The sequence below is a fragment of the Vidua chalybeata genome, chromosome Z, assembly GCF_026979565.1.
Source record: "Vidua chalybeata isolate OUT-0048 chromosome Z, bVidCha1 merged haplotype, whole genome shotgun sequence".
Taxonomy (NCBI): Eukaryota; Metazoa; Chordata; class Aves; order Passeriformes; family Viduidae; genus Vidua; species Vidua chalybeata.
In genome coordinates this window covers 18724848-18842373 of record NC_071570.1, presented here as the reverse complement: position 1 = coordinate 18842373, position 117526 = coordinate 18724848, and the positions used below count along the sequence as shown (strand labels likewise).

The window sequence follows — 117526 nt, the reverse complement described above, 5'->3', positions numbered from 1 at the left end:
ATGGTAGAAAATTCAGATAGGAAAATAATTAGAAATTTTCATTTCAGACCAGGACCTGGCAAAGAGCTAAGAGGTAGTTAACAACTCTGACACATAGACCTGGTGGTTTACATCTCATGACAATGCCACTAACTCTCTGCTCCATAATAGCAGGCTGAGGCATAGAAATATGGCGCAAAATAGCTTTATTCACAGGTGTTTTCTTACATGGCACCTCGTCAGAAATTATAAAATTAAAGCCTGGATAGTTTTGACTTTCTCCACTCCAATGTGGATAGCTATCATAAAATAATGTTAAAGTTGAGAGACAGCTTCATCACCAGGTTGAAAACGACACTCATGCAGAGACATCTGCATCTTGACTATGCTATAGCCCAGGTTGATCTGTTTCTGGTGCCTGCCCATAAATCCCAGCATGGAATACAGCTGTAAACCTTGGGTGCAGGCAGTGGTTTCTATGCTGCCCTTTCCTGCATCAAAAACAGAACAGAAAGTGTACAAGAGGAATCAGGAGCATTTTGATTGATTTCATGGTGGATGTACGAGACATTCTCTGCTACAAATTTGGTCCTGTTGTCTCTGTGTATTACAGTCTTGCTTTGACTACTTTAAGGTGCAGACAGAGCTCCTGTATCACTATATACTTGCCCCATATACTTCAGCCACTGGCCTCTACTTGGATGCTGTAGGACTGTCTCCTGAGGTGGCCAAGTGAAGATCTTGGGAAGTACAACCTCACTTTCTTAATTACTTAAACAATCATAGCAAGATGAAACGGCAGGAGATTCTTTAGCACATAATGACAATAAAAAGATTTTGAGGTGAGTGCCAAGGTATTAACATCCTCCCTATCTGTGAAGAAGGTCATTGCTTCAATGAAGTCATGTGTGTGCTACATGGTATTTATACTGATTGACAGTGTTCTGCTCTACAGCATATAGACAACTGCTGGTGATGCCACTGTCACATTTTGTGGCTGCTTTGAACTTCCTTACAATCTTCTTACTTCTCTGTCCTTAATACCACAACTGAACCGGATTCTCCTCTGCTGCTCATTGCCATGTCACCTGCGTATTCAGAATGGACATACAACTAAGGGACTGTTTAATTCCAAATGCACCAAAATATTTCAGATGTACTTAGTGGCCTAATGAAAAAATGGCATTCACAAACAACACAGAAGGAAATTAAGCTGAAATTAAGCTGTTTTCCCATCAACTTTCTAAGGGTCTGTCTATATGCCAAAATAACTGAAACCATTGAACAACTCCAGGTGCATTGTGTGAGTACAAGCTCACAGAAAGCTATCAGCTTTGGTCCCAGAAGCAAAACCGTCATGTCAGTTCCACGATGTATCATATACTAGTTGTTATTTCTCAGTGGGGATGGAGCATATGGTTTATGAGGAGTGGCTGACGCAGCTGGATTTGTTCAGCCTGAAGAAGAGAGGCCGTATTGCTTATTTTTAGACTTCTAACAGAAGAGTGCCTGGAGCACAAGGAAGAGACCTACGAACCCACTAAAATATCAAGATTTATTTAATAAACAACTAATCAAGGCCTGAGTTGCTTGATGTAACTTTGAAGCCAGATTTGCCATAAAACTGGATTTTTTTTGGAGGAAGAGGTGGGTACAGTTACCTGCAGAGGTCCTTTTCACCCTAAATCATGTGCTGACTCTAGCCTGAAAAGACAGATCCATCTGACTGCTAGGATCTAAATTAATTATCTGGTACATTTTTGCAAAACACAGAGTTATACCCTGCCACCTATCCAGTATTTCCTCTGAGATCCAATACCCATACTGGTATAAAAAATGTGCAACAAGCAAGGAGATCTCCTCTCCCATACTTAGAGGCAATTGGCCAAGCTGACTCTGAGATTTGGAAGCCTAGAAGGTAAGTCCCAAAGATGTGCTCAAGGCATTGAACAAGGGACACTTGGCAAGGGGAGCTCCAAGGAGCTACTCATCTGCTGGCAACTCCTGTCCCCCCAGCAGATGAGGGTGGAAGGAAGAGGGAGAAGGGGCGTCTGAAGATGCATGAATGTGGCTCTGTAGAGCTGACAGAGGGACATACCAAACCAGGGACAATGTAGAGGATGGTTTCTGTTAAAAATTTCCTCCAAGTGCCAGAACTGGTTTTCCCTCAGGGCTGCTGTGCACATGTGACAAATGATGCAATGGTGAATTACAAACATAACAAGTGTGAGTCTGATTGTGAGCAGAGCTACATTGATGCAAGTAAAAGATTAATACAAATTATTTAGATAGCTATCTACCAACACAAAACAACTGAAAGTAAAATCTGAAATAGCACTAGTAAGTCTTAGCTTTAATAACTAAAACTTGACTAAAATACCAGTAATCACAAGTGACTTTGAGCCAAGTCTCAATGACACCCAAAGCCTTCATTGGGATTTGGATGAGACTTCAAGAGTTTCTCTGTATGTGACAAAATCTCTGGTTGCCTGGGATATTTCCCTGAGCAGATGGATCAAAATTGCCCTGATCTTTTGCAAAGCTGGAAGGGGATAATGGAGAATGATTGTTGTGGGTTGGAAGTTGGATTGATTTGCTTTAATGAATATCAGAAAAAGTTTGCAAGAAGCAGAAAGAACATACAAAAATTTTTGAGGACAGTTTTAAAGAAAACAAGAGCTTTCCATGATTTCTAGGAAACAAGATGAATATTATTACAGCAATTAAAATCTTGCCCAGGGCAATGAAAGAATCATGAGTTATTACATTAGGGGTTTGTCATTTCAGAATGTGCACTTAACACATGCACCCCTTGGACTGCTTGCTATTTAATGGTTTTGTTCCATGCACTACAAACAAGAATTACAGGTCACCAAGAAGCTAAGTATGTGGCAAGGTATTTGCTGAGTTAAGGAATGGCAGATAACACTCTGTAAGTAGTTACACCTTGGACCAATGCCAACAGCAGAGATGCATTTTGCCTAAAGTAAAGTGCAATCCTGAGTTAGCTGAGATTATGACTAGTAAAATTCTCTAACTAGAAAATAAGTAACTTGAAAGATCCCCTTTTAATAACCATTTGAAGAAACAGTGTATAATTATCTGCAGAATTTGTTGGAATATCTCAGCAAAACACAGTAAAAACAACATATTTTTAAAAGGTAAAATTCCAGAAAAATACACAGAAATCAGCGGGAAATGTAAAACCTTTGTAAGCACACATGTGTTAGGGGATACACATAAGCTTTTATGCATGCAGATGACTAATAAACCTCTGCCTAGTTTAGATGAATCAGCTGTCTGAATCAACATGAAAATGTAAAATGGCTGACAGATCCCTATTGCAAAATAAGTATATAATTTTAAAACATTCATTTAAAAATAAGTTATCCCAACTGACTGACTTATATCCTTTTTAATGACTTACTAGTATCAAATGTTTTTAGCATATGTTTCAGTGCTTTTTATCACATTTCTTCTAGTGTGTCTCATTAATAAGACAACTCTAAGCAAATAAATCTTATTTAGCTCTTCCAAGCTTTTAAAGCCATGAAGTTTTATTATATCTGATTTTAAAAAAGCCAGCATAATTGAGAAATTTATATCAACTTGAATATTAGGATAAAGTAAGCTGTTTGGAATCCAAAGTTTCAAGTTAACATTTACTAAACCACTGGCAAAACCCAGTGCCTGCTTTCCTCAAAGTTATAACTGAGCTTTCATCCATCTCAAGCTCAAAAATTACTGTCTGGCTGCTCTGCTGCAACATTCAGCAACAAACTGAACTCTGCAAGCTGTTAAGCACTGTTACAACTACAAACACCACAGCATTCAGTGTGTACAACAAACTTGAATAAGATACTTACAGATAGCAGTGTTTCTGCTGGAGGCTGAACATGAGATCATACTAGAAAAAGAGGAAAAATGTATGTCACTGACCCAGTAATTTCTGTTTTAAAAGGCTGGTAAGAGAAAGAAATCCAATGAGTGAGCGACAGAGAGAGCAGAGAGGGGGAGGGGAGAGAGATAGATGAAATTCCAGTCTTTCTGGTCAGCTTGGCTGTAGTTTTCTCTGTACTGAAAATCCACAATAAACACTCCTTGCTTGCAAGACTGCTCCTGACTGGAGAGTCACAAATTACAAATACTTTCAGGCTCCGTATGATAAAAGCACTCAGAGATGCCTTGTAGTATTCACACTCAGCAATGTTTCTCTACTAGCCAGCCCCAGATCTTCTTTTCTCCTTCTGCTAGTCAAGTCTGTTGGGACCAAAAACTAAGCTGCTGTTATTAATGTTTGCTCTTTTTTTTTTTTTCTTTCCTTTTTTTTTCCTTCTTTCTTTTTGTTTTTGTTTCCTTTTTTCCCATTCAGAACAGCAAGAAAGATGAAGAGTATAGGCAAAATCTTACCAATTATTAAATATCTCATAGGATTCAAGATATCTCTCCATCTTTCTGTCATGAGATTCACATCAGATTTAACCACCTGATGAGATTGTAAGTAAAATTTCCTACAGTGGCTCATTCACCCTGAGAAGTAAACCTGGCAGCCCTAATTTTCAGAGCACAGAGACTGCATTGCAAAGTCACAATACAGGGTCAGACTACCCTACGTCCACCTCAGCACACGGACCTAAAGAGGTTTTTAAGTATACAGGACAAAAGCATTTTCAGCCCAGTGATAGGGCATTGTGACAAGGGCAAGAGGGACACCATGGGGATGAGCTACTGACTTCCAGGTTGCTTGTGAAAACAGGAGTCAAATCCAGCATAACTGTAGTGTTGTAACATGGTTTCCCCTTGTCCTTCTTTGAATAAGCAAGCTGAATTTGACTCTCATATGGAAACAAAACCACAATATAAAAATGCAAAACTGAAGTCAATAGGAAGAAAGAAAAGAAAAGAACCAGCAGATGTTCCTGTGGCGTGATTTATATACAGATGACGAAAACAGATGACTGTTAAAAATTAAAACAAACTCAAAGCTACACAATGTGTAATATGATACAATCTGGCCTATATTTCCCTAGGAAAAAAACACCATGAAAAAAAATTTCCTTGAGGTACATCGCTCATATTAGAGTAATGTACTGTCCTCAGTTTCAGACCACACATTTTATCAGGTTTCAGAATAATGGAGAATGATTGTTGTGGGTTGGAAGTTGGATTGATTTGCTTTAATGAATATCAGAAAAAGTTTGCAGAAAGAACATACAAAAATTTTTGAGGACAGTTTTAAAGAAAACAAGAGCTTTCCATGATTTCTAGGAAACAAGATGAATATTATTACAGCAATTAAAATCTTGCCCAGGGCAATGAAAGAATCATGAGTTATTACATTAGGGGTTTGTCATTTCAGAATGTGCACTTAACACATGCACCCCTTGGACTGCTTGCTATTTAATGGTTTTGTTCCATGCACTACAAACAAGAATTACAGGTCACCAAGAAGCTAAGTATGTGGCAAGGTATTTGCTGAGTTAAGGAATGGCAGATAACACTCTGTAAGTAGTTACACCTTGGACCAATGCCATAATTATTTGCCTCCTCTGAGTTATGTAGATGGCTGTGGGTTAGCCTGTGTGTTTCTGGTTTTGCTTGCTGAAATATAGCTCCTAATTCACTGTGATGAATGGCCTGTCTGTATTGTACAGTGGTCTGATGAGGAGCATCAGCGTAACTGTCCTTACAGGCTGATTAAAATAGTGGCAGCTTATTTTAAAGTCTGTGACACATTAATCAATAATATCATTGCAGAAGCTGTCTTCAAACCTGTTTTATTACTGCAGCAATGAATTTAGCATCTCATTTCTTATTGTACTCCTTAACTACAATTAATTTTTGCAATCTATCAAGGTCACGTTGTCTAAAGGATAGAACTAAATTACCCAAGCTTTTCTTGATAAATGCCAGAGCACTGAAGAGAAGACAAGCCTTTTGTACAACACTCAGTCTTTCCATTTCAAGGTTTGTCCACACAGGAAATAGAGTAGTTCTGTTTCCCACAGATTAAACTTATGCACAGTATATATTTTTTATCAATTATTAGTAAAATCATGCAGTCCAGATTGTTGGTATGGAGGTAATAAGTTAAAACGTTTCTGCAAGCTTTTGTTAACAAGATACAGTCAAAATCAGCCACTTTCTTTACAGGCTTTTATTTGAAAAATAGAAAAAAAAAGACCATACTTGAGGCACAAAGAAGGCAAGAGTATACACACACACACACACACACACACACCCCAACACCTAAACTCACATTGTCTGATATCTGCACATTCAGTCACATTCAGTCAACACTCCTGTAAGGAGGATTAGGTTCTCAAAGGAGCAAAATAATTGTTCCTGTCCTAATCTGAGGGCTGTACAAGAAGGAGATCTGCTGCATTGTGAGGGAAAAAATACAATTATTTTCCAGATATTTACTACATGACATAAATTTTATTGTGTGAGCAACAATACCTGGTAGCAACAATCCATTCTTCATACAATTTTTAAAGAAAATGTTCTAATGCATCAATGTCTTACATAGGCACACCTGTCAGAAGAGCAAATGCACTGGGTTATTGCCAGCTGCTTCACTGGCAAACACATGCAGAGAATCTATAATGGCAAAGTTCTTGACCAAAGACAAATTATTCAAATTTTTGACTGCAGAAGGGGCATTAGGCATACAGAATGGCATTATGGAAAATACAACAAGGCAGCACAAAAATATTTGCTTTGTGTTAAGCAGATCAAAAGATCTGTGTTGCCTGAATGCCTGAGACAAATATGAGTGGCATTTTCAGTAAAATGAGTAACTTCTTTGAGAAATCCATATTTAGGTCTATTATCTCTAATTTTAAAGACTTTGATGTTTTCCCAGAAGACTTTGTATCTTGGGCTAGACCCTCAGACATTGCAGAGGACAGTGAAGAGACATCTTCAAAAACTTTGGCATCTTGGCAACCCCTGTAGTCCTTTGCCTGAATGTATCTAGAGCACATCACCACTAGTAAGGTTTATTCAAATTATACATCCGTAGGGATTAGCATACATGCTGTAAATCATAAAAACACCTCTTCATGGCCACGGTGCTCTTTCCAGAGAAGAGGGACTAGGCATAGCTGGATAGAAAGCAGCAAAGTCTTCCCTACATCCCCTCCAGGCCAGCCTCACTGCAGCATGCATGGCCACTGGGGTTGTGGGACTATGTGGCCAGAGAGGCTTGTCCCTCACTGGACCAGGATAATAGTGACACATAACAATTTTGTAGGAAGAGAAACTCAGCTACCACCATTCTTCAGGACACTTTCTGCAGCATTAAAAGACATGTTTGCGTGTATAAGCTTCACCACAGAATTTCAATTCTAGAAATCCTGAGTATTTGTACTTGTGCTCCCAGCACCTATAAAGGTATTAATTCTTTGTCTTCAAAGCTGCTGCCATACCCTTCTCATCTGTAGTAAAAAGTTAAAAGTTAGGCTTTTCAAACCTTCAGGTGACATGGTATGAAATAGGTAGCAGCAGCTAAGATGACCATCAGTATTTCTAACTTTTTGAGGGTGGCTGGGGTCTGGTCTGTCACACAATGTTACACATGAGGTCACACTAAACCCTTTCCTACCTCTTCCTGGTCACAGAGATCCTAGACAGGTTAAGCACCAAGAAAATCATCAATTTGGCACCATTGGAGAGTAGCACTTAATGAAGACCTTGGAGGAATGGCAATGTCCCTGTGGTAGAGGAAATAATTATATTTCCACTTGCAAAGAGCTGGCCTGTTCTTTAAGGTACCTAACAAGTGATAGAAAAAGCAATTTTTCACACATGAAGAAGCATAGGAGAGAAAAGGTAAACACTATGTGTTCAAAATATAGGCTAAAAAAGGCTAAAAATAATCCCAAAACACAGGAAGGATTGGCTCATGCTGGCAGTCTGCCAATTTCTTGTAAAAGACAACTGTTATAATTTCTTGTAACACAACTGGGCTTCAAAATGTGTGTTCAAAATGCCCATGTTTTCTATTTCTTTAAAGTCTGTTGTTACCCGTCCAATCATTCCACCAAAACCCACAGACCTTGTGTCTTCATTAATGCAAAGGGGGAATTATTGCAATTGTAATTTACTTCAAACTGGAAGACTTATAGGAATATTACCTTATTGCCATTAAAGTAATTTGAGCTCAGGAAAGGTTCCTTAGTTGTTTTAATTGAGATCAATCAAAGTGAATTTAATGAGACTCTGGAGACTTTTATCCAGTCTTTGAAAATTGAGCCTTTTGTGGGGCAGGGCCTTTATTTTGGCTTTAGACCACATATGGATTTAGACTACAGCTGGTACAAATAGATTTTCATCTCAGTTCATGTTTCTAAAGTTTCACTGACTTTCCTTATTTAGCTCAGTCTGGCACTGACTATGAAAGATCTGCAAAAAGAATTTTCCAAACAATGTCACCGATTTTATTTTTGTATTCTCCAGAAGGGTGTAAGTTATGCAAAGGCAGAATATATCTCAGAAGCATAATATGGTAGGTCTAACACATAGCAGATACTGCTCCTGACCTTAAGCAGTAGTTCAGAAAACCCATACTTTTTAGAATATTGAAATCATCCTATGCTTATCTTTGTACATCCTATGTAGAGCATATTAGTGTTAAGACATGATCTTATGAGAGCAAAGAAATGCTTCCCCAGCCTGACACAGATCTGTATCTTTATGCATACAGATACAACTCAGCAAGAATTTTATAAGAAATTATGCAAGTAATGTTATTAAGTTTGGTCACTGAAAGCAAGGAATTATATTTTCCTTTTAAAGAACTTAGGAATACAGTATATAAAATACAAAGAGAAGGAGAAAATTCTTAAGTAAGAACCTCTAAATGTCTGAGAAAGAATCTTGAATAGGTGTTTTGAGTTATAGTAACTTCATGAGCTTCCATATCTAAAAAGGGAAATGGCAAAAGGCCTCACAAAACACCAAGACATGCTATGAAAAACAGAGACTTTCTATAATTCAGCACCTCGTCACTGAAGTTGGTAGATTCTTCTTTAATTTAAAAAAAAAAAGTCAGTTCTACCTTCTCTTCCTCTTTCACTATTTGCACTATTTTTTGCAGTCTTTCTCTTCTAAGTCTTCAAATGACCAAATGTAGCTCCATTTCAGTTTCACCTGGAAGTGCCTAGTTTTTATTCACAGTATCTGTTTCTTGCTTGAACCATCCTTCCTGCACTGGCAAGAGGATGAACCCAGTAAAAAAAAACTAAAGGAAGTAAATATGCTTTATTTAAAATCACTTTCCAGCTGAGGTCCTTTACAGAGTAACAGCGAATGATAATGTGAGATGTCTTTTCTCTTGGCAGTTTGTCCAAAGAGAATTTTAAATTAGCCAAACTAGGTTTGAGTGAAAAAGTCTCTTGAGGAGTGGAGGGTGTTGGCCAGAAAAACAGATGCTTGCAGAAAGAGCTGGGATATTGTGAAAGAGCAGAAATATAAATGAGGGACAAAGAAATTTGTCCCATTTTCTGACTTTCCCAAGCTAAAGGTACCCAAGGTTAAATCCAAACTGTAAGAGCACTAAATCACATATATTGAACCAGCTGCAATATTTCCAGGCCACCAACAAGCCTCACAGAATTATAGAATGACAGAGTGTTCTGGTTTGGAAGGGACCTTAAAGACCATCTATCCTAAGCCCCCTGCCATGGACAGAAGTGTCTTTTACAAGACCAGGTTGCTCAAAGTCTCATTAAACCTCATCTCAAAGGATGGACTGGGGCACATCTCAAGTGTTGTTAGACTGAAATACACAATAACTTTATTAGTGCAGACAGAAGAGAAAACCAAAGAGAGCCTGGGCAGAGCGATTAGAAACCTACTCAGCCTTAACAGCGTTACAGTGTACATGGCTGTAATTAGGAAAATAAGAGTTGCATGCACCAAAATTTGGATTGCAAGTCTCAGTTGCTCACAACTTTGGAAAATGGCATTTTCCAGACTGAATTAAATGTCACGTTGAATGATCTGAAAAAAATAATCTACCTTAAATTCAAAAATGCTAAGTTCTTTGAAAACATGCGTGACTGCAAGCCCAAAGGAAACTTTTCCTGTGGGACACCACCATGCTGAGCAAATGCTGCCTGGCCGGTGCGGAAGGGGCTCACTTTACACCTGCTGATGTGTAGCCATGTCAACATGGACCTTTGTCCTGGAGGATATAGCAATACTGAGCTAGGGCACTACACTAACACTCAGGAGAGCTTCAGTGGCATCTGTTTGACCCCAGCTCCAGCAGACTGCAATTATATTTGTTCAGAGCTCACTGGCCCTGAAGCAGGGTCACCAGAGGAGATGGCCTTAGAGCTCCTCAGCAACTTCAGCACAAGAACTGAGATAGCCACCAGACCATTTTCAGCCACCAGCTGAAACAGCTGAGGGTTTAGAACTGGAAACCAACATGAATTAAGCTTTTTATTCAAAGCAGGTAACTCTACTTGAATCTACAAAAATGGGGTTTTGATCTGACTCTGATTTAACCTCCACCCAAAAAAAAAAACCTAGTATTTTGAATATATACAGAGTTTTTCAGTGGGTGAATTCATTTTCCAGTGAGATGGAACTTCGGAACTGAATTTTTTATAGCTTTTGAGGAGAGCTTATCCTTTCCTCTGCAGATTTAAGAGCTGTCAGGACGTACTTCCTAGCAGTTTAGCCCATCACTACCTGCAGCAGCATTACTGGATACTTAAGGAGACTTCAAAACCTGAAAAAGACATTTTTAAAAATACAACTTGGTTTAAAAAAAAGGTTTTAATTTCACAAATGTATAGACTGTAGACTGCACTTCAAATTGTCTGGGAACAGACAATTTTAAATTGTAAACAGACATATTTAAATGTGCATCATAGGGTCACCATTAAAAAATATACCAAACATGTACTCCTCTTCACTAATGTTCAAAGTTTGAACCAGGACAAGCCAAAAGACTCATCAGTGGCACTTACTAAGATATTCAATCTTGCAGCAAATAGCTTTATTATAAAAAGCCAATGCACACATCAACGAAAACCCTTTTAAGAACATAGGCAAAAACTGTAGCTTGATCTTTTAAAGTCACATATTCAGGTCACATCTGTCATCACACAGAAGGGAATTATACAGGCAGTATCAAAGACCTCTTACCTGTGGTGATAGGTAATGTCTTGACTCATGGTCTTTATAATATAAGGAATTTCACCATGTTGAGGCTATTGTATTCTGCTAATTGCTCTTTCAATCTAAGAAAAGGTAGAAAGAATGGTATCAAAAAGACTTATTGATGTAAAATAGTTTGAAAGCATAACACAAGAGAAGTTTGCCTTATTTTTAAAATAAACAAACAAATTTTGATCTCTCTTTCCATCCATGCAACATGAGAAATTTGAGCCTGGCTGCTATGTTGAGGAGAGGGGAAGTATGTTCGTAAGTGAGGGGATTTCTCAGTTGAAGCCACTTGCAGGGCCATAAAGTTTACAGGAAAAGCCATGCAGCCATGCACTGTTCAAGGATCCTTCTCTTACTGACTGTTTAGACTACCTGTGTGCGTCTACAGTGTATATTCTCCAACACTGACTTCAGAGGGAAGTAGCACTGTTGGGTCCCACTGTTGAAAGACACTTTGTGCATTGCTTATATCCTGGGAAAGCCCAGAACATGGCTGCAAGAGCAATACTTCAAAGAAATCAGATGGAACTACTCTTCCCACATGTGGTGCATTGGCTCCAGAACAAAGTGGAAAATTCATTACCTCTGTGTTCACCAGCTTGGGCACAGAGAGAGCTGGAGGCTCTTGATAAATACGGACATGGTGCCAGTTGGGTAGAACCTGGGGGAGCTCCAGGTGGAGGACTAGGATGCTAGCAGAAATCCTAGCTACGGCAGACCTAGCTCCTGTGAATGACTGCAAACAGCATTCCTTCCTCAGGCACAGCTTGGGCTGCTCTGTCTCCCCAGTATGACAAGGAAACCATTTTCTCGTGAACTGGCAGGTCTAACTGCGATGAGAGTGGAGTATGAGGAAATAACTAACAGTGCACATTTCTTTCCTTTCACCAGGCCTATTCCCTCCATTCATGATACTGCCACAGCCCTTCTACAGAAAACTGAGGTGTCAGCAAAACCTCATCCTACAAACATTTAGCTCAGATGTACAAGCCATGAAATGATATTTTGCATGTGGCCAAAGAAGGCAATGGTTTACATATGCTGTTAACTAACTTGTGCTATGGTCTGAAAAAAACAGTGTAATTTAGCATGGTATTTAGAACCAAATACCAAAACTACTGGATGGAGAGGAGAGTCATTAGTACAACTGAGGGATGCATTGTTAAACTGGTAATTACTATACATTAGCAAATTTTGGAGAGTTTCCATATTTTTAACAAAAATTTATTCTTTATATCTTTGATCTCTCTCTACTACTGCAACTTCCTAATATAGTTGACTTCTTCCCCAAAAGAGGGACTTGCAGAAGCAGGGAATAGCTTAGTCAAGCTTTTCTAGCCTTCAGGAAAGTATAGCCAATTACATTTATAAGCAATGTTTAAGGGCAGTTCTCGAAGTTTAAGAGCAAGTTCTTGACCAGACCTCAGTGTTTAATGTAAACGATATGTTGACTTCAATATTCAAAGTAAGTTAGTGCTGGCCAGGAGATACCACTCACTTTCCTCACATGCCTTTCCCTTTTTTCCTGCCTTTTCCTTTTTTCTCCAGCACTATGCAGGATACTGACCAACAAAACAACTGACAAAATATATCATCTGTCTGAGAGAAAACATTATCTTGCCTTTAATACTGTGCCTTTATTACCAAAGCTGACCTTATAAGGACTGTTATAAACAGGGATGCAGGAAAGCTACAAAACAACATAATTCTGATCAGCTTTGAAATGGAAGACCATCTCTGTTAAAATCAGTAAGACCTGACAATTATATTAATTATTTTTTCCTTTAGGACCAGTCTTTACTCCTTAGGATCCATCAATTCTTATTGAGCATTGAGAAGATAATCATGCAAATAGAAAAAATACCTTTTAACCTTAACCAATGTTTTTAAAGTCTCTATATAAGTCAACAGTCTCAGCCAAAACACATTTTAAACCTCTATTTTTAAAGTATTTCTTTGAGTAGACCAAACATGTTGTACCAAAAACAGAAAGTCACTGTGTATCAAACCAAAAAGAGAAGGTGAAGGTCTAAGTGAAGTTATAATTTAAAAAAATTAAAAATTCTTAATCCAAATTGATGACCTGTTTCTTCTGTATTAATGTGTTCAGCCGAGGTTTTCTCCTTCCCAATCTTTATTTAAGTCATGGATGAAACCCTGTGGAACCTCATTCCTCTCAGTCCTGAACCTGTGTCCTGACAATTTTAACACCTTCCTCTTTGCAGGAGTCTGTCATAGTGAATCCCACTCAGTTGTGTCAGTACCAGATAGGGCCGGGAAATTCCCATGTATATGGCAATTGGCTGCCCTGTGTTTGGATGTCCTCCTGCAATACACTGATCTGCAGAGGTGCTGAGCACCTAGCATCCCCCACCTTGCTGGTGCCACGTTTTAAGGATTTCGGGTGACAAAAGCACACCATCAGAAGCCTCATTTCAACCATAGTCTATCAATGTGCTTCAAAACCAGGAAACTTCAGTTATCTTGATTTTAAACACTAGTCAAAAAGCTGCTTACCCTGCAGGCCAAGTATCCAACCTGTAATCCTACAATGAATCATCATTGTCTAGGTGGATCTTTATGCTCCCATGGAGCCTCACTGAAATAAATCTTGCTCTCCCTATTCAGAGTTTATCAGGGGATCCAAAATTCATCATTTATCAACAATTCAGTAGAAGTACTATTAGCAAACAAAGCAGAAATCCTGCCAGGGCAAAAAAACCCTGCCAAATGATTGCATTTAAAAATTGGACACAACCACACAGCACTGTAAAACAGAAATGTCCATTTTCATTTTCACAGTATTGAAGGATTCCCTCTATCCTACCTAGCAGTCAGACAGGTCCCAGCAATGCAACAGTGTATTCACTGCTCTCTCATTTTGCTAGGCTGAGCTGAGGCAGGCAAGAAACTGGAAAGGTCATTTCTTTCTGAGATTGTTTTACAACAGATGGTTACAATCAGCTTTTCCTGGTAAGCACAAATGAAGAATGATGTTTAAATTTTTAGCATCCTCTAGATAACATCTCATGTAAACAGAACTAAATTGCATATAAGAAATGTCTTTAAATGTATTTAAAGGGACTACTACTATTTCAGCATTCCTCTCTGAAACCAAGACCATGGCTTCTTGAATATCCACAGTCCAAGGGGCCCCAAGTGTGTTCTACTGTATTAGCCAAATGAGTTCTTGCTAAGAACACTGCCAAATACTGGAGACAACAGGATATGGAGAAAGTATATCACCTTTCATAAACAAAGTAAATACCAGAGTTACTGTTCATACTATATAATTTTATTCTGTAATGAGAACTCTCTCTCTTCACTACCCATACCAAATATTCTAAAAATCAGGAGGCCTGTGTTACATCCGTATGACTAATTAGCATGCCATTCTCAGCCCTGCTAAAACAGGATACTAGGATAATGAAAAGCGTATTTCCGAAAGATGGGAGGTGGGAGGAGCTGGACAGAAGTGTTCCCAAAAGTAACAGACTGTTAATAATGGCAAGAGTCAATATAGTTGACACCTGTTACATCATTTAGTTTAACAGCAAAAGGAACTGTTTGTTTAGGAAATTAAACATAATGCTACTCACTGCAAACACATTTCTTTGCTAATGATGCTTTATAACCTCCTGATGGCTACATTGTTGAAGCATTTGCTTACTTTGGAAGAAATTTGCTCCTTCCCCATGAGAAAAGTGTTTCCTATAATTTTTGCCAGGAGCAGAGGGAGCTCAGGGGTCAGGGGCCCATCCAGAATATTTTTGTAAGAAAAGCCAAGTAGTATTTTCCCTGCTAGCTTACAGTCTTATTTTCCCTGTCTCTTTGTTCTCATCTTTTCACTCAAATTTCCTTTAGGGGAATGTGGGGAAAAAAAACAGGAAGTTAAAAAAAATTTTTGGATATCCTTTAACTAATATTGCAAAGATGCAAGTGTACAAGAGAAAGAAGTGAGTCTATTGCAACAGAAACTCTTTTCTAGTTAGGTCAGAACATTAAATCTTGATCACTTCAAATAAAAGATATAGGGGAAACTGAAAAATTTGTTTTCTTGCTGGAGTCAAGAAATGGAAGGCAAAGATATGGTAAAAAGAGCCTGGGGAAATATTAAGGTTGGGGGTTTTCTAAGCTTTTGTTCGCAGCTTTTTATCCTGATTTTAATAGTGGTTTGGCTAACACTTTGAAACATCTTCCCATCAGTCAAAGAATACACACAGAAAACACATATGTGAGCCTTCTTTTGTGTCAGGACATCCCTCACCTGAACCAGAACTGAGCAGAGCAGCTATTTCTGATGCTTATCAGGAAAGAAAACAAGCAAAGAGACTATTCTTAAAATCAGAGATTTTAAGGTTGAGTAGAAAGGGTCAGCTTTCTAACAGCCAGGAAAGTCAAAAAAGCTGATTTAAAAGCTCTTTTATGGGTTGCATTTTGGTCCACCACAAAACAATATAATAATTGTAGTGTCAAGTCTTTTGTTTCCTGGTCAAAACAATTAAACATTTACTAGCCAGATTTCACTGCATAGACTCATTTTGGTGCATTTTGTGTTTAAACACACAAAAATTCACTTGACTGGAAGATGCTTGTTTTGCAGCAAGAATGTAGGTTGATAATGTAATATGTTGACAACATGGCGTGATAAAGTAAACTTATCTCCTTTGTGTTCCTGAACAGTGGATGAATCTCTTGTGCCATAGAATAGGATGAGTGGTTGCATTAATTCAACACAAATGTGTAGTGTACCCCCTTGAAAAGAAAAGAAAAAAAAAACAAAAACAAAAACCCACACCAAAAATACCACCAAAATACTTGCTAATAATATATCCAGTTTGTGTTGAACCTGCATGGTACATATATTTCTTTTTTCAAAACCATTAGTAGGTTGAAGAAGTCATTATGTTCAATTCATTATTTCTACAGTAGTCCTGGAAGTTTGAGCAAAATAAGCATGAAGACAAATGTAAATGTAGGTGGAAAAAACACTTGTATTTCACTTCCAGCAATGCTATTAATTGTTTCATCTTGATTAATTTTCCTGTGACTGGAAATTTCAGATCCTGCTGAAGAAAAAGACTCCTCCCATTTTTTCAAATCACGCCCAGTATGTGTGATGGATGTTGCTAGTCCTCCCCAGGACCATGGTCTGTCTCTCTGGATATTGTACTGGTTGCAATATCCACATCCAAATAAATGTCTTCCTAGAAAGTCTTAGTAAGTTTTAGAAGTCTAAACATACACCATTACTTACCTTGCCCAAAGGTGAAACTGTGAAAAGTCACCCTGTGGTACCCCTGCTACTAAAACTTGTCTGTGATTAGAGACTTGTCTGTCTCCAGCCAGAGACAGCTGGAGTTGAACAAACTGCACCGAGACCTGCTATCACAATAGGCAGGCAGTCAAGCATAATTTTCGTGTTTCCCAGACAATGCAATGAAATACAGATAACCATGAAACATCAAGTATATCTCCCTTATATCATACATTAATCTACTTTAATTTAGTCAAAACTGACAGTTTTCTCAGTGTGACTGAACACATATTATTTCCCTCCATTGTTTTTAACACACTGCTCATTCACCATTTTCCCCACAGGCAGAAGCAAAAATGTGTGTTTGGTGAGAGTCACAAAGAAACAGTGTTACACTTCTGGGGTAACCCAGCATACTGAGTCTGAAGGGAGTGAAAAAAGTTCACATCCTTTGTTTCTTCTGACAGATACTAAAACTCCCAAGATGGTCAGAAAACGTAACGAGGTTCCTTTAATCATTTTCGGGGCATTGCATTTTATTAATAAACTTTTGTCCCAGACAAGCATTTAATCGCTGAAAAAAGAATTCCACATTCTCTAAGACTTAACAATATTTGTTCAGAGCTTTGTGCATATATATAAAAAAAGCTAAAATAAGGCCCAACACAAATTAAAATAAACCACAAACTGTATTCTAATCTAGACATTAATCAGGTATAATTAGTTTGAACATTAATCCTATATAAATGAAGTACTGAAAGAAAGAAAGAAAAAGCCAACAGCGAATAAAATAATTACAAATTAACATTTGGCAGACTTACAGAAGACAATTAGGGACACATGTATGCTAATATAGAACACATATCTGTGTAAACAATTATGTATTAAAAGTAATCCACAGGTAACACAGAGGTAACCTGGCAACCTTAAAGTTGCCAGAAGCTGCCAATACAAGTACTCTTCAATACATGGTGTGGTCATATCAGTGCTTAGACATGCTCAGCAAGAGGATCCTTAATGATCCTTCATTAGCCTACATGAGCAATTGTCTCTCTTCCCAAACCTCTCCTGTGTTTAAACACAAGTATGGCACAATGGTTGGTGGATGTTCTACAAAATCATTGCTGTTTTCTTTCTGAAACATTAGAATTTTCTGTATGTTGGATTATTTTTGCGCTCTTAGGACTTTGCTTCAATGGAAGTGGCAAAGGCTACTGGAAATGGCAGGTCCAAGTCATGGAGTTTGGATCTCAGTCTAGTCTTGGAGAAATGCAAAGCTTGTGGAGAAAAAGTTCATGTGGTCTCCAGCAGTCTTTGACTTACAGGGCAGAACTTCAGACAGGAGGCTGAACAGGGAAGTAGTTGTCTGCTCTTCTGTCCTTGGGAGCTTCATATCAGTTCCAGAAGAGACAGCTACTTTCCCTGCCAACAGAGAAATCTAGTCACATGCAAAGATTTGCTATTTACCTCCACGCATGACATTTTCAGTCCATTAAAACTTTAAAAGGGAGGAAAGAAATACAACACATACTAATCCCTGGGGAATGTATTTGTAAAATATGGCTACACCAGTACCTAAGTTTTTACCACAAAGGGGCAAGCACAAGGGCTATTTTCTGCCATCAAAAGCTGCTAATCTACTTTGCTCATGTGGAATCTCAGTGTCTTCATTGGATCTCCTATTCAAGTGTTTTATGTAGTACTACATAGATTTCTTACAGTGTTTATGCTTACAGAAATTCAACTTTTCTTTAAAGAAATTAGATGGAATGTTGCCAGTTTTAGTAGTACAGTTCATTCTGAGCCAAATTGAGAAATACTATCCATTCTAATATTAAAATGCATCACTGATAAAAAAAAAAAAAAAAAAAAAAAAAAAAAAAAAAAAAAAAAAAAAAAAAAAAGTTGACACAGGCTTCTCATTAATAACAAAAAATCCTGAGTAAGCACTCTACCACATTCTATGTTAAATGATCCTGAAAGCCACTAAATAAATACTGTGAACTGATGCATTTGCTTATCTTTTGCTCAAACTTATAAGTAAAAAAACTGTTAGGAATACCAGAGTGAACACAATCTAATAGTAGTAAATTGTCTAAGGCAGTTCTCTTTTCATCCCCTTTCACGTGAATCTACATATACATGAGATATTTCAAGCATGGACTGTACAAAAGCATATCAGGTTGACATCTCTGCCCATAACTTGTCTGGTGCGGTGGTAAAGCAAATTGTTCAGTAACAGCATTTATGGCTGATAAGGGAGCCTAGGATGTGATTTATTCATAAAGCAGCTGAAGATGAAATTCCAGCTGTGTTACATTCTCGTAGTTAAAAAAGCTGTAAATTACAGCCAGATCCCTGCAAAAGGCAGAGAGATACTGAAAAGATGAAAAAGGAAAGCATCTCCAGAAGCACAGTACCTCACAGGCTCCAGGACACTTGGCAAAAGGTTTGGCTTGGTTAATGATCTTCTGTGTGACAAGGAACATATGGCTTTCACACTTAAAAAAAAGTTTTTGAAAAAGCACCTCAGAGAAGGGAATATTAAACCTCAAGCAGCTACATTTGGTGAAAGGCAAAGTGGGGCAAGTGCAGTTTCTTAGCTGGCAAGAGCTAAAACAACACCAAAAACTCTTACTGGATCTAGAAACTGAAAATTAGAGATAATGCAAATAAAATATGGGCCATGCATTCCCACCTGGAGAAAAATTCTTCCAAGAGTCATAGATTTGGCAATAAAAAAACCTCTAACCCTGTGGTGGGTTTTCACACCTTCCCAACCTAGTGAACCCAGGTATAAAATGATCATGTGTTCAGCAAAAGTATATGGCCACATTGCCCTTAGGAGCTGCTAAATATAAGACAGAACTTGCAGTTGTCAATTGTCCATGGAAAGCTTGGTCAGAACAGAGGGCAGGAAAAGGAACAAAAAGGGCTGAAATGTATAGCAGCCTCTCTTTTCTACCCTTTTTCCTCAGCACCTGCTTTTGGCACTCTCGGAAGCACAGCTGAGGATGAAGCCCTTCACAGATCCAATGCAGATTCATTATATTTTTGCAGTCTTTTGGAAAATACACATTTAAGATTAGAATGATAATAAAAATAGCTCCCAATAATGACATTAATAGCAACAATTCAGTTCCTTTTGTATTAGAGTCAGTGTTTGTTCTGTTGTAGAAAGAGGAACTTCAGCCTGTGTCTTTTCTGAATAAGTCTTCTAATTTTTATGGAGATATTGTACATCTGGAGATGTAGCTGCAAAGTCACATAAACAATGTCCAGTTGCAGTAGTTATCCAATACAGAACTTAGGAACTTTTTTACTATCTGAAACAAAATATTTAAAACAAACAAACAAACAAATGAAACAAAACAAAAACCCAACAAACAAACAAACCCAAACTAATAATCAAACAATAAAAAAAAAAAATAACCCCGAAAAAAGAACAACACCAAAAAGAAACCTCACAACTTCAGTAAATTGCAACTGAGTTATTTAAAACATTGCTCTTGGCAGTGTTTAACTCATTATGCCTATTTTCAAGATTCTTTTAGAAAAAAACAACAATTTTTTTGTCAATTTCTTGTCAATCTACTCACCTCTATTCTCCAAGCCCTATTTAGTTTCAGAAGTTATCTATTGAGGGTAATCACAAGCTGGAAATCAAACTGACAGAAAATCGCTAAATTGGAACTACAGAAAGATACACTTTTTCACACCAACATGAGTATAATTTCTTGTCTCTCACCATTATTTGACCACTATGAGGACATGTACATTTGCCAGAGCTGGCTACATTTGACTAAAATTGCTCCTAAACCTGAACAATGCAAGAAGCAAATGCAAGAAAAGATTCTTGGAATCTCAACCCCACCCCACCATTCTTGTTCTCTGTTTTGTGGACACACCCAGACTCAGTAGTAAATAAACTCCAGTACTCAATAAGGTTAATATTTTTACTGTAACAGGTTCAAATAACCCCAATGTATGTAATAAGATTCAATGTTACTGCCTTAAGTATTTCTAAGCTTTCTGCCTTAAGTATTTCTGAGCTTTTCCAGATGGGTATCATTGGCCAGGCTCTGAATAACAGGTACTATGCAAATACCTTGTAAACTCCAATCTCAAGCTTGCTAAGAGACAACTAAGAAATTGCCACTGAAAAAATGCTGTTGTCCTGAAAATTTCTGCATGAAAACTCAAGTTGTCACTTTATCTTCTGAAGTGAACAGTGAAATAAGTGAACAGTGAAATATCTGCTATAAAAAAAGCAACCATTTGTGACAGACCTTGGAATGAATATGTTTTACTTGATACCATAAATTTTGGTAGGCCCAATAACAACTTCTGTAAAAGCACCTCACTGGAGGGCTAAGCTCACTATATAGCACAGATTTCATCAACTGATGAACAAATCCAAATAAAATTATGGTGCAGTTGCAGCACTTTCTAGAGGCATGCAGTGAACAAAGCACAAACTCCCACAGAGAGGGCAGTGATTCCCACCTTACCCTGGAATTGGGAAAATGTGTGAGAGAATAACATGTCCAGGTTGTAATGGAAGAACAAAGCCAACAAGACTTCCTCCTCCTCCACTCTGCAGACCAGAAAGCACTTTATTAGCTAATCAGCAAGACCTCCAGCCAGTGGGAGCTGAGGGAGTAAAAGCTGCAAAATTACATTGCCAGTCTTCCTGGATGACTGAGCTTGACTGCTTAATAGCAAATGGAATTCTGATTAAAAGGAATGAAAGACTTATGGGTAAACAGGTTGAACTCTGGCAAACACAAGCCACAAGCCACACTTGTTGGCTATAAATTTTGTCTTCATATCACATCCTAGGAAGTGTTAAGGCATACACAATGGCAGGAGTTCAGAAAACCATGAGGTGTCAAATCTTACAAATGCATTTTACTATGGCAAACTTGGTGCATGTTTTTTCTTCACAGCAAATGTCAAATAAAATATACTGGTCAAAAATCAGAAAGATGAATAACACTGAAACATTTTATCTCGCCAAGGTACACAGGTTAAAAGCTCCAAAAAAAGTGTTCATATATTGAGTGTTAATTTGTGAAACTATGATTGTGAAGTTATTTCTTGCAGTAACTTCTCAAACTGAAAGTGCAGCTAGGCCAATCAAATTAATACCATTGTGCACCGACACTAGTTTTGCATTTTGTCCCTAAAAAGCACCAGTACAAGTCTCCCTTTTGAGTAGTGATCCCTAATATACTTCACCCCTGATACACCTCTAGTTATAAATGCAACATTGACTCTATTCCCTGGGTCTTTCCATTCAAACCTGCATATATTTTGAATAATTACTAATTTGGATAATTACTAGTTATAAAATATTTTTTTCAAACTATCTAAATAATCATAGGGAAGGTCACAAGAATTGATGCAGAGAATTCACACAAAGGTTAACAGCAAAGAATGCAACAGAGTGGAAAACTGTAGCTTTTTACCAAATGCGTGCTGAACAAAACCATTCCAGAGAAATCATAAACAGTTGCTAGAACACCTCTTCCCAGTGAAGAAATTACTGGTATTCATGGAAAAACATTTCATGATGGTCTTTCTGAATTTATATGTAATTCCTAATTCCTCTACAGATTTTCTGCAAAGTGACTTTTTCTGATCTTTGTATGAGCAAATGAAACAATGAAATCCCACAGGCAGCTAAAAATGTTGCTTACAAACCTTCTGTCTTATAAATGACCAGCCAGGTTCCTTGTGAATAGTTTCATTACTTGAATGATGCATCTTTATCACTAATGGATGAAGAGCAGTCAATTGAGCCATGGATAATAACTACAACTCACAAGAGAAATTTTGACCAGACTAGCAATAAGTTACTTGCAATTGTGCTTTCATGCTTTAAATTCCAACAATGTAGCCAGATCAGATTTCCAGCTGCGAGAGGAAACAGGATCATGAAACCCCAAGAATGCCACAGCAAAGGAAAGGAGGCATGCTTGATATTCGCAAGGCAAATTGGCAATCAGTTACTTGCTATTCTGAATTTGCAGAGACTGCACAGCTAATACATAAACTGAAGGATGAGGATTAGCTATTAAAAAGCAAATAACACTAAACACAATAAGCCAGACAAAACATATCAGAGCTTCTGAAAGTCATATAAATTAAAAATACTACTTTGAAATATATTTGAACAAACACTACAAATGGTAAAAGGCAGTCACAGGTATATGGACAAATTAATTTCCACTGTTTCTCTCATACAGTAACACACAGAGTGGAAAAGAAGACTTAAATACCTGGGATACCACTGAAACATACATGAAAAGACTGTTCGCATCAGAATCAACATTCATTCACCTGTGTGTGTGACACTGCCAATCACATGGTCACAATAAGGCAGAAAAAGTCCTCACTGTGCTGCTAGTTGCATTTTCTGTGTTCAACCCTCATGCAGCCAGGACTAAGCATTCCCTTTTGTCCACATGGACCCTGTCAGATTGCACAGGATGTCAGTAAACACCCATCAGCATTTCTCAAATATTCCCTCCTTCAGTAAACACACTGGCTTCACCAGGACAGCATGCAAAGGCGATCCTGGCCTGTGAGATCAGTGTATATTGCTTCTATTTCTTCCATCAACAGGCACAGGATGCATGGGCAGGAAGCACACTGTTGATGTCAGCTGTAAAAATCAGCCCAAAGCCTGTGCCACGATAAAGGGGGGCCCAGTCAAGCCAGCCCTTTGTGAAGCTCTGGTTGTCTTGACCAGTAGAGCAGAGCACACTCTGCACTCAGTAGAGCACACTCCTGTCAGTGTGACAGGAGACATACCTAGACCCTTGAAGCCTGATATGGCTTCTCATACAGCAGGGAACATGGGACTTCAACTCTGGTGCAGTCTGGGTGGGCTGATGGCTCCTGTAGCCACAGGACTATGCCATGAGGAGCTGGAGCTGCAGCCTTGGCAGTGTGCACCCCACCCTGTTCCCACCACTGCCCCACAGCTGGCCTGTGTGCAGCTCAGTGTAGGCACATGTGGTGATGGTTGTTGAGCTTGGGTAAACATCTAGTCAGCACAGTCCTCAGCCAAGCCCTCTGAAGGACCTTGGGTTGTGCCTGAAAGGACCAGAGAGGGAAAGAAACATTTGGCTGGATACCAATGGGCAGGTGAGTATACTTCAGCTAAATCCTCAGGAAAATGGTCTCTACCTCCCATGGTCCACACCATCTCCTTCCACCCTATAAATCATATTGTATTTCCCAAGACACTCACAGCTGGGCTTCCCACGAGACATGGTGCTCTTCAACATGAGCTCCACAATAGATGTGCCTCCTCACCATCATCTTTCTTAGCATTCAGTTTGACACATGTACCTCAATCTTCTTCCACCCTTCCCTGATATTTACCCCAAATATTTTTCCAACTCTTTGGCTTTGATGCCCATTTTCCACATGCCTCTAAGCATCCACTTTGTCTTGCTTGACAAATTGACTACATGTACTAAGTCAGAGCCAGATGGCCCTCCTTCTTTTTCTAGAGCTGGCTGCAAGAGATTGGCCTGAAAGGACACAGTCTCCCTTCTGGCTTGGTGTCCCAGAAGCTTGTAGACATGTCAAGCCTTAATATCCAGGCATCATCTCTGCTTTCCACTTTTTCGCAAGGTGGTGAATTATAAAGTTCATGCTTTCTCATTCTTCTTATAACAACAGTCAGAGGCAGACCGTAAGAACCATGATTGCAGAACCTTTCCCCATTTCTGTGCTTTCAGTCTCTCTTATTGATTAGGAGAGGAACATTTTCCTTGCAGTAGTATCCTGCACATACAATACTGTTTATTCCTTACTGAAATGCATCTTAGTTTTCCATTTTAGCCCCAGAAGAGCTAGTATGCTAGCACAGATCCCTGTGCCTCCTCGGGAAAGATATGAGCTCCTACTATTTTGCTTTGCTTTGTCAGGGGCTGGTTTTCCCCCAGGATATATAACTGTCACATCCTAAACTGAGGGCATAGGTGAAAAAACGAGGAGTTAGTTGCATGCAGAAAGTACATGGGGAAAATGAGGAGGAAACAATAGGGCCAGAATACGGAGAGAAAATCTCACCTTAAACCTGAGGAGATAACATGATTAAGAACACAAATTCGGACAGGATCAAGAGGTTATATGGGGAATATGCAGCATATAGAGAGAGCACAAACGACGAGATAGAAAACAGGGTATTGTATTGTGAATATGCTCAGCCCAGGTGATTACGTTAATAGATCTACTGAGCCTGCTGGTTAAAGATGAAGAAATACATGGTGGAGGAGAAGGAGGGAGCAAGCGAGGGCTGCAAAGGAGAGTGAAGACTTAATCCAAGGATGAGAAAAGTATTAACAGAGTTCTCCCACAGCAAGCCAATATACCTTCCTCAGTTTAAATGGATGCTGTAAGTTTGTGTCCTCCAGTTCAAAAAGTAGATGTTAGGTTTTAAAACAACTCCCATCATTGCTTCAGGATCTCACAGTTGGAAATGTAAATAAACATGCACAGAGTAATGAAATTATCTGCCACTGGATGTATGGTTTGTCATCATTACCATTCAGAAGAGCAAATTCCAGTCCAGACCACAGTTCCTTTCCAACCTGACCGTTTTCAGTTTTTCCCCCACAACACACTTCATTCTTGCTAATGAGGAAGCAATCTCTTTTCACAGACCCAGAAACATTCTCACAGAGGACTTGCTTGCAATGGAATAGAGGGCCTTTGTTCTTTGTCTAAATTCAATGTTGTTAAAAACAAGCTGAACAGCTGCAACAACAGTTTCAACCAAACAGTCATCCCAGGGACTGAACCTCCCTGGTTCTTTTCAGATCTTAAATAAAAAACTCACTATTGCATCTTGTTTCTCTCCATAGTTTTCTTCACTACCTCTTCCTAGTGAAGAAACACCAGAGAAAAAATATCCACAGAAAAAATATGCATATTACGTGCACAGTCTTATACTCTGAATGTGATCACAAATATTTCCAGGATGTTTGAAAAGAGCCAGGCCACAGCCTGTTATGCTTTCAGCTCTTTTCTGTGCCCCTGTGCATCAGATATCCACTTTTTCCCTTCCAATTGCTCCTGAGACATAAGTTCCTCCGCAAAACCCATGGATGGTTAGCAGAAATGTCACTGGTCTGTCCCAAGGCATATCCTGCTCTCTATTTCACCTGCCTACTTACTCTGTGTCACTGCTGGAATTGGATTTCACAGTTTCTGAAACACAGGAGTAATTTTTGTTACATGCCAGAGGGACCTCTCAAGTTTCTTGAAGATGATCCTTGTTTCTGTAATATGAAGAATTTCATGTGCTCCCTCACACTTAATGATACTTTAAAAATGGTAGCAACAGAGGATACTTATTATTTAAAGAAAAAGGGAGTGGTTTTTTTCTTATTTTAACTAATACTTGACCTGTCACATCAACAAACACAAACCAGGCCTGTGTTTCATGGATACATTGTTTTTCCTTTTAAATAGCAGAAAGGGGACATTTTCCCAGTTGTTTATTCACTAATCTCAAAGAGCAGTACAGACAGAGAGTAAATACTTCATTGCAGCAGCTATATGCTTTTTCACAGATCAGTTCAGAAAAGAAAATGTTTGAATTAGGAGCAATAATGGCTCCTTTTTGGCCAGTGAAAGAAGGCAAATATTATTTGGATGAGATCCAAGCAAAGCTTTCCCAGCACATGTTATTTTATCTGAGGTCAAAGGCCTGCAAAAACTATCCACCCAGCTACAGCTTGTGAAGTTTGCCACCTACTGAGGAAAGCACAACACAGCAACACCAGAAAAAACGAGGTGAAAAAAAAAAATTAATTGTGCTGAAGCTATTAGATTAGATTAGATTTGCTCTCATAGACTATTCATAAAGGCTTCTCGATATCTCTATACAGCTTCCAAAGGACCAAATAAACAATAGAAATACTTCTCCTCTTTCTCCTCCTTGATACACAAAGCTTTAAAGGCAGTGTTTTACCTTGAATCAGTCCTAGATTTTGCCTTACAAACCTAGAAATTACTGAAAAAAAACTCCCAGCTTCAGCAAGGAACATAATTTCTCAGCGATCTAATGTGTTGAGATGTCCTAAGTCACAAACTGCTAGGTAAATAAAACATCATGCTGTAGCCATTTCTAGAATTATACTGGGAATTTATATTTACATCACAGGCCCATTAGAAGTACTGTTAAGAAGTTAAGAGTCTGCCTTTACAGCAGGAGCATTGAGAAATACTACCTGTTAACAAGTTCAGAAAGATCAGTTGAGGTTTGGAAAGATCTCTCAGCATGCTTTAGAGTGAAATGCACAGAATATAACATGGCCCTGGAGAAAGGCAGGGGGTGCTCATACAGGATGAGGAGACATCACTGAGTGTGACAGGGTTGCTTTAATTTCACATTCACTTAGGTAAAATATGTATAAACACAAAAATGTTATTAATAACCTTAATGGAGCCATGGAAAAGAAAAAAATCAGAACGTAAATAGTAGAGAAGACTCAGAGTCCATCTTGGTTTTCCTTAGCATGTGGTCATGAGGGTACAAATAAAGCCTCATCAAAATATGACCTCCCTGCTAACAGATTAGTTTGCTGCCTGGCACAGCAGAGAGCAACAGCTCCACAGCAGATTTCACGTGCCTCCTGTTGGAGCAAAAATCATCAGCTGTGGCTGCTCACAGGTGGGTGTTGTGGGTGAAGTGGGAGCTTTAGACAAGTCTATTAAAGAAGCTCTGCCACTGAGTCACAAGTTGCCAAGAAAGCCCCATTGCTTTCTTAACTCCACCTCAGAGAGAGAAGTCTTGGGACAGCTGGATCTCATTGTAGCCTCAGACTGTCAACAGGTTTTTTTCATAACTATGTCCCAAAGTTTTAAAGAAGGCAAATCAGATATATTTATAAAAGATGAGTTATTTATTAAGGGAAATTAACAGCAGAAGACCTGTATCAGAATTACTTACAGTACAAAAGCTAAAAAAACTAGTCATCTATGACATAAAATGGAAAAATGCACTATAATAAAGCAACTATTTATTAAAGCTAGCAAAAGAAACTTTTAGTAGAAGTTTTGGTGTATCTCACCACAGTTCTCTTCGTGGAATTCTTCTTCCTCTTTATATCAATCCCTGGGAAGCAACCATGAAGAGGCATCCCAATCCATGGGAGAAACTCCATATTCTTCACATGGAAGAAGTGAATGAAAGTATGCTGGACTTTTATAACATAAAGGATTTGTCTATGAGACATATGCCTTCAGGTCAGTTTAGCATCTTATCTGTCAAATGTTACTTCAGAGGGTTTGAAGATAGTAAGCCAAGTAGGGCTTTTAGGACATCCAACACAAAAATTACTGGCACCTCCAGTAGCTCACCACAAATAGCTTGCATTGTGTGTATCTTCTGACCGGATTCCAGGCCAAGCAAGTAAGCTTTGTCAGGGTGAAGTACTCTGCCCCAAATGGGCACCTGTTTGATTCTAGAAATCAGAGCTACCAGGGTCATCCTGCACCAGAAGCAATCACACCTCATCTATAGCAAATTAGTATCTCTGGCTGAGCATGTGACAGTGACCCCAACACCCTCTGAATGAAGGGAATCAGCTGAGGTCACCTCCCGCAATAAACCTCTCTGTGCTATTGCCTGTGCTGCAGCTGCAGAGCAAGCATTAGCACAGGAGAAGTGTTCTCCCAGCATACAGCAATTCATAATCCTAAAGCTGACACTGCTATGTGAAATTACGCCTAAGTGGAATAATTATTAATTTATTTTAAATACATTTTAAAATAACACACATATATATATATATACACGCATTTTCATACGTATATCTATATCTGCAAGAATGTGTATTATACACAATGGCTACTAATGTCAAACAATACATTTTAATAGAGATGTACTTGAAATACATGTACAATACAGCAAAGATGCTGAACAAAGTCCCAGGCTCTGGTAAATGGGTAACGTCATTCAAAGTCTTCACCTCTGACAGAAGCGATTCTTCAGAATAATATCCACATGCATAAATATGGAGATATATTTCATCGTACGCAGATAGAAAATCTGTGTTTGGCTGGTACAACCTAAAACATAAATACTTCTTGACAAAAAATGTTACTACTGCAATGCTCTGGGAATGGCATATGCAACTCTACCAACTACTGCACACTGAGTGTGCTTTTAGACCCACACAAAGGCTTAATTCACTACACACTGAGCTGGTGTCCACTGCTGTCAACTTCTGTGTCAGCACTTTCAGAGCCCTACAGTCATCAGGGCACCCATCAGGGCTGCACAGAGCCCATGGGGCTTTGACACATGCAAGGCAAGAGTACTCTGCTTGCTAGAGCACCACCGGAAAAGGGTAATTGCCGGTCTTCCAGCATATAGGTTGCAAAAGTGACTGGTTGAGTGAATGCCTTACTTTTTTGGGAGGCAAATTGAATCCCCTGCTGAGATTTTCCTAGTCAATCAAATTGTAATGCCAGAGCAAAGCTGACATGTTCAGTTCATGCAGTAATGAAGAGAGCAGTGGCTTCTGCAAAACTTGCTCTAAGAAAATCTTATAACATTGGCCCCTAATATAAAAGTAATTAATTTTAAAATTATTGCAGTCAATGCAAGATTATTATATAGATTTGTACACACTACATTTCTTTGGGTTTCTTTCTGGTTTTCTGGTTTTCTAACTGGATAATTAAGTTAGGAGAGAATGTCTTGGTTTTTAAGTGCATTAAAATCTTTAGGTGCAATTGGAAGTAATTTGCCACAGAATGTCCCATAAAATCAGCTGCAGGGCCATCTGGCTCTGGTGATTTTTTAGCTAGTATTTTTTGCAGGTCTTCTTTATTTCTTCCAAGGCACACAGTTTGGTTCTCATAGCAAGAGCAGCAAGGAGTTGTCAGGAGATACCACCTCTCTGGTTACTGCTATGCTGCCCTCCATGCTCACAGCATGCACAGCTCTTTTCTCAGTAGCCCCTGTTTTACATTCCTTTCTAGTTTTCAACATCCATCTGCAATCCCCTAGCAGAAAAGTTGCAGATTTGAAGCTTTGCAAGGCTTGTTTAATCTTCTGTGGGTGGAGCAAGACATCTGTGCATCAGGAACTCTAAGCCCAGTGACAGCACCAGGCTCAGACTCTATGTGTCCACCACAGTTGTGCTCTTGCTGTTCTCCAAAATGGGAACAGGCCCCAAGTGTGAATTGCATGAGATCCAAATGGGCAATGCACAAAACTCAGAGCAGTCTGACAACAATTAACATCCATCTGTCTCAATCACCCCTTTCAGATACTTTACCTTTCCCACCCTAAATGTCTAAAGAAGGCGGTCCAGCCCTCCATGCTTTGGATCTGTCATGTACGTACCTATGGGCCTCCATTACAAAGTGTCCTCTCAGCTGGTATTTTGGCTGTCTGCCCTGTCATGTACTTATGCACCTGCAGACAATGCAGCCAAAAAGACGACTGGTCTACCAGTTTCTGGAACGCCAAAGCCATGACACCAGTTTTTAAAGAAGTTTTACCTTGGTGATACCAATAGCATTTTTTCAGTCTCCAAATCTTGCTTTCTGCCTATACTGCTTTCTGACTACTGTTTCCTTTCTCTATAACCTTCAGATGCCTCCAGCTGATTCTCCAGCAATTAGAAGATTGTCCTTAGTAACATTTTGTATTCCCAATTTCAATTAGCTCCTGTAAAGAGCAAACCCCTCTTTTTTTTTTTTTTTTTTTTTTTTTTTTTTTTTTTTTTGGTGTAATTTCAGAATCCTTTATTGTTTGTATTGTCAAGGGTGAGGTTAGCTTCTGGCAGCCAATGCCCTCTCTGAGGAATAAAGCCTTTCACTTCCAAGAAGTGCTGATCTGGTCATTTAAATTTTCTTGGAACAATATAGTAGAGGGGAAGAAAAATCAGGAGGTTGCAAGATCCCATGACAGGTATTATTACAGAGTCCCTGCCCAGTCACTGCAATTCTGGGGCAGCACAATAAGCCTGCAGTTTCTGCTGTACTAATATTGAGCAGCATGTTAAGCAGTCTGGAACATCTCAAGCTCAAGGTTCTGTTCTTACATATATGAATGTGCTTATTACTTTTACCATCAGTTAACATTCTGATTACAACCAGCTCCACCTGCAAATTGTGAGCAGGGATCAGCAAGGATGAACATTTTGTCCTTGAGGACTCTGAAACTGGGGCATTCCAGGCTCTGCTGCTGTGTCTCACTATTCTGGACACAGAGGTGGAGGACTGAGACTAGGTTATTCTCACCGATGGTGGCTTGTCTCACATTCAGCAGAAAACCCATGGTTCTGGCCACCCTCTATCTTGTGCTCTGCAGTTGAGCAAGCTCACAGTGTCATTTTTTGCTACTGCATTCTCATTTTAAATGCTCTGAGTGTGAGAAATGGCTTCTGTTGTGCACCTCATCTCCAGGCAGGTGCCAAAACAGCAGTTCAAGACTGGAGAGATTGCTAGTCTGGGGTGCTCTGCTTAGAGGAAAGTTTCCCCATAGAAACCACTTAGCCCAGTTCCCAGTGTGCACTTTCTGGCCAGCAAAAGTGACTGTGATCCCCCAGCTGCTAGAAGGCTCACTCCATACTAAGGTTTGCAGATCAGCCCAAGGCCTGGTGAGCATCCAGTCTCTTTCACGTGTGTTGCTGTCAAAAAGAGGTCTGTGATGGAGAACATAGAACAAACCCAGCTGTTGTTTGCTGGGTTTAGTTTTTTTGTTTGTTTGTTTGTTTGTTTGTTTTCTTTAACAAGAGCGCCTTGCAAGCTTTGGCATCTTCTTTGTCTTCTCACTTGTCCTTGCTCATGTTGACCATGTACAGCTGCCATTAACCAGGGTCACTTCCACACATAGAGGCAATGTGAGCCAATAGCAGACAAAGCCAGGTGCCCAGGATATGAGCTGCTCCCCTGGCTCTACATGGTACACCTGGTATGTCTGTCTTCAATACACAGTGCCATTTCCCTGCTCTGCGAGCGGCTGGACTGTGCCACTCTGTCTGCTCCCCCTTTCACCCGGCAAAGAGGGAGAGCTAGGCAGAAACCAGCTGATGCAGGCTTGAGTTTTCATAGAGTTGGGAGAAGAGAGAGAAGATAAACTAGGTCCTGCTAAGGGTGGGCAAAGACAGTGGAGCAGGGGAGCAGGAAATTTTCTTTGAGCAAGACCACCACCCCTCCCAGCTTCTCTTTTCCAGATCTGAATCCTGGAAGATCCATAAAAGGCACCAGTCACAAAAGGAGGGTGAAATCTACAAGTGATGAAGGGCCTGTTGTCTGCTACAGAATATGGACAAGATGCCTACAAAATAAGATTGAGTAAACAAAATTTTGTTCTATAACAATTATTTTCCTGCCAAATACTTCTATCCTCTGTGCATTCTGTTTGGATTGAATTGCATAATGCTCAAACTTGTGCCTCAAGTCTCAAAAAGAAGGGACTTTATGTGGCATGTGTTCATGGTCAGCTACCACTAAGGTAACTTCACATTGTAAATAAGAAGCAACGAACACTATTTCCACTGCTGTTTTATCTCACTTTGTTTAGAACATACATGCCTTTCTCGCATCTATGAGAGCTAATTTTAGTGGTTTTGAAGCAATCGAAATGTAAGTCTGAGACTTGAATTTGATCCTTAAAACAGTCCTAATTTGGCCCCTAAAAAGCTCAGACACGGTATCATGACTGTTAATAAACACCTATTTCCACACTGTTGAACACTGTTGAAATTAATCCAATATAAGCAAGCTTTTGCTGATGGCATATTGTTTCCTAGGGCCTGACTGCCAGCAGGGTACTAGGGAAGAGAAAAAAATCCTACACCAAGAAACTGCTAAATGGCACAGCAGGTCACTCTGGAAGTCCATATGATGCCACCACTGCAATGGAAGCTCCTGGTTTCTTCAAAAGACATTGCAAGGTACTTCCTCTTCAGTAACCAAAACCACATGTGTGTTTTGCAGTGACATAGTACAGCTGGTCACAGAAGACCAGTTAACAGGATCAGATAGTCAGGTTGCACCAAGCACACCATACGGACACACTGGGTAGATAATGGTGTATTGTTTGGCACATATAGACTAGGAGTTGCAATGCAGAGTCTTTTCTGTGAGATCCAGCAGGGCTACTACCACACAATTTGGGTGGCAGCTGCCAATATTTAGTTAGGACAGTTTAAGTGTTCCTTAAATGTTCCCTAAGAAATAGCTAGGAGATAGAGCCTACTGCTACACTGATCTATTTTCTGACAAGCAATGCTTTTGATTATAATAGTTAACAATACAATTGCTATAATTTTTCATTTATTGTCAGAGCCATGCTACAAAAACAACATTGTAACTTAAGAACTTCCAGACGGAGGAGCTATTTCTGAAATTGCGTAACACATCTGCAGGTTCTCCCTGTTGCAAAGTGAGCAGTCTGGGGGTTTTTGGTTGGTTGGTTTGGTTTTCTTTTTGGTTTTTGTTTGTGGGTTTTTTGATTTTTGTTTGTTTAGGACATCACCACCTCCAGATTACATTGCCTCCATTTAGTTAGCAAGTGAATACTCTGCACTATAATTTCTCTTTCTAGATACCTTTCTGTCAATCCTTGTGATATTTGATCTTTATCATTTCATATTATTCTATTTGGTCCCACAGTCTAAGATGATATTAATTGTTCATGTGCCACAGAAACTCCTACCCAACATATTCTCACTTATCCTTCACACATGAATTTCTCTTGCATTTTCTCCCTTTCCTAGTGGGTATCCTCTTTCCTATCTGAGTGGGGGCCAACAAAGACAAGCTGCACATTATTCCAGGGGATCATGGAGCTAGACACTTGTGAAAAATATTTTTATTTGAAGACTCCTACCAATTTCAGACAGTCTAGCAAAGAGGTGAGAATAGGAATCCAACTTTGCTGTCCTAGGAAAGCACTAAAAAATTCAAGGAAAAAAAAAATTAAAGGAAAGCTCCTTTTCAGCTGCAGAATTAGAGGATATTCAGATTGGTAAACCTAATCTCGTTTAGCTGCATAGGTAAGATTCCTGAAGTAAAGGAAACTTGCTTGTTTCAGAAACAAGCCATTGCCCTGCCAATGTCAATCAGTAAAATTTGAATTCAATTTTGCAGTGAACCCAGTACCAAAACTGGTATCTTTATTGCAATATGTTCTTTGGGCAACATATCAAATAAACAGAGAAGCTTTAATAAAAATTAACAACAAGTAAAAAAGATAGAAAACGTCTTTACTATGACGGTGGTGAGGCACTGGAACAGGTTGCTGAGAGAAGCTGTGGATGCCCATCCCTAGTAGTGCTGAAGGCCTGGCTGGACAAAGCAACCTGCTTTAAGGTGAGGTGCCCCTGCCCATGGCGGGGGGTGGGTTGGGATCACAGATTTCCTTAAAAGACTGACTTGTTCAGTAAGAAGAATTGTTATTACTCAACAGCATACAGTGTTTTGGGTTGCAGGTTTTATTTTTTCAGGCAAGGTTTATTTATTTTTTTCTGCCTAAACTATTAAAATCTTGGCTTGTAGAAAAATAGCCTGCAATTTGATATTCATTAGATGTATTCTCATAGGCCTCCAGAGTACACTGCATTTAAAGTAACATCCTGATGTAACTGTTCATCTTCTGTGGCCACCCTGAACTCCCCACAACACATTTCTTTTTCACCTTTTTTTCCCTTTTCTTTCAACTCACAAAAATCTGATTTAGCAGCTTCCACTCCGAAAATTCATTATGAAGCAACACAATGATTACAGTATTATTAATATTATTGCTCGCAATAAATGAAGTTGCTTCCACAGCATATGAACAGTCCAATAAAATTAATGTAAACTACAGGAGGAGTACTTTCCATTTGAGTTGTGAAAAGAAACTGATCTTTATTTTTATGCATATTATAGAAAAAAAAAGTCTAAACTTTCTTCAAAGTGTAAAACCAAATAATAGTAGGTGAAGGAACATCTGACATTCTTTCATTGTCAACAATAAGTTTTCAATGGTCCTATGTAAAAACTAATACAGATGGATTTGAAGCAACTTTACCAGTATGACTAGAATTTGGAGATTTGAGCCATGCATCTTTTTCAAGTAAAGCTTGAGCATGCATATTCTACCCCATATGAAAATTTTAACTACAGCTACATTCCTTTGTAGAATACTGCTTACTTAAGTTCATCAATGCATGCGATACAAAATCTCTCTTAAAAGAGAAACAATCTAATCAAGGTGGGTGTGAAGTTACAAATGAAAGTTTTATATCTGCACCTGAGTATATGTAGGCAATATGTTTTGCCTGGATGTAACTTCCATGACCTTGAGCAAAACTGTAATGAAAATAAAATCATACTTAAATTCATACTGCCCTCTTTTCTACAACCAAGTCTAATACTCTGGAACAAGTTATGCCTAACATAAGCTATATAAGTAGCATTAACCTGATTTTACATATCACTCCACCCTGACTGTAAATACTGACATGTCATTTAAGCATGTCAATAAAAGTATCCTTATATACTCTTATATCCACTGTACAGTAAGAATATTGAGTTTTGAGGTCCACATTTACATGCTCAAGCAGGTAAGACCATTAACCTCTCCAGCAGGATTTTAGTAAAACCTTAACTTTTCCCAGAGTCACATGACATGAACACTAAGTATTTACCATGCTTCAATGACGCAGATACTGAATCTCGACCACTGTAATTTTCATGGAACAGAAGACCTGACTCAGAAAACAGAAACATCTCCTACTGCTTACCTGTTTGAAGAAGTTCTCTCTTTAGATAAGTGACTAAATCTAGGAAGATGTTCCTGCCTGGGATTACTAGTTGATATGTGCTCCTCTACAGACTGGAAGTACATGCTTACACTACTACAAAAAATAAAGTATTTAATCTTGCATTCACTAAGCATTAAATTTGTTATGCTAACCATGAACTCCTGACTTATTTTCCAGAAGGTACTCTTCTACCAATTGCAAAGTTAAGAGCCACACTGTTTCTTTATGAAGCTGTTCCATAGCATTTATTACCAGATTAAGGAAAAAATAAAAACAAACCAAAACCAAAAACACAATTTAAAAAAAATCCCTAAACACAAGTAGCACCACAAATGCCCCCCCCAAAAAAAACAAAGAAACCCCACGGTTTATTTTATATTTGCTATCTACATTCAAAATATCCTTTATTCACTCAACACACCTTGACAGCTTTGTACAACCTCTCAGTCTGGACAGGTTGTATAAGAGCTCTATATTAAGGTAGCATTTATAAACTAGAGATCAGGCCTTTTTTGATGATAATGCCCTGGTAAATTTTAGCTGGAGGTTCTTGATGTACAACTAGAATACAGTGCCAAATTCAGCACTCGGTAGCACAAGTATATGTGATTTATTCCTCTGAAGTGTAAATCCAGTCCAGTCCATCATAATGAACATTTCTACATGCTCTTTAAACCAGAACATACTTCATTCCTCATTTTCTGTTTTTCTGCCCTCATCATTTACTCATCAAGTACCAGATAAGAACATGTGCAAAGCTCAGTAGATTAGAAGCAAGAGACTGCAGCAACAGGGCAAATATAAGCATTCTTTTTTGCACTAGGCAGTGTAAGAATATACAGAAACAAAAAACATGAAACATTAAGATTAGTAATAAAATAACTGCGAAGTCTAAGTTGACTTTGTTGTAAGAAATTACTTGCTTTACACATTGCTTTGCAAGATGTTTTAGAAATGTAGCAAAATCTGATTATTATACATTTCTCTGGCCATAAAGTGCTACATACAGCTGCTACCCCATGTGTATTAGAACAGATATATAACAATCTTGCATTAACTTTCTTCTAACATATATTTGCTTTCACTTTCTGTTAAAAACAGAAATTTATTCTTTATTCTGATGAATAAAGACTTACAAACCATAGTACAATGATCTTTCAACAGATTAAACATTTGATTGATATGCACAGACATGAAGTTTTTTGTAATAGTTTCTAAGTAGGCAATTCTTAATCAAAGAGAAGCTTTGTCCTATAACCAGGCTAATTTATTATTGCTTACCTTAAAAAAATACATCTATTATCAGAAAGAGCTAAATGACCTTTTGTCATAATGTAACTGTAAACTCAGCCTTTCTTGCTTAAACTAACAAGTTAAATTTGCTCTTGTATATATTATAATTACTACTATTATGAAGAGAGGCTATAGCATCATAGGTAAATTATCAGCTTTGCTTAATTAAGTATCAGCACAATATTAAAAATTCCTGTGGAGGATGAGCATGTGCGGTGAATATTATAAACAGCAGTTAAGACTAAATCAGAGCTGTATTAAAGGCCCAGTACAGAATACACCAGATTAAAAAAAAAAATTAAAAAAGCCACAGACCCTTTGTCTCAACTCTTAGACAGAAATAACTTAACTCAGGTGTAATGTCCTAAATAATACTGCATCACAGGTGCATTGTGTCAAGGATACATGCACTTTTCTGCAGCATTTGGAAAACTAAGCATCTCTTGCAGCTCTGTGGAGACCTACCTTAAGTGAAGGGTTACAAATCACTCTCACACATTTGTATGTCCACTGTTAAGAACTTGGGAAAAAAAAGCTTAAAGTAAGAATTCTGATCAGTCAATCTTTCTAGCAAAGTCTGGAACAGCAGCACAAAAAAGAAGCAAGCTCTAAATAGCACTTAGTACTGGGTCCTCAAAACACTAGAGAGGGTACTGTAAATTTGTGTGGATGAGCCTGTTCTCTGCAGGAGTATTACAAAGGCTGATCCCAAAAGAAACACAGTAAAACATACACAGGGAACTAATATTACCTTTGGAAGGCTGAACTGAAGAAAATATTTCTTTTTACTCTCTCTTCAGTCAGTAACATCACCCATGGAAAAAAGTACACTGCTTCTTGAAGCTTTCTACTAAACTTTGAAAAAATCAGTTTCTAAGGAAGATCATTGTTCATTTTTTGTGAATTTCGATTTCTATCTCAAATCACCCCTAAAATATTAGCTGTAAGACACTCCCCACAAAAACAAGAGATAGAGACTACATCATGCTCCACCCTGAGAATCTGTAGTCCCAGTTACAACTCTTCTAAAGTGAAGTACTGTTTGGAACACAAATTACAGAAGTTTTACTGGCAACTGTTCCCACCACCTTCTACAGAAAAATGAAGCAAATCCTAATCCAATAATCAGATTAAACCAAAATAATCCTAAACTGAACAAATACTGCACACAGATGCATTAAAAATATTTTCTGAAAATATATGAGTTTATGCTCACTACAGTTTACAATCAGATACATATAAATGGGTAAATCTTTAGAGAAGTCATTTGACAGCATATGCTAATCTCTGAGGTTTAGCTACAGTCAATTGACTATATTTGAAAATAAACATGCATATTTTATCAGTAATTCAGTGTCTTCGGTATTTAAGCTTCAAACTTACATGTGTATATTTTACACAATAACTTAAGTTACACATTTACAATAGGCACAAATTCAAACCAACAAAGACTTTGGATCAGGTTTCCATTTTGAAAGACCCATTATGTTTATTTAGCTAATATTTTTAAACTCTTACTTCTCTTGTTAATATACCACTCTATTACAGAATTATAAGCAATTAAATGACCCCATTTTTTATAAGTCACAGAAGAAAGCTGTGTTCTCAGTAACCTGAGAAGAACTGCAATAGCATTTATATCATATTGACTGTTTAATTAGAAACTTCAGTTACTCATTTACTGAGGACACATTTTTCACCTATTTCTTTCATCCTGATTTTGCTTTGGTGGTAGTTAAGGGCAGCAAATCACATACATGAGCATAGGTACTCTGAATTTACTGTGCAGAAGTAAACATACTGGACATGGATAAAATATGGAAATGGCAAGTTTTGCAATAGCTCGTTAAAGAAGAGTTGCTGGGTGTATACTTAAATGAAAATAAAATGTATTTTTATTTGTAAGAACAGACAGCTAGGATCTGTGTATCTAAATAAATGGGAAATTCAATTCAACAGTGCTGATTGCATATAAGCATGAAAAGAAAAATGCACTTATAAGTATCTCAATTTTACTGCGCATTTTTGGTAAAAATTAGACTAGAATATGCACATCTTCTTAATGGCAAGTTTAAAACTGGATTCACTTTTTGACGCACCATCAACTTCTGTTAATATGAATTCTAACTCATTAGCAAAATAGGTAAATCCACCGATATTTTATTTACTTTGGTTGGGATCCAAGAATAGATCCTAGGGTGTTAGTCTACAAATACAAAACGATCGCTTAAAAAAGGGAAAGAACAATCCTTTCTCCAGATCCACGACAGAGAAGACGGGAAACAATCAGTTTCAGTTGTGTTAAGAACTATTTGGGGTAGACATCAGGCAAAATTTCTCAGTCTTTTCTCACTGGGAAAGACCATCCTGTGTAACTTCCAAAATGACTGTTTTCAGTGCTTCTTTTTTCCCTTTTGTTAAACAGGTGAAATGAGTCTGTCAGGATCAACTTAAGACTGCTGATTCTACTTTAGAACAAGGATATAATGTTCTTTGTAGTTCTGTTTTTCTACAAGTGAAAAATATCCCCTGCATGTACTTCTTTTGACTGAAACAGACCTGCAAAGACATTATAACTGTAGCCCTGCTTAGCTTCATCTGAAGCCCTCCTTAGCTTCATTTGACAAAGTAAAAATATTGCACTTCAGACAGGTTAATTTTGTTCCCAAATGAAATTAAGTCAAAAATGACTAATTCTTTCCTCTGGAACACAAATTTCAGAATACGGTATGCCAAAAAATGTGGGTAAGGTTATCTGCAGACATTGCATTTTTGTTCCAGAGGGAAAAAAGTCTCAAGTGTACTGCAGAAAATAAAACTTTCAAAAAATGCAGAAATTATCACCAGTTCCACTGCATAACCTGCATCTGGTTCTTATATAAAAAAAAAAAAATAAAGTATTTTCATTAAACTTTATTGCACCATCACCTTTTTTTAAAAATATCCCCCATTCAAGTCAAATATTAAATTAGTTTTATCAACAAAATATAAGGTCTTCTTTAAAATAGCACGTAGATAAAGTATAGGTGCTATACAGAAAAGTCTAAAAGAATGACATACATCAAATCAGAAGTGACAGAAAACAATCATTATGTTCTTCTCTATGATTAAAAAAAGATTGTGTAGGCTATTTATTGTATGCATGAAAAGTATCCCTCCTCATTCATGGTGTTGAAGCAGGTGACACCTTCAAGCTGTCAAGTGCTGCATGAATTCTGAAGTGCAGCCTGGACTCCATAGAGTATTCCTTGTAGTTGTTTCTGCAAAATAGACAAGTTATTTTAACAAAAAGATGTTTGGACTGAATTGTTTATATTTCATATGTTTGTAAGTTAACAGCCTTTATTCCTTCAACACTAAGCAGAAACTGACACACGGATAAGTTATGGGACATTTAAAACTACGTCCACAAATTGAGCAAAGAAAACTTAGACCAGTGCTAAAATTAAATGTCCTGATAAACTGAACCCGTGTTTTAGCATCTCTTTCACTTATTTTGATCCTTTTAACAGCCTTCCCAATGACTGAAATTTGCTGTGAAGAGACAAACCAAGATACTACAGAAAATACTATAGGTGTTAGTAGAAAATGTATGCTTCAACTCAGAACACAATTCAGCCAGAGTAATAAACATCATACGTACAGAAATCATATTCTGTAAATCCCATCCCCCAAAACAAACGAAAAACAAAACCCCATGAGGGGACATTATTACAAGACTGGGCTACTTCTCTGTAAAGACAAGGCACATTTTATGTTATACTACAATCTACAGATTATGCAAATATGCTCCTCTACAGTAAATTAAGATCTCAACTGGTCTTCTGCAATACAATGTGAAAGGAAGACTGGTGTACTGGCTTTTCACCTTCTCTTATGAACACCTTTAGTGCAACTGATTTAATTCCCACAGCTGCCCTCTGGGACTGAATGGTACATATCCCTTCCCTGGACTCTCCAGCTTCATCCCATGCATGCAGTGGACCCTCAGCATCTCTGAAGCCCATACAAGAAGGAAACATTTTCCCTTCATACTGTGTCTTATTTGAATCTGTCTACTCCACTGTGTCTGAAGGACAGTTTCATGAAACAGCAAAATCAAGAACAGAGATTTACGATTATTTGGATTTTGCAAAGAAGCTGTCAGGAAGAAAAAATAAGTGTCCTCATTGCTACAAATATACAGTTATCCTTAATTTACAAGGTGATAAAAAATCCACTTACTTTGCAGTTTCTATGTATCTTATTGCTTTTTCTCTCTCATCCTGTTGTTTGTACAGAAGACCCAATTCATACAGTGTGAATGGCACCAAGTAACTGTCATATTTTATTTGCTTCTCACTAGAAAACCACAAAAATACAGAAATGGTTACTTACAGTCCTGTCTTGAGTGACCAGTTAACTTTAAAAGCAATCACTGCCTGTAACAGCATGTAGCCAGAAAAAACATTCTGAAGCCTTCTTTACTAGTTAATTCTGTACACATTGATAAATAGTCTTAAAGCACCAAAGCAGCTCTCAACATGTAGAAAATAAAGTTGAACAAAATGTAGGTACTCCATGCACCAGAAAACTTTTACTCTCACCCATGCAAAACATACACTTTATGAAGAACTGTTGTCTTTAGAATTTTTAAAATCTCTCAGCTATAAAAGCCTCCTTGTTGCCAACTACCTTGGAAAAAAGATGTTTCAGAAATAGTGTTCCTTTAACTTGCAATCAATCAAACCCCTCTGCCCTGTAACTTGCAATGTGCTTGACTAAACTCACATGGGATCTTAGAAATGGTAAGAGAAAACAAGATGGCAAGAGAACTAAAACACACATAATTCTCAATAACAAATTCTATTATTAATTATTAATTTTACTAAATCACTTGTTAGAAACATTGCACATGTAAATATGCTTCTTCAGCCCAAATACCTAAAGTCATGTAAGAAGTTTTCAACTACAACCACTACCTGACTCATGTTTTATATAGAAAAGCTGTTACAGCTGGTATGGAGCTGACACCTGAAAATTCGTAACACGGGAGAAAACAGTCTTCAATTGAAACATGTAACAACAACTTCTTATCTACATGGGGAAGCATTAACTACTGAAGTACTAAATACTGAGTAAAATAAAATAAACCAACCAAACAGCACACCTATCTGAATTGTCCTTACCTACAGGTAGCTCTGCAAATACAATTAAAAATGTATTTGGGTATGTTACTTGCCAGTTTGATTTATTTAGCCTCAAATACATATATAAAGCTATATTAAGTGTTAAATTGCTACAGAAAAATACAAGCAGTTTTCTGGTTTTCTTATTACTTTCAGAGGTATTTTAATTCCAGGTCCTTAACACGATGTTTAATTAGTCAAAATTCTAACATGACAGCCGCAACAGGAGTATCAAAAATGTCACCAAGAGCTATAAAATCTATTTCTTTGAATTACCTTTGAATTACTTTACTGAAACATAATTCAGCTTGCATGAGTCTTCCCAAGTGTTTCAGACAGAGGCCTTTCAGTAGCTGCAACATGCACACATCATCCACATAGTATTCATTGTGATCTAACAGTAAAAGTGAGATATGTCAAACAATTTGAAGACATCATGAAAAGGAAAATTCAATTTTCAACAGGGAATATGTATTCAAATGCAGGATATTGTTTCTCATGTTCTATATTTCAAAATGTACATAACCTTCAGGCATGACTTAAAATATTGTCTACTAAAGAAGATGTGTCCATGACATCTATAGCTTTCTCTTAAAAGACAGGCAAAGAAGAAATAAGAAGAAATTGAAACATCCAACAAATAGGCATAAACTTCATTAACTGAAGATTAAACAGTCATTAATTAAATACATTACATTAACAGTCATTAATTAAAGATTTCTTACTTGCAATAGCTAAAACTAGAGTGAGACAGAAACCATCATATTATCTTAACAGCTTCCCCTGCTACAGAGCACTGGCAGTCCTCCAGAAGCATAAGTAGCATAAAAAAACCTGCTAAACCATACCATGACTGTCTTACAGAACACTTCAGAAGCATCATTTTGCAGTACCAATTCAAGAAACCATGTTTACTAGTGTTTTTATAATCTCTAATGTTTGAGAAACCACAGTAGTAGTGTATAATATTTGAAAAATATTTGAAAATAAGTAGTAGTGTATAATATTTATAAAACTTTATTGAAAGTTTTATGTTCAAGAGGACTAAAAATATCAGATGAAAGAGGGTATTTGAATCAATTCAAAATTTACTTAACAAGTGTGATCCTTTTTAGTTCCCTTAGTTTGTAGCATTTGCTGGGTACAAGGAAGGAAAAGAAAGGAAAGAAAACACATATGGATAGACAGATGGCACCACATACATTAACAATTCAGGAAGCAAAACACTCTCACTTCATATCATGTTGTTTACAACTAATTACCAGCTCTCTAAGGTCACATTATTTTTTTCCTTAATAGTCTGCCAAAGAAATCCTACATAAACAGTTCTGAAACATGCAAGACTAACACATTTTAGGATTCAGCGAAGTGCTTTGCCACCATGTTCAGCCTTATTTCTGTCTATGTTTAAACCCAGAAAGTCTTGATAGATTGTAACTGACAGACTGTGCTTTTAGTGATAGTAGAAGTGCAGCGCATGAGTACTTTGCATTCTCTCTAGCCTGTTTTTGCTAGGCTAAGGCATTGGATTCTGTGACTATCTCCTGAAGGACTCAATCATTTAAATTACTGGAGGCATGCACTGATGTCAGTAAAGGCTTGCCAGTCTTTAACAACTTCAACTAGTACTTTTATTTCCCAAAAGAATAAAGGCTATTATGCCAAAATATTAACATGCACATTAAAATGCACAAACTACAAATGCACTGGCCAATTTATAAGACAGATAACCTTGCAATAAATGTGGGACAACCATCTTTGCACCTGCAGTGGTCAAACCAAACAAAAAATTATTTTTTCCTGAAGCTAAATATTCTTTTTTTATATATTGGAAATGAAATAAAAAAAGATTCCCAGAAATCCTGTGGGAAGAAAAATTAAAAACCCCATTTCTAATGTCTTCCATTTGTTTCTTCTACCATCTCTTTCAGTCCTTGAGAGATTCCATGCTGTGCCTATTCATATGAAGCAAATGAAGTAAAAACAGTTCAATGAAGTCTCAATCCCTAAGTGACCTTTATGTATAATCAACACCCTTTTTTCACAGGCACTTTTGCAATCCTTTGACATTACTACCACTAAAAACTGTCACTTAAAATTATATTGTATATACTCATACTCTGCTTGAAGCCTTAATCTTGTTTTTGATAGGGATTCAACAGCAGCTCTGGTAATCAGTCTGTATTTTCACCGATTCCTTAGCTTTAAAAGCAGATCAAGATCACATATGTGAAGTCCAGAATAAAATTATATTTGACTAAAGTTATTATTAAAAAAACAACACAGAAAATATATACACTTCCAGACTATATTCTATTTGCAAAGAGTGAATTTCCATAAGAAAAACACAGGGGTTTTATCTCTATTGCTTTAATTTTGGTACCTTGTACATCTTTACTCAGGGATTCGATAGGAAATTTACTTCACTGTTACAAATGATGAGCACTTCTAGTACAAATCTCTGCACAATACAGCACTGGATTTCCAACAGCTTCTGCCAGAACCCTTCATGTGGAACTCATGGGAATTACTTTATTTGCAAGTATCTTGCATATCATTACACTTTTGTTTTAATATTACAACAAGAAAAAAGGAAAACACTTGCGATTTAAAAGACATGCTACTGTTTCTGCAGAAAAGTGAAGGGCAACACAGAAAACAAAGGAACTCAATTCAAACATGGCCATGCAAGTTACTCTCATTTGGTTTATTATACCGTCCAGATTTGACCATTATATATTTCTTGCACATCCCTGTATAATTTCTTATGTGTTGCCTCAATTTATACTGTAAATCATACTTAGATATATATTATGTTTCAGAATTGCTGTTTTAACCACTGCTAAATTGTTCATAAGTGTAATTAGAATCTGGGTTCAATAGAAATTATTTTAGTGAATTATCATTTTACATGCGAAATGGAAATATTTATTCTAGAAAAACTCAAAAGAGAATTCTCCCCAAAAATTCACATGACAGGTGAAAGAACCACCCTGATAAAGTCTGATAAAAATCAAGTACTTGTGCAGTAAACCAGTCATAATAAATGAATTTAAACTCTTTTAGGAGTAAATTATGGGCTGATTCTCTAAAAATTACTCCAAAATGTAAAACCATGGTCAAAGTCTATTTGTTAAGTATGTTTCATTTTACAACTAGCAAACATGTTTTATTTTGCCAGAAAGTAAACCAAAAAACCAGACTCATTCATGCATAACACTGCATCATATCTTTTACACTTTGTCATATTCTATGCAGCATGTGTCCTATGTAATAAAGCATGATATAAATTGGTTTAGAGAAAGCATTTTTCAGACATTTAAGACATTAGCAGATTATGGTCCAAGAACATTCTCAAAGACAAGAAAATCTAAGCTAGACCAGTCATGTTCTGTAACTAATAACCTCATGTCCCTGAGTTTTCTGTATTCATCTGCAGCATCAATCACACTACATAAAGAACTTATTGAAGAACCACTCCTAACTTTCATAAGGATCCAAAATGTCCTCACTTGGACTTAATTAGAACATTGTCAAAGCCAACACTCACTTAGAAGAATATCAGAAGACAATAACACAGAAAAATATCAGCATTTCTTATAAGATTATTCATTCCATCTTAATTGATCACTTACTAGTTTCATTTTGTAGAGCAGTTTCTTCTTTTTCAATTGTTACGAGTAAGTTTTCAGTGAGGTCTGCTCTTTTGCCCACAATTGCAAATCCATTCCAGACATACATCATTTCCTGATTTAAAAAGAAAAAACAAAACCAACTAACCAACCAAAACAAAAAGGTGAGAAAAACTCATGGAATTGCATAAATATTTAACTAAAGAGTACCTCTGAAAAGGCTGTTGTGGAACATTTTTGAGTACATAAAAATACTACCAAAGTACTCTTTAACTTCCTAATGAGTCTAGAAGACAAGGACTAAAATTCTGCCAACCTAAAGAATGTAGTTGTCTGTACGCTGAACTTTTCACACAAAAAATATGCTGCAGCTTAGTTGGTAGTATGATCCAGTCCCTAATACTTTTCACCAAAATCACATCGCATTAATGCAGTACATCCTTAAAAAATTTTAAATGCAGACATATAATACCTGACAATATTATTCCTTCCCTGAACAATGAGCTATTCTGATTTCTTTTCTCCTTGAAAAGGATGAAAACAAAGCAAGAACAAATACCAAGGCAGGTAAGATCAGCTTCACTGGTTGAGGACATGCATAGCGTCGAGCTTTCCTTACTGCAAACTTCTCAGTCGGGATAGATTTTCCTGCAATTCTCTGTTTTAGACCATCCACTTGTCTACAAGAAGGGAAAATGGAAAAATAAAAGTTGTTTATTGGTATTTTTTTTCATCTCATTTCAGTTAGAAAGATTTACTGTTTTTCCTCTGAAATGTAACATCTTAAAATTGTTTTACACCATGGAGACCAGAGCTGTAGGATATATCTTTGCTGATAAAAGCAATTGTAATGCCAAAGGCAAAGAGAAAAAATGGAAAGTTTATGGTTATAAGCAAGAAGTAAGTCATGGTTATAAACAAGAAAAAGACATAGGGGAAGAAAGAGTACACATTCAGCTGCTTTATAAAGGTTTACCTGAATAAAGACACTATGTCCTCACCAGTCCTCTTCAAATCATCCTCTGGAAGCATACACAGAATTGCTGCCTTCTGGAATACATATATTGCCTATTTCAAAAAGAAACAGTAATAGATTACCACATCTAATTTTCTGTATTTAATTAATACATTAAAACTGAAATCTATTCCCCCAACTGCTGCAGCAAAGTATTCCCATAATTCTCAGGCAGATATAACTATAAAAGTTTAATATTCCCTCTGTCACATAGTTTATGCTGTAATTCTACTTTTAATGGATTTATATTAATATTTTATATTAGTCAGAAAGTTAAAGGTATCTTCTGCAAGAACAGGAGAATTCATTATGCAAACCACTGTCAAAGAGATGAGGTTAAATGACTTAACTTTCCTGAAGTCCGTTACTGTTACCATATGATCTATTACATGTAGAGACATGTTTGAAAAAAACAGAAGGAAATATCTGGGTACTGATTCAAGGAAAGTTTAATAATTGGATTTTGCAGAAAAAAAAATCCACTTGCACTTCATGTTGAATACACTATTCTCTTCCTCTTTTGCCAAGAATTAGATGTGTACCCTTTTTCATTAAGATAATAAAACAGTAATCTATAGAGGAACAGATAATAATAATAGTGCATTGCATAATAATGCAAAAAGTTATTGGCACATTGGTTCATACTCTCAAAATCGTTTTTACAAGGAAAAGGTTATCTGATAGCCCAGCTTTTCTTGTGAGATCCTGTCCCCAGCAGCCTTTCTCGTTTTGTGTCACAAAGCATCTGCTGAGTAGGTGTGTGTGTTTATAAACACCAAACACAGTTTCTTCAGCCAAATTTTACTAGTGAATGTTAGAACTTGACTTGAGAGACAAGTTTACAGTTTTCCTGTCCCTCTTCTTTCTCCCAACCCAGGTAAGTACCTCCATTTTTGGAGGGGCCAAAGCATTGCTGCTTATGCTTCTGCTGCTTCAAAACATGAAACAAAAAGTCATTCTTAACCACCCAGTTAAAATATTTTGGTCCCATTGTGTCTTTGTTTATGAGTTTCTCAGGAAGGCAAACATTACACATATTGTGCAAAATGAAAAGTAACCGTAGAGACCACTGGTATATCACAACAATGTCCACCTGCCTATTTACCTTAGACCACCTGCTCTCTTTGCTGAGCAGGTCTGCATACTGATATGCTTGAAGCCAGTCCTGCTGGAAGGTGTAGCACCACATCAGTTCCCAGTAACAGAGATGATGAATCTGTTTCCACTCTTGCTGGGCTGCTATGCAGTCTTGGAATCTCAATTGTGCCTATGAGCGAGTAGTTAAGGAAGAATGATGAAAACTGCCTCAATTACAGCTCCATGTGAGAACAGTGTCTAATTACAGGACAAGTTCTTACCTAGCACCCAGGTGGAAAATACCTGACAAGTAAAATGAGATAAACCTCCCTTCAGTCTCACTTAGAGAGAGGGCTGGAATCAACATTGACAGTGAATGTGAACAGGGATAACAGCATACTTATCAGTCCAACTGATATATAGATGAATCAATTATTTTTCCTCCTAAATTAATGTTTAGGCTAAACACTAAACAAAAATCTTAGAAAGAAAATATGATTTACCTTTTCAAAATTTCCTTTCAGTATATCTATTCTGGCAGTATAAAATAGAATAATGGAACCCTTGAAAAGACGTGAGAAAAATAACCAGTTAGGAGTTTGAGCATAGGGAAACACATTTCTGCTATAAAATTTATTAGACATACGTACATTTGGAAATTTCTGGAGGTAGGGTTCGAGGAGACTGTCTGCTTCCTGAAGGTTGCCTTCCCCTGTACCTATAAAACATAACAAACCAATATGAATGTATTTAAAATAATCCAAGTTTCATAGAATAAGATTTTGTTTTCACATTGTATTTGATAGATCAATGGATGACTGCTTTATGTGAACACAGAATTATTTGGTCATATTGTGTTTCTATAAAACTAAATTCTTGTCCCAAATATACTAAGTGATTTAAAAAGACTAGAATGTCTGTAAGTAGAAACAAATTGGAATTACAGGAATATTTTTTAGACTGTTCCATCACTGATCCTAGTTATATTTTAAAATCCCTTTCATTGCTTTAGCAAGATAGGAAAACATTCCTCAGCTGCCTCTTCTCCTAATTTTGAACTCAGTAATGAAATACAAGTGATACTGGAAGAAATGAAGTTCTCCTTAATTTCCTGATGAGCCTGAGGGACAAATACTAAAATACTCAAATATTAAATGTGAAAATATATGGTAAAGAAGCATATAGAATTAATTATGACTTCCAGCTCTAAATGGCAAAAGCAGTAATTAATTCTGGTTGTATAGCTTTTTTCTGGAGATAGTTTTCACAACATCTGATGTTAATTTATGGATAATGACTTTTCTGAACTTAATAATGTTTTGCAATATTTTGGTGTTGAGACAGCCCTGCAAATGGAGCAAGATGCTGGTATAATGCTATCTACCCTCACTGTTTCTGCAGATACAGCTTTGTCACGGATATTAATTTTAAATCATAATTAAGTATACAGTAAACTCCTATTTGGCCACAATTTTGAAATTCAGTTATAAAAATAAATCACAATATCTATCATAAGGTGTAGCACGACTGAAAAGCTACACAGTGGGTCTCACCAAGGATTAAGGAGATGTAAGTATGATAAACCAACAGGGTGAAAGTACACAGAATGGCCCTCAAACTGCTGCCAGATGCGCCTTCCCGTAGTTGGCAGAGGCCCAACTCCTAAGAAATATCACAAACACATGCAGAATTAACTATGAGTATACAGAGTTACTATCAATTTTTTCTGGCTAACCAAAATTCAGTTTTCCTTTCAGATGTAAGTATTTCATAATTCAGTACTTATCTCAAATCCAACACAACCCTCTACCAAACCATTTCTGTCACAGCTAACAGCACTCAGGAAGGAGAAGACTAATCTAACTCCTAATAAAATCATGCATTTCAGTGCTCTGGTGAAATGGGAACACCACATGAACCATGCAGACACACAGGTCTACAATCCTTCCCCATTATGTTCCGACTATAAGCCTTTCAGAATAACATCCTTCAACCTATGTTCGGTGGGAAACTCTCCCAGCTGTTCCAGTGCTACTTATTGGTGTGAGTCTTCCTTCACAGAAAACCCTGGTTATCCTCAATTCTCTTCCATCAAGTCAGCCACTACTTTGAGGCTCTGACCAATTATCTCTGCTGATACATCAATGTCTAAGGACAGATCCAGATTCATGGAGCCTTAAACAGATCTTAATACATGAGACTTATGTTTCTGTTTAGACCCATTACATAACAGCTTGACTGTTAGAGGGGTGTTGGAACTCACAGCTTCCCTGATCAAAAGCAGTGACTCCCCAGAAACATAATTTTGCCTCAAAACAAATATTAAAATATCAGCTTTATTGCATAGTAACTTGATGAATTATAGGACAATTCAAGCACCACACAAAAAAAAAAGTGATGATATTTCAAAATAGTTCTTTTTCTCTCAGCCTTTACTGCCTTTTTAGTCAGAGAAAAATGTGTATTTTGGAAGAGCTTCAGTAAGAACCAGGTTTTTCAGAGGAAGAAACGGAATGAACAGGTCTCTATTGAAGTCTAATTTTATAGCAGAAGAGCCATATTGTTGACAATCTAACAGTAATAAGACTATATGGTGACTGTAGCAGTAATAACTTGAAGTCAAATTGTGTACAGTTCTGTGGGTTACTTTATTACACTTTTTTGCTTGAGTTTTGTTTGGGTTTTTCATTTCTTATGGGCATCAAAAAAAAGTTTTAAAGAGCTGTAAAATACTTAAAAAACAAATTACAAATATTTTTCTCATCCATGAGAGAAAGATGTACCTAGATTCCAGGGTGACACATGATATTCAGATTTTTTTTTCCAAAGAAATGGATCCAAATAAGGATTAGCAAAAGGAAAGGAAATTGCACTGGCAAAATCTTGTCTTAAATAAACTGGTAATTTCCCATGGATGTTAAAGAGTAGGATCACCATATGTGCTTTTATGCCTGTATCATTTTAACAACTGTAAAATACTGATAAACAGTTGATATTATACTTCTAGTGTGGAATATATGGCATTAAATCTATCCAGTATTTTATCTGAGAAAAAATTAATTTGAAAAAGCAAGTATCAAATCAAATACCCTATTGCCAGAAAATCCAATAAATTCTAAAAGTCGGAGGATCCTTCCTGGTAAAAGTGACAGCATCTGAAATATATTTAAAAATAAAAAGATAATCAAAAACATGGACACTTCAAAAAAAAAGTTACATTGCTATAAACATGAACCAAAAAGGCCAGCTACTATGTTAGATGCACATAAGTAAACTTATTACACATAAGTAAAAAATTAAAGCATGAAAGAACTTGAAAGTAAACATGCATGCTCAGAATTCTGATGACCATCCAGCATGAAAATAGACAGAGTCCAGATGTGCTCCTTTAGATAATGACAGATGTTTCTATCTTCAGCTGGTCAGAACTGCTTGAAAACTACGGGTCTTTTGGAATGACAGTCTTATCTATTTTACTATTACTTACAATCTACAACTGCCATCTTCCTATACCATTATTCCATTTTATTGGGAGTCTCACAGAGGCTCTACTTGTTCCTCTTGTGAGAGCACTGAATCAGCAGATCAGTGAGCATAATGGTTTTAGAAATACTAGCTGTTGGTATCATCCTTTAGCCCTCTATTCATAGGCATTTTTGTTCCCTCTGTAACTGCATCCTCCACATCCTACACAACAGAAAATGTACGAACACCATAACCAACTTTTCAATGAGCATTAATAAGCAGGCCAACTTGAGGGTCAGTTTTTTATAAAGCTCCATTCACCCTAATACATTTTGCCCATCAGATACTTTTTCTGTTAAGCCTTCTACTGAGAAGACTCCATGAAGAATAGGAGGGGTAAGAGCACTTATGAACACAGCTGCTTTAATATTCAACTTTGGTGCAGATAGACCTGAGTTCTTCTGACCATACTTAAAATTGGTCATCTCCAATCTAGAATGATACAGAAATTAACATACTAGCAGAAATCAACTTTCACCATTGCCATGACAGATGTGAAAAGGTAACTGTAGCAAACTGTAAAGAAAAGGCAATTTTCTTTTGCATAAACGCAGTAAACTACTGTTCATTCTTCTAACTATAATTATCCATGTGAATCTAGAGTATGTCACTGAAGCAAAAGAATGGGATATATGGGGGAGTTAGAATTAAACAGTCACTCCAGGCATTCTGTAACCACAGCGTAAGCATCTTTAAAAATCCTGCTATACACAGGATTTTTACAGTAGATGCAGCTACTTTTTCACTTCAGAAATACATATATTAGTTATTCCCAGAGAATGAAACAATCCAGAATAAACTAGTAGAAACATCCCAGAAAGCATGCATGCCAGAAGTTGCTGCTGGTTTCATATTGCATAAAACCTCCAAACCCTATATCTCTATTTTACAAATGTGTAAATGTTAAATCAGTTACAGTACCGTATATGCAAAGAAAGACAGTCCTACAGAACAACCCAATGGCCTTTCTGTAGTGGAAGAAGTCATACCAAGTTGAATGCTCCAATTCCAAGTTTTACTCCTCCTTCAAACTGGTAGTACGTTTCATTTTTGCTTTTGTTCCCCTGAGTTGCCTGTAGCACCTGATGACATTCCCTTGTGATGGAGAAAAAGACAGAAGGGGAAGCACAACATAGAAAGAAATGACTATGACTGATGACTATGATTGATACAAAAATATTCATTTGTATTTTGGGGGCATTAATGCCACTCCAACTGTTTATATTAATGTTGAAGTCAAGTGTTTTCTAATAGCTTACTTGTATATTTGGTAACTTGTTCTAATTTTCAGGCCACCTTTGATAAAGTTGATCATATTTTCGTCCTGGAAGAAAAAGATCTAACTGTAAAGTACTGTACATTCATATCACAAAACACATACATAAAAATACTCCAGCTACATTTACATTTATTTATAAATTAATGTCATAGGAAACACTACAACTGTTTTTCAGTCACTAGATGTGTCTCTAAGACTGACGTTAACACTTGCTCTAAGTTGTCAGGGAAACATTTCTTTGGTGCACATTACAAATTTTAAAACTGAAAAGAGAGGTGAAAAAGAGAGTCAAAGTGTTACTTATAGCAAAATTTGTGTTGTATATAAATGAACCAAGAAAGCTCTCCACCAGATGGCGCTGCAGGAACTCTTTCAAATATTTGGAAATGGCAATTCTGGCATACACAAGAAAGCGTACAGAAACCGGCAGAAGATGAACTGAAGAATCCCCTGAACAGATGAAATTCTATTGCTGATCAAAAGTAACTACCTGCATTACTCAATTTATGTGCTTACTAACCTCTAGAAAAACCAAAACAAAGCCACAATGTACTTGCCATCAAAACTAAATTCCTGAAAAAAAGACATCAGTTCAGCAGGATTCATTTTATTCTCCTAGAATTCACAGAAAAGGGGAACATGTGCTGGCATTTCAGAAACACAAATTTAAATACTTAGGAACAGTATATACAACATGGAAATGAGAAAGCAACAAAAAAAGGCCTCAGAACAATCAACCAAAGGAAATTCTGGCTTCCATAAGAAGATTACCATTTCAAAAAACTTCATCTCTCTTGTCCGCAAGTTTGAACACCCAAATGCAAGTGTTTCAGTACAAGAATTCTATTTCCCTCTGAGAGTTTACATTTTTGTTATCATCATCATCGTAATTTGAATCATGACCAGTCAAAGATGAAATCAGTAGAGTGGGGTATTATAGTCAAAAGCAATACAGATGTGATGTTTCAGAGAAAATATACATGTAAGGGATTCTTTATTATTTTATACAATCCTAACTCACCTCCTTTAACAACTGTTTCAAAATTCTTTTCATGGTTAAAACAGACCCCACACACCCTATAAAAATAAAGAAGGTTGCTTCCACTTGGTTGGTTAGTAAAGGAGCAAGCCAGTTACAGGAAAGACTAGCATTCCATTAATAGTATTTCCTGACACCTCTGGCCAAGTCAAGTAGTTCATAAGCATTTGCCAAAGGAACTTAATCTGACCTTAGTATCTATGTGCCTCACTTCTTTCTCATAATTTATACTGGAAAATACTATCTAAAATATATTAAATAAACATTAAATGTTCACATACCTTAAAAACCTATGACCAACAACTCCTGTTTTCAGGAATCAAATTTCAAATTGAATTTGAAAACTCTGTAGCATGAAGTCCCTGAAGCACAACCTAAATCGCTAGCACCACAAAGTATAGAATACGAGGTCTTTCTGTGAGCTGAATTGTTACCTCAGCAATACTAAGCATGCCCATTTTATAAGCATTCTTTATTGTATTATTCCTGACACCATGTGCATAGAGAGCAAGACTGAATTGGAAATTACATGTGTGTATCAGCTGAAGTTTTGTTAGCTGGAAAACATTCTACCCATTCATGAAAAAATTACTTGCACTTTCAAACAACACACTTCCCCATACTTGAAAATATTTTTATACAGTCACTGGACACTGTCCAATGTGATAAAAATCATTTAAACATACCATCTTGTATAACACAAGAGGTATGTTTAAAAGATGGTATGTTTATACCTTAGGGTAATACCTTGGTATCTGAATATCATCTTTGGTTATTCATACAAAGAAAGAGAGAACTTTGCTGAGCAGCATAAGGTTTACCATACTTTCAATCACTGCCATGAAATAACATTCACAAGCAGAAAGTTTTGCTTTAAGTATCACATCTATTGTTGGAATGATGTTTTATAAGTACTAATTTCTTTCCATTACACTGTCACACAAATGAGAAATTGACTTTACCTGAACAAAGGTGAGAGCTGCTTTCTGTAATAAGCATTCAGCATAGCAGATTTCAGCATGCATTTCCTCTATATAAGAAAGAAAAGTTATTTACTATCAGCAAAGTCATTGTCAACACTGTCTTCTTGGGGTCAATGGAACAAACAAAATGCTGCCAAGACAAGAAAAGAAAAAGAGGAAAAAAAAAAAAGGCAAAATTCTGCTGTTGCCATTTCAATAACTGCTGAGTAATAGCTATAACACGCAAATACCAACAGAATTCTTCTATTTCCCTTCTTCTCAGACAAAACATTGTCAGAGCTGACGTCAGTCTATGGCAAAAGCTACTTGACATCCTTTCTGGTAGATGGTCTCCTGTACTCATTGATTCTAACCTTAACAGCCCACAGCAACTCAGTCTTTCAGGCTTCCTTCCATGTCTTACAAGAAATTTCTTAAATTAACAGTAACCCTCGCGGAGGTTCAGGCTTTTCCTACATCCACTGAGACATTATGAACAGGTTTTCACCAAGTCATGCTTAACAAACTGAAAGCCCCAGGCAGACTTTCTGTCTTCATGCAGCACTAAAGTACATTTGATTTAACACACATGACACAAATTGCTCTGCACCCATGCTGCAAGACCAGCCACATGCACAATGCTGCTATATGTACAGTGCATACGTGGTGAGTTTGATGTGTCCAAGTATTAAAGAGGATTCTTGTGCCAGGTTAGAAAAAAATGCATACTTGACTCTGCCTGAATCAGAAATAGGAGATCAGCATTTTCAGAGCCATGAACAATGTACTGATACCATTTCCCAAAACACCTTAAGGCAAAACAGACAAGCACAAAACTTATTAATATATTCAGATTCCAATGCAATTAATGACAAGGATGTACTCCTCCGTATCAATGGTTCTTAAACTTTTGAGAGCTCTCTTAAGTCAAAAAAAAGGAAATTTCCCTTCAGTCCTATAATGTGTTGTGAAAAGCATTCCTTTCTTAATTCATGCATGCTCAGAGACAAAAAAAAAATTAGGCTGAATTCTCCTCTGAAGCTTTGCATTCAAATTAGAAAAGATTATAAACATCATTTGTATGTTTGTTACTGTAAAACACTAGTCAAATCACAGAGTTAAGCATATTTGTATACATTAATAGGGGTAGTTTTGAGCTTTTTTCACTTTTTTATTTTAACTGTATTATTTAACTACTTACCTTCACTCAACTGATCCACTGTCTGTTTAGAAACTAGACTGGACAAAGATTCCACCACTGTGCTTCTTTTCCTGAATCTACATAGGTTGTGCATGGAAGAAAAGAAAGCCATACATTTCAACACAAACCTTAATTACTGGAATTCTTAATAGTTTCCAACCAAAATTTACAGAGATTCTTAGCAAAATTATAATTTGTCAACTGTTTCAATTCTTTCAGTAGTCTAAAGACTTGTATACCTCTAGGCTAAAGAACCTATCCAACATTAAATGCATGCTTGCAACTTCAATTCATCTACGTTAAATGTATGACAGCTGCAACCCCACTGCCACGCACCAGCTGAAGAGGTGTCTCTGATGCTGGGCAAGACACTTCAACTGGACTTTGAAGATTTATTAATTGCTTTTTTCTGTTTCTTAAACTTGCACTCAGAATTAGAATGAAAAAATGAAAAGGAGCACTGTTTTCAACAAAAATGCTTCAGTATTTTATGGTGGTTTATGCCAGATAAAATGCCAAAACAATCACACACTTTACTTCCAAGAGATCTCAACTGTACATGTTTTAATTCCAAAAATTATTTTTGACAAAAAATTACAAACAACTCAGCTTTATGAAGCAGCTAAAGAAACAATTCTACATTCAGAAAATGAATGCACTCTGTAAGCCAGGGAGTCACTGGCTTATAAATACTAAGCATTAGCTTATAATTTGTTTACACTACACATTGTCAGTTGTGGGATCCTGAGAACAAGATTATGACACTACACATTAACATAATGCAAACGAGAAAAGAGTCGATTAAGGTACATGCAGCTATGGTAATTCTTCGATTTTGAACATTTAATTGCCTTTCTCTTGCATTTTTATGAGTTTTGCAACAGACTAGACCAGAGTATTCATGAATTAAAGTTTATATCCTGCTGAGATGAAATCCTGTACTGCAGCTGTCTAGACTAGAGGGACATCTAATCTTCAGACACACTAAACAATACAGTTCAGATGAAACTGCAAATTGATCGCACACCCGAAAAAGATGCAGAAACTGCTGGCCCCTTCAGATAGCATCTGATAATGTTTTCTCATTTCTTTTCTTTTTTTGCCATTGCTAAGATGATGATAAATGTTTAAATTAATATCTGACAGTCATTTCTTGGGAGATCATTGTGATAAAATATAGTCTAACCAGTATGATGAACCACCTGCAAAGCAGAAATAATTTCTATTTTTGTCAGAGATTTGTTAAAACTTCAGCTTTTTTTTGCTGTTCAAAGAAAGAGCAGAAGCAAAATGTTCAGTCCAGATAATTTCTGATGTAAGCAACAGAAATTGCCCTTAAAATCTTTAATTTCAAGGTAAGCTAAACACATTTGTAACAACAATAAAAAAAACTTATTTGGTTTTCAGAAGACACCTTAGTAGAAGCTTAATTGTATTAGACTATTGGTTCAACCTCTAGAAACAACTTTTTAAAGAAGATTGTTTTCATGCTGAGAGGGGAAAATTCAAAATACAGGCCTTTAAACTTTTGGAAAAACAAGAAGTCACAGCTGTCAATGACTCAGAGAGTTCAATCGTGTAATGTCAGTTTATGTGTAGGTATACACAGTGAAACAACAATTTAACTAACTGTAGTGGCAATTAATATCCACTAGGGCAAGTCTGTTGTTGCCAAAATACCATGTAGAAAAATATCCTCACCAGTAATAATTGTGTAGTGGGATTTACTCCACCTTTACAAATTTAGACCACTCTCACACGGACAAGAGTCTGCTTTAAAAGTATACAGAGAACTGGGGTGTTTCTCAAAGAATGCTTTTTGGATTTAGTATCTCATAACGGTTGGGCTTGCTTGGGCTTACCTTTGACAAGTTTGCAAAGCATCCTTCATTGCAGAAATTCCCACTTGTATATCCTGCTGTTCAAAGGTCATGGCAGCTTGCATAACTAAAATAGTGCTGTATCCAAGTGCGTGGTACATACTATCTTTGGACCTATGGAAAACATGAATCTTGTGCATTTAAGCAAGACTTTACATTGCAATAGAAAATTAAATGCAGAGGCACTTGTATTAATTTGTGAAAAGACAGAATAAGCAGTAAAGTAACAGATCTGAGAATATAACCTGTAACTGTTTGTTGGATAACTGGGAATTAAATAGCCTTGAATAGACACCATTTTAGCTCACTTTCTCAACTTGTTAGAGAGAGCTCACATCTTTTGAGTTTGTAATAGATAAGGAGAATAAACTTCAGAGTGAGACATCAAAGAGAATGTCTCCTGAGTTTTATTTGCCCTGACCTTGGAGTGAGAATGAGCCTGGTATTCCAACAGTAATATCATCTTCCAATGAGCTGAACTACAACTAATTCTAAGAGAGAAGGCCTACCACCTTCCTCACTTAAGCTCTCCAGAGCACTAAAAGCAAACACTTGATAGCTGTGGCATCCTTCTGATGTTTCATTTAAAGCTGTCTGTGAACTTGTTAATACAACATCAACCAACACATTACTCTTAATCCATTCTTACTAGCACCAAACTGCAGAGCAAGAACATTACTCCACTCTATTAATATGGGCTATGTATCCCTCTCGTCAACACATCCCTCAATACCACGTGCTCCTTTCAGACATAGACAAGAGAAAAATGGTCATGGAAGGGATGGGATTCAGATCCCAGTCCCTAATATCAGCCACTCAGACTGCCTCCCCATGAAGGCACAGATAAGACAGGTTTCACCTGTGAACTTCTCCATATTCTTTAATTCCCTGTATCTGCACTGCCATAGTTTTCTTGTGGAGGAAAGGCAACAGGGGAACAAGGAAAATAGTCAGAACTATAAAGATGAGCTTAAAGATAAACACCAGACTCAAACATAATATTAAACATAACAAAAATACTATTCTGAAGCTTTGTTCCAGCTTTTCTGTATTGTCAAAAGCAGTTTCATTGTACAAATTATTTGATCAAAGATGCGTTAAATAAAGTCTTGCTCCCCAGCCTCTCCCCTCTAAGTGAGGAAAGACAGCTTGAGTGATCAACTCTAACATAACAATTCAGTGCTTCATCAACAGTTTTTGAGATTGTTTTAATGACCCAAAAAATAAATTTAAAAAACCACAAATATGGAGAAATGCTTCTGGACAAAAGAGAATAAATTAAAACTACAATCTTCAGAGGTTTTTAATTAATCTTCAGGTACTAAATACTGTCTGTTTAAAACAACTCTAGGAAATAACAGAATCTCACCATGGACGAAGTAGTTCCAGCGCTTTAGAGAATTTATTGTTTAGAAATAAATTCAGTGCCATTGAACATTCTTCCAGAGCACACTTGAGATCCATCTTGGATGCCCTAAAAAAACAGATTCTTAATTCAAATTGTAAATATAAACAAAAAAATTAAAATTGTCTTTCCTTATGTAACACAGAAGGTCTTTTGTAGTGATTTTGTATTCAAAATTTACCTTTTCAAAACCAAAGTATATGCTTAACACTTTATCTGTTACACAGGTGCACCCTCTGCTTATATAAGTGATGTTTATAGCTTTGTCCTCCTAATCTTAGCAGAGAAATTCTCAAAATTTATCATCATATCCAAGCTCTCAATCTTTCCCATCAGTACAAATGCCATTTCAGACTTTGTGTTCATATCAGAATCTTGAAAGAGGTCACAAGATAATATTTCATTCAGTAAACAGACACTCATTCAGCAAACAGGTATACTACAAATAGTCCTGTCAGAAACCTGTAGCTATGCCAATAGCTTTTGTTTGTCCTAATTCACTTCAAGTAAAAGCATTTGCACTTGCTTAAGCAGAAGCCATCTCAACAAACCCATTCTTTGGCCAGTTCTGCCAGAAATACTCAGGATCGCTCACAAATTACTCGGTGAGCCAAACTGGGGACAAACTGACAATCATGGTAGTGATGTACAGCTAGAAGCTATACAGCCATCAATGTGCACAGATGGAGCTGGAAAAGATAATCTCTCTACAGCTTTAAAACAACAGGTTTAAACTAGATAATGGGCTTTCTCCAAGTGTGATTAAGCAGTGGTAAGCAACAGATCATGTCAATGAGATAAATATTTAAGTATTGACTAGAAGTGAAGAACTCTAAAGGACAAATTTAAGAAGAGAACAACTGAGGAATACAGCTGCTCTAAATCTAACAGTAACGTACACACAGAACAAACAATGGGGTGGACATGAAAATATGACTGGACAGGGGGCTTTTTTGCCCTCCAAAGAAGAGTGTTAAAAAGGGTTATAAAGACCAAAATTTTTGCTCATAAAGACGAAATTTTTCTAAACCATTCAATTTTATTAATTCCAGGAATACCATCTGCTAGCAAAAACATTCCAAGTAAGTATTTTTTTAGCTAGATTTAAAGGCTGATTTTTTTTCCTAGTACACAAGCAAGGACCTGTGTTAGTCCCTTAATAACACATCATCCCTACCCTCTGTCAGCTCCCATGCTTTTATATCTTCTTTTCACATTTGTATCTAATGGAAGTCTTTCACTTGGTCCATGCCTAGTTAGATTACTCATTCCATTTGCTCTGCCTTTCCTGCTAGAAGAATGGTTTAGTTGCTTTCAAAATGTTTTCAAGAAGGTAAAAAAAACCAGGTGGGAATAGAGTGGGGGAGGGAATTTTTCCTTCCTTTAAATACCAAATTGGCACTAGTTGTCTTTAGTGGCAAAATAAAAAAAAACACCACCACCACCACATCAATAATTGAAGTTCATATCTACTATACACCAAGAATGAGTTTTTATTTTTTCATACTTGCACACTACAATTATTTTATGACTAGCCCTCAAGCAGTGGCCTGTTCCAGGTCTCTTCTCAAACAAATGCCAGGGTCAGTACTAAGGTGTGTGGAATCTTAAAAATTACAGAGGACAAATTGACCTTTTGGTCTTCTCCCCCTTGCAGGCATGGTTACTAACTTTGTGATGGGCCAAAAGCTCTGTCAACTACGGGAACAGAAAAATCCTGTATGAGGCAATTTTCTGCTTCACAGACTATGGAGAATATGAACAGTGAGAGCGGGAAGAGAGTGGCAAGCAAGACATGTATAACCACACAGTTCATAAAACAATCTGAGGAAAGGCAGACCACTGGTAACTCCAGGTAATTTAACAACTGATGACTGCCTGAAACACTTAGTTTTGAAGTACTGGTGTTCAGTCCCAAAAGAGTATTCTTCTTGTGTGAGAAGCAACAGCAGAGAAATAATATTACAGTAATCCACCACTGTAGCACTTCTCCAAAAGGAAGGATCAAGGTGTAAGAGCAATGTTTTATTTTCAACTCCTTTACTAACCCTCATCTTAGTGAACAGAAATACTTTTCTGTACTTCTGCACACTTCCTACTCTGCAATCAGAAACTGCTGGAACTTCCCCTGGACAGAAAAGCTTTTCTTTATTTCATTTAACACACCCATGGACATGACAGTATTTTAGCTGCAGGTGTGGATGGTTTCATCAGGCTCCCAAATCCCATCACACCACCAGCTTGAGCATTACCACAGTATATATCAGTATTTGCAAACTGATCTCATAAACTAGAGTCCTTACACAATCTGGCATCATGACAAAACTATATTTTCCCAGTTAAATGGGTAAGCAGCATGTCTCTCCAGCACCTGGCTATCATGTTTTTTTCCCCTCTATTACAGACTAGTTCCCCTGATGTTGCCTATATGTGACCAAAGTCCACAGACAATGAAAACAGTATTCCTTAAGTTAATGTATTTACTGTTTCCTGCATCAAGCATGCTTATGAAGTTACTCTGCCACTTCAGAAATAAATTTAGCTAGTTTTCTCAAATTCTTATTTCTGGTAAATGAATCCTATTCTCTACCAGAGAATTCCTCATTCCTGTTTCATTATTCTTCATGTATATTTTCTACTGTTTTCCTACATCCCACAGCAGAAGAACGTAATCAGAAGGGTTTGTTTCAACTCAGATTCATAACCTGATAGCAGAATAGTCAGAAGAAAGTCACCGACTTGGAAGCAACTTTGTTATCTTTGCTGGCATTTCTATGCAGAGGGTCAGAATAAGCACATTTCCTCTTCTACTCCCGAAACATCACAAACCAATTTCTACAGCAAGTTACCAGTCTGATGAACAGTTCAGTCAGTAATGCTGACTCACATTCTCCTTCCGACTCATGCTGTTTTCCTTCTATCTTATTTTTTTTCCTACCTCCACATAGTTTTCCTGGAATGGACAGGAACTTTATACATTTTAACACATTAGATTAGCATATTCTTTACCGTAGAGCAGATTAAGTTAACACTACTTCAGCGATATTATTATGGATTTTACACCTGGTGTTACACCTGGTTAAACCCCAGCTGACAGTCAAGCCCCATGCAGCAGCTCACTCACTCCCCCAGCAGCAGGTTCAGGAGAGAACTGGAAGGTAAAAGCTAGAAAACTCATGGGATGAGATAAAGATTGTTTAATAGTGAAAGCAAAAGCCACACACACAAGCAAAGCAAAACAAGGAACTAATTCACTGCTTTCCGGAGCTGAACACTGGAGGCAGGTGTTCAGCCATCTCCAGGATAGCAGGGGGCCCTATCACAGGTAACAGTGACTTGAGAAGACAAACACTATCACTACAAATGTCCACTCTTCCTCCTTCTTCCCCAACTTTATATACTGAGCATGATGTCATATGGTATAGACATATACCATATGACATCATGCGGCCCAGTTTGGGTCACTGGCCCCTGCTGTGTCTCTTCCCAATCCCAGTGTGACTAGAAAAAAAGAAAAGCAGAAAAGGCCTTGGCAGTGGGTAAGCCCTGATCAGCAGTAACAGAAACATCTCCATATTATCAACCCTATGTTCAGCACAAATCCAAAGCACAGCCCCATACCAGCCACTGTGAAGAAAGTTAACTCTACAGTAGCCAAAACTAACATATATCCATCCCTTATTCCATACCCTTTATGTTACACCAAGTGTCACGCTTCTCAATATCCCATCACCTTCCCTACTTATCTGTTTTGATAGATATAGACAGACATTATTCCCCTAGTCTGTGGAACACCTTCCTTAAATGTTCATAAAACTTCCACAAAAAAAATTTTGTTGAATCCATGCAGCCTATGACTTTGTCCTTCACCCTTGGTAATAGCCTTTTGTCTTAGGTTGCAAATGCAAGATGTGGCTGGCGGTGTGTATTCCATTACCATCTGTTAAAAGTGGGGCAGTTATTTTCTGTTAATTGGGCCACTTGTTAAAACCAGGTGGCAGTTTTCTTTATCTCTTCCATGACCCATCTTTCCCTCCAGGAAGATATCTTCTGTTAATAGGCCACTGAGTGTCACTGCATGACTGATAAAAATAACATCATCCCATTGTGACATGCTCTGCCCAGGGGGAGGAGCCAAGCATTCCTACTTGGATGTAATCTGAGATTAGGAACACCACAGACAACCTTTTCCCACTGTATTCCCAGAGGAAGACCAGGCCCATCTACACCACCAGTGGACCTTCAGAGGAAACCTACACCCTTCTACAGCACCACTGCTTCAACAGAAATACATCTGTCACTCCAGGAGGACTGCAGCCACCATTTAATCAGACTGCTACCAACACCCTGACTAACAGGGTGTCAGGTCATATTCTGACTCTATCAGTGTTGTTTTATATTACTGCCCTTTTATTTTTGTGTTTTTTTAGTTTTCCTCGTTAAGAACTGTTATTCCTACTCCCATATCTTTGCCTGAGAGCCCTATAATTTCAAAATTACAATAATTCAGAAGGAGGGGGTTTACATTTTCCATTTCAAGAGAGGCTCCTGCCTCCCTTAGCAGACACCTATCTTTTCAAATCAAGGCACCTTTCCAACAAGGCAGTGATGTTTTGCCACAACTTAGCAGCCCAGATGGGTTTGCCTCTAGGTTGCAAGTTATTCTGCTTCCATTACTGCCACCACCCCCACAGGGCCAACACGCATGAACCAGTACAGAGGTAAAAAAAAAAAAAAGCATTGGCCATTTCTCTCCTTCAGCAATGTCTAAGGCCAATTGGATGGCTTTCATCTCTGCATATTGACTCAATTCATGTTCTCCTCCAGCAATTTCTGTGACTTGTCATAGGGGAGTCCATACAGCTGCTTTCCCACAAGACAGAAGGATTCATCAGTAAACAAGGCATATTGCTTCACAGTTTCTGGGAATTTAATATACAGTGGGGCTTATTCAGCACAAGCCTGGCACTATTCCAAAAATCTTTGCCTTCTAGACAGTCCATGATTAATTCTAAGTTTACTGGATGACATGGGTTTCCTATCCAAACTCTTTATGTGATCAATGCAACTCCTTTACTCCATACTGCATCTACTGCATGATGTGTAGAGGAGACCGTCCCTTTGAGCATCCAACTCAATGCAGGTAACTGTGATGTCAGAAGCTGTGTGTCAGTACCAATCATCTTTGAAAGCTGCCAGTACCTCCTTTTCAGTTAGAGTATAGTGGACTTCAGATCCTCTCTAAGCTCAGCTCCAAAAACCTAGAGGTCAGCCTCAAAACTCCCTTGGTGCTTTCTGCCAGAGGCTCCAGGTAAGCCCATTCTCTCTAGCTGCAATAAAAAGCAAATTTTTTACCTCCTCCCCTGTTCAGACTGGCCTGAGGGCTACAGCATGAACTGTTTCCTACTTGATTTGTTCAATGGCTTGTTGCTCCTCAGAGGGCTATTTGGAATCATTTTTCTTCCAGGTCACTTGATAGAGAGGGCTTACAATCAGAATGCAAGTTGGAATACGCATTCTCCACAATCCCACAACACCTAAAAAGTCTTGTGTCTCTTCCTTGTTAGTTGGTGGAGACATCACTATTATCTTAAAAATCACTGGGACCTGACAATGTCCATCTTGACATTTGATTCTTAAAAGCTGGATGTCTCTGTAGGTCCCTTTACCTTATTCTGTTTTATAGCAAAACCAGCTTTTAAAAGGATTGGATTATTTGCTTCCCTTTCTCAAAAACTTCTTTTGCTGTATTCTCTCACAAAATGGTATGACTAACACACTGCAGGTGTACCAGAGCTTCACCTTGTTCCAGTCTTCATCAGTTTGTGGAAGATGGTGTTGCATGCCAGGTTTAGGTTTAGATTAGGGGTTCTGATCTATGTTAACCAGCCAAGTTCTGTGTACCCCCATGCACCCCCGTGTTTCCCCCTCCCCTCGGTGGCTCGCTTCAGGCTGCCTGCTATTGGAGCTTCCCCCTGTCACTCCTGTAACCACTCCCCGTCCCGTCCGGAGCATTCGGTGCCTGTCACCTCGATCCCGCGACCCCGTTCACCCCCTGTCCGCCCTTCCCCATCCCTATCGGGTGCCGTGGTCCCCATCATTGCCACGGCGCCTGTCCCCATTGGGCGGGGGGGGGGGGGGAGGAACTCCTGCTCCCCTCGCCCCACCTCTGATAAAACCCCGTGCCTCCCCGGTCTCGGCGCCATTTCCCCCACATGGGCACTGGAAGCACGGGTCCGCGGCCCCTCCACCGCAGCTCTCCACGGCCATTAAAACCTTCCCGCTTCCCTCGTGGGTGATTTGGACATTCCTTTGCTCTTTACCAACATCCCTCACATGGGCGACAGAACCCGGCAAGCCCTGACCGGCACACTGCGGCAGCAGCTCGTGGGAGCAAGCGGCGAACCCAAGCTCCAGAGAGAGATGGTGCCAATATGCGCCGGAGCTGCCCAGAGCCAGGAGAAACAACGGAGAGCTGCAAGATGTGTTTCCTTCTGACCGGCAGTCAATTCCAGGTAGTGTGGACACAGCTCCAAACAAAAGCAAACTGTGGTCTTGTCACGATCTGCTTGTGCAGGGTGTCGTGATGGTTTGTTAACCGATCCCAAAAGTACAAAAAGGCAAATGGCAGGTGACCATCAGTTTAATCACAACAAAATGCACCTTTATTAAGGTACCAACAGCAAATGCAATAGTGGGGACAGAAAAGGGAAATAAATAATAGAGAGAAAAGAGGGGAAGGGGAATATAGCTACCACCATCAAGACGAGATCCTCAATGGTCCAGCCACATAGATTTGCCGTTGTCCGTGGGGGTGCACCGAAGTCTTCCCAAAAAGTTGCAGTTTATATAGTCTTTAGCCAAAGCAAGTGGCATCTAGCCAGAAGGTGGGCAAGATTGATGGGCCATTGTGAAGAGCCCCTTGCTCTGTGAAGCAGGTGCTGGCATGGAGGGACAAGCCACCGCTTGTCACAACCTGTTCGAATGCAACGTTCTGTAGAAGCACAGTCAGTGCACCTGCTAACAGTCACTTAGCAAGCATCCTCGGCCAGGCCAAAACTCCTGTCAGGGGTCTTCAGGGTCCTTGCGATGGTCGTGGGGCAAATGAGGGAAACTTCAGACCATCTCTCACAGGCCTGCACTCTACTCCCAAAGGGACTGATAAAAACACAATAGCATTATCAATTGAGGCACTACATGGCTTCCTTTGACTCCAGCTCATATGAAGTTCCAATATGTCCAGTACATCAGGACTCAGAGGTGGTGTGACTTCATTCAGGCGACAGTTTACCATCAGCCTCCTCTCTCAATATGGACTTTCATATTGGCCATACAGGGCTGTTAAAGGGTAAGCAGGTCTTGCTGATCACTCCTTGGCTCTCTAGGTGACAAATTAGTTTATAAATGGGAATTAGTCTAGAGTCTAGATTGTGAGACACTGCTTCTGGTGCACTGTTGTGGTGGCAACCAGCACCTGTTGTTCTTCAGCCCCAGAACAAAAGGGATGTCTGAAATTTCTCCACCTATAGGGCAGGTATACCAAGAGCCCATCAACAGCCTTTTGAATACTTGAGATATCCTCTCCTGAGATAGTCTATGCCAAGGATGAATGGAGCCTCTACTCCTGTCAAGATAGGGTACTTCTACCACTCATGCTAGTCAGGTTAGTCTCAGCTTCCAATATAGTCAGCTGTTTGGATCCCTCTATCACCCCAGAAATCCAAATGGATTCCATCCCTGTGCAGCTTGATGACATTAGGGTACATTGTGCACCAGTGTCTACTGAAGCCTTGTACTCCTGTGGGGCTCCTGTGCGAGGCCATCAAACCCGCACAGTCCAATAACTTGGTTATTTCTCTACCCCTGCTCCCCCAGGTGGAGGCAGGGCTGCTCCAATATTGGTCACAATGTTCCCCACTAATCCCTTACAGAAATGGATTTCTACTTCTCTCCATGGAGTTAGTAATATGATCGGACCTTTCAGTCTGCCTGAAAAACTGTTCACTGAAGACTGGAGCAGGAACTTCTTGTTATGGTTTTTCCCTGCGATTCCCGCACCAGTGCATCTACAATTGAGGTACTCCAAACCATCCCACTTCCTTGTATCATCTCCATGGTCCTGCAGCTAATACCATAGGTACCCCATAGTGTGTATTTTCTATATCCTCTCTCTTGAAGGAAGAGGATACCTGCTGTCAGTTACTGAAATACAGGCCCACACAGATGGGGAGTATGACATACTCCCTCTGAATTGCTGGAGCTCCTGAGTCAGTTCATCAGTTAGCTTCTCCACAGATGCTGTGATGGAGGAAATAATATTGTCTTTATATTACCTGAGTTGCCAAATTGCATCAACTGCCATTGGTTGTGCATCATCTTTCCAAATTACTGTTGTCAAGGGGTTTTGTTGCATCCCGGGTTTGGGTTCAGATTAGGGGTTCTGATATATGTTAGTTAGCCGAGTTCTGTGTACCCCTGTGCACCCCCCGTGTTCCCCGCTCTGCAGTGGCCCGTTCCAGGTCTCTTATCATTGGAGAATCACCATGCCAGTCCTGCAACCACTCCCCTGTCCACCCCGGAGAGTTCTGTGTCTGTTACCCCATCCCTGCAACCCTGTTTGCCCCGGAGCCCTGTGTCCGCCCATCATGTCCCCGTTGGTTGCCCCGGTCCACGTCACTCCCCTGTAGCATGCCCCCCTCATCCTGCCCCCTATAAAATCCCATGCTCCCCCAATCCCAGGGCCATTTTGTCCACACGGCACTGGGGAGTGAGTCACGCTTCTCCCTTGCAGCTCCACGCAACAATAAAAGCTCTCCAGCTGACCACGTGGACAAACTGGACATTCCTTCGCCTCTTTGTCTCGCACCTCGCGCAGGCAGCAGAATGCGGCCAGCCCACCCTGGTGCGCGGAACGCAGAAGCGCCCAGGAGGAAACGGCACCCCAGTCCCACTGAGAAGCAGCGCCTGTGCCAGGCTCTCCGAAGCTGCCCAGGACCGGGGAAAGACAATGCAAAGCCACAGGGTTTCATGTACCCTTGCGGCACTTGTAGAAATTTCTGCAATGTGGGTAATTGACACAAGACCTGGTCTGGATTCGTGGGGACCTGGGCACTGTCCACATCAAAATACTTAATTTCTTGAACAGCTAATTCCCTTAGGAAGTGAGTCACTTTCTCTACTGCAGTCCATCTGCCTAAACTACATGGAATTTCATCTTTATAGGGATACCTTTCCTCCTCACACTTGATAAGAATTGCCTCCAGAGACTAAAGACTTGTCTTTTTCCCCATTGCTTTGTCAGTGTCTGGGTCCTTAGCAAGTGATCTCAGCCTGGCTACTTACCCTCTCATTCCACACTGCTGTCTCCATTGTCCCACCAGCAGACTAGCCAGGCAGTAATACACTCATGGATGACTGCTGAAATCTTTTTGTGTCTCCCATAGCTCACCCAGGGATAGGACTCAAGTTATGCCTCTTCTGTCTCCTCTTCTGGTTCCTGTGATGGCCTTGATAATGGCTCTGAAAAATCACCCTTGTGATGGTTCTGCTTCATCATCTTCACTCTCCTTGTCCTTGACTGTTTTTGCTAAAGCATTTTGACTGGGTGATTTTCATGTACATTTCTTCTACTTCTGTGCAGGGTCCACTGACACCAGCCCATGCTGCTTCAGTGGTTTCAGTGGCAGTGCCACAGTCAGTGGGAGTGGAGCAGTCACAGTGTCTTCACATGGCTGGAGCAGCTGCAGGGCCTGTTGTCGTCTCACTATCATATTTAGAGACATTTTCCTCTTGCAGGTACTAAGCAGCGTTGAACATAGTGACAGAACAACTTTTTTCAATATTTTACTAGTTTTTCTGGATTCTGCACTTGTTCAGGAGTAAGGTGCAAGCTCACTGAAGGTGCTCACTGCCCTAGGTACTGGCCCATACAACCCCAAACACCCTGCCATTCTGAATTATCCAGCTCCTGGGCAGATCTCATGGTATTAGTCTGACCTTAAACAAGACTTGAACCATATGCAACAACATGCTGGCTCCTAGCAAAAAAAAATGCAGGCTGGTTTCAAGGGCAGTCAAGGGATATTAAAAAATCTTTAAAATCTTGACTACCAGCCTGGAATACAAGGAAGGAAAAATAAAGGAGAAGAAAAAGATATAGGAAGCTGTCTCCCTCATAGGCTATTCCTCTGAGGAACCAAAAAAACTAAGATATGATTAATAATTGCTCCCAGTAGGTGACTCCCAAAGCACAATGGTGCCTGCAATCTTGAATATAGACACAACAAACTGGTGACCAGTGACACTACCATGTGATAAGCCCATTCTGTAAAATACACTACACAGAATATGTACTTCAAGTAAGGAATTATTTCTATAATACAGACAAAATACCACCAGTATGAGAGCAAATAAATCCACATTGTAACCAGCAACTATTAAACCAATATAATGAATGTTTATAACAATTTTATTTTAACATACTCAGGTCAGATATCTCCTGATCTCAACCCTTTGTGCAGCACATTGGGCACCAAAGGAGACACTTGTGGTTTAACCCCAGCTGACAGCCAAGCCCCATGCAGCCATTCACTCCTCTCACACTGGTGGGATCAGGGAGGGAATTGGAATGGTAAAAGCTAGAAAATTTGTGGGTAGAGATAAAGGGAATTCAATTGGGAAAACAAAAACTGTACAAACAAGCAAAGTAAAACAAGGAATCAGCTCACTGCTTCCCATGAGCAGGTAGGTGTTCAGCCATCTCCGGGAAAGCAGTGCCCCATCACATATAATGGTGACATGGAAAGACAAATGCTGTCACTCTGAATGTTCTTTCCTTCTTCCTTCTTCCCCTCACTTTATATACTGAGCATGATGTCATATGGTCTGGAATATCCCTTTGGTCAGTTTGCGTCACCTGAACCGCAGGATCACATATAATTAACTAGGTTGAAAAAGACCTTTGAGATCACCAAGTCCAATCTATGACCAAACACCACGGTGTCAGGTAGGCCATGACATTAAATGCCACACCCAGTCTTGATGCTTAAATACCTCCAGGGGTGGTGACTCCACCACCTTCCTGGGCAGCCCACTCCAATGTCAAGTCACTCCTTCTGTGAAGAAATTCTTCCTAATGTCCACTGGACCTCCCTGGCACAGCTTAAGACTATGTCCTCTTGTCATGTCACTGGTGGTCTGCGAAAAGAGACTGATCCCCAACTGGCTACACCCTCCTTTCAGGCAGTTGTAGAGCCTCCTCTTTTTCATGCTAAACAACCCTTGCTCCCTCAGCCATGCCTCATAGCATTTGTGCTCCAGACCTTTCATCAATTCCACCGCCCTTCTCCTAACACACTCCAGCATCTCAACACTCTTCCTAAATTGAGGGCACCAGCACAGGACACAGCACTCGAGGTGGGTCCTCACCAGTGCTGAATACAGGGAGACAATCCCTGCCCTGGTCCTGCTGGCCGCACTATTGCTGGTACAGGCCAGGATGCCATTGGCCTTCTTGGCCACCTGGGCACAGCTGGCTTGTGTTCAGCTGCTGTCAATCACCTCCCTGAGGTCCGTTTCTGCCTAGCCACTGTCCAGCCACTCTGCCCCAACCTGCAGTGCTGTATGGGGCACACTGGCTGTGGAGGCCAAAGTGCAGGACCTGGCATTTGACTTGTTAAACCTCATTTTGTTGCATTTGGCCCATTGATCCAGCCTGTCCAGGTCCTTCTGCAGAGCCCTCCTACCCTCCCTACAGCTGATTGATACTTGCACCCAATTTGGTGACATCTGTGAATTTGCTGATGGTAGCCTCAATCTCCCCATCCAGATCATCAATAAAGATATGAAACAGGACTGGGCTCAACACAGATCCCTGGGGGACACCACTAGTGAGCGGCCACCAGCTGGATGCAGCAGCGTTCACCACCACTCTCTGGGCCTGGCCATCCAGCCAGTTCCTAACCCAGCAAAGAGTGCTCCTGTCCCAGCCGTGGGCTGCCAGGTTCTCCAGGAGTGTGCTGTGGGAGACAGTGTCAAAGGCTTTGCTGAAATCCAAATAGACAACATCCACAGCCTTTCCTGCATCCATCAGTCGGGTCGCCTGGTCATAACAAGGTCCAGGTTGGTCAGGCAGGACCTGCACCTCTGAAATTCATGCTGGCTGTCCCTCTTGCGTGCCCTCCTAACCTCCTATGCACTCCCAGCCTCCTCACCAATGTGGCATTACGGAAAGCAGAAAAGGCCTTGGCTGTGTGTAAGCCCTGCTCACCAGTTACAAAAGCATCTCTGTATTATAGATCCTGTGTTCAGCACAAACTCAAAACACAGCCCCATACCAGCCACTGTGAAGGAAGTTAGCGCTACCTCAGCCAAAACCAGTAAAATCATGTTCACGTCAAAATGAAATAAAAAGGAACAGAAAAATGCGCTATATTGAATGTTACACAAAGATAGTAACATCACATTACAAGGAGAATAAAACACTACTGTGTTACAGTCCTGATATTTTTTCCCCCAACACATAGCATGTTTTAAGCTTTCCTCTCACTACTATTTCCAGCTTCTTTTAGGAAAAAAGAGGAAATGTTGTGAATTCCAGCAATAGTTTGTGTACCTTGAGCTTGGTGCTAAACAAATGAAATTATTCCAATTTAGCAGGGATATGCTGTTCATAAGCAAGTTAATTATTAGCAACTTTAAGTAGGTTATTCTAATAAACTAGTTGGAACCACAACAGAAACAAAGCATAAGAGTACAACCTGAAAACTCTCAGATATATTGGAATATTTACTTATTAGGATGACAGCCCTCAAAATGTACATTGAACAAGAACATTATTAATTTAAAATGTCAAAACAGTTTAGAACTTAAGTTCCTTTCCTTTTCCCTCTCTCTATACATTAATATAAAAAGGGAGCATAACTACTGGCCTAAAACAAAGGAAAGTCACTGCATTAGTATTTAAAAATTACGTAAACATGAGTAATGACTTCGGCAATGACATCTATCTCTCTACATCAGGGCTTAGTGTAAGAGTATTCCTGAAAAGCTATTATAATAGCTAAAGTTAAACATTAACTTGGTCTATGTGGCTGTCTTTGTATTTGCAGAAGATTCAGTAAGCTTTTAACAATCACCCCAGGTGCAGTGATTTACCAACTCTTCTCTTGGAAGGGGTTTCAGAAGCTAGAAATGGGAGAACTGCAGAAAAATTACCTGTAATCTACCAATGCTTTCCACCTTTTATATTAAATATTTAGGATTAAGTCCCACATCCCTTTATTAATATCAGCTAGACTCAAATGTTCAAACAACATTTAGCATGAATAGGGGTTGAAGAATTTTGTTCTTAAACTTCTACAACATTTTGTTGGCTCCTTTAACAACACAGACAAAATAATCAGCCTTATCTGAATTGAACTGCAAGCAAATTGGTTTTGTTCTTATCAACATCCAATTGTTCTTATCAATGGAAGTTTCACCACAGTTATCCAAAATATTTGTAATTATTAGTTAGAATAAAGCAAAATTTTAAGTAATTAAGACCACAAAAAAAGTGAAACTAGCAATAACAGTTTTAAGATAATCATATTAAGATGCAAATCTGACACAAACTAAAGGAGAAATAAGGTCTTCTAAAAAATGCAGGGGATATGGAGAAAATGCTATTTTGAGTACAAGTATCAAGAAAACAAGATGCATTACAATTAAGAGAACATCTTCCCAGAACATAAATACTTTAGCAAACAAGTGACCCTTAACATTTACAGAGGCATAATCAGAAGGAAAGTATTTTAGAGGTATTTACTTCCATAAACTTAAATACAAATTACCTAGTGTGTGATCTACAGTATTGACGGGTAAGGCAGCAAGAAGCTACCATATGCAGTACTGTTCTTGAATAACATTTATCCAATTGTCTGCTGGAGTTTTTACTGCCAAACTAACAATGACAAAACAGTTTTAAAAAAACAGCTCTCAGTTGGTTCTTGTCTTCTGCAGGAAGATAGTAAAGTCAAATAGTTGTAATATGTTGTCAAAATCTGACACTGTCACTATATAGAATGTTTATATGCTTTCTGAAGTAGATCTTTCCCTTTGCAGCAATGAATTGGTTCAAGAAAACTCAATCTTGAACTGTTTATGTTCTACCATATCAAAAAGAGTAACTATCTTGTTGTCAGTCGTAAACAGCCACAACATGACTTCTTAATGGGAAATAACAGTTGATCCTCAGTAGAATCTATCCCATAGTTCCATTTTCTTGGCTGTACACTGCTCTACCTCAACTTTACTGATCCCTTGGAATGTCCAAGAACAGTGGTCATTCTATCGCTTTTTACTTTATAGGATCCCACTTCCCTTAGCTCCACATATCAAGGGGACTATGTGCAGACCACACTATGCTTTTTCCACACATCTGACCCTGTGCTGTGTACTTCCATGCCTACTTGGCATAAAATAAACTCAAATCCAACCCATCCCATGTAGAGGTCCAAATTCCTGCTACTAGGGCTATTATGCCCCAGCCCTCAAGAGGCCAAAACAGGCAAGGAGAAACACCCCTCTAAGACTAGGTGAGAAGTGCCTCCCTCCCATAGGCCTTTGCAGGCACGTGCTACCACCTTAAGTTCTATGGGTTTGTACAGTTGTTCCACCCCAGTTCAGCCCTCGTTCACCATATTTATATATTCCCTGGAATATTCTCCCCTCTCCTGATCCCCATTGGTCCCACTTTGCCACAGTTCCACTCATGTTACCCTGCTGGCTCCCCTGGTTGGCTGTCCTGCCTCTACACCACTTTTACCTGTTCCCATTGGTCCTTGACCTTCAGATCTACCCCTTTTTCCCCCATATAAAACCCTGTGCCCTCAGCCCAAGTTCATCTTTGTCTCTGGACCTCCTTTGAAGCAATAATCAGCTTTTGGATCTCTAAAGAAAGACCTGTCCTTTGCCTCTTTCGTCAGCCATCGTAGCAAGCATGCTCCAGGTGCCAAAAGCACTGGTCACTCTCAGAAGAACCCGTTGAACCCACTTCACTCCCAGTCTCCTTGGAAGACTTTCTCCCACCCAACAGCAAAAGCTGTCCTAAAACCACAGTATCAAAGGTCACAGTTTACAGGTCACAGAGATATCAAATCATACTTCCTGTTCATGTCTTGCATAACTTTACATTGCCAAAATGCACTTGATGTCCTCTTGCCTGGTTTTACTATATAGCAAAGATCCAAAACGTTTGAAAAAACTGTCACCACCATATTACTACTCTTTTTTTAGACTGAAATGACCCAGACACCTTGTATTACTGCAGCAAAAGTATGTTCCTGGCGTAATCCTTTTTGCTGTGTTTTAATTTTAAACTATGCTTCAGATTAGAAGTATGTCACTAGGACAAGAATACTAACGTCCTTAATTCTGCAACATTTAAAAATCATATATTAAGAAACAGGAAATTGTTAAGGAACGGGTTCTTTGTTGTTGATTTCTGTCAGTCCTCAAACATGCAAACAGTGGAAGTCCTGTCATAGTGTACTCTTACTTCAGTCTCAGTGAAGTGGAAAGAGACATCCTTTACTGTGGCAGAGACACTTTCTGCCTAGCTCTGTAAAATACCACTACAAACCCCATATCTTATTTTCTTCTATTATTTTTTCTTCCACCAACATGTGTCAATTCCTCTTGTGATTCAACACCTTTCTGCTATCTTTCAATAAACTTTAAGTAGAAAATGCAAACTGTGTGTCTGTGGGTAATAGGAAACATCTCTACCATGTTTATTTAAGAAAACACCAGTGAAGTTTGGTGTTCTTAGTACTTATTTAATGTTCATCTAAATAGAGAGCAGTCTCCTGTGTCTGAAAAGCTTGCAGGATAGCTTATCTCCTCATGAACTTTTTTTCTTTTTAATGTTTTGTCCTTGAAATACCTATTTTAAGACTTCATTTGATGCTTTTATATGCACGGCTAGCAACAGCAAAGATTTGAAATGTCCAACAGGAGCTACTTTCACATAAAGACTAGCATACATCCATGTGTATCCACTGTACCTGAAAAATCATACAGACAACTCAGATATTACTTAAGCTATCTGGAAATATTTCTTCAAATAACTTTCTTTATGTTTTGAAAGCATTGGACTTCTCACCGCCAAGTTTGTAATTTGAAAAGAAAAATGGCTTTTGTATCTTATCCCTCTCATGCGTTACTCGTATACGAGACAACAGTAATACTCCAGTTTTTCTGTCTAGTGCTGTGCCAAAATTTAGTTTCAATCTCTTCTTACGGAACAGTATTATCTGCTATCACTTTTATTAGTCATTTGCACAGACATAAAGATGCAACACAAGCCATCAAACAGAAGGTGAGTACTACCTACCTACCACAGAGCAGCGGGTTGCACTAGTTTTCATGGCAAATGCCCACCAAGCGCATCATGAAATGAAGCAAAATAACTTGTTGCAAAATGCTACTGAGATACTCTGTTAGGTCTACATTTTATGTTCTAGATTGTTTAGTGAAGGATGGCTGAAGGTAATACAATCTACTGACACATTCAGGAAATGCTCAAAAAAGCAAATGGAAATAGCTTTTTAGTTGTGTTGGATTTTCTTATACAAGGGATTACTCTTATATGTCACAAATTAGACTTCTGTATGATTTGGTTTTAAACAAATACAAGAAGAAATGTACAACCTTCAGGAACAATTCCTATATCAAGCATGAAACTAAGGAATTCTCATGAATGTGCATTATTCTGAGGGACTACTGACATGCAAGAAACTGCACACACACCTCAATCCCACATTATGTTAGAGCTGACATACATCTTTCGTATCTTGTTGGACAGCTACAGGACTCAGCCTCTGAAGGGCCATCAGGCTAGCCTCATGAAGCTGAAATTGTATTATTTCACCTACAGGCATGCTATACATACCTTTCACCCTGAGAATAATTCAGAAATGCAGAATCAAGTTGAGTAACCTGTCTCACAGTTAAACATTTCTTGCTGCAAAGATATTAAAGCATACCTCATCCTTGACATTAAGGGGATCAAAATATTTTTAAGAGGCCAATCACATCCAGTTTAGGAATAAAAGGGTTCTTAAACCTTTCGTATTAGTTTAAAATAATCCTGGAGAAATATAAGATCATGTGATCAATATTTTTTTAAATGAAGACAGAAAAAATGTTGCAAACTCTTTTACCATTTAATCTAAAACTCAGTGTTCAACACCACTTATAATCACACAACAGAAAAATGGCTAAATATGGCTAGCCATAAGAAAAATGCCTTAAGGCATATTGCTAGACATTTGAAATTATTTGCAATTTATATAAAGCATTTTCTATCCTAGGTTATTACCATTAATACAGAAAGTCTGAAAACTTCAGTCAACTGGTCAGTATAGTAAACAGTAACTTATTTTACCCATGCATTATATCCACTTGTCATACCGCCACAGCAAATTCTGCACTCGTGATACATACACCCCATTTTATGACAAGCATGAATTTTAGGTAAATAAAATATTTATGGTAAGCCGTGAAAAACAATTTCTTGCCAATGCAAGGCAGACTTTATTCCTTTGAAGGCTCATTGTCTTCACCGTTCCAGAACTTTACCAATGCATGCAATATTGTGTATGCTGAACATTCATTTTAAAAAATCCAACTGGTAGCAAAACTATGCAGTACTGTGCTAGCCAAATTTGCAAACGGGCAGAAATTACTTTAAAATGTCATTAAATAAAATGTATCCAACATCAGGCAAATTTGAAAAGAAAGAAACAAACAAAAATACTAAAAAACCCCACCAGAAAACGCAAAACTGACAAGCAAAACACCCCCTAAACAGTCATTTAGTTTAAATTACATTAGGTTATGTAGCTTGGTATTCAGGCAAAGCCATCAGGGTAACAAACTTATTTTCACTTATTCCTCCCTTAGGACTTCCTCACACTGTATTTGAAATCTTATTCTACAGCAGAGAGAGACAAACAGCATTGTTATTACCCAAGCCCCTCCTTGGTACTACTTTCCATTTGAATTTTTAGAGACAACTATCCACCCACAGAGCTGGCAATATGTACATGATGCAAACACCATGGTAGAAAGCAATTCAGATCAGTGTTGCTGCACCTCTCTCCTCAACACTACCTGACTATGAGATAGCAGCATTTAGCCAGCTAGTTGTATCTGTTAGCAGTGAATTTCTGGATCACTCATGCAATACCAATGGACGTGCCTATAAAATCCATTAAATGATCAAGCCAACTCACCACTAGAGCACTTTCCTTTCCTTCAATAGCACTGGGGGTTTTGTTTTATTGTTTTGGGGTTTTGTTTATTGTTGGGATAGGATTTTTAAAATTATTTCTTCTCCCTCATCTTACAGCTGTGGCAGAAAAGATGATTCAGAGCAAAAAGAAACAGTAGCTAGCTGATATTACACATTTGTATACATAAAGAGAAAGCACTGAAAACTATTTTTCAAAACAAACAGCTGTGGAAAAGGAGTTGGAGCTCTCAGAAAAACAGTGAGAAGGGAAGAGGTAACTGAGGGAGAAAAAAGGAGAGAGCTGCTCCTATTGCAAACCAACTATTATTAAAATAATATGCACCATAATGAGCTGAGAATGACTTCACAGTTTTTATTTATACCTTAGCATTGTCAAAAAGGTGAGGCTGATAGCTTTTCATAGACTACTGGAATTCCACTAAGAGAGGATTTTAATTGATCCCTTGCTATACATTAACAGGTATAATGTCACATGTAATGTAACAACATGGCAAGGGCAAGGATGGCAGATACAGCTCTGTCTTACAGGCCAGAAACTGGGGCAGGGAAAACCTGCTAGGATTTTAGGAAAATGTTTGCCCTCTCTTTCTTTTTAGAACTAGAAGTCTCAGTCTTAGCTCTTCTAAACTAAACAGATTTACCTACAAGTGACAATGTTCTATTTTAGGAGTTATTACTGCTCACAGCAGCAGTAATGCTGCTGCATTTGTAATTCTGTCTTACAAATGAAATGCAATAAAAGACTACCAAACAAACAAAATCTATATAAACAAAACTTTTCTATATAAACAAAAATTCCTTCTCAAAGGTCTCATCTGATCTTGGAAATTTAAATTCGGATCACCATGTGTCAAGAGATGAATGTTTATTTGCTTTACATTCTGCGTATAAGTTTTGTTTGCCATCTCCAACTTACGAGAGCATGCACTTGATAGCCTTCCAGCCAGAAAGCAGCCCAGCACCCACAGTGCTGCCTCATGGGAATCTAACAATTGACTACAAGAAAGATCAAGAGGTTTAGCTTCCAAACATTTCAATGACTGAGGGGGCGGGGATGGATGATGAGACAGGGAATTTTCCTCGTCATCTATCTTATTTAAAACATGGATTTTGCTTATATACATATCTCTACCAATGCAGCATCTGAACAACACAAGAAAATACTGGTTGGTGTGTCCTTACATATTACTCTACAGGTGCAACAAAGCAAGAGAATAAGCACAAAGGAAGAAAATCTAGGCAAAGTTGACCATCTGCTTGAATCTCAGGTGCCACAGGATATAGTGCCAAGATGAAGCTCATCTTGCTGGCTCACCATCAACCCACCATTGCCAACAGAGTCTATTACTCCGAAAATAACATAGGCTACATTTCTAGCCACTTTGTTATCTTGTTTGTATTTTTAAAAAGAAACATGAGCATAGCCAACTGTTCCAGTTTTTGATTGATCATTATTCAGATTCAGTAAGTTTTAATTACTTAATTGATTAAGTAATCATTTTACTTCAAGTCAGGTGTTTTTTTAACATCTGAGAAACATTAGCAGCTTTATATGACAACAAGTTCTTAAGTTCAACAGCAGATTGCACTGCCCATGGACAGAAAGGGAGACCCAAATTTCCAGTAAGGACTCAGCCATATTGTGAAAGCAAGACATGCCAACTCCTTAGGTTGCTATTTACCCACCTGAATAGGCATACATAGTTCATCTGATCACTAAAATGATTACAAAATAATCCTACTTAAGTCTATCAAGCCACTCCAGCATGAATTTGACACTAAATATATGTAAGCTTAAAACAAAAAAAATCAGAACACAGGCATTTAAAATTGACCACAGTCTGACTGCAAAGGCAGAAAAATCAAGTAAGTGTCAATATTGGTTTGCAAGTAGAAGAAAAATCCAATTTATACTATTCTGTTCAACACTAATGGGAATACACAGCACTATAAAAGATTATCAGATTTATTTAATGGAACTCAGTGGTTAGACAGTATTTTTAGATGTAAGTTTTAACATGAGATCTTTGCAGAAAAACTTAGAATTTACTATGTTTGCATCCTCCTTATCAGACTAACAGTTTGTATCAAATAATCAAACTGAGATCAATGCATGTAATAGTGTACAAAAATGATCACCTGAATATGGCAGAGAGCAATACTGTCAAAACTTAATATATTAGCATGTAGATACAGACAAATAGATGTTCACCTTAAAAATTACATAATTTTGATCTGTTCAACATTTCTGCTAGAAAGTAGGTCCAAATAAAGCATGCTGACAAGAAAACAGGTTAAGAAGGAACCTCCTTGAAAAGCTAGCATATATGAATAATAATGACAGTTCACTGGCAGTTTTACATTAAATGAATAAAAATTTAACTTATCTTGCTATAGGGGGAAAAAAAAATCATGCTGCAAGTAGGACACCAGATCAGACCAGATGTTTTTGGGACTAACACTGCGTCACACAAATATTGGCCCAGATCCAAAAAGACAATTAGGACACCATGATCCTAGCAAGACACACTTCCTAAACTTCAAACCAATTTACTTGAATTTATTACATAGGGAACTTACAGCCTATGCTGGAGGTATATTCTGAAATAACTAAAGTCTTTAAAAGCACACTGCGTTATACTTAACATTTAATACTTTGAAAGCTCTGCACTGCATCCCATGCAATAAATTATTTATATTAAAGTAAAAAGTTATATAACCTCAAATGGTTAAACCAGCACAGCTCCCAGGAGCAGAAGACATAGTCTATAAATGGAAAAAGTAGTCTAAGTCTGATACTGTCCACATTTTAAAGAATGGCATCCCAAAATACACACCTTGCAGTGTTCTACAGCCTACAGTATCCAAGCTGATTAAGCACTGACATCAGCAGAGAAGCTTCTGCTCTCTAAAAGCATTGTTCACCACTGCAAAGTGCAGAGGAGAAGCAATTATTTCAGAATCCCATTGTGAATATATAATTTTTCCTTTATCTTCAAGGAAATCTATATTAAAAAAAAAGTTGTATTTTGACATACATTCCAAAGCAAATTTTCACAGAAAAAAACAAAATCCCATATATCTTACTACCACGTTCATGATTTCAAGGACTATTAGGCAGAGATAATATACTTACAGGATTAATTCAGTTAACTTCAGGTATGTAAATACAGTCCTTGTGTAAAAATAAGTGCTGCTTCTTTCACGCTTTTCCACCGTGCACACACACACATCAAAAAAAAAAAAAGGCAAAAAGACAAGGAAAAGCATAAAGAGAAAAGTGATTCTGTTTTATTTCTCAATATCCATGAGATTTCATTAATGAGTTATCAAGCAAAAAGAATAAAAGTTTCCATGCCAGCAGCTGGCAACAGAGGCACTCTCCATTGCCGAATTCAAAAGAAATGTCAGTGAGAGTGGCAGCAGCTACAGTCAATGCTGGAAGCTGATGCCTCTGCAGGAAGAGGATGCTGGGAGATTCTACCAATCTGTGCTGCAGCCTAATTCTAATCCATCACTCCTAACTGCAATGGGAAAATGGAGACATGGGGAACGCAAAGTAATTTATATTTAAAGACAAAAAAGGAGTCACCTTAGTATTTCCTGAATACAAAAAAACCAACTAAACAAACAAAAAACACACACACACAAAAAAAAAAAAAAAAAACAACAAAAAAACAAAAAAAAAAAAAAAACAAACAAACAAAAAAAAAACCATAAAAAAGAACTGCAGGAAAACTAGATCAAGTACATGAGAGTTCATAGCAAGGAAGAGTGAAGAAAAAAAAACTAATTTTTTGTTTTCTTTATTTGACAGTATTCAACATCACTTTTTTCAAATTAACCCTTCAACATTCTTTCCCCCAGAAATCCAAATTTTTAGCTAGAGTTCTATGACCAAAACAAATCACTAACACAGAGAGCTGCTAATAAAGTTTTCTTCGTGAGTATCAGCTGCAACAGAAGAAAGCAGGAGTCAAAATCAAAACAGCTACAACCCCGTGGTCTAATCTCTCTAGATGAGATATGATGAAAGCTCAGTACATGGGAGCTAAGCAGCAGAAAATTAAACTATGTCTTCCACTATTACCTTCAAAAGGCATTCTTTAAAGCTCTACCAACTGGACTAATAGTACCTAGTTCTAGCTGTGTTTACTGTTACAAACTGGCTTAAACAAATCTTTTAAAGCAAAATGCAGGAAACCATAGGTTTGCATTTACTTATTTCAGGTACATGCAAAGTAGCATCAGCAGTAATACTTCAAATCAATTTATTTAAAGAATTTACTTTTCTTAAAACATTCTTATTTGTAACATACTGGGAAAGAATTGCACAGTAGTTTCTATAACACCTGTGGAAACCAAGGGCTATGATCAGGTGAAAAAGGTTTCATAAATCTTATAAACCTCTCAAAAAGATAAGATTGACACCTGTAATTTATGAACAACAGCACTTTTAAAATCAGGACATTCTACCTTTTCCATAAAACTTGACCCAGTAGTGTTAAAGACCAAGGAGTTCAGAGATATATATATCCCAGTTCTCCACCATGTCATTTGAAGCAGTGCTTATGCATATTGTCGATTAATATACTAACAATATTAGGGGCAGGGAAAGTAAAAGTGCCAGGATTTCTGTGACCTTGCCTACACATGAAGAATAGACAAGTTTCAGTCAAGGTTGCCCAGTCACAAAGAAGTCAACTCAATTTCCCCACAGAATATACAGTGTTCCGTTTTTAATGCAGCGTAAATTTCAGACAGTTCACATTTCGGACAAGCCGAAATTCCAGGCTCAGAAACTACTTTCTAGAAAAAGCTGAGTGACTCAAGACAACGTTTCCACAAAGCTGACAAAAACAAGCTTTCTGTCTGCAAATATCAGCACATGCTCAAAAATTTTCCCCTGGACTGACTTAAGAGAAAATGAACTAATACACATACACTAAACCTTCCACACAGGTTGATTCCCAAAACATTCTGTGACAGCATTTACTCATTAGGGAAGGGGAAGGGAAGGGGTGTACATGACATAACCAAATCAACACTATTAAAAACCAGGACTGTTTTTTTTTGGTTTTTTGTTTTTTTTTTTTTCTGATAGCTTAAAAACAGGCAAATCTGGGTTTCAATCTGTTTTCCTTAAAAACAATCCTACTTCTCAACAAATTCTGACCAATTTATTATTTTTCTTCATTGATTAGTTAAAACTCATTTTTCCATTTTGTTATCTAAAGCACTTATGCGGCGTGGGTTTTTTGCTCTCCCCAGCTGCACGCAGCTCTTGGGAGCCCGGCTGTGGCGTAGCTTCCACGTGCTGCCGGGGTTTGCTGCCGCGGGTTCCCGGACACGGCTCCGTGTCTCGGGCGCGTGGGCTGGCCAGCCTCTGTTACCGTGCGCTAGGGATCCGGCAAAGAGGTAAGGAATTTGTCCATTTACTCCGTGCTTGGCAGGAACGGTTTATTGGTCACGTATGGCGCGGTTCGATGGAAAGATGCGACCGCTCCCGGCACTCGCATGGGAGAAAATGGCGCCTGGGTGCCGGCGGGATAGGGTTTTATGGAGGGGCGGGGCGAGAGGATCCACGGCCTGCCGGCCAATAGGGGCGGCTGCCGTGGCGGTGACGCCAGCAACAGCGACCAACCAGAGAACCCCACAGGGGCGGGCACCGAGCCAGAGCGGGCTGAGCGGGATCGTGTGGCTTGGGGTGGCCAGCACGGGGTTTCCCGGGGCCGGACGGCAGGGTGGATACAGGAGCGGCACAGGGGTAAGAGCCGGCAGCAGGCAACATGGGGCCAGAAACCGCGGAGGGGAACAACACGGGGGAAACGCGGGATTACGGAACTTGACTTATTTTAACATAAATTAAAAACCCTAATCTAAATCCAAACTCCGGGATACAACACACTTACATTGTAATAGCTGTACTACAAATCCAAAAGTGTACATCACTTTCCAAGTCTCAGAAGTTATTCAGAGAAGGCAACTCCTGAGCTGCAGGGCTACAAATAGTGTTATGCAGTCTTTATTAAAGCACGGAACAAACATTATTTTCCTGAAAGACCTTTAAAGAAAGAAAACACAGATATGATCACGTATTCCAGCATAATATCAAGATTCCAACATGATATTTAAATAAATTCCAGAAGTCTCCAGAAAGTCCCACCCTCAAAATATGATGTAAATTTAAAGCCACAGTGTTAATTGATTTGTAATGAAAGAACAAGTCACAGAACAGCAAAGAAATGTTTACACTCAATTAAGACAGGTTTCTTTCAGTGAACATGGGATAAAAAACACGCTGTGGTATATTTTTGTGCTCTAGCCTTTCAGTAAAGGCTTGCAAAAAGAATAACAGGGTGGGGAAAACATGCAGAGTTTTGGGCTCTTCTATGTACAATGTCTCTGAAATGGTTCAGATTTTTGTCTACCTCCTCTCCTCGCTTTCTAAGGAGCTACGAAGACAAGTGGAAATGCACATTTCAAAGTGAATAAAAGATACCAATACAAACAATAGCACAATGTGGCCTGAAGTCTTCTACTGAAATACAAGCACAAAGAAATCTTACAGCACAGGCAAAAGGTGTAGTGGCAATAAACAGGTGTTTACATATGAAAATGTGTAACCATGAAAATGTGTAACCATGAAAATGTGTAACCATGAAAATGTGCAACCAATGGAAACCTCTCCAAGTTTAATCTTTAATCTTAGAACTGTTTAGGGTGGGGAAAGATTAGAGAGATAAGGTTGCTGTATCATTACTGCTGTTTCAAATATTGAAACTCACAATATAAAGTAGCTAGCGTGTCATATTTTTATATTTATGCACCTATGAAAATACTATCTTCTAGACACAAAAACTACCTTTACTGGAACTTTTTTCCCTAACCTTGAGGGTCAAACATAAGAAAATAAAATTTTGATCATTTAAATTGTCACAGCTGCTTCTCACCATCTCAAGACTGTCAAAATGTGAGTTTAAAGTTATGAAGACAGGAACTGTTCCTAAAAGTTTTTAGCTTCTTGAATTAAAATTTGAATTTAGAGACATTTCCTTAACTGTTCAATTTCATTCACTGACAAAACAGTCACATGTGCAGGTGTAACTGAAATCTTAACTACACATCTAAGATTACAAGGATAACCTGCTCTAACTTCCTTAAACACTTCTGGCCCTTAATCTATCACCCCAGTAATACCACACAGAGCTGCTTTGGCAGGATCAAGGATTAACAGTACACAGCTTTGGGTAGGCAAAGAAAATGCAAACGAGAATCAACAAAGTATGTCTCTTTTTGCTCAAACTGATAAAGACAAAAAATCCCAGGAGTTCCATTCTTGATCAAAAATCATCTGTCTGCTTTGGTTACAGAATGCAAGCTCCCACTTTTCAAATACTTAATGTTTTAATTGTGTTTAAATGAGATCTCACTATCTTTCCACTGATGACATAACACAGGGTCTGGTGCCTGAAATTTCATTAAAATAGCACGTGAAGACTTCCTCTGCATATGACTGCTTACAGCAGTTAGGCAGACTAGCATGTTTCTTCCCAAAGACAACCACAGAGCATCTTCATACAGAGCATCTACATACCCACACAGCTATCATAATACAGTTGCTCTAAGTGCTGCTATTCATTTACATAAACCTCTGATATTGGGTTCGTAAATAAAGGCACTGTCTTTGCCTTTATCTCAAAGAGAAAGACTGCATGGCAATCTAAGAAGATTGCACAGACAAACATAACTTGATGGTCACTTATTCCTTTCACATACAGATGACATTTTAAGGAACAGTTAGTAAAATAAGATGGACAGAAATACCAAGAGAAATAATATTTCATATATGTTCTAAACAAATAGAGAACTTCAGAAATCAAAATAGCAGTGGCAAGGTCAGTACATGCTAAGCATAATACAGTGATGGGTAAAAACTGTTGAGAACTCTAACCACTTTCAATCTAGCTGTAATGCCAAAGACAATATAATTTAGAAAATTACACTCTGGCAACAGAAAACATGAATATCTACATTCTACAAAGAGATTTTCAGAATTATTTGAGTAAAAATTAAGATAGCAGAAATATTTTGAAAACATCAAAGTAGAGAATTATCATGCTCAGTAAGACTAAAAGTTGTAGTTTTTCCACAGTAAGATTTAGGTATTGATGAGGCATTTTTAGCAAGCATTAAATAAAAGAATAAACCACACAAAAATCTGTTCCATCTACATATGTTTTTGTACCTGTAGGTGCTTGGCAGCCACTAGGTAACTTAGTCAAACGCATCCACCCAGGCCAAAACTTGGAAGCAGACACTCCAGTGCAAAAATGCTAAAAAAGCATCCTACCACCACAAAACTTCTTGTCAGAGGCTTCAGTTTCCACAACAGAATTCACAGTTTGCCTCTAGTTACTCAGTTCCTTTTACAACAGAATATGCCAATCAAAGCAGCTCTGAGTTAACACAAACAGGTGATGGTGAATTTACTTTGATATATATACTCCACCTATTATCTTTGGAAGGTTGAAGATGGTCTGTGAAGTCCTACTATCAAACCAGTACTTTGAAAACTCAGTTTAGTTGGCAGAGAAGATATTAAATACTAGTGCTTGCTTTAAGTAAAACAGCAGAGTGACCTACTGTAAGAGTCCTTCTTCAGCTTTAGTACCAGCAAACAAAATTTACAGTAAATAACTCCATTTAAAGGTTTCTTTATGTTTCTATAAAGCAAGTATTTTATGATCATTACATGTTTTGGAGTTGCTGTTTATATCTACAGTAACTACCATGAGTAGAAGATGACAAAAGAGTCTAGACAGACTCTCTAGACAGATAATCTAATACATTTAAACCACTGGAGCAAATACTGATTTCCTCCTGGGCCTGTCATCAGACATGAAAGCCAGCACACTAGATTTAAGGAAGGATTTTACTATATTAAGGTAACTCATTGCCCTTTCAACATCTAACCTGCACAATCTGGTATCTATCAGTAAGCAATAATATTTAAAGAATAAAGCCAGTTGAAGTAAAGTTGGACTAGCAAAACCATTCACTAGCATCTCCTGGTGCAAAATACAGAGCTGTGTTACTATATACATATTTTACACTAAGAATTGCAGAGTGGTGTGTGAAATACTATGAAGAACTGGTTGATACACATTCTTTCCCAATTCTCTAAACCAACACGATGATTTGACAGAATCTCAACCAAAACTGATCTCAAAAGTAAACATGAGTCTTTGTTGACCCAACTCCCTATAAAAAGGTCCATTTTAGTTAAATTCAATAGGATATAACTAACTGCACTCAAACCAATGCCAGGCATATCATCAATGCCAGGGCATATCATCACAGAGCTCTAACAATGCCATCTTCCTATCCAAAATAAGGGAGAATGAAACACCGACACAAAAAAGTTATGAAAGTGAATTTAACAAAAGCAAAATTAAAAAAATAGAAACAGCTTCCCAGAAGCTTAAACCTCTGGCCATTCATTGTTTCAATATAACAATGAAAAAGCTACAATTAATTCTCTCTTCAGAGATAGAGAAATATCAGGAACAACCAGTATGGCATTAAATTTACAAAAGGCTTTCCCTCAGGCAAACTACTAGTATAATCTAAAAACTACAATCAAAGCATTTCAAGAAAGATAAGATGGAAGACTTTCACAAAACATTCCAAGATTTTTTTTCAGTTCCTTAGGCACATTTTTTAAAGTAGCCATATCTTTGAAAGAATTTGAAAAAGGGGAGTCTAATCTAGTGAAGAGTCCTGCCCAGATACAAAAAAATATAACATCCACTATGTTCAATGTGATGTTAAGTAACAACACAATTTTTTGTCCCATTAATATTCTCTCTATCATCTTTCATTTACTCTTCTATACAATGCTTGTTGCAGATGGAAGCAATACCAGCCAGAATAAACTGACATCCTAACTTCTGTTATAAAAAGTGTATCTGTAAGACAGCTATGAACACAGAAGAGACACTCAGAAAGAACAAATCAAAGCTCTGCATGCCAAAAATAAACAACCATGCTCTGCTCAGACGTCAATAGAAAACAAAACACTTTCACACAGAACGAATGAATATTGGATAAATATTTTCATACAGTATTTCAAGTTACTCTCGTCCCTGTCCCAGGGAAAACAGAGGCCGAAGAGATAAGTTACCCAATCATGGACAAACTGCTAAGCAGTCAAGGAAGAATAAGCAATCATTAACATGAAGAATTCTCAATTTGAACATATCAGGTTCTTGTTTCCTTCTGAGTGTCAAGAAACAATGTATAATTTTTCTCGTTCTACACAGATCAGACCTTTCTATCCTAGGAAAGATACAGAGGGTCTGGCAATCTGTAAAATACAACTTCCCAAGACCATGGATGTTCTGGCCATGAAGTTTAGTCCAAACCTACAGCTGGGTCTAGAAGTGTTTTAGCAATCTGAGGATATCAGCAGAAGTCAACTCCTCATGTGTTTCACGGCATAAAAATACAATAAAATCCTGGAGAAAAACTAAAACCACTTACAAACAGCATAATGTGTTTTCATCACAGTTTAAGAAAGGTGTTGCTTCAGCATGAGATCTTACACCAGAGAAGTGATTATCTCACTTCATTAGGGGAAAACATCTGTGCAGCAGCATATTATAAAGACATAGCAACTTCCATTTGAAAATCTTGCTTAGATGGTCTTGCATAATGATCCAAAATTTTCCTAATAATGTTAAGCGACTATATTTTCACCATGCAAAAATGTCTAGAGCTGTCAGTATGTAACTCAGTTACAAGATTTCCTGGTTTAATTCCTTACAATGTTCACATTTGTTGACAAATATTTCATCACGCATACCAACCTAATTATACTTGTTTCTCAACTCTTGAGGACTTTAACTGTTCTGAAAAATGTGAATGTAGTCAGTGCATATAAAATTATGCTTCCCTGGAATGGTGTGCACATAGTATTCCATTTCTGTATAAGGAGTTTCAACAAACACACATTTTAAAATATTCTACTTACACGGGGATGTTTTCATAGGCATCTTCAAAGTTTTCCTGCAGAAGAAAGAAAGAAGTTTCAATCTAATGTGTGTGTATTTTGTAACACAGCAGAAATTTACCATTACCAGATAGCACTTACTTCTGCAACAGACAGTAATCATCAGAATAGTCACACTCTACTGACTGTTTGCTAAGCTTTCACTGCAAATCATTATACAGAGAGATTTCCTACGGGCCTACCACATCAGACTATAGCTGAATGAAACCAAAGATCTTTTCCTTTTTAGATCCTAAGCTTCTACCATGTAAATCACAGAAGGCAATACAGGCTTATGCCTCAGGAGTTCATGCAGCACATGTGACATATTCAGGATGCACTAGCTGAACAGTATAATCTACACATGAAATGAAAGGTGTTCTGTGCATATACCTGATATGCAGGCTAGCCAAAGTCTGGAATGCATGATAGATAGCATGCACGTACAGCCAGCTTCCATATTAAAAGCTGTTATGTGAACAGATTAGTCCAGAAATCTAGAAGTTGTTTCTTTCCACCTAGATTCAAAGCTCTTTCAACCTAGGTTCAAATTTCAAATTGAAATAAAAAAAGAAGTGCACAAATGTAAAAATGAGCAGAACAGCTTAGCTCAAATATAATTTATTTCTGTATCCAGTTTCCAAAATTGGGCTCTAGAAGTGTGTAGCAAGGATGAATGGGCTACAGCACTCCCTCACATATCCCTCTCCAGCTCACACCTTCCAGCCTCTGGCAACTCCGGGTGTTCAAGGCCCAAATACAGTCAGACCATCTTGTGATTTTCAGTAGCTCTCTGTTCCGAATACCAGTCCTATTTCCTCAATCCCATGTAGACTTTGTTTTATTCATGAGTTATAACATTAGTAAGGAATTCCATGAGCCTGATACCCATTTTGTGCAAAATAAGAATTTCTACTTGAACCTGGCTCCAGCTACCTTTGTTTAACAATTCCTAGTTTTATTTATTCAAAAACAGTAAAGAAGCAATTAGTACTTGCTCTTTCCTTGACACTTAAAATTTTGAAAGCTTTTGTTACATCATCCAATTTACCTCTCTTCTGAGCCAAAGACTGCTACCTTACTCAGTCACTCTTCAGTCAGAAACTATTTCCTACTTGCAACTGTGCTTTCTGCTCTTTCCTTATAAAACTGGAAGCATGATGGAACAGATTTTTAACATATCCCAGGAAGATACCTGGAGGAGACTAACCCCCATTTCTGTACAGCCCTTTTCAGTTAGCTGTACAGAGTCATAAGATCTCTCTGGAGTCTTCTTTTCTCCAGCCTGAACTATCTTAGCCCCTCCTCACAGGATTTGCGCTCCAGACCCTTCACCAGTTCCATGTCCTTCTTTATACATGCCATAGAACCACACTGTCTGTCTTGGAATGAGGGGACTAAATCAGAACACAGAATTTCAAGAGTGGCTTCACCAATGTCAAGTACAGGTGGAACTTAAAAGCATTCAGAAAATGCCAATTAAAAGAACTTGGAAAAGGCCAGTTAAATGATCCTCCTGATCTGTGGAGAACCAGAGTTTCAAAAAGCTGAACAGAAACCAACAGGAACATCCTGAACAGAAATTCTGTTGCCCATGATTAACCCCAGACACCTATAGAAGTCACCAGTCTTCTAATAAACTTCTTCACTAAAGACTAGTTGCCTCCTTGAGACACTACTGGAGACAAGAGAAAAAATTCAGCAGAATAAACAAGAAAAATGCACTCATAGCTTTTTGAGCACAATTCCATTTCTCCTAAGAGAACAAACTTGAAAAGCAAAAGTCAATGTACTTTTAACTGTCAAGTACTTAATAAAGAATAGTAATGACTGGGAGTTCACATGAAAAAATATCAGTGATGTGAACCTTTCACAGGGTCTTTCAAACCTTCATACAAGGGCAGCACCTACATGCAGGAAGAAACAGAGAGAGAATTTGCATTCTGTCTAGCTAAATGCCTCCTTTACCTAGTGGCTTCTGAGTTTTAATTCTGGCCATTCACACTGCTCAAATGGCTGTCCACACATTTAAAAGGATGAAGTACAACTTTAGTGTTTTTCCCCAAACATCAAGGCATAGGGAATAGTCACAGCCTTTCAAGGGACTCCTCAAAGGTGCTAAAAACATCTGAAGGCAGCTTGTATGTTTAAAAAAAAACCCCAACAAAACAATAAAAGACCAAAAACCCAATCCATAGTTTTTTTCTGAAGTTTCCCATGTCTTCCTATTCCAAATGCATGCAAAATGGGTATTAGAAAGTATTCAAATTGAATCTTGGTCCCATTTCCACAGACTTAGACAAATTTGCTGTACAGACACTCAGAAAAAAAGCTGGGCACAGTCGAAAAGAAGCCTGGCCATTTTCTACTCCATTCCATGCCCATTACAACAAAAAAAGTGACATCATCTTAAGGTGTAAAGAAAAGGACTGACACAGAGGTAACCAGAGTACCTCCTCCCTGATCAAGTTATAGGAGTGATCACATTCCTACCAAGAAACAAATTATTTAAAAAGTACTCAGAAGATATTCGTACTTTTTCCAGTAGTCTGTTAAAATCTACTTGTAAATTAAGCCTGTTTAACAAAAAAATTGAGTGAAGTGTTACATAAAATACACAGCATCTTAAAGACCTAAGGCTGTATTTACATTCCAGCATTGCAAGTTACAGGTGACACAGCTGAGAAGCCACAACAGTTTCCAGAGGTGCTCATTCATTTCAGTCTACAGCAAAGCAGGCTATTTAATACAAGGGATGTGTTTTTACTTAGCACAAACAAAGGGCATTGTCAGGCATTGCCCACAGCAAAGACTGAATGTGACCTCCACACTTTAGCACAGAACACCATTTCCATTATTTACATGGTGGATGCAGTCCTTAATTCATTTCCTTCCTTCACCTGGTCCAGGTTTTTCCTGCAGCAGGTCCCAAAAATTCCTGCTCCAGTATGTCCTTGTTATAATGGTGTCATGGCCACAGGACATACATACAACAGACATCTTAAGGAAATCTGAACTGTTAAATCCCCAGAAAGGACAAAAAAGTCTTTTTTCAGACATTTTACTCAGAAAAAGAAATACATGAACACAAACTAGTACCAAGAGAAACAGTTTGACAACTATCTTGCTCAATACAATGCTGATTAATGCTGCAATCCACAGATTTTTAGTGCACTTTTTCCAGAGTACACAACCATCCAAGAATTGAAAACACATAATATTGTAAAACTGCCACTAGATGGCATGACTCAGGCTTTTTCCACAGATATCTGAAAATCATTAGCACAAGATTTAGCAAAATAAAGCTGTCTCAAAATTGTTTCTTGAATCGTAGAGTCTTTTGTTTTGTTTGTTTGATAATTGCATTATTTCTTTAATCCTTATCCTTTTCAAGATGTAAACAGGCTTAAAAACAACTAAGTTTACATAACTTAGAGATATTAATATGTTTTGTGAAGCAAAGAAAATGAAAATCAGACAGAGATATAAATGGACACAGTGTACTAATAAGAAAAATAGAAGAGTTCCTAAACTCTAGCAATGAGATCAGAAACCACCCACAGCAGACACTTCACCTCTCAAGCTTCACAAAAGCAGCATGTAAGGGAGATTCTTCAACTAATATAAGGACATCTATCAATACCTACACTTTTGTTCTAATGCACTGGAAGAAAGAAGAAACAACTTCTTGCCTTGCTTATTAGAGATCCTAGCATCAAATGTGAACTCTGTCTTCTTCCACCTTCATCATAAATCAAGTCTAAGGAAATTTCAGACTACATACCCTGACCCCTATACTATTGTTTTAAGTTCACTAAATATTCTATCAAGCTAAGTGTTTAAATACTGCTCTTTTCCAAGTGAAGCAGGCCAATTTGATCAATCTAAACTATTCCTTTAAAATTCAGATTTATTATAAGATATGACTACCAAATAAGGTATGAAGCATCTAGGTTCTCCCCACTGAAAACAACATTACTTCAAAAAACTAAATCCAATAGTATCTAGATACACCAGGCACAATTTGGAGTCCATACTGATTGGACAAAGTAAACAAAACCCCACCAAAAGAATTAACTCAAAAATATAAACATAACATGAATAAGGGTCCTTATTAATTCAACAGATAAATAAGACCACATAAAATAATAATGAATTCCTATCCAGCATTTAATACTATTGCTCTACCACATTATTTGTCCTTTTCACAGCTTTACTTTGTCAGTATTAAATAAACAATAGTTTTAAGGTGACTTGAAAAACCATAAACTTATCTGTAACACCCTCTTTGGGAAACACACATATTAAGATATTGCAAAGCATGGGAATCTATGGAGACAGCTGCATATTTAGCAAGCACATGCACTTCAAGATGTTTTTGTCAAAACTTCTAGTTCGAGTATGGGTACATCTAACTACTATTTTATCCTTTTGTCTTTTATAATTCAGTCTTACACCATCCTTCTCAAAAAAGCAATCAATGCTAGGTGAAAGTCATGCACAGGAAACCCAGTCTCTGGCCTCACGCATGCTGCCCTGCCTACTCACTGCCTGCAGCTGCCCATGGAAAGCTCAGTTACCAGTTTTGAAGTTGGCAACTGAATTCTACATGAAGAGAAAAAGGCTCCACTGAAGTCTAAATTTTCTCAGCTGAAAGGAAAGTTTAACACACCTTTCACCGCATTCACATTAAAATTATCATTCTGTATGTGGATTCATCCCATGGGACTTAAAGGATTTTAAATAAAACTTAGCTGACAAGCTCAGAAGCAGTTTTCTAAAATTACAGGAGAGGCTTCCTACTGACTCTGGCTAAAAATTGGCAGACTCAGCTGAAATAGCACTAGCATATACATTGCATGTGGGAGTATGCACTGAACACAGGAAAAACATGCAACCATGAGAAGACAATGGGTGAGGTATAAGAAGAAACTGACCTACAACGCTTATAATATGAACAGAGGCTACAGAAGACCTTCCATATGGTCTTCATTTTATTATAGATGAGTAATGTAATAGTTGGCTTTCAAAATTAAGATATAGCTATAGCTATAGATATAGATGATATAGATATAGATATAGATTATGTGGATGTTAAAATGTATAGTGATGTTACTGTAATATGTCCTCCCATAGTCCTCTTTCCCCTCCCCCTTGTAATAGCCTTAGTAGTCAGGGCATTTGGAGAAGGCCAGCTTGTTACCAGGAGGTGTGGTATAAAAACACCTGACCTCCACTGTAAAATGCAAGAATGTAATCTCCACCCATGGATGGCAGAGAAAGAGCTGACTAACAAAACTCTGGGAGGGGCTAAGGATATAAAAGGCAGAGCATCCATTTTATAGAGGAGCATGTGACTGATAGTCATGGGGAGTCTCAGTGCTGTGATTTTTACTTATTCAGTCCTTTGCTGTAATTTTTGTTAAGGTTTAATAAACTTTTTAAAAATTTAAAAGTGAGGGTCGTTTCTCACAATTTCAACAAGGAAACCAGTTTCCAAACAGCTTCTCTAAGCCAGCAGTCACCACACACTCTTATAATAAATGGAACAGAATATAAATATATGTACTTTTCTTTTTTTCTGCTTTTCTGTTATGAATTTTGTGACTATTTTTTTTCTCCTTAGCCTTAGCCAGGACTACATTAAAAAAGAAACTCATGGCTAAGAATTTTACATTTCAGGTCCACAGAAGTGATAACTTAAAATCACTGCGCATTTAAAAGTTACCAAACATTATAGCAATATGAAAGCTCCTTAGAATATTACTCCAAACAACAGCATGCAATCTCTCCACTTAGCTGACTTGACTGAACTGAGAACTGCTAATAGAAGCTGGAAAATAACAAAAGAACAGCAACACAACTGGCAAAACTCCCAGATATACAAGTCAAGAAGAGCCTTGCTCAGGTGAAGACCCATCCCTGTAATTATGTAACTTGTATGGAAATCACTAACTAAATAGAGGGGTTGTGCTTGGGAGATTGCTAACACTGAATTCTGTGTCTGAATAATGGCATGGGAAGCCTGGAAGGGCATGCTTGACTTGTGGAATGCCTCTGAGCACCCAGCTTTGTGCAACTTTAAATAAATAAATAATCAATGTCTCTCTTGTGGAATTATTAGCTTGTTGCATATCAGTTAACGAATCTGATTTTTGTGGACAACACTTTGAAGCATCAAATATCAGAAATTACTACTTCACAAAAAAGAATGATGGAGGTGAACAACAGAGCCTCTGAGCACCCAGCTTTGTGCAACTTTAAATAAATAAATAATCAATGTCTCTCTTGTGGAATTATTAGCTTGTTGCATATCAGTTAACGAATCTGATTTTTGTGGACAACACTTTGAAGCATCAAATATCAGAAATTACTACTTCACAAAAAAGAATGATGGAGGTGAACAACAGAGCAACTCATCAGTCTTAAATTACAAAAATTTAGTTTTTAAGATTGCTCAGTCCAAAATAAATATGTTCAGCTATGAAAATTGGGTTTGATTCATCTGCAGCTACACACATCTACAAACTGCAGATAGTACCTGCATGAACTAAAAAAAAAGAAAAGTAGTTCTGAGAATCTGATTTATTAAATAATCTGTTAATATGCAGGAAAGGTCTCCACAACAATTGGATGGCAGCGGACAGAACAACCGTTGCTTAAATGGCCAGTTGCTTGAGAAAACCCAACTCAGGACTGCGTATTTTCCCATATGTTAGGAAACAAAATCCCTAGCATTACAGCAGGACCCAAAAGCTAATTTGTCACCTATCTTCAGCTAATTTATAAAGTATTGATGTAAAGAATAAGTATTTTGATGAGCCAAACAAAATATAGGTTTAATCTAAAAAATTTAAGATGTTTTTTACATCCTAATATTTCTGTAGAACTGACAATACTTTGCATTATTAAGTGCTTTAAAATCCTAATTTTTTAGCTACTGCTTCATTAGACTTCATAGCAATTTCTTACAGAAAAGAGCAGTCTACTCTACAAACCAGCAGAAAATAAAATGGAAGTAAAACTACATCTTTATGTTTACAGGCAAAAAAACTCCAAACACAGGAGAGAAACATCATTTCAATGCTGTCTTGGCAGAGGAACAACTTGAGGGAGCAGAGGAAGGAAAAGATATCTCCAGCTCTTTATCTCTGTCACCTACACATGCTTTATTTGACACTTCAACACCAGATCCTGGTATTAACAATTAATAGCCTAGGGAACAGAAACAAATGAATAATACTCAGTTCAAAAGGGAAGGAGATGATGAAGCTGTTACAAAACAGGAAAATTATTTCCCCTTACCAGAGACAGAAATAGCCTTGAGGCAGCAAGAATGGTATGAGAATGCACAAGTTCTGCTCCACACAGTACAACCAATTTTGACATGAAAAGTAAAAAATTAAATTAATTTCTCTAAAAGAAAAAATGCATATATTTTTGTGGTTACATATTATTTCAGATTTATTCGTTTGAACTATAAATATAACTAATCTGCTTCTTAAAAAACTCTCAAGATTATTTGCCTAAAATAAGAGTGCTTTTCCAGAGAGCTGAGTAGACAGACAATGGTGGTGGTTTTAGAGAAGCTGTGTTTTCCACTGTAGATGAAGAACTTCAGTAATCAGCAGCCAAAGATCAGACTCAGTAGTTCAGACTTACTTATTCACTCTCATCTAAATAGAACATGAGACATTCAAGACGTGATTGGGAGTCATGCTTTAACAAAAAAAAAAAAAAAAACAAAAAAAACCACACACACCAAGACATACCAAATATCACAAAAAAACACATTCACACACCAAGAAGAAATTAGGAACTGGTAAGGTAAAACTCAGTTTTGCTAGAAGTTAGGTTAACTAAAGAACTGATGAAAAATTAGAAATTAAAACAAATTTCATTGTCACTTAGCTCAAAAATTAGACGTCAGTAACCACAAGAACAAAGGTTTCTCCATTACAGGTTGGAAAGCAGTGGCCTTTTGATGCTGCTGGTCACCCAAAAATTTCCAGAAGATACAAGAAAATTGAGTCTTAAAAAAAAAATCTACCCTCCATTTTTTACAGAGAAAGGACATTTGTAATGGAAAGAACTGTTATAATGAAAAGCAGCAAATCAACATGTTACAGAAAGTGGACAGTTCCTACTCTGCCTTCCTTAGACAGCCATACTGTATAAACCAGGGCAGAACCGAGAACAAACCTCAGCCAAATGAACTGCAGTCAGACGTGGCTGGCTGCATACCAGAGGCAGCCTCAAGATGACAATTTTTCTGAACCTACTTGTAAAGATGGGGCATCAGGCAGTCACATTTTAATAAACTGATATCACTCTCACCTGCTGTGAACAACTGGATGAGCTTCTATTGTTTTAAACGGCACCCCTCCCTCATGACTGAAAAGTGGAAATCAGCAGATTCAGTTACACGTTCGACAAGTAAAGCATTATGACTACTTTACTTTGATTGACATACAAATGGCTGCTGTCAACAGTTATCCATGATCAGATTCATCTCCAACGTGCTGCACAAGAAAGCAGAATAGAGTTTCAGTTTAAAGTTGGCTAAACACCAAGACAACTTTACTTACTGTTTACAGTGGCACCTTCTTGCTATTCAACCTGCAGTTGTTTCTACACAGAAAGCACTTCTAAGAGGCAGAAGAATAGGGCAGTACCACAGAACTTCACTGCTGCAATAAAGCTTTCATCTTCCTAGCTGATCACCTTTCCTGTTTGTCCCACACAAACCTCCTTGGTCACCACTAAGACCAAAGGAGTTTAATGTAGCTTCTATTTGTTTGAAAGAGTTACCAGGAAAAAAAACAAAAAAAACAAAAAAAAAAAAAAAACAAAACAAAAAAAAAACAAAAACAAAAAAACAAACAAACAAAAACAAACAAACAAACAAAAAAACCCCACTAAACCAAAATAACAACAGAACAAAAAAACCACATACTCAATCAGGAGTTCAACATTCAGTACATCTGCACCAAAGTGCACTTCTTTTAGAAAATCTCTACAAATATTGCATATGATTTTATTCTTGGTCAGCTTCATTACACAAAACTGATTGCCAAGCAATCCTAAACTGAAAGGCAAATGCAACCAACCACCTTGTCTGGATACATCTTCTTTTTCCTATTGCAGGAGGAGAGATTTGAGAAGAATGCAAAGGCAACTAAGGAGCCTGAGAAGACAGAAAGAATACACAAGCATTCTTCTCAAAACAGATACTACACAAGGGAAAACACTAAGTTTGTCCTTCTCAGCCATAAGAATGACTATTCAATCACATTAATTCTTCTTGCAGCAGACAAGCCTCTAAGTATTGCAAGAACTTAGTGTCAAGCTCATTCGTTTTTGTAAAATCTTGTACCATCATTCAATCATTCCACAGAAATTGTATAAAACCCCACTGAAATAAAAAATAATTTTAGGATACTATTTATTATGTTTATAAAGTTAGCAAGAGTTCTACTACATCTTTCTCATCCTAATAGTACACCCTAACCAATAAGTACTAGTTACAACTGTATTTTCCAGGACACTGGACACAAACATTGATAAGATACCACTGCTGAAAGACCAATCTAATAAAGATTTTCCTACTTTCAGTCACACAGCTGAACAATAAACTTTTACTAAACTGTTGGCTTCCAAATAAGACAATTCAGTTATTATTTTTCATTTGATGAAAGAGGTAAACACAATGTAATTTTAGAGACACAAACAGAGGGTACTTTCAGATATTAACTGAAAAGAGTGTCTGAGCTGAAGGTAGAGCAGCAGAAAACAAAGCAAGTGTTTACTCTCTTAACATAGGCAGTCAAGACATAAGCAACTTGAAAGCCACTAGCCACACTGCAACTCAAACCAAAAAGCTTGGTCTCTCCCAGTCTGGCAAGGTTAGTATTTTGCAGCCAGTGACTTATCATCTATTCTAGTTCAGAACTGGCTCTCTCTCATCAAGTTTAACTTTCCATGACTTGGTAACATTCACAGAAACTTCAGCTCATTTTAGTCAAAGGATCACTAGACAGTTTGCTGATAACAAAATGTTATCACTTCAAGAGGTACAGTATCAATAGATAAGAAACCAAGATAATTTTTGCCCTCACTTGAGTCAGCACAACCTACCAAATAAAATAATAGTTATGTGGAGAGGAAAGAAAAACATGACTGGAAGATCCATTTAACAAACACCAGAAACACCAGAACAAACATTGGAGCTCTTCTTGGAGGTGGAATATCATGCTTCCTGTCTCACAAGGGCAGGTCTATTTAGTGGTCTCATCTAACCTTCCCACCTTCATTCCCATACTTCAGTGTTTGTGATGTGACCAATGAAGCAGAACCTGACAGTTTTTACTTACACATAACTCATACATACCAGGAGGGATTAAACACACAGACATAATGAAAGTTAAGCTGCAATTACAATTAAGAGACAGTCTTGACTCAATGTAAGAAACAGAAAAAATGGACTCTACCTCCCACTAAAGTGGATAGCTATAGGAAGAGCACATTGTGTTGTCCTGGACTTTACTAAGCAATTTCATATAAAGATGCTTGATTCCAATAGATGTCTAAAGCTACCTGGAAAAACCCTAATTATGGTTCACCATACACTTAATATAGACTATGCAGACAAAAATCAAATTACAGCTTCCCTAGAGGGATATTTTGGCAGTGTTCCAGAATGCTTATCAACTACAATGTAATCAACAATCCTATATTAAGTCTCATTAAAGACACATTACCTTGCCACTGGTAATATTAATACATTCCAGAGATGACCCCAAGCTAGGGAACAGAACAGGTATACCTCATATTAAAAACAATATCCCTATAACTAATAAAGCCTAGCTTTGCATATAACTAATAAAAGAGGATGAAAGGGGCATTAAAATGAGTATCTTAGGTTTTAACCTTCTCCTGTCTTCCTCAGGTTAAGTATCTGCTTGACTATACAGCTGATCACTCATTTGTAAAGAATGTGAGTTGCAACAGCAGTTGCTGCATATTTAGCATCACAAGGTTCTATTTTATAGTGAAAAGCAATTTAAGTTATTTTTCTTAACTGGTTCATTTCCTTTAAAAGAAGATCTTGCTGCAGTAATGGTAATTCCAATAACCCTATTTTTGATAAAGTTATTCGTACTTCAGAACTTCAAAGTCTCTATATTTTCTGATCCACTAGCAGTACTAATTGCAGTAACAGAAGAGACCTTTAGAAATCAACATTATCTGTAGTTAAAAGTGGCTGTAGTACAAGATGAAAGCAGTGACTTTGTTTAGAGCACAGCTTGTTCTCTCTGTGCAAGATCAGCTTCCATCTCTTCTGAAAACTACTTTATATATTTTCATTAACAGAAAAGCATTGTCTCCAGGTGGCAATTTAACTTCATTACTAGTATAAAATTAACTAATTATTAACTGCTTTATACGTGCATTCTAAGGAGTTTGTTCTTTCCACCAGAAAAAAAGCCAGACAAACACCTAACACAAAACTACAGTGTCACATTCAGACCAAACGTCACATTAAATTACACTAAGCAGAATCAGATCTTGACTTAACCACCCAGTAAGCTAAAGTGTTAGTTCTTCCTGGGCTGCTTACAGGCAAACAGAAAAATAACACATTCTCATTTGAAGTTGCAATAATTCTTACAAGAAAAAACAGGAAACCCTAAAGTAAAACAGGAAAACCTTACAAATAATAAAAAAATTTCATTAACATAAAGTACTAGTTAGCCTATTAATGCCCCCCTAAATTTTGGTAATGTGCCAAGTGTCCATGTAAGTCTACAGCTTTCCTTCTTCTGTCATGACTCCCCCAATGTCAATTCTTCATCCAGTCTACCCCCAAGCCGAGCATAGTATTTCTTCATGTATTGCAGGACAGCTGCAGGATCCAGAATAGAGACCTACTAAATGGACTGCACAGGTGCACTGAAAGCAGCATGTGTCTCCCAGTCGAAGTTGTAACATTTGACAGACAGTTGTAGTTCCAGCCCCTAGGATGCACACTCCCCATTACAGCTTACTGACATCATGGGGAATTTATAGCTTTTGAAAAGTCTAGCTGGCATGTAATAACAAGGACAATGCACAGTTGTTACCAGATTTGTAACTCCTTCTACCCAAAGGGTCACTTTACCACAAATGTAAGTTTACAGTATGTCAGTGCCTCTAGGCAGCTGTTCATACACACACACTCCCTCCTCCTCCTACTCCAGAGTATTCATGAGCAATCAGAGCACTGGTTGCTCTACAGCAAGCCCACACAGCAGCAAGTGTCTCTGGCTCTCATGACTCATACATTGCCAAAGGAAATCCTGCACAACCACACGATGGTTCAATCCAAAGCACTCAACCTTCCCTTGCACAGTTCTTCCTTCTGCCAGCACCCAGAGACACAGAACAAGAAAAAGCCAAAAATGTTACATGAGGTGTAGAGAACTTCTTTTAAATTACAGGAAGGGAAGTATCAGATAGACAATTTTTCCAGGCTACCAGGAAACTACTTATGTCATAGCTGATCTCTACCTATTGCTGGTATCCTTATCCATTTTCATTTTAGCCCACAGTCATTATACACTAGAAAGTTTTTATCAATTTGTGAACGCTGTTGCAAAAGTTTTTGAAATTTCACATGAATTTTTAAATTACTTTTTCAGATCACACAAACACTTAAGAAATGGTGAGTATTTTTTCATGTTAGAAAGATACCATTTAGGCCAAATTCTGCAACTATTAATATCTAAGGTCAGTAGCTACCAGACCTCACATACATAAACTGAAGAGACCAAGTGCTATGGTATGCTCTACCACAAAACTGATATAGATTTTACCTTCCCAGCATAAAACTGCTTTTTCTCATCTACAGCAAAGACCAGACCTAAAACAAAGAAAACGTATCAGACACAAAACTTTCAGTCAAGGACAAGAGAAGCATGTTTTAGAGACAACTGCGAAGGCAAGCCCTGTGTCCTTGGTTGCCATCACAAGATGTAACCTCAGCTTCCCCTTCTTGCACTTCACCTGTCCTCCTAACACCAGAGGTCTTCCACAAACACCAACACAAAGCAACATGTTATCTGGGTTTAAAAACTAAAAAGAAACTAAGCCAAAATAGTAACCACACTGGACGTCAGTTCTTTCAATAATGTCAGGTGACTTCCTTTCTCTAGTCCAACAGAAGAACACACACACACACACACACACACACACACACACAAACACTGACAGGAATTCAAGGCAACTGTACAAATCCCACTGGCCAAGACAAGCTGCTTTTTGGAGAGAAACTAGCTAACACAGGACCACAAACTGTGTTCCATGGTGCAACTCAAACTATTCAGAGAAAGCACATAAGCCACTTCTACTATATAATCTCTAGTCTTTGTCCCCATGTTGTTTTCATTACAATTCCTTCAGTTGTGCCCTGGCACAGCTACCTGTGATGACGATGACACACATGTAAGATGATGAATCCTGGCTGATTCAGCATGAAAGCCCCATTGCAGGGCACCATGAACACACAGCTGTATAGTCTATCCAGTAACTTCTTGCCTACTTTTCCCTTACAGACCTGAACACCCTCTTCTTCACTCACACACATTACAATCTAAAATTACGAGCACTTTTTCAGTGCTCCAGTGTACACATTCACAACAAGCACTAACTGAGAAAGCAGTTAGGAAGAGTCTTTCACAGTGGAACTCTGAACTGCAGAAGAGAATAAATACAGAGCATGATTTCCAGGAAGACCCTCCTACATGGGACCTGATTTGTGACACTGACATGACCCTATACTTCTGTTTCCAGTTCACAAAAAAGAACAAAGCTGGGGAAACCTGTATTTAGTTTGCACTTCCAGTCCAAATACAAGTTAATGAACTCAGGAGCTAAAAATCCCATTGTTCAAAAAAGTCAAATGGACTTTTAAACAACCAACATTTTTTTTTTTTTTAACTTGGATTTTAAGACTCCTTTGGTGTCACTTGCTGAGAAATATATTCACTCTGAAGCTTAACCATACAGCTTCGGCCATCCCTTCATCTCAGCATGACTTGAAATTACATAGTTCACATTTAGCAGAAGACAGAGCAATTTGGCAAAGCATCGAACCAAGTATGCCATCTTCTAGAAGTGAATGGCCATGAGCTACCCCATATTTTCCAGAGCTATAACCATGTGTGGCTCTTCAATCCAAATCACATTAAAAAACAGACACTGAGCTGCTACTGAATGTCTCTTTCCCAAGGTTTTAAGAAAACTTTTCTTAAGCTCAGTAGACCAAGTGTCAAGTAGGACTATATAGGCAGGTGTATTTAACTGGATTTCTCAGAGCTGCACATGTTCCTCTGCCTAAGATTCTCCATCTGGACATGGCACAGATTTAAATATTCTTTAGCAATATGCTTATGCCACCAAGTCTTACCTTAAAATTCTTTCTCTGGTCCAAACCACACACTTACATTTAGGCAGACTGCTTTGTCTCCAAAGTTTAGTTCCTAAGCTTTTCACACTTCTCTTGAAAAGAAACATAATAATTAACATCTTCATCATCTATTAATATTAATATAATATTTAGACTAAAATGGCTCAAACACCACTCTTCTCTCTCAATGCAGTTAACAGAATTACTTTTCAAAATACTCTTCTTACTGGGAAGAGGCAAAAAAGCTGTACTTCATGAAGTATTCAGTTATGCTACAGTTTATAAAAAAAGTCAAAAAGTACTTAAGTTTCACATCCCATATTATATATTACTTTTCTCAAAATCATTATTTTAAATTGTTTTTGTAACAAATTACTGATTCCCCAAATCAGGTTGGGAGGGTTTTGTTGAAAATGAACTTCAGTTTTTACATGTTTCTTCAGCTCCTTCTAGCCAGCTGAGCTAGAAGAACCTTGAACATCTGTGTAAGATGCCTCACTCTGCTGTTTTTGGCTGGGGTAGAGTTCATTTTCTTCATAGTGGCTAGTATAGGGCTGTGTTTTGGATTTGTGCTGAACACAAGAGCTGATACTATAGACATGTTTCCGTTATTGCTGAGAGGGGCTTACCCACAGGCTTTTTGTTTTCTGCTTTTTGTATTCCAGTTTGGGGTGCATGGGAGGTTGGGAGGGGACACAGCAGGAGCAGGCGACCCAAACTTACCAAAGGGATATTCCAGACCATGTGGCATCTTGCTCAGTATGTAAAGGAAAGGAAGAAGAAGAAAGCAGGGGAGTCTATGGAGTGGTGGCATTTGTCTTCCTAAGTCCCTGTCACCTGTGATGGAGCCCTGCTCTCCTGGCAATGGCTGAACACCTGCCTGCCCATGGGAAGCAGTGAATTAACTCCTTGGTTTGCTTTGTTTTTGAGCTCAGCTTTTGCTTTCCCTATTAAACTGCCTTTATCTCAACCCATGAGTTCTCTACCTTTTACCCTTCTGAATCTTTCCCCAATCTCACTGGTGGGGGAGTGAGCAAACGGCTGCATGAGCTGTCAGCTGGGCTTAAACCATAATATATACCTAAAAAGAGATGGATTTACCAAATCCACAACTGGTAGTTCTACCACTCCACCATATTTCCAGGGCAAGCTCAGGTTTTGCCACAGGACCTTAGAGTAGCTGTTTAACCATAAATTACTATACATACTAAAGAGAGGGGGAAAAAAAAGAAAAATATTAAATAGTCTCGAGCCCTGGAAACTTAGTAAGTTGGCAGAAAAAGGAAAAAAACAAAGAACAAAACAAAACAAAACAAAAAAAAAAAAAAAAAAAAAAAAAAAAAAAAAACCAGAAAAACCCCCAAAAACAACAACAAAAATCCCCACCATCAAACCAAAACACAAACAAACAAATACCAAAACCACAAAACAGAACCCAAAGTGACAGAGCCACAAAGCCATTAAGTTTTACCAACTGCCCCACTGGATTTGACAACAACAGTCCTAAGGGAAAGAATCCAGATAAAACATCTTCATCTTAGTCCATTATTTCTTGGTGAAAACAAAAGTCAGTGTGATATACTCTGTCATCACTATAATCCAACTTCGCTCAACTAAAATTAATCGAAACATTTTTTCTTTCCTCTGGCCTACTACTAGTTACAGACAAGTATTCCTACTCACCTATCCAACACTACACTTTTTAGAAGAACCAGTGCTGCCAAGAATTGCCAGACACACAATTATTTTCAGAAACAGGTTTTCCACTACCCTCTTCTCTGTTTGGATGACAGACTGTCCTCGTAGACCCTCCAATAAGAGGATTTCTGGAGAACAAAAGTGCATGTGAGGTTGACTTCTGGGGATGACAAGAAATCAAAGGAGTGCTGCACATCCAAACACTGGCTTGCAAAAGTTTATATACCACTTTATTGAAAAGTGAATGCATAAGAGTACTGCAATAAAAGCATGATACATTCACTGCATCACAACAAAAAATACCATTGCTACTAAGATATTAAATTATCTTGCCTTAGTATGTGGTAACAGCATCACACTTCCTTACTCCAGAATAAGATGACAAGCAAATCTTTACTTGCTTGATAAGAAACATTAGCACTTGGTGTTTGGGCCTAAGTCCACATGTCTGTCATATTTACTTACTATTGACTTAGCAGAAACCTTTTTTTTTTGAACCTGAGAGGGCTTAGAAAAGCAGAAGGAATTTTCAGCTCTCACAAATTCTCCCATTTCTGACTATTTAAGCAGATACTTGACTGTGGCACACAGGTCTTGGCCATGTCCAGGCTCTAATCAGAACACGTACTAACAGCAACATGTATCCAATTCTCAGACTGCTTCTTGAGTCTTTAGCTGCACAGTTTTGCTCCTTTTTCAAAATGAGAGCAGTGATCTATCATTTCTGTTCCCTCAAATATAGTACTGTTTCTATTAATCCAGAAGAAACAGCATTTGTTGAAATTACTGCCGACTAGATGGACATGGTGTGCTGGGCAGTATTCCTGCCAACCTGTCACCAACAACTGTGACCTTATCTCTACCTCCTGTGCCAGTGTCACACAGGAAAAGAAAGCCATACTAGTTGCAATAGCAAGGGAAGTTCCAAATATGTCCTTATGGTCAGGCAAGCTATGAGAGATTTACTTAAGACAGGAGGCACAAGATCAAACATGTCTATGACCTACTCCTGTGTTGAGTCATCCTGGTCCATGCTGTGAAACTAATGTATGGTCTGCCAAGAAGAAACCAAGTTCCTTTTCTCTTTCAACACACAACCACTTTGCCAAGAGAGGGGCCCAGCAAGAACCTTTATCCAAGCCAAGGCATCAACTTCTGACAGTTTCAATGAGCTCATCTGGTCTAGAGGTTTTTCCAAGCATGCTGGCACCAACCAATATGTCAGCAAAAGAAGAACAAACATTTGCAGAACCAAACCTGTTTACACAAAGTCATAAATCTCACATGGATTGACTGGAACTACAAGAAGAAAACCATCCCCCTTTAAGCTTACATATGAAACAGAACTGTCTTTCCATCTAGGTTGTGGAAGAAACAGAACTGTCTTTCTTGAGTTGTGGATGGCTCAACCCTGGCAGTGTTCAAGGCTAGGATGGACAAGGCCTTGAGCAACCTGGTCTTGTGGGAGGTGTCCCTGCCTTGGGTGGGAGGGCTGGGTCCAGATGATGTTTCATGTCAATTCAATCCTTCAACATTCTGTGATTCTACAGTGGCTGGCAAGTTTTTAGCTACAATTACCAAGGCAATTATACAATTTAGAGCTGTAATGACAGTAACTTCCACTGCTCCAAGGAAAGGTTACATTAAAAGATATTGGATGCTACTTCCCACACTAGAACAGCAGCAGTTCAATATACAAAGAGTACCCAAAACCTTAAGAAAAAGCTAACTCTTCCTTTTGATTATACTGTTTTCCATTCATATACAAGTAAGCATTTAAGTATCACCACCTCACACCTCTCCTCTAAGGAAAAAAAAAAAAAAAAAACCACACAAAACCAAAAAACCTCAAACAAACAAAAACAACCCAAAAACCAAATCAAACCTCAGAAAAGAAGTAAAAGCAAATTTACTTCCCTTTTAAAAGGGAAGGTACATAGCTTTCCCAGTTTACATCAGCTCTGCCTCCCTAGGAGGCACATGGTGCTTTCTACAGTGATCCCACCTTTTCTCCTATCTTCTGTACCTTTTTATCTCTTGCTCTGAGGAGAAACAGCTCACAGGTTAATATTAAGTAAGAAAATTTAATTGGAATACTGCATATTCCTTTTTCCCTACAATAAATCAATAAAGACATGGGGTTTTTTACCTAATCAGCTTTCAAATTTGGCCTCAATCAACCAAGGAACGCAAATGTGTGACTTTAGGAAGCAAGTAAGAAATGGAAAAACGCAAAAAATAGAAGTAAGCCATCTCAGAACAACATAGGTAATATAAAATTGAAGTACATGTCCTTATTTTGAATAGTAGTCACAAGGAAACACAGATCTCTCAACAGGTACACCTATAAGTAAAGCTAAGTTTTGTTTGAACTTAAGAACTTCAGAATCTTGGAAGGACAGACAGCGACCTAATTTTGTTTAATAAAAAAGAAACTAGTAGTCATGTTTAGTTTTCCATTTGTGCTTCTGAAATAGAATAGTCCTTATCTTAGATGCAGATGTGCTCTGACACTAGGAAAGACCAACACAGAAGTAGGAAAAACAGATGAGCCATGTGCCAAAGCACAACACTTTGGAAAAAGCAGACAAGAGGAGTACAAATTTTACATTCTTCAGCTGACTAAAGTGTTTTTCTCAAGGAAACAAAACCATACAAGTCAGGTGAGAATGTTTAAAAGAAAAATTATCCTTCAAGAGAAAGAACCCCCACTATGCTTCCCAATTCCATATTTCCAACACATTCTAGTTTTTAAGGTGAAAAAGGCACCACAATAGCTTGCTTCCAGTTTCTCAAAGTCTCTGTGGAAATGCAGCTACTACCATCTCTTACCACTGAGACTGCAGAAGAATCCTCAGCATAAACAGGAGCAAGAGAATAGCCAGTGTGGCACATTCTATAATTTAATCTAAAGTGCATTATTATATTAAGCTACTAATGTAAAGAAGCATACCACTAGGAGGTTCTTTCATCATAAGTGCAGCAGCTGCTGCAGCAGTGGATGAAATTCTTGAGTACTTAAACCAAGTACTAACCGGCTTTTGAATTAAAGACGATGCTGGTTTCATTTGAAATTAGCTCTGAAGATAAACTGTCCAGGCTGGTAAAGCCAGCCTATACAGTGTTTATCCCTGCTTGGGCAGTTCAAGAGAGTACAACATGCATCATAAGACCTTCGTTACCTAAATTTTCCTTAATAGCTTAGTTTAGAGATGAGGCACAGATAAGCTGAATTGGCCAAGCTGTCCTTAATACAAGCCTGTCATGGCTTGTACCTACAACTAAGCCAGCAACTAAATACCACGCAGATGCTCTCTCACCCCATCACACCTCTCGTTCCCCACCCCATCCCCCCCACCCCCCCACCCCCAGCAGGGCTGTGTTTGAACCTTGAGGCAGTCAGTTTCAGGTGTACTTGACACCTCTCCAAGCAAAAGTGAACTGTGGCCTACACTCTGCTGCCAAAGGGATTGAGAAAAATGCACTAACAATATCAGTTGTGGCACCACTTGGCTGCCTTTGACTCCAGCTGTCATTGAAGTCCCAACATGTCCAGTACAGCAGCACTTAGAGGTGGCATGACTTCAATCAGGCCACAAGAGTCTACTGTCAGATTCCACTCTCCCTTAGACTTGACTGCTTATATGGTGCTATCAGAGGGTAAGTGGGTCCTGCTGATCACTCCTTGGCTCTGGAGTCGACTGATCAGCTTCTGGGTGAGAATCATGGTGTCTCTGCTGGTCCTAGGCAGAGACAACAAAAACCCACTGGTACCTTTTAAGCCCTTGAAATGTACTCTCCTGAGATAGCCTGTGCCAAGGATGCATAGGGCCTCTGGGGCCATCGCAGTAAGGTGCTTTTGTCACTCATTCCCAGTCAAGTTCACTTCAGCCTCCAACAGTCAGCTACTGGGATGCCCTTGTCACTCCAAAAGTACAAATGAGTTCTTTATAGCTTGAGTCTGCACTGGTTTGCTAGAGCCTTACACACCCATGGGTCTGACATGCTAGGTCATCAGATCCACAGAGTCTAATAAATATGGTTGCCCCTCTCCTCCACCTGGCTGGAGCATGGCCCCTCCACTCCTAGTCACTCGACTGTCCACTTACTTCATATAAAGAAAATGAGATTAGAATTTCTTTCCCAAAAATTAGGAGTAAGATAAGACCTTCCACTCTGGTAAACTGCCACTGGAGACTGGAGGAACAACTTTCCTGGTAAAAAAACCTTTTGGGATTTTTTTTCCCTACAACTCAGGTACCAATGCCTCTAGGGTTGAAGATAGGTTTTCTATCCCACTTTCTCACATCTACTCTGTGATCCCTCAGATAAAAACACACAGCAACCCACTGTGTCTACCCTCTACATCCTCTCTCTTGAGCAGAAGAACACTTACTCTTAACAGCAGAGATACTGGCCAGTACAGGTGGGGAGTAGGATCTATCTTATTTTTTTGTTGCTGGAACTCCTGGAACAGTTTTTCCCATTTCTCAATCAGTTTTTCCACAGCAAAGTCCATAGTGACTCAGTATTGCCAGAGCTGGCAAGCCACCTTACCCACCATCACTGCCTCTTTGTCTCACCAGCTACCCAGCTTTGTCTCATTACCACCAATAAACTCGCACACAACAATGGTGCATGGTGCACTCCACTCATAATACTACCCCTATCCATCATGCACACTGGATTTCACCTGGATCTGTGAGTAACTGCACATTGTTTTGGTCATAATAAATCATCTCTAGCATGGTTGATTCCCTCAGGTACTGGACATGGCGGTCCACTAGTCTGGGTGGCATATAACATCACCCTTGAAGAGCTACCTCTCACACTCGACAGGAGTCCCCTCCAGAGGACTCCCTTGTTAATGCCCCCTTCTGTAGAAAAAAATCCCAGCTGCTTCCCTACTCTAAAATTCCAGGCTACTAGCCCTGTTATTGCAGCACCAAAGCAGGCAGGTAACAAAGTGCTCATCTGGAGGATGGGTGAAGTCTCTTCATATATTCCACAGTTCACTCACATATAAGGTATTGAATTGTTGTCTCTTTTCTGTCTTTTCTTCCTGCTCTTGCGATAGCCCTGCTTCACCCTACTTTACTATGAGCTGACTTCTGTGTCCATTTCTTCTTGTTTATAGGAGGGGCTGATACCTGTAAGGGTTGCTCCAGCTGCAATGCCCATCAATGGAGTTAGAGACTGTCACCTTCTTGACATATTTAAAGATCTTCTCTTCCTCTGATGGTTCTGAGTAGGACTTTCCCTTCATGAAGCCATACTGGCTCTGACTGATACCTGCATTGTCCTTTGGATGTTTTTCAGTAATTCCCAGAATAATCTTCTCCACACTTCTACTGGTCACTGAAGTGAGACTGAGAGGCCTGTAGTTTCCAGGATCACCTTCATAGTCCCTTCTCTTGGAAAAATGTTAGCCACAATTGCAATTGACTGGTACCTTTGATATCTGTTAACATATCACTTAATGCAAGGGAGGTAGCATTGAACTCCTTACTCAGCCAACACCCTAATTGGTCTAATTGTTTCAGCGTTACTCCTGTACCAAGTTGTGGCATCAGAAGAGCTGTTTGGATTCTTTTTGAGGGACCCCAAGGTATAAAATTACCATTACAGTCTGCTTTATAGTGATGAACAGATTCTCCAGATTCCCAAGACCATTCAAAAGTCATTGAAAGAGATCTTGTGATGAATGACATCAGCCAGCTCTTTTGAGTACTTGTGGCTGAATCCCATCAGGCCTCACAGACTTCTGGGGATTCAGCTAGTTTTCATTCTCATAGCCATGGTCCTCCAGCTCAGGGTACTGGGACATGCTTAGCCCATTTTCAGTGTTGACAAGAGAGGCAAAGAAAGCATTAAACATCTCTGCCTTGTCTATGTCTCTGTTTGTGAAATGATTGTCCTCGTCCTGTAATGGGCTAACATTATTTCTGCACTGCCTTTTGCTACTGACATATCAAATAACAAAACCTTTTTTTTTATTGTTCAGGCAGTCCTGGCCATCTTCAACTCCAGCTGAGCTTTGAACACACAAATTTTATCCTTACAATGGGGAGCAGCATCTCTGTATTCCTCCCATGTCACTAATACAACAAACGCTTTTAAAAATTTGTTCTAACGTGTTATAGTCAGATTTATTATTACCTGAACTCATCATACTTTCTATTTGACACGAGAAAAAGGTTTAACACCAGTCATCAACCAAGTATCACACAGCTACTCATTTGCTCTCCTCTCTTGCCAGTGAGATGGGAATAAGATTGGGTGGAAAAGATAAAATCCATGGGCTGAGATAAAGACAGTTTAATAATTGAAATAAAGTAGAATTAATAACAATAACAACAGTATAGAAAGGGAGAAAGAGAAAAGAAAAAACCCAAGAGAAAGAACCAATCCACAATACAATTTCTCCCTGCCTGCTGACTGATACCCAGACTGTCCCCAAGCAGTGATTGGCCCCTCCCAGCCAGCTCCCCACAGTTTATATATTAGGCATGATGTTCAAGATCATGGAATATACAGGCCACTCATCCTAGCCATGCTCCCTCACAGCTTCTTGTGCACCTGGTTGCTGGTAGCGCATAAGACATTGAAAGTTCTTGGTTTAGGGTAAGCACTACTTAGCAACAACTAGAAATCACTGTTGTTCAAAGGATGCTCATACTAAATCCAAAACACAGCATAGCACCAATTGACTCTATCCCAGAAAAAGTCAGGACAAAAGTAGAGTTTACCACAGCAAGGGCACCAAATCACCTTCAGATCTGTAAATAATCCTTAGTCTGGCTCCCTTCAGCCAAGTAAGGAATTCTTTTAGCATCTAGATGCTTCTTAATCATAAATCTTTCTGTCTAGCCACAACCGTCAGATACACAAGGACCCTGACTGGGTTTGTGGGTTATTTTTTTTTTATTGATAGGGAATCCCCAAGTAACCAATTAAGCTGGCTTTAGGACTTTGAAAAACCAGGGCAGCAAAGAGTGAACTTAATGGGAAGCAGATCTGGCCCGCTATTTTAAGTAATCTTCAGACAGTGAGGGGGGATGGGAAAAGGGTGGATGGGGAGAAGAATTAAAGTTTTGCTTGAAGACTCTCCAGTGGCTGGGAATGCTACAATGTCCTTAAGTGTATCTGTCCTAGATTTCCAATCCATTCCAAAGGAATACCAGTGTGAATTCTTTTAGGTGGTGAATTCAGTGTCATATAGCGGTTTAAGTGTTGATGGTATATCAGGTTTGAGTTCACAACTGGCCACACCACAGGTGAACACTTTGATCATATAGTAATCAGGAAACTGCTTCCTAGCAGAGAAAGACCACAAACACACTTAAACACCACAGAAGCAACACTGCACTCAGGAAAATCCTGAGTTTAACAGCCATTTGTTTTCCCAGATGGCATACCCATAACACTATCTCATTTATACAGCCTCTTAGTCTTAGGTCTCTAGTTCCTCTTGGTGGGTTTCTTTTCCTTTAAATAAAATAAAAAAAAAAAAAAACCACCAACAGACTAATACACTTATGTTAGTTAAAAAAAAAATCAAGGATTTATTTATACTTCATGCCATTTTCTTGCTGTTTCCACTGGAAAGCCACAGCTGCAGCCAATGAGACATAAATCAGGTAAAAAAAAAACAGACAAAATTGTCAAAAAACCCCAAACAAACAAACAAAAAGAAAAACAAAAACCCAAACAAACAAAAACCCCATGGTATCTGGCACTCCTTGAGCTGCAAGAAGCATCAGGAAAAGCACAAATTTCATTCAGGGACAGACTACAGAAGGGGGCAGCTACCTGGTACCTTACGCTTGGACTTTAGAAGAAAGGTTCTTGCTGGTCTATATCCTGTTAAGCAGGAAACAACTTCAAGGTTTAGCTTAACATACTCCTCTTCAAAGCTTCAGGGGCGAAGAAGCATTCACAAGTCCCTGCAAAGCAAAATTCTATGCTAAAAGCTATGTTCATATAGTACTAAGCATGCACACTTAAATCAGGAAGCAGAGCTCCCATCTGCCATGTTCTATGTAAACAATACTATTTAAATGCATGTAGCTCATAAAAAAAAGGCTTATAGGTGTTCTGCTACCTCTGTATCTCAGCATCACAGCCACTGCAAACACAAAAAAAAAATGCTAAGACACTTAAAAACAATTACCATGTTCATAAAATCACAACAAGCTTATTAGTAAAGAGACTACACTGAAACCTGTAGGCAAAGACAGTCTACAGTAGTCTAGACAACTTCTATTAGAAAAGCAGTGACCATCCCCAAGATAACCATGTGCCCTTTCTTCCTGAACTCTGGAATCTTACCAGGAAAATCAAAGTACTTTCTGCATTACCACTGCAGGTCTGTTTCAGACTCCAAAGAATCAAGCACTAAGCAAATCAAGCACATGCAAAGAGCATGAGGTCTTTTAGGTTTATACTAAGAAAATTTTACACTTTTTGCAAGATATTGCTCAAATAATGCCTCTTTCCTGGGCTTTTATGCCTACTTTTTCACTTTATTTTTTTGCATGGCAGCTTCTTTTTCTCAAAAAAGCATTAGCATTTAACACCGAACTCAATTAAGTATATTCTTTCCTACTGTTCATACAGAACAGCTGGGCTACAACAAAGTTGCTGAATACCTGTTTCAACAGAATTCCAACTATTTGCTTACTGAGAGAGCTGCAAGAACTAGTTAATAACTTTTTTCTCCCTCCTCTGGAAAAAAATCTCAGCTTCGCAGAGATTATCATTTTGCAGTGATTCACTTTGGTATACAATGAAATTCAACAATTTCACATCCTCTTCACTGCTGCCACATATAACCTTAGGAAGTAGAAACTTTCACAGCACACTCTGAAATACAGGCTAACACATATTGCCATTCCCTAATCAAGAACAAGCTAATTCCACTGAACTACACAGCATAGCAAGTCCTATGTAGGCAATAGTCACTTGCCACATCGTACAAAATACTGCCACATCTCAGACACTGGGCACTGAAAAAATCCCCAACCTATTAAGTACTCATTCATAAAGTGTCTTCAGCAAAATTTTGGCAGATTTGCCTTGCCAATCTTCCTGAAGAAGCTGCTGGATGCACGCATAATTCATTCCAGACTGTGCAGTCAAAAATCAAGTCTATATTACCACACGCGCCTGCCAGGACTGTGTGTATCTGTGTTTAAAAGCACGCTCCAGTTAAAACTATCTCAGTTTGGCAGTACCATTCTCAAAAGTTCATCTAGGACAATACTTTCCAATCACCAGTTTCCGAGTGGTGTTGTCAAGGAATCCTACTACCGTGTTCTCCTACACTGACAGTGTAACAAGGAAAATCTTCAAGCGATCGTTTGAAAGGATTTCTGCCTGGGCTGTTCGAAGGACCTTTAAAAAAACAACGGTGAAATTAAAAACGCATCTTACATAAACTACAGCTCTGACCAACTGCATTTCCCAGGCAGAGAAGGTGCCCATGCAAGACCCCACGCACACGGGGCCCTCTCAGACACCCGGACAGCGAGGCCTGGCTAATGTGCAGAGCCGTGGGTCGCCGCTGCCCGCACACCTGTCCCTCGCCTCCGCCCGCCGGGAGGGACGCACACCGGAGCGGCGGCGCGGCACTCTCGCACGGAGCAGCGCAGGAGCTGGGTTTAAAGAAAAAAAATAATAAAAAAAAAATTTAAAAAAAAAGGAAAAAAACAAAAAAGAAGACTTGAAAAAGAAAAAAAAAAAGCAAATTAGGGGGATGCGGGAAGGGGCCGCTTGCGGCCCCGCTGCCAGGACAACTCTCCCGAACTCCAGGCGACGGACTCGCCTCTAGACCGGCGGTCAGGCCTGCCCCTATCCTCTCCGGCCGCCCGCCCATCAGCCCCCACCGCGGAGGAGGTGGGCGACCGGGACGGCCGGTGCAGAGGAGCCCCTGCCCGCATCTCCCCCGCCGGCGCGGCGGCGGCGGGGACGGCCGCTCGCTGCCCTCACGCCCGGAGCCCCTCGGCAGTCGCCCTCCGTTTACCTCCTCGCCGCCGCCGCCGCTCTCCTCCGTGCCGTTTCCTACGCTCGCCATGTTCCGTCTCCGCTACCCGCCGCGAGAGATCTCTACAGCCGCCGCGCGCCGTCCGCTGCTCACAGCCCAGTGGCGGTACCACCCCACGCCCTTCCCGGCCGTCCCCGCTCAATCCGGCCCGGTCTGGCCCGGCCCTACTACTCCCGCCCGGTCCGCCCGGGCCGTGCTCGCCGCCTCCTCCCGCCCCGGCCGCCCCGCCGCTCCGGCGGCCGCGCCCCCTCGTTTGCATGACAGCACCCGCCCCAGCCGGTCGCGCCCCGCTGGCCCTCGGCGTCCGCTCCCGCCACACCGCCCGTGCTGCCTCTCGGCTGGGGCGGCATGGGATGTCCCGGAGCCGCTGGACCCGGGAGTGGTCGGAGAGTGCAGCTGGACGGGTCGGAGCAAGCGGAGCGTCGTCCCAAACTCATGCCGAAGCCCCCGTCCTTCCCCCGTCCTGCAGCCCCACTTCCAGCCACGCTGGGGTTCGCGCCACCGTGAGCGGCTTCACTGACCGAGGTGCCGCAAAGCTTCCCGCAGTCGTTCCCGCGGTGTCCTTTCCAGTGCCCGGGTTACCTGAGCGGCAGCCCGGGCCGGTTCAGCACACCTGAAACAGCGGTGGCGGTCTGTGCCGGGCGCCAGGAGCCTCGGCCGGGATCTGCCGTCTGGCCAGCTGCTCCAGGGAAGGGCAGCGCGGGCTGTGCGGGTATGCGGAAGGGCCTGCGTGCAGACCCTGCCTCTCCGATGCTGTCAGTGACCTACAGGTATTCAGTATCTGATGTCCGGGAGAAACTTGCACTTCAGCTCCCAGTGGCCAGGCTCTGGGGAAGAACGGCTTCATCACCATGCCGGCTTTCGCTTGCAAATAAAGTCCACAAAATAGCTCTCTGAGAACTCTTAAGAGTCCCCCCACCTCGCCTTGTCCTGTCTTTAGTTCACAGTATCATAATGCTCTTTGCTCAAAATCTATCAATTTCCACTTTTCTGTATTCTGTCAGCTGAGGTTAATGCCAACTAAAAGGCAGGTAGCATGATGCCCACTTCCTACTGGTTAGTTCTCTGTCACAGCCCTTGTTAAAAATATATATGTAGTTTTGATAGTCTGGCTTCCATTAGAACCAGAGAGAGATTACCAGAGAAAGAGAATTGAACAGATTCAGCTAACCAGGAGGAAGATAAAGTCTTAAGAGCTTTTTGCAAGATTTGGGAATATAGTCTAGATAGGTCCTTAAGTCTAAGAACAGGCAGAAGTATAGGTTTTCAATGCTGACAACTGAAGTGTCCCTACTAATCTTAGATAGACTGCTCTGCTGTATATGCTATTTTTACCCAGCTCAGCTAAGTAAAAAGGGGAACCTTGCATAAATATGCTCATCTTTCCTGCAAAATTCAGTTAGGGTACCACAGACACACTGTTCTCCCATTCTCATATTGCACTTGAATGAGTTTCTTTACTGGCAACTTGTTGGAAGATACTCCAGTGATATTAATATTTTCCAGGATTGAACTGAAGCACATGAAATATACCAGTCATGCAAAAGCAGAAGACAGGCTTATACATGCTTTGTATTTGACTCACAGTACAGTCATGTCTGCCTACATCAGCTCCACCTGAAACCTTTTTTATGCTGTTCACAAGAATTATTCTGCAAGTTATCATTCTCTTTTGAAGACATTATTCCATTTCTGTTTTTTCACCTCAAAGGCAATCCCTTTGAGGTATCCTTTAGCTTAAAGCAGCATACTACCTCAATTTCAAACCCAGATTTTAACCATCATTATTATTTAGCAGAATACTGTGGGATATGTATTATATGTGTAGGGTAACAATTAATACATAAGATCTGGATGAGAACTAGTTTTGCCATTCAGTAGAAGCCACCCATCTAAGCAGTTATGCACTAGCAACAGAGAATAAAAACGTAGCATGAACATGATCACTTAAGTTCTTGTAGAAACTGTTAATGTACTATAGCACCAACACTTCTGAAGTTAGGTTGGGGAAATCCCATTAATAAGCAGAGTTTTAAGTCATGCGTGGTTACTCTGTGTATGGGAGACGTAACTCCATGAGTTAAGGTACTCAGCAAGCTCAAGATCAAGGACTAGTTCATTACCATTTTGTCAAAATTAGCTCTTGATAGGTTTCATTTATATTATTGTATTCTCTCTTCACCACCAAGTCCTTTAGTTCACTTATACTCTTGGGCACATTGAGGGTAATATCAATGGCCTTTCTCCAGTCAGAACAAAGATGTGTACTAAAATAATTGTGGAGGAGATGACTGTATCAAATCATGTCTGATCAAGGTAGCTAAGGCATGAAAATTATTACTGAAGTCTGAATACAAGCCTTGGGAATGGCAGAGCCATTAGTGAGTTTTGCAGTGCTTGCTTTTACTAAAGTCATTTAATAATGTAATAGTAGTCAAACAGTCAAAAAGGACATCTCAAAACCACACCCCAATTTGCTTTAATCTAGTTTAAAAATTCTTCCCCTTCTCACTTGAAATGTAAGCATTAAAGAAAATCTTTGCCAATTCCTCTCACGGTTTTCCATTTGTAAAAACAAAACCAAACCTATCACTTCTGAAGGAATATGAACAAGAATAATAGGTCTTAATCCTCTGAGAAGCCTGCAGCAGTTCTCAGCCAGCTCTAGTTTCTATTCATTTGACTGTAGGTGTCTTGCAGAAAGAATTAGGAAGATTATGAGTTGATTACTAATCCTTCAAAGAATATTCAGGGAACATTCCAGTGGATGTGTTGAAAGATTTTGCTGTGATCTGACAGAAGAGGCAAGACCTTGAGAGTCTGTTCTTCTCTGTCAGGTATAGCTGGATAGAATTCCCGCACAGAAAAAGCCTACGTGTTTCCCATTTTCACAGCCATAACTTGCATGCTTCTGTGTGTTAACAGTGTTTGGACATTTGATAACTCTTCTAGTGTAGCCTTTCACAGTATAGCTATTCACTGTGAATTTATCTCATTATAAGAATTCATGGGACAATTTGGAAAAAGAATATCTTTCTTTTTTTATTGTTTTGAGCTTAAGCAATTAAATTCAGATCTTACAAGGATGAAGAGTCCTATTCTGCCCCTTATGATTAGGTAATATAGAAGAATAAAATCCACCTCAGTATAAACACTTGGTACTGATACAATTTTATTGAGGACTAGAAAATAATCTTTGAGAATAGGCTCTCTGTAAAAGAAGCCTAGGAAACTGCCCTAGCAGTCCTTGAAACAGCTACAGTTGGGTTACTCTGTCTTAGACTCAA

At 38.7% G+C, this 117526-nt stretch overlaps 1 protein-coding gene across 8 annotated transcripts; it reads right to left on the bottom strand.

Annotated features, from left to right (window-relative positions):
* Positions 1-35441: 35441 nt before the first annotated feature.
* TTC39B (tetratricopeptide repeat domain 39B) lies at positions 35442-114373 on the bottom strand. Of its 8 annotated transcripts, none has more exons than XM_053931715.1 (22): positions 114219-114281; positions 113630-113850; positions 112007-112140; positions 102497-102588; positions 88033-88067; positions 58664-58768; positions 57277-57408; positions 55415-55491; positions 54214-54281; positions 52193-52257; positions 51923-52028; positions 50498-50563; positions 48962-49070; positions 48059-48126; positions 47912-47971; positions 47437-47598; positions 46293-46384; positions 45876-45996; positions 45320-45431; positions 41961-42078; positions 40741-40857; positions 35442-39776 (listed from the first exon to the last, which is right to left on the bottom strand). In XM_053931715.1, the coding sequence occupies exons 6-22, from the start codon at positions 58756-58758 to the stop codon at positions 39680-39682; spliced, it is 1665 nt and encodes a 554-aa protein (XP_053787690.1). In that variant the 5' UTR covers positions 58759-58768; positions 88033-88067; positions 102497-102588; positions 112007-112140; positions 113630-113850; positions 114219-114281; the 3' UTR covers positions 35442-39679. The 8 variants fall into 8 exon arrangements, with proteins under 8 accessions (XP_053787690.1, XP_053787691.1, XP_053787692.1 ...); XM_053931716.1 differs by lacking the exon at positions 113630-113850 and adding an exon at positions 113471-113590 and having other exon boundaries at positions 114219-114273; XM_053931717.1 differs by lacking the exon at positions 102497-102588.
* Between the last annotated feature and the right edge of the window lie 3153 nt (positions 114374-117526).

Excerpts from the sequence above, each read along its gene's own strand:
- TTC39B (XM_053931714.1), bottom strand. The coding sequence starts at position 114,269 with ATGGCGAGCGTAGGAAACGGCACGGAGGAGAGCGGCGGCGGCGGCGAG. Across the intron at positions 57,409-58,663 it reads CTGGAACTACTTCGTCCATG|GTCCAAAGATAGTATGTACC; the intron begins GTGAGATTCTGT and ends TGTTTTCCATAG. Across the intron at positions 42,079-45,319 it reads TGCTCTACAAAATGAAACTA|ATCACAATGAATACTATGTG; the intron begins GTAAGTGATCAA and ends TTTTACTGTTAG.